Source organism: Lonchura striata, chromosome 1, assembly GCF_050655825.1.
Source record: "Lonchura striata isolate lonStrDom1 chromosome 1, ASM5065582v1, whole genome shotgun sequence".
Classification (NCBI taxonomy): Eukaryota; Metazoa; Chordata; class Aves; order Passeriformes; family Estrildidae; genus Lonchura; species Lonchura striata.
In genome coordinates this window covers 5748854-5893032 of record NC_140703.1, presented here as the reverse complement: position 1 = coordinate 5893032, position 144179 = coordinate 5748854, and the positions used below count along the sequence as shown (strand labels likewise).

The 144179-nt window shown below is 41.1% G+C and overlaps 2 protein-coding genes and 1 non-coding gene across 32 annotated transcripts; 2 read left to right on the top strand and 1 right to left on the bottom strand.

The window, feature by feature from the left end:
* Window positions 1-39974: 39974 nt before the first annotated feature.
* Window positions 39975-40156, top strand: LOC116184345 (U2 spliceosomal RNA). Its single transcript, XR_004149112.2, has one exon. It is a non-coding gene; the product is annotated as a U2 spliceosomal RNA (small nuclear RNA).
* Window positions 40157-64373: 24217 nt separating this feature from the next.
* Window positions 64374-80133, bottom strand: THAP12 (THAP domain containing 12). Of its 6 annotated transcripts, none has more exons than XM_085589419.1 (6): window positions 76522-79568; window positions 75455-75512; window positions 73333-73453; window positions 71743-71850; window positions 70753-70789; window positions 64374-70498 (listed from the first exon to the last, which is right to left on the bottom strand). In XM_085589419.1, the coding sequence occupies exons 3-6, from the start codon at window positions 73345-73347 to the stop codon at window positions 68553-68555; spliced, it is 2106 nt and encodes a 701-aa protein (XP_085445545.1). In that variant the 5' UTR covers window positions 73348-73453; window positions 75455-75512; window positions 76522-79568; the 3' UTR covers window positions 64374-68552. The 6 variants fall into 6 exon arrangements, with proteins under 6 accessions (XP_085445545.1, XP_085445634.1, XP_085445688.1 ...); XM_085589508.1 differs by having other exon boundaries at window positions 75455-76657; window positions 79248-79568; XM_085589562.1 differs by having other exon boundaries at window positions 79248-79568.
* EMSY (EMSY transcriptional repressor, BRCA2 interacting) lies at window positions 79651-129583 on the top strand. Of its 25 annotated transcripts, XM_021532435.4 has the most exons (23): window positions 79651-79696; window positions 82024-82080; window positions 83475-83913; window positions 84881-84989; window positions 88384-88483; window positions 89117-89191; window positions 91382-91557; window positions 92798-92950; window positions 97095-97354; window positions 101857-102121; window positions 104143-104415; window positions 106570-106719; window positions 108366-108566; window positions 110847-110983; window positions 112506-112679; window positions 113584-113782; window positions 115056-115220; window positions 115480-115638; window positions 117333-117392; window positions 118456-118607; window positions 119997-120560; window positions 121539-121907; window positions 123509-129583. In XM_021532435.4, the coding sequence occupies exons 4-23, from the start codon at window positions 84920-84922 to the stop codon at window positions 123701-123703; spliced, it is 3897 nt and encodes a 1298-aa protein (XP_021388110.1). In that variant the 5' UTR covers window positions 79651-79696; window positions 82024-82080; window positions 83475-83913; window positions 84881-84919; the 3' UTR covers window positions 123704-129583. The 25 variants fall into 25 exon arrangements, with proteins under 25 accessions (XP_021388110.1, XP_085445339.1, XP_085444357.1 ...); XM_085589213.1 differs by lacking the exons at window positions 79651-79696; window positions 82024-82080 and adding an exon at window positions 97598-97738 and having other exon boundaries at window positions 83753-83913; window positions 108366-108539; window positions 115483-115638; XM_085588231.1 differs by lacking the exons at window positions 79651-79696; window positions 82024-82080 and having other exon boundaries at window positions 83753-83913; window positions 97095-97225.
* The last annotated feature ends 14596 nt before the right edge of the window (window positions 129584-144179 follow it).

The following is a 144179-nucleotide window of genomic DNA, read 5'->3' as shown; positions in this document are numbered from 1 at the left end:
CTTTTTTCCCCTAGCCATGGACAGATGGATTCTTACTCAGCCTTTTGGGATCATAGATTCATAGAGTGGGTTGTGTTGGAAGAGACTTTTAAAACCATCTAGACTAAACTCCATGGCAATAAACAGAGCCGTCTTTCACTAGACCAGGCTGCTCAGAGCTTTGTCCAACCTGGCCTTGAATTTTTCCAGGGATGGAGCATCTACCACCTCCCTGGGCAATCTCTATCAGTGTTTCACCATCCTCACTGCAAGAGATTCTTCTTTGCAAAGGGCTCCCTGCAGACCAAACCTTTAGACAGTGGGGTATGTGGAGCTGGAGCAGACCCAGCAGCTCTGACCATCAGAAGATCAAAACCAACCATAATTTCACCCTGTACTTCCTGTATAAAGCTCCTAACAGTACAGTTTTGGTGATTACATTTCTCTTGGGAGGAAGAACAGAAAATTCTGTGAGACAGGTAAGTTTTTCTGCTTGTGGGGCAATATTTGCAAGGATCTGGGGTCCATTGAACCTTAATCTGCCCTTCACTTAATGTCTTGAATTCCTTCTCCACATACAGGCCGCTGCTTTCTTTCTGATTTCATTAGGCTCCCAGCAAAAGTGCAAGGGTTTAGGGGTGCCATCAAAGGATGGAGGGGTTGAGTGCCCCAGCTTCCATGGAAACTTCTCATGAGCTCACCCAATCACCTGCATTAATTCCAGCTGTGCTCACAACTTCAAGTAGAGAGGATACAGAACAGAGAAAATGCCACTTCTCTCCTCCATCTCAAAAAGAGAATATGGTCAGTCCTGAACATCAGGGAAAAAGAGAGATCTACTTCAGATCATTAAAGCCAGTGTTACAATGAGGTAAAGATTTTTGCATTTCAGGAGCTGCAGCTTCTGTGTGTTTTACTGTCCTGCTTTTTATGGCAGCTTGAAAGCAAACAAGATGAAACCTTACAGTTTGCTTGCACTTTTAAGAGGATAAACACAAGTCAATCTGGGACTTTTCAGGGTGTTGCCCAGTTATTAGTCCAACAAAGCCAAAATTGAAGTCCTGGGTCCCAACTGACACAGAAATCCCAGCTGTCTTCAGCTTTGTTCAAGACAAATTGTAGTTCATGCTGCAAAGTGGGAAGTTTCACTTGTTCCCCTGTAGGCACATCTCTACCAGTTCTGCTGGCCTTGTCTGACTGGGAAAAGTGTGGGAACAAAAAAGTAAAGGAATTAAGAACCCCTCCCCAAATACAAAATCCACAGTAATATTTGGGATAATACCACCAACTGCAGATGAGGCTAAACCTGTCAACATGGGATTTTTCTGGTGTTGTTCCCCATGACAGCTAGAATCAATTTTGCTGAAGTTGCCATAGGATCATAAAATCATTTTTGTTGAAAAAGACCTCTAAGATCATAAAATCCAACTATTAACCCTGCACCACCAAAGACACCACTCAAACACCACAATTGCCACATTGACACAGCTTTTGAACACTTCCAGGTATATAGGGACTCCACCTCTGTCCTGAGCAGCCTGTACCAGAGCCTGGCAGTATTTGGTATGTGCTTTGGCTTGGACTCTTACAGCCTGGTGAAAACACCTCTTGATGTGTAAGTGGAGCTAGAGGGGATGACTCTACCTGCTCTCCTGCTCTCTCCCATATATGACCATACCAAGATGAAGCTTTAAACACTTGGACTGTCTGTGCTGTTTTGCAGACCTCCTAAGACTGTGTCTTAGCTCGGTGCCACAGCCTGGTTTCCCCATCTTGCAACACCAGTCTCAGAGCCAGCCATTTGGATATCAGTGGGGTCCCTTATATGTGACCAAAGACACTGAAACCTGTAAGTCTGAAGAAGAGTTGGTGTGGCACCTCCTTGGGCAGTTCTTCTACCAAATGTGTCCTATTGCAGCACCATTGCACTGTCAGAGACAAAAACCATAGGAGACTTGAGTTTATGTACTTTTTCCTGTCTGGAGGGGACCCAAGGAAGAAAATTTCCAACTTGGATTTGCAAAAACCCCTTTGTATATATTGGTGGCTCCAATATAGGGAATGGGACGTGCTCTGGCTTGTCTGGCCCCTCTTTTGAATCTGCCCAACCACTTGATGCACTTCTGGAATGCCAGGAGTGACAGACAGTGCTGGCAGGGGTCAGGGTGGGGATCAACACACCTGAGAGGACATTTTCAGGGGAGAAACCTGGGGTTCTGGGATAAACCATGAAATCACACCACAACACCTTTGCTTCCCTGCATCTTCCCCATGTGGCAGCAAACTAAAAGTGGATAGGGATATAATCCTTCATTTTACATGAGTGTGGCACAATGAAAACCAAGCAGCATAGTGCCATGTCCTGATGCCTCCCAGGAGGGATCCCAGACATGGGAGCAGTTGTTGCTGTATAAGAGGCTTGACAGCTCAGCATCATGCTCTCAGTTTGCATTTCCTTAGCTCTCCCAATGACAGAGTTTGAAGCACAGAAGTGTTCTGTGAGGAATGTGTTTCGGGATGAAAATGAATACCTCGTAGCCTGACAGCGTAAACACTAAGAGCATGTTTGGCTTCTTCCAGTGCCAGCTCCATAGATGGATTCAGAAATTCCCTTCACCACCCGTGGAGGCTTTTTGGTTCCCTCTGATGAGCTGAAGCTTTCTGACCCAAAGCAGATGGAGTCAGTTATTTACACCACATTCTGCTTGGATGCACTCTTGACCCACCGCTCACTGGTCTCACTAGACATAAGCACTGTTGCTGGCTGATTGTTTTGGAATGACACAGAGAACATTAGTGGAGAAGAGCCAGACAGAGGCCCTTGGAGGAAGAGCAGCCAACGGGGATCTAGTGACGGGAGAAGCCTTGCTGGCCCCGTGCCAGATGTCTGTGCCTCGAGCTCAGGTGGCAGGAAGTAAAACCTCTTTGTTGGCTGGGTTGGATGGTGGGTAGTGGTGGGGTGATCAGGAGGTGTCACCTTTGTTGGGATGTCACTGTGGCTGGGCATTAAGAATGGTGGACAAGCCAGGGGAAAAGGAGGGGAGCTCTGAGATGTGTTGGTCTGTGAAAATCCATGGAGTTCCTTCTCAGGGGATAAAGACAACTCAATGTGTCCAGCCTCTGCCTGGGGCTCCAAGGAGCAACACAGAAGTATGTACTGCATAATTTCTGCTCCAGCTCTGCAGCAATCATTTGATTATGTCCATTTGGGTAACCCATTTTCCCCTTACCTTTACCTCTCCTGCCCTGTAGTCCTTGAATCAATGTTTGGAGTCTCTTGAAATGTGCCCAGACCTGAAAGAAGTGCCATGAAACCAAAATCCATCACCACAGCTGCGTCACTCAGAGCAAGCATGATTGTACCTGTGAGACAGCTGAGCACAGCAAGCAGCTGCTGTCCTGGCTGCTGAACCAGGAGAGGTGAAGGAATGTGAGGGTGAGGGGCCCTGGCACAGGACCAGGTCAGACAGGACTTGGAGCACACTGCTCTAGTGGAAGCTGTGCCTGCCCTTGGCAGAGGTTTGGAAAGAGATGGCTTTGAAGGTCCATTCCAACCAAAGCCATTCTTTGATTCTATGATAAAGACCCCCTCGGGCTTCCTAATGTCTACATCAGATTTCAGAAGGGATGAATCCAGAATTTTCTTTCTCAAACAACATATTTTACAATAAGGATCACAGAACATAAAACCCCAGCAGGTATGTCACATATGAGCGGTGCATTGTTGATTTTTGAATACTCAGTAAAATGCATTAGCAATAAGGATTCCAATCTAGAGATATATTGCTTGGTTGGGTGTGTGAACAGTGCTTCCACAATTTGTTTTGGGTGAGAAAAGCATGCTTTAGCTATAAAACAGCTTTTAATCACTATTATTTCCATATATTGGATCCCTTGCCTTCTACAATGTTCCTTCAGGTTAGCAAGTTGGAGATAAATACTCTGCCAGTGTAAACCAATGCCTCCCTTTCTTATCTGTAATGTAAGGTAATTTTACATCTACACAGGGTTTCCCCAGCATGTCTGTCTGCCTCCAGCTGAAAGTAGGCACAAAGCTTGTGCCTGGGCTGAAAGTAAAGGATGTGATAGCAGGATGTGGAAGACAGCAGGCATCTGCAAAGTTTCTGGATCACATAGTGACTGCAGTTGAGCTTGACCACTAACTCTAAAAATAATGCCAGGAGGTTTCCCAGCCTAAGGACTCACCTCAGCTCTGTTCCCTCCTTGCTGAAGATGCATTGAAGCTCTTGTCCCAGCTTTCATTTTTGTGCAGAAGCAATAGTGGTTGTTTTTTTTTTCACTAAACACTTAATTCTAAGGTCAAACCCCATACTATTTGCTTCTCTCAGAGAGCAAACAGAGCACAAATGGGCCTGGCTCTGTGTTGTGGCTGGAAGTGGCCGATTTTCTTCAAATTTCTCTTATCTAAGAGGCCAACTTGAAAAGAAGGTACTGTATAGTTGAGATGAGAGCTAGTGGAGAACTGTGCTCAGCTGTTCTCTTTCCTCTTTCTGTTATAAAATAAATTCCTCATACCAGATCTCTTTTCTAGTCTGAGATTTTTAAGTACAAATGTCTCCCTGCTGCTCTGATTTCAGTTATGAAGGAAAACCAGAGCCTCCACCTGGGAGTAAGAACATCTTGGAAATGGCATGACATGCATTTTAGGGCCAAATTCTCCTTGAGTCATAGTCTGCTTCAGCCAAGGAGCAACTGGGACATGAGCTCTTGTAGCAGGTCACGAAGCCAATCCCTTAACTCAGATATGTAATTCAGCAGCTGTGCTGGGCTCTGGTATAACTGAGAGAGAAAGATACAGAGGATATCAATTAGAGATAGACATAAAGAGATAGAGGTAGAAAGAGATAATATGATGATAGAGATGAGATAGATAGATAGATAGATAGATAGATAGATAGATAGATAGATAGATAGATAGAGATAGAGAGATGATAGAGATAGAGAGATGATAGAGATAGAGATAGAGATAGAGATAGAGATAGAGATAGAGATAGAGATAGAGATGAAGATGGAGATAGAGTGATAGATAGATAGAGATAGAGAGATAGATAGATAGATAGATAGATAGAGATAGAGAGAGAGATAGAGATAGAGGTATAGAGATAGATAGATAGATAGATAGATAGATAGATAGATAGATAGAGAGAGAGAGATAGAGATAGATAGAGGAGATAGAGATGATAGAGAGGGATCTCCCTTTTTCTGAGAGGTCATTTAAAGAGCATATAATCAGGGCCTTAAGCCCAGATCAGGGACACAAAAAGTGTCCCAGTAAAAAAATTCTAGACAAAAGCTAGTCACAAGGTGAAGAAGTGTACAACTACTGCTGATGGGAAAGAAGTTTCTTGTGGAGTTTCCCTGTGTATGTTCATTGCACCTCAGCTTTAGGATTGCTTTTCTTAACAGCAATGGTGGAGCTAAAGGAAGGAGAGCAGTGAAGTCAAATGTGATGCTGCCTTAGGAGTTAAACACACTCCAAACACAGAACAGACTGTTACCACAGGATTTAGATCATTTCGGCATCTGGGGAAAGGCTAAGGGCAATCAAAAAATGAGCCAGAAAGTAAAGCACCAGTAGAGGAAATATCTGCTAATGTAAAGGCGTGGCTGCCTAGGAAAGAGATTCTATGAGTTATTGCAGGAAAGCAGCTAAAGCTGTTAGCCATGATGTGCAGGTGCAGTGTTAAAAGGAGAAGGTTGCAGGGTTGGTCTGCTCTCATAAATCAGAGAAGGGAGGGGCATGGGATTAAATCTGTGACTGCACAGTGCAAAAACAGTGAAATTTTTCTGTTCGTTACTGATCAACATGTAGACAAAAAAGAGCAATATACAAGTGCAGAGTTTGAGAGCATCTGAAAGGAGGGAGAAAATGTGATTGTTCTCATCAAGCCTTGCAGACATGGGCTGGACTTGGTACAACTCTTGAAGCTATTATTTTAGATGGGATTGAAAATACTAATACCTTTAAATGCTTTGAGATTCTGTGATGGAAAGGATTGCATCAATAGCTATATAACTTATTCTAGTTGGATGCTGAGATCTGAGTTTTTACAGATCATCTTCACAGCCGTGGCTCTGTTATATTTGCCCATCCATGCACTTCTGTGCATGGGTGGATGCAGACACACAGAGGGCTACCAAATTACACAGCCCATCACAGTGCCTAGAAACAAGAAGCTGTTTAAGAAGACCATCCAAGAGATTTGGGTATATAACACTGGACCAGTCCACAGTCCTGTTCCCTCTTTCTGCAAACAGACAATAGAGAACATCTAAAGCAGCAATTATAAACAGAGAAATACTGAAATAATTAGCTCAATATGCAGTCTTGCAGTAGTTGTCTCATTTGCCAGTCTGTTGTCTGTAACATTCACTATCACACTGACCCAGCAAGAGCTGTATTCATCGCCCAACCTCCCATCATCTCCAAGGAAATATTGTTACAGATTTCTCACAAACTTTCTTAGGGATGTTGGTACAACACAACAACAGAAGGGGAAAAACAACCTTGATGAAGTTCCTGCATTGGATCTGTAATAATGATGAAACAACACAGCCTTAAGGCCCTTCATTTTCACTCTGTCCCTGCTTAGGTCAGAGTAATCTGCAGCACCTCTAGGGCACCCTAGCATAGACAGAGAATAATATTCAAAATACTTGTTTCCTTGAATTCAAAATTCTTGTTTACAGAACTGAGTAGAGCTTCACTGAAGCCAAGAATATTGTCCTGGGAGATGAACATGAGTTAAATCGCAAAACTCAGGCTTACAAGGCCATAATACCTGCTCTGTGGAATTGTACTGAAGAACTATTTCCCTTCAAAGTTTGGCGGTTCATGGTAGTTGATAACCCACAAAAATCTTTTGGCCCAAGTATTCAAGAAGTTTGAGAACCATCCTGTTGAAGAGCTGCAGATTCCAGCACTCACAAAGACATGGATAAACACCACAGACAAAGCATCAGGCTTTTTATCCTGGGATCTGCACTGGTCCTGCCAGATTTGGCAGTCCAGTGATGAGGGTGGTGGGTACAACTCAGAGCATGGTGAGAGGCCCCTTATCAGGGAGAAAAGGGAGGAATGGCAAGAAATGTTTATAGAGGGAGAAAATTAGAAGGCAACAGCAGCTGTGAAGGTTGGAAATCCCTTCAAGAGATGGCATGAAAATGATGGTGTTGGAGTGCTATGGTTCTTCAGAGAGATAAAGTGTAAAAAACAGGGACTGCTTTTCCCTGCATTTCATAGTAGGTTGAATTTTGCAGATGAATGTTTCTCTCTCCCCCACCAGTCAGTCCACATAGACCAGCCAACCAAAATCCATGCCCACAATGCTGTTTTTAACCTAACCTGGAACTACTCCTGGCAGCCATGCAGTCCATTCAGCAAAGAGACCATTTTGCCAGTGTTATCTTGTGCCCCTCCCTCAAATGTTCGAAGCTCGTCGCTTGCTCTGATGAAATGATGGTTGTTGTGCTGGTAGATCCACCCAGCAGCTCTCCTTCTGGCAAAGTAGGGCTCTGCACCCTTCTCCATAGACACACCTCTTTGTGAAAGCTGGTGGGGTCACATCAGGGGACTGGTGATAGCCAGGCAGGTGTTTTGTGGTGGCAGCCCAAAGCTTCGTATCACCTTGGACTTCACAGAAGTGCAAGGATCTTTTAGTCTTCCACACACAGTGATGTGGACTGTAATGGGTTGACAGATCTCTTTCATGATGAAGTCAAGCTTCTTCTCTCATTTCCCACACAACCTCTTTCCTCTCGCTCCCTTCTGTCTCTGTTTTGGCTGCGGTCTTTGTTTGCTTGGCTTGCTCAGCTTGTCAAACCTTCTTTTGCCAACACTCCCCCACACAACATTCATCAAGCCTCTTCCTGCTCTTTTTCAAAGCCCTTCCAGATGGTGAGAAATCTCACCAGCCAATGGAAAAACTCCAGCTCTATAACTACACGTCATTTTCTGTTTGTTAGACAACTCCTGCTGGTATTGTCTCGTGCTGTGATGCAGTCCTGCTTCTTACTAATCTGCTCTGTTCTCTGTGTTGTATATACTATGAATTACATTTGTGGTGCCATACATACATTTATGATGCCAATCACTGATTTGCTAAATTATTTTGGCTGGATTGGTTGCTCGAAAATGTGTAGATGTTGGGCCATAGGCCAATGCATTCAGAAATGACAGCTGAGTTGATGTGCCTTGCTCTTTGGGGTATATGGTGCCTGATTTCCAGAGCTGTTGAAGACAGTTGACAGGAGCTCGCTATGCTTCACATTACTAAATCATGCATCTTTTGCCATAGCTCATTTCAGTATATGTTTGGCATTGATTTCTTTGTGTTGTTTAGATCATGAAAAGTGGCATTAACAGACTTCTGCAGGGCTCAGCACTTATTCAGTAGGTGACTTCAGCTGGGAGGTAAACCACAAAACAATATTGCCTACACTCTAACAAGATCCCAGAGAGGTGGAAGGATGCCTCTCGCACCACCTGGAGGGAGGCATGAGAGGTTTGAACCACACCCTAGTTAATGACAAGAGATACTTCAGGAAACATGATTCAGTCCATCCTAAAGCACATAAGGTATATTAGAAGCATTTCCTATTTCTCTCCCCAACCATTTTGCACCAGTGTTGCTTTCTTGAAACTGGATCAGTCCCTCACATTGATTCACTGAACAAAATATCCATGCTGGCCCAAGGAGGGAGTGGAAAGTGGGAAACTACAGCCAGAGGTGGAAAAGTTATACTTGTTTCATGTTAGAGTTAGCTTCAGACAATCCAAAGTGCCAGTGGAACTGTAGCGCTAATCTCTTCCCTAAATCCCACTGCATTCCACATTTCCTCCAGGAGCTAATTTTTGTTATTTCTAGAGGTTTGGCACACAGGGTTTTCATCAAGACATGAGATTATTAAGCAGGGAAGACCAGGCAATTAATGCAGAGCTAGATTCCATCTGCCTTAAAATTAATATTGTTCAGATGTGAAGGTTCTGGTCAGATGTTAATTTAGTAATAGCAGTGGAACACTTTACTATGATATAATTTTATGTTACACTGACTTTCTTTCTTTGCTAATTTTATTTAGGTACCTTGAGAAAGAAGAGTGTGAGATATTTGGCTTCCTTATGTTTAAAAAGTATAGCACAAATGGTCATAACCTGTTGACTAATGAAGTGAGATTAGAAAGTAGATTATTTCTCATGTGCAGAATTGGGAGAATCCAGATAAACTTTCCAAAGAAATCAGGGCTGTGTGAGAAATTAGTATGTTTTTCAGATGGAGCTGACAATTTTATTAATTAATTCAAATAATATGATTAAGTATGATTAACATGGAACTGGACATTTCAACCCAGGAGGTCCCATTTCATCCTATGCCTTGTGATCTGGTCTTGATTCATTTGTGATTGCCTATATTCCACAAACAATTCATAGCAAGAAATTAAGAAATTCGTATCCTATCAAAACAAAATAAGATACCTGTTTTGAAAACAAGTCTGCATCCATGTTGTATTTTCTGCTGCTCTTTCTTATTCCTCTTGAAACTGTGTCTTTTATGGCACAGGAAAATCAGATGGTTCCTTTGGGATTTTGCCTGCTATTGTTAATTCTCCTTCAGAAGTCATCATCCACTGTGCCACTGCAAGTAGTTGCTATGAAAATAAAGATGATAAGAACAGTGTTAAGAATGTAGCATCAGTAGCACAGGGCTTCTTGCAGAGTCAGGGATCTTTTTTCATGTCATCCTTGATTAGCAAAGACAAAAGAGACAAACTGAAAGGCAGATCCATTTTCTCCAGAAACCTTTGTGCATTAAATGAATATTTTTCAGAGGTATATTTTGGCTCCTCCTTAAACTCAGTTTGAGCCAATGGTGCTGTGAATCTGTCCAGTTAATTTCTTTTTCATTTAGTAATGAGATATTTTACATCTCGGACTCAATGACACCAACCTATAGTGAACCACACACTGAATGAACCCTTCCTGATGGAGCTGATGGTACCACTGTCATTGTGTGCAGCTGTGCATAAGCCCAAAGAAGCCTAAATCCAGATAAACACTCAGCTGAACCCACATTATCTCTGTTTATCCCATCCAGCTCCAGCAACATTCTCACTAGCTGTCAGATCAATGCAGCTATAAAAAAGAGCAGTGAACTATGCTAGCTGCTGGGAGGAACAGCCATATGTCCCAACTGTGCTGAAGACACTAAAAGCTTGATGTAGTCTGGCATCTCAGACTACCTCCAACTTATTTTTAGACATGGTTCCTACCTAATCCATTAGCCTTGATTCCCCAGATCTGACTCTGAATTCTTGCAGATCTTTGGCTAAGACTCAACTGAGCTCAAAGCTTTGTTTATTCTTTCCTGTCCTTGTATTTTCTCCAGAATAACTTGAAAATCAACACTTAGTCTGCCTGAAATGTTTCAGCTCCTCTTAGGACTCATATTTGTCTCACAGGATGATCTGAATGCTTGGTTTGATTAATGTCCAGATTTGCTTGCTATTTATGTCCTGATTACAAAGATTTGATTTCTTACACCTCAATAATGGGTTCCAGATCCTTGAACGTACTCCTTAATTCGTTTCTGCAAGCAAACAGCCCCAGATAATGACTTATTGTGAAGTAAATTGCCTGTAGAAGAAGAATCTTAGGAGAAGGTTTTAATTTTCAAGGATTTGGGGTATTTTCCCCCTGCAGCACTTTTAATGTTTATGAAGGTCTATAAAGTGGCCCTGAATTTGCCAGGACAGACCCCTCTCAGCATGTATTTCCTTGTGTACTGGTGCCATAGCCTGGGGATGAGTGGAGGATATGTTTAAAAAAGACTGAGGAGGAAAATTGGACCATTGACTAGAAGGGAAACCTCTCTGTTTTCCATTATGATATTGTGTGTCCAGCAAGGAAAGTGCAAGATGACATCTGGATCACATGCAGCATTCTCATTATTTCTCATTTAGACATGTTCATCTCGTCTTCTCTCTCATCCCTTCCAACTCAAAACTTTCAGGAGGGTTCACATCATCCCAATAGCATGTATGGGTAATGGAAAAACAGCATAGAGAGAGCTGGAACATATCAGCAGAGCCTGTTCCTGTTATAAATTTCTAAAATCAAAGCATTTTAGAATCATGGAATGGTTTGGGTTGGAAGGCACCTTAGTGATCATCCAGTTCCACCACCCTGCCATGGGCAAGAGACATCTTCCACTAGACTTGGTTGCTCCAAGCCCTGTCCTACCTGGCCTTGAACACTTCCAGGGGTGGGGCAGCCACAACAACTAACTCTGAGCAATCTTTTGGGGATGAGCATTCAGCTTGGCTGGAGTTCTGAGAACGGGGCCTGAGAAAACTTTCCTACTTGCTGGGCTGGGTGGGCTTTTGGGGAATGCATATCTCAGAAATGCTTCATATCTGATCTCCAGGCTCCCTCACTTTGAGAATTGCCCATCACTTCCCCAGCTGACATCCCCAAGAAGTTCTTAAGATTGGTTGGCACAAGGATTCTGGCTCCAGGGCACAGCTAGACAGGGCATCCTCTGGTTGATGGTTTGCTTCTCTGAAGCCAAGTTCTAATACTTTCCTTTCCATACAAAATCAGGAGTAATATCAAATTCTGGGATAAAAAATCTTCCCGAGCAGTGAAGTAATCATTCTCTGCCTGACTCTCACAACATGTGGGCTCTGCACAGCTCAGGTTATTCCATAGAGAAAGGAATACAAGAGCATTTAATGGAGAAAGGAAGCAAGCGAGCCAGGCTATCAAAACTAACTTGATTTTCCCCCATCTGTACTGTTTTTCACCAATTAATTTCCTTAGAGATTCTGGCAATGCCCTGATCAACTAGACCAAGACGCAGGACTCAGTCTGATAAGGAGCAGACACTTGTCTTTTACCAAAACATGTCAAGAAGCCAAGTGACTCCACACCCCTTCGAAGACCCTGCCCCTAAAATTGTGTTCCCAACACAGACACCAGTTGTGCTGAAAACAAGCAGTGAGACACAAACTCCTCCTTACTCTGCAAAGCCTGGATCCTCTGGATCACACCTGCCTTCATCTTTTTCCACCCTGGGACTTTGTTACCTTCTTCCTCCTTTTCACAACGATTGCCAGTGTCCAAACCATTGTGCCTATTGCAGGCTGCCAAGAAGTTCCATTTGAGCATGACCCAAAAACACATCGTGGCTTGACATGAGCACTGCAATAATTTCCCAGTGCTTGCTCCAACACTGAGTTGTGAGATGGGAGAGTGTGTCTGTCCTGCAAATTCCCCTTCTGCATGATAATATTTCCTGTTTCCATCCAACCAGGCTGCCTTTTGTTATCTTGAAGCATTTCCATGCCAGCACAATTAGTTAATGAGTAAATTGAGTCTCAAGCAAAACACGTTTGACTCTGAAGATTTAGCATGTTTCCTTTCAGGGAAAACAAAAACAAAGCAATGAAAAGTCTGTGCAAACAGCCTCCCTGGCACATGTCGAGAATAAGCAAAACGTGTTTTCCATGAACTGGACTGCACAGTCTCAGAGCAAAAAGAAAATACATAGGTAGATGCATTAGCACACATTTATTTCATGGTAAAATACAATTTTGCACTCTGTGTGGACTCAGTCTCCTTTCCAAACATCCAGATCAGCTGCTGGGCTAAGGACAATGATATCTCATGAGGAAGAGGTTGACTTAAAGAGATTCCACTCTTCAAGACATAGCAACTGAATTGTTCTTCAGTTGCCTAGAAGACAAGAAAAAGTGCTGAGACAGATTTCTTTTGTCTTCAGAGGAGAGAGAAGAAAACATCCCTTTAGTACTCAGAGCAAAGAGTTGTTAAGAACCTACAATTTTGTACTGTTTATAGAAGAATCTTTCTAACAAATTTTGTTTCTTTTTTCATCTCGAGGCTGAGTGAAAGGATTTGGTCAATACCTTTCAGGTCTTTAGCTAGCTCATTAATTCTGCAGTTCCAGAGGACAATTTCATTGTACCAGAGAACAACCAGGTGAAAAGAGCACCCCAGAAACTGCTTATTCCTCATCTGACTTGCTAACCAAAATGTCTGGAACTCCTGAAGAAGTAATACAGATTTATGAGGAGAAAACATCATGTCTGATCTGGAATCTGCAATAATTTACCTTCAAAAAGTGATTGCAAGACCATTAAAAACCTTCTGCCACAGCTTTGTGTGCTGACAAACCTGGGTAAGGGGAATATTTTTGATCTCACTGGGATACAGTGTTGGTTTCTGCTGGAACTAGACCTGACCTGACCTGACCTGAGTCTTGACTTTCAGGACTTTCAGGCCCAGATAACACAGCATCTGCCTACAAAGCATCTTTCCTTTTCCTTGTACTGCCTGAAGAAATCCAAATTTTATCCCCATGAATGGACTCATCCAAAGGATGGGTTTTTCCCAACTGGATCTCCATCCTTGAAATTCTTAAAAATTTTACTGGTCAAGTCCCTGAGAAATCAGGTCTAATTAGCCCTGGTCAGAGGAGAAGGCTGGATTGGATGACCTGCAAAAGTTCCAACACAAAATCTAATTCTAAGATTCTACAGAAATACCAATTTTAATCCCTGAAACTGGGATTAAAAGCAGCACAGCATTTCTGAGTGCTGCCTGCAGACTGCTGGCACTGAAACTCAGCAGATGAAAGATGCCTTTCTACAACCTCTGACTGTGAGCTGCTTCCCTTCACATCAGGCAGTCATCACTGCCTCCCTGGTTTCGGACATCCTGGAATTCAAATTTTAAGTTTATTGTGCTGCCTCATAAGACAACTCATGAAAAAAAAATATCTGTTTATGGGTTAAACCTCGCTTTTTACATTATTTCAATAAGCAGGAACTGACAATTTCTTTGAGAGGCTCTTAACAGGAACAAAATCTATTTTGAGAAGGTTCTCTGGCATGGCCAGGAGTTGTGGCACACAGGACTGTCTGTTTCCTGAAGGATTTTCATGCTGGACCTCACAACCTCACACTCTGAACAGCCAAGGTGGTAGTATCTCCATCACTCTCACCTTAGGTGCCAACCAGAAAAATGTTTCCAGATTTGGGGATTAGCACCATCAGTGCTCTATGTCAGCTTTGAGAGGGGCAGGGATGAAGGTAGCCCTTGGCAAAGCTGCATTAACAACAATTGCCTTACTAATCCCAGGACTCCACTTCGGTGGAAGGGCTAGCACCTCTGGGAATTAATACATTAACTGGGCAAGAAGAGATATTTTTGGCAGGACAATCTCTGTATTCATCAGCTGCTTCTCCACATAATGATGATAATACCTCACACCTTACTTCACATAGACAATCTGCTGAGATCTTTAATGCTGAAGGAGTGATTAGACACCAACATAAGCCATATGAGCACATTCAGATAGATCCTTCCTAACACGGGTGGAGATAGCACATATTTCACCTACTATCTCATATATAAAAACATTTGAGGCTAGCTCCTAAGCTGTGCCTGCACTTTCCCAGGCAGTTGATCCATTTTAGGAAAGAATTTCATTTACAGACATTTCCTGCAGCAGCAGGATTTATACTCAATGAGGAACAACTCTGCCCCATGTGAAAATCTCAGAAAGAATTTCTCATTGAGGATAGGGGTGTTCATCAAGGGATCAGGGGTGGAAGAATTTCGCCAGGTGTCTGGCAGAATGTGTGATGTTGCTTCATTGCTGGTGGGGTGATGAAGAGAGTATCTTGTTACAGAGGGAACCCTTTTGCCATGTTACCAGAGAGACAGGTGTCTCAGAGGACTGGATGATGTTCAGGATCTGCTCCATGCACATAAAACAGTGATTTATTCAGTTGTCTGCTGGATTCCTTATGGTATTTTCCTTATATTGTATTTTCCTTCTGCCATTTGGCAGAAGGGATGACGTGGTCTAGGAACATGCACACAAACTCTGCCACCTGATCATATATTCCATTTTTAGTTGCTTGAGCTGCATCACCTGAGAGCCATTTGTGCCTGCAGTTGCTTTTGCATTGTTTTCCACTGTATATAAAAGGACTAAGAGTTGCAATTTTGATACTAATTAAAACCCTCATGTGATAGTGGCACAAAAAATGCACACTGGCATCTTCCATTCGGTCACCTTCTCTGAGCTACAGTGCCATATCACAAGAGCACTGCCCAGGCTGGCTTTAAGAATTTTCCACCCCTGTCCTGAGGAGGTTTAATTTCATAGTCTACGTTATTTCACCAGCCTCATATTGCTAAAATTCATGGACTGAATAAAAATGTGAAATATGACAATCTCTCAGACCCCAAACACCAGTTTCTGGAGGTCCCTGGTGGTCACATTTCCAAATTTGATGTGTAACTTTATGTTACCTTCACAAAAGCAGGGGAAACTGCCCAAATGCAAACACCTTAAACCAGACAAGACAAAGTCCCCTCAAGGACAGCGCTGAGCTGAAAAGAGGCTGGATTGTGGATCTGATCCAACTCCCATGCAGCACATGGAAAGGTTCCCACTGATGTAATCAAAGCTGAATCAGGCCCAAAATGATAGATGATTAATCATAACTATTTATTTGTTAGCACCAGCAATGGATTTGAAAATTTACAGGATATAAATACAAAACAGATCCTGCCCCAAAGAGTTCAGCAGCTGAGTTCTCTGGTTTTACAAGGAGTGGCACTCTGGGAAGCCAGTATACATCAGGTATTCATTTAATCTATCATGATTTTAATCTATCATTCCACACTTAGATGTTGCTGGGACAGGGAAGGCATTTAATGGATGAAGGGTTAGCACTGCTGAGTCTTCTGGAGGAAGCTTAATGTGCAGAAGGGAGTTGGATTAGGTGGGAGGACCTGGAACATGAGGAGGGGGAGACCACTGCATGAACAGCAGAAGATATGGGAAAAATTCCTGCCCCAGGCCTCCAGGCCAATAGGTCTCAGAGACAGGGAGGATGGTGGGGGTAGCCTTGGATGCAGTGGTGGGGCAGAAGTCCATGCTGGACCCAAATGGGGAAGAGCAATTATAAGGGAAGAGCGGAAGATGTAAGAAGGGCGGAGCTCATTTGAAGATGATGAGTAGAAGAATAGTTGAAGATAGTTTTCAGAGCAAAACTAGGAGAGCACACACATGTTCATGGACATGCAGTCACAGACATAGCCCTCAATCATTTTCTTGAGTACTTCAAGTCTACTCAGCTCTCTGGTTGACTCATCTTCTCTGCCCAAGACAGCAGCAACACTCCCCAGCAGCATCACAACTGCAATGTTGAAAGCTAATGAAGGTGCAGATGGAGACAACAAGGAGTGCTGGGTCACAAGGTGCCTTCAGTGCTTGACCTAGATCCAGCACAATGAGATCCAGATCTGAGCCTCTGGGAATGGAGACAACACTCAATTACCCAGAGGTGAAGAGCCTTGGCTGCCATCAGAACCAGATCTGGAGCTGCTGGTAATCAGCATGACTCTGCTGATCTGCTGGTTTCCATTGAACCATCATCTGTTTCCATCAGCTGGAGGCTCCTTGGGGGCCTTTCTATGTGGGTTAGAATATCATGTATCCTTCCATACCCAGAGGATCATCAGCTGAACTGTAAACCTACTACAAGGGTTTGCTTCACTAAATAGGAAAACAATCCATGTGTCCCTAGTTAAAAGCAATTGGTGATTTAGGGTCTCAGTTTCACTGCAGCCTGTGATAAAGCTCCTCTTGCCCACAGGAGGGGGCAACATTCGGGCTTCAAATCCACACCTGGACAATATCAGAGGAATGGCTGGATCTTTCAAAAACACAACAAAATAAAACAAAAACCAAAACAAAACATTCCCCCTTCACTCACTTCACAAATCTGCAGTTCCAGACACTCAGGAGGAGCAGCAGCCAATGCCCACATGCTCGCAAGATCGACCCCTCTTTCATACACTCAACTATGTAACATTTATACAATCCAGAAGGCTGCATCTCATAACTCCAGGCAATTCTGAAAGAAAAGGAGACAGCATCAGTATTGTAAACCCAAGCTCACATCATCTGCTTTCACGCTTTAGCTACCCTAATATTTATAGATCACATATCCCAACCACTTCTGTTCAGCTTGAAACCTGTTTTCAAGTCTACAGGCTCCAGGAAAAGACATAGTGGGCTGTTCAACTGGAATTAAGAAAAATAAAACCCCTTTAGGTTCACTCAAAAAAAAAAAAAGTATCCATTTTACTGCCCTGGTTATTCTATATTTGTTAAATCTTTTGAGGTTTATCTGCAGTATTTTTACATGACAGTTTTCTCACAGTTTTACCTTTAAGTCTTAAAAGCGATCCTCAAAGTGCACACTAGAAATGTCAAAGTGACATCTAATGTTGTTTGAGGACTGCTAAGGCAGTTTTATGTGATGTATTGGGGTAAAAATTACTGTGGTAATACAGAGCCCTGTAGTAATTAAAAATAACCAAACTTAAAAACCTCGTAAAGTCCATTTGGCATTTTTAAACCCATGCATTTCAGGAAGCAGACATAAACACACACACTGTGCACCTCTCCAAGGTCAATGCTGTGTCCTCTGGGGCTCGCAACAATGAGTGTTATGTTTGTTGTGTGTTATGTTTGTCTAGGATGCAGGAGCATGGAAGGACCCAGAGGTTATCCTGACAGCTGCAGGCTGCTCCCTGATGTTCCAAGCCAGCACATCTGCTGCTGCAGCAGACTCACACCCCAGGTGCATTTGGATGGTAGAGCAACACCTAAAGAGATCAGCATGGTACACTGAGCTCAACATGCTCCTACCATGCAAGTTTTTTAATTAGATATAAGTAATCATGTTTTTACTATGAGGGTTGTAAAATACTGGCACAGGTTGTCCAGAGAACCTGTGGCTGCCCCTCCATCTCTGGGACTGTCCAAGGCCAGGCTGGATGAGGCTTGGAGCAACCTGGTCTAGTGGAAGGTGTCCCTGGCCATGGCAGGGGGTGGAATGAGATGACTTTTAAAGGTCCCTTCCAGCCCAAACCATTCTATGTTTGTGTGATGATTAAAATCAACTGCTGAAACCAGCAACCATCTCACTTCTGACATTGAAAAGCATCTCCTGAGATCTGGAGCAGACAGGACCCTGCACAACCAGGCAGATTCCTCACTGCCTACAGGAGACTTTGTTTGTGAGGAACTTGAGTCAATGCTAAGTGCCTTACCGAAATAAAAAGGATCAGAATTCAATTTGTCTTGATTTACCAAAATAAAAAGGATCAGAATTCATTTTGTCTTGATTTACATGCTGGAACAGAGATGCAATTTCTTTGTAGAACCGTTTACAAAGAAATTGAATGTTGCCATTCAACACTAAACAAAACTGAGGCAGAGAGTCAAGTTTTTAGGAGTGGCCCTTTCTTTTTATATATCTCCAGCTTTGTCCTGTACCTTTTGTTTTGTGACGGTAAACTTGGGCAGGATTTGGAACACTTCTGCAGAGCTTGCAACTCTTTCTATTTTTTTTAAAGCCAGAGATAAAATAAGCCTAGAGTTTTGAGGAAGAATTGATCCTCAGTGGTCTCAAATCTGAACATCTTATTTCCTGAGGGAAATATTTATGCAGGGACAGCTTGTGCTCTACTGCAAAATATCTGGCCTGGTCAATCTGAGCAAAAGCTGTGCTGGATTTCTTAACAATTTTAGTATGAAGCCAAATCTCCTCCCCACCATCCCCTCCCCTCCCCTCACCACAGAAGTTCCCTAAAACGCCAATTTTATAGGTGGGAAAACTAAGGCTTAGAAATTGAACAGCAAGATCCATGAGAGCATCCCAATTATCGATGAACTACTATCCCAGATGGATGGGAGAGAGGGGTTAGTAATGGGCTGTTCTCAAACCTGAAAGTTTTCTTCTCTGTTATATTCACACCTTGGAGAGGAGGACTTCCAGCACACTGATCAGGATTTAAACCCCCTGCCTGTGATGAACAACTTCTCAGCTCACACGTGGGTGGATGCTGCCTGTTAGCACACACAATTCTGAAATAATACATTTCATAGCTGTACTCCAGATGGATTTGTCTGTAGATTTGCATTATATAAGATTTTTGTCAAAGGCTAAGAAGAAGCATGAAAATTGTAATGGATAAATATAGCATATGGCTTTGGAATTGGCAAGAGCAATAAAAACCAAGACAAGTTGCTAACAGGAGGTAATTCACTGTAGTTGATATGCAAGCACAAACAAACTAGAGGTACTTTCACATGACCAAATGTAAGACAGCATGCTTAAAAGTGATACATAGGGTCATGATTTACAGGGCTGGGGTACAGTACACAATCTGACACTCTGGAAGTCAGCAATTCCAACAGGAATGTGAAGGGCCTGGAAGATAATGATTGAAGCAGAGAAGTCCTGTGAACCTCAAGTTACAAACAGGGGAAGTAGACACATAAATTTGTGGGATTCAAAGCTAAGGCTGAAAATTTGGCAAGGGTTTAATAGCAGGAGGGAAAAGGAATTACTGTAGAAAAGGGAAAATGCAGTCTCTGTATCAAGGACAATTCACAGCAGCTTTATTTTGAACACAGATGTGAATTAGAGTCAATCTTGTGGTTCTGGCCCAGGAAAAAGGCTCACCACCTTCTGGAAGCCAGAAATGGGAGTGTTTAAGTTTCATATGAGCCAGCTCCAAATACCTGAAGTATTTGGACCTGTCTGAAAAGGCCTGGACCCCAAGAAATTTGGGGTGATCCTAGGGGAGGACTGGGCTCCTCACTGCCAAGGCCATAGCACCCTGTCCCAGCCAGCTGCTGAGATGGTGATGGGGTGGTTTCCTTCAGCAGACAGCTGAGGTCACTCCAGTAACTCTTGGGGAGGATTATTTCTCCACCATCTCTACCACATGCTCACAGCTTTATATGTGCTTTTCTTGCAGTCCTGATGTCAGTATACAGACTTGTTCTTTCACCCAGGCTTTCCCTAGAAGGAATACAAATTTCAGGTAGTAAACCATCCCCTCTTCCAGGGGACCTGGTTTCCAGGGAGAGCACCTGCCTGGACTGGTGCCAGCCTGGTGGCTCCAGAAGAATCTTCTGGAGCTCTTGTTTCACCTGAACTTATGTTGTCCTCTTCCCCTTTCATAGTCCAGGTCCTGACTAGTATCTGAAACCATTTGAAGGTTAAAAAAATAAATACTTGAAAGGATCTGAGCAGAGCTGAAAATCTGAACCAGGTGTGGCTTCAATTAGTCTGTGGAAGAGTGAAGCCAGTGTAGGACTGGAGAGTGGGAAACCAGGGAGTGCTGGAAAGAGGATGCTGAACCCTTGGGTGTCTTATGGGCTGGTGGTATCCATCCTGTGCAGCCTGGGTGCTCTGAGACAGCACAGTGAGGATCAGGGGAGAGCAAATAGGCAAAAGAGGTAAAAAGAAAAGGGTCATGGTTGCAAACAGAATTATAGAACAATTTAGGCTGGAATAGCCTGGATTAGGTCCCACCAAACGGGTCCTAAGTGTCTATTGATCTTTTTTTCTTTCTACTAGTCCCAGTCATTGTTCCTGTGCATTTCTGTGTAGTTCTTAAACCACCCCTTCAGGAGATGCCTGTGTACCAACATGCTACCAGAGGTACAGCAATAGTGGGAAGGAGCAGAGGAAAGGACCAGACATGAACAGAAACCCCTGAAAACATCAGCAAGTGCTACAAGGTGGGGGAGGAAAGAGTAGGCAAGAGGCCAAGTCAATGGCTTTCAAGTGCTATTCCTTTCTCCTACCTTTCACTTGACTAACCTGATATAAGTCCTTGTGGGAAGGATTTGTCTTTGGTCCAATGATACCACTCTTCACGCTCATTTGTGCCCCAGCTGAAAGTGCACTAGACCTCCTTAGTGATAAAAATTAGGTCAGGGAATTTGTAAAATACATGGCTCTGGGGATTTGAAGCTGCAGAATACCTGCCTCTCAGCTTGGCAGCCCTTCTGCACCTCTGTTTTCCACCTGCATGGAAAATAAGGCTCCAGGGAAAATAAAAGCTCTGCTCACACACTAAGGCAGCATGGCTTACTGGAGTGAAAGGGTTCACAGGAAGAAGTGGCAAAATTCTCATTGCCTTTAGAGAGGCCAGGACTTTGTCTGAAACTTTTCATTGAAGTTTTGTGTAAGGTTCCCACTGCTTTCCAAGTGGGATGTAGATCTTTTGGGGTGAGAGAGCCTGCAGCAAAGAGAAGGGAAAGAATGAAATTCAGTACAAGGAGTGTGATGGAGCTTGCTCAAGTTCCTCTGAGGGAAGGAAAAGGTTTTATCCCGTTCCTGGGCATATGGCAACATAGCAGAGCCCTTTCTGCTTGCTGTATCACACGGCTAATAAAACTCCTGTGCTCCACACACAGCAGATGGTTTTGTGGCTGATGAATGAACCAGAATGGGATTATGTTCCCTTTCCTGCAGCTTTCCTGGCTGTGCAGTGCTAGAAAGAGCAAAGGTTACCTGTGAGTTGCTGTATGTGTTGATAATGTAGCAGAGCAGGGCTGGTAAATCTTGACAGCTTGAACAAGGGATCAGAGAGGAGGCAGGGAAGAGAAAAGAGATGAGTGAAATTTCAAATGCTGTGTTTAGAGACACTGCAGAATCTTTCATCAGAAAGGGGATGGTAGTTTAAAAGCTGCCTCTGCTGAATGAGCTTTTGCAGGACTGCAGTGACATAGCAGACTCCAAAGCTGACCTTCCCCAACTGGCCTTCTCCCTGCACCAAAAATATTCCCAGATTGAAAATGGACTCCCCATGCAGAAAGTTTCATCTCCCATAATGAGTGATTCACAACTGAGTTTTTTCAGTTTCCTTGCAGTGGCCATATGGCAGCAAAAGAGCTTCTCCACTGATGGGCTGAAATTCCTGGAGTCTTACTGGCTTTGCCAACCACTTTTATTCCCTACAGTTTGGTCACAAGCCATAATCAGCCTCATAAATGTGTCTGGAGAATTTTACATGGAGTTATATATAGGGCAAAATAAAGGTTTTTATGACAGCTTGAACTAGGACTGTTCAAGACACCAGACATTAGAAATTGTTGTCTCTCAGGGCATAAATCTGCTATCTCTCCATTTGCCATACAGGAGAGAGGTCAGGACTATGTAATGTCTGAAGGAACAAATTGAAGACTTTCTTTATAATAAAAGATGAACATGAAAACAGAAAAAGTATAAACGGTATAATGATGATTTCTGAGTCTGCAGTTTGAGGGTTGGGCAGTACCAGCTCACACAGTGTTGGCTTCATGGGATGCTCTTCAGGACTTTGCTGTGATGTCTGTGTGGGGCAGGAAATTATAAGCATTGAATAAAGCCCTGCAGAAAACCTGTGGAAAAGGAGAAGGAAGAATTCTCCACATTGCTGAAGCCCTCCCTGCTGCTTCCCTCCTCACTGCTCCTCTGTGCACTCTAATAAATAGCAAACAGCTGCTGGGGCTCATTCCTTGCTGTTATGTAAGAGTAAGAAGTGTCCAAAATGGAGCTTAAAAAAAAAAATCTTCTAATAACAGCATACCTCCCTTAAACTGCTTCCAGCACAACCACTCCACAGAAATCATCCCATAAACACTTTTGGAGATCCCAGTAAAGCATGAATGGCCTCCACTGGCATTATTAGAGGACTCTTTGGAGCAGGCAGCCACTGCTGGTTCCAGCATCTCGCTTGCTCCATTCCCTCTTTTCCTCCTACTCCCCCAGGGTTTTTCATGGTCTCAGTTAGTAAAATGTGTCCTGTGATGCTGAGACTATCTTTGTGTTCATCTGCTGCCCTGCTCTGCCTGCCAAGTTGGGACAGCCCTTGCAAGCCCCCAGCCCTGGCTCTGCAGGAAAATTCTTCCCAATTTTTCAGCAGGCATCACTGGGCTGGGCCAGGGCATCTGTGGGAGCACGAGAAGACCCAAGAGACAGATGCAGGTAAATGCTGCCCTCCCTCTGTCCCTGGTGCTTACAAAGACAGCCCTGTGGAGTCCACCCAGAGATGACCCTTGTAGACAAGAGGCTGATCTGCCATGGGCTGCCATGAGCACAGGAGAGATCTACTGGGACAGGTGCCTGGGCATGAAATTAAAAAACAAGTGTCTCCAGAAAAGAAAAGAAAAAAAAAAAGATTAAAAAAGAGGAGAGGAGAGGAGAGGAGAGGAGAGGAGAGGAGAGGAGAGGAGAGGAGAGGAGAGGAGAGGAGAGGAGAGGAGAGGAGAGGAGAGGAGAGGAGAGGAGAGGAGAGGAGAGGAGAGGAGAGGAGAGGAGAGGAGAGGAGAGGAGAGGAGAGGAGAGGAGAGGAGAGGAGAGGAGAGGAGAGGAGAGGAGAGGAGAGGAGAGGAGAGGAGAGGAGAGGAGAGGAGAGGAGAGGAGAGGAGAGGAGAGGAGAGGAGAGGAGAGGAGAGGAGAGGAGAGGAGAGGAGAGGAGAGGAGAGGAGAGGAGAGAAAAGAAAAAGGAAAGAAAAGAAAAAAGAAAAGAAAAGAAAGAAAGACCAGTTTTCAAACCCTGCAGCTGCCTTGAAATAGCTGAGCAGGGAGGACAGGGGCACAGCAGCTTCCCTGAACTGGGAAGAATTGTTTTAAGAGAGGCTGAAGGGCAATAGGGAGGGAAGACAGGACTGGCAGCAAGTGCAACCTGGTGTTGCAAATCATTCCCATCACCAAGAACCTGGGCCTGCCTCACATTCACTCATAGGCAACTACAGATGGACACGATGGAACACAATCCTTGAAACTGCTGCCCTGGCAAAAGAAATTATTGCATGAGCTGCAGAACCCGTGCTTGGAAGCTGGTGTTATTGCATAGCTCATTAATTTTAAGATCTGGCCAAAAGTTTTCCCATCATTAGTATATCCAAAGTAACTTTTAGAGTGGGGATTATCTGCTGCTTAGTGACACAGTAACTTTGCTGCAGGAAATAGTGGATTCTCTCCCTTCCATCAGCTTTTGCAGAATTTTCAAACTTCCTCTCTCTGAGTCCTTTTTTGTTCTGCCAGAGCTGGGACAAATTTGATTTCAGTATTTCAAAGTTCTGCATAGGGACGCAAGTATACTCACACATTATATGATCAATAAATATTGTTTCCTTTGGAAATGCTGACCATAGACATTGCTGCTGCTCTCCATTTTCCTTCTTTTGCAGCACATTTGTGAAAATACCAGTTTCTAATAAAGTCTGTCTTTATCTAATCTGGTTAAAATAGTCCATGTGGAAGCTGAGTCTGAAGTTGAATTATTTTTATATCACTGTAAGCCTCGTCATGAGAAAGAAAATGATAAAATAAGGATTTTTTTTTTTATTATACTGGTGTTTCCTAGGTCTTCATTTTACATCTGTAAATTTCTGTGGATGTAGTGTTACTTGTAACAAACACTGATGAGAATAAGAATGCAGGAATGACCTTTCTGGGACAGATCAAAGGGGCCATCTGTCCTAATAACTCACTTCTGACATTGGCCCATGTTGAGGAAAAGGGTATTAGAAACCAGGGACCCTTCCCCCAGCTTTCCAGACTTTCTCAGCTTGAGGTTGTATCCATGGCTGACCCATGGACCAGCTCTCCATGTGGTCTTCTGTACCCTTTGCACAGGCACAGTCAAAACCTGGGTTTTATTTGAAATCCCAAACTTAGAAGCAGTTGGTTCAAAATGCAATAAATCACTGAAATTAGACAGCGAGTATTGAGATTACAAATTATCCAAGTCAAGTTTATAAGGTTTTACCTCTTGCTCTGCTTTCAGGTTTCAAAAGGATGTTTTCCTTCATCCTACAACACAGATGTATACTCAGAGTTTTATGGGAAAAGGCTTGGAGTAAATCTCTTTATTATTAGGAGATTGGCATTTATATAATCTCTTTATTATTAAGAGTGGCATTCAGGGTTTTGGATAGGGGAGATTTCATTCAGTTCCCCCTACCCCTGGGACACACCTGCATTTGCAGCATGAGATAGAGCAGTTTTGTCTCCCATTTCTTTCTGACAAATGGCAAATTGCTCGAAGACATGCACACAGCTCAGCAGGACAGGCAAAAGTCAGCAGTGCCATCCTGACCCAACATGGGTGTCACATCCAGGAGCTTGCCTTTCACTAGGACCAGCACAAACATTTTCACGAGAAAAGGCAAGAAAACATGGAGTAATCTGCCCATAATCTCTTTATTAACATTAGTTTCTTTTCTAGCTTTTAATATCCAAATATTAGCGAGAGAAAAAAAAAATACTATATTTAGCCACACATCTGGGGATCAGCTATGACTATTAAATGCTTCCAAAAAAAAAAAAAAATAGCCAGGCTGCAAAGCCAGCCCTCAAAAATGAGGAAACATCATTTCTGTCCAGTTTCTCTCTCCTGGAACATCAACAGCAGGAGGTTTCAGACACCAGGGGAGTGCTGGCCCAGCAAACCACCATGGTCCCTTCTCAGAAACCTCTTCACAGCTCTCTGCTTGCCCTTTGTACTTCAAAGGTCCTCACCATCCAGGTCCAGCTCTGCCACAGATTTTGTACATGAACTTAAGCAAGACATTGAGCTAAGAAGTTCTCAGAACAGAGTAACACACCTTCTTGGGCTACTCAGTCCAACACAAACCGTATTTGGTTGCACAGTAGTAAATGGGGTTATATCTGGGCTCTTCCTGAGGCCTAATGTCATACAAATAATAAAAATAATTCCACTTTTTTCTGTGGTTTATAACATGAAGAATGATGCAATAATGCATTATTGTAAAACTAGGCACATTTTTTTGGTTTTCCTTTTCGAAAGCCTAACAGGCCACGGTAGACACGAAATCCCAGCACATAAAGGGGAGCCCACTTGCCTAAACATTGGGTTTGCTTTACAGTCATCATAAACAGACACTGAGTAAATGCAGTAAAAAGATATGTGCATTAAATTGGTTCAGTCGTATCACTTGCCCCTGGAAAAAACATTTTGAAAATCCTTGATTCAGATCTACAAAGCGAGCCCTTGGTCTGCATGGATCCTCACTCCATGACTGGATTTTCCTCACGCTGAGGTGAGATGAAAAGTCACTTGGAAACAACTCAATTTTCACAGAGTCTAAATAAAAGTCAGAGACTTAATTTGTGGAGTCCTCCATCAGCCTGAAAGGTTTATGCAAATAGAGCAACAGTTTGGACAAAGCCTCAATCTCAGCCATAAATCATCAATCAGCTCCACAGAGGCTTTTTGATCTTGCAGCAGGTTGAACGACATCTTAGAGTTGGCCAAGAGTCCTCTAGGGAAGACCAGCTGATCAAATAGGAGATACTGAATGCTGCCAAAGGATGTTGTCATTAAACTCAGCCTGGCTAGGCCCCCAGGAAGCCTCCAGACCTCAAGAGAAATGTAAAATCTCATGTCAGGAGTGGAATAACCCCACACAGCAGCCCAGGCTGGGCCCAGCTGAACAGACCCAAGGGTCCCAGTGGGCTATAAGGTGCCCACAAGCCAGAATTGTGCCTGTGCAGCACAGGATGATCACATCCCAGAGCAGCCAGCAGGCTGAAGAATGTAACTCTTCTTTTTTACTCAGCAGATCTATTCTGGGTACACCACACAGTTGTGAAAGACAAAGGAATGGGTATCTTGAAAAAGAAGTGTCAAAGAAAGCTTGTCTGATGAAAGGTTGAGATCACCAAACAGGATACAGGTGGTCTCTTGTCTAAACAGCACGAAAAGGGAGGACATCTATTTAACAGATAGGTTGTTGTTGGTTTTGTTTTTTGGGTTTTTTGTGTTAGAGGGCTTTCTGGCTGTGACTGTTGTAGACAGGCAATGACTCATGGCTTAAATTAAAAAGGAGTCAAGTAAATCCTGTACTTGAAGCTGCAAGTGCCCCCAGCCCTGGTCCAACAGAAGCACTCGTTGTCTCCTGTTGCCAGCGAGGCAGGATGGGAATGAAGAGACTGACTCAGAAGGTTGTTGAGAGTAAAACTCCAATTTATTCAAAATACCCTGCTCTTTTATACAGAGTTTTGCAAGGATCAAATCCATTGGTTCTGAAGTGAAAACAACCCAGAGCATTGGTGCAGAGTGCTTGACGCACAGTGATAGAACTTAACTATAAACAATGTGAACAATAAGAGAGATAAAGAATTATTTACATTGTTTCCCAGCACTTTCCCAGGCTTTTTGCCTGGCTAGAAACTCTCAGTTTCTTTCTTTGACTGAATCTGAGACCCACAGTCTCCCACCTACAACTGGCATCTTTCAGCAAAACACATCTCTTGCATGTACAGACAGGGACAACATTGCCCAGCTCCACTGGGGGCTCATAATTCCAGCAAATGTCTGAAGCTGCTGTGTTCTGGACAAGGTGACCAGAGTCACCTCCTTGGCTTTGTCCTGTGACTTTCCCAGTGTTCGTGAAAAAATTAAATGCTACCCTAGATGAGAAACACACAATATATTCCAGCATAAAGGAAAAGATCAGAAACACACAGAGATAGTAACTCTTCCTACATGAAGGAAATTAGTAACTCCAGAAATTATATACAGCTTCTTAATGCAACAGATGTCTCCTTTGGATAAATGTAGGTTTGGGAATGGTTTTGACCCTTGAAAGCTGTTTTTCCTTTAGTCCACTCTCACTTTCTTTGTCTTGACTTATCAAGATATGGACCATTTATATTTTAAAGTATTTTGCTGTTGTTCTGTACCACATTTTGAGTCATACTAGAGATGAGATTTCCAAACTGAAAGAAACTCAAATATTTTAGCAAGTTTTTCATATCAGCTGCCTGATACAAAGAGCTTCTTACCTGGTGATTCCTGGGACAGCATTTTCAAACAAAGCAGGTGAAACCCCTTTCCCTAAGCTGAATTTTGTTACTGTAATATGACATCAGAGCCCAGCATTCAGCTCCCACAGAACAGCAGTGCTTGCTGAATCGAGGTTAAGTAGCAAAAGAAAGAGAGATGCCCCCAACATAAGAGGGACATGGAGCAAATCCAGAGGAGGCCACAAAGATGTTCCAAAAACCACATTTGGAGCACCTCTGCTCTGCAGACAGGCTGAGAGAGATGGGGCTGCTCAGCCTGGAGAAGAGAAGGCTCCAGGGAGAACTTAGAGTCCCTGCCAGGGCCTAAAGGGGCTCCAGGAGAGCTGGAGAGGCACTTTGGACAAATCCTGGAGGGACAGGACAAGGGGGAATGGCTTCTCACTACAGGGTTAGATGGGATATAGGGAAGCAGGGTTAGATGGGATATAGGGAAGAAATTTTTGGCTACAAGAGTGATGATGCCCTGGCACAGGTTGCCCAGAGAAGCTGTGGCTGCCCCATCCCTGGAAGTGTTCCAAGGCCAGGCTGGACAAGGCTCAGAGCAATCTGGTCTAGCAGAAGATGTCCCTGCCATGGCAGAGAGGTTGGAATGAGATGCTCTTGTAGATCCCTTCCTACACAAGCCATTCTGTGATTCTGTTACAGGATTCCATGACTGCTGCCATGCTCCCATCACAAGCACTGGCAAGGCTCCAGCCAGCACCCTGCTCCTTGAGAACCAGCACCATGCTGAGACTCTGCAGTCAGCTTCTGATCTGCTCCAGTTTACTCAAGCACCCACACATCTATCAGACATGCTTTTATTAACTGTTGTCCATCTAGTTGCCAATCTCCAGCCTGATACAAAGGTCCCAAGTCAAAAGAAGTCTCTCCTTGACAAAATCTCTTTTGATATCCCAATGCTGCTTACAGAGTTTTCTTTCTCTCAAAAAAAAAATAAAAAAAAAAAATCCTGAAATGTACTATTTTAATTTCATGCATTGTAAAAATGAATTATGATTTACAATACATTATGGAGAAACTCTGCAAAACATATCAAGTCACCGACTGAGATATAAATTAGGTTTCCTTTGTTGCTGCTTTCAAAGTAAGATTTTATCTGTGCACATTTTAGCTCCTTCCAGGCTAAACTGTGTTTGCTGTACTTACTCATGTGAGTGATTGTAGTGCAGTCCAGCTTTTTTTTTTTGGAGTAGCTATTTTCAGTTTAAACCAGTAATTTCCTTTTTGACCTTAATTAGTAAAGCATTTCCTCCAGGAATTTATTATTTATTTAACCTGTTAACCACAAGAATAAAATGTGCTCTTCCAAACCCTGTCTTTTTCTTCAAGACCTGCTCTGAAAAGCAAAATGTAGAGCCGTGAAGGTCATTATATCTGGTTTTCAACCAGCTTGGACAATGTCATGTTGGTTAGATGCAGCCTCCCTTTTTCCAGCAGTGCTCTGCTGCTCCACAAATGTGCAATCCAGAGCAAGGCAAAGTGAACAGACACAGCTGGGCTGTGTCTTCCAAGTACTCATGACCTCCACTGCTTTTTCCTTTCTTCCCCCAGGCATGAGTGAGGAGACAATTTTGACTAGCACCATCCTATGAGCAATAGGCTAAAATCACCAATCAGCAAAGAGATTTGACCTCTAGTTAAGAAATCTCAACATCCATTACAAGCAGAATGGCTCTGACCTGTTCCTGTTTGTTTTCAAGACAACTGCACATGAAATTAATTTGATACGATCACCTGCATTTATTTATGCTCTTAAATCAGGTTTGCTTCTTTGTTTCCACTGCAGCCATGGCTCTGACATTGCCTCCGAGCCTCTGATGTAAGGAAAAGTCTGTGTTTTCTCCTGAATTTTACAAACCTGCTTACAAAGAGCAGTTTCCACATTCCTAGTGAGATGTGGAAAATTATAAGGTTTATCTCCAACCTCACGTATGTATGAACACATATGCATGTCTGGAGATTATCCATTCCCTAAAACTTCTGTTACTTCATGTCAGACCCACCTCTGCACATCATGGTGCACTTAACCCATTTCAGCGTTGGTTATATTAAATATAGGTGTATATGTGCCTACCTACACATACCAAACCAGTGACTGCAATGATATCTTGTGGTATAAGAATCAAGTGCTTGAATTCCAGCCTCTTTGCTAAAAATAATGATGACCTCTGTGGCTATCCTCAGAGGTATCAAGATAATTCTCATTATTTGACAGTCAGTTAAGCCTTTCCAAGTGTTGAGTATTGATGGATTAACATTTAGAAAGGTCTTATATAAGTGTTAAGAATCTGGTTTATAAATTAATGTTATTTATTATATATTATATAGTTCCTTAAATATTAGCTGTAACGAGGCTACAGGAAATTGTTAAGGCAACTGTTACAGGTAGGTAATTATTATTATTTCCTCTGAGGGTGATGTTTTATTACCCTGGAGGCAGTCAGCATTTGCATTAGATACAGATGATAAAGAACTACACACAGTAACTTATATTATTTACTGCTGCAGCTCAGGTATTCCCTTCAGCTTTGTCTTGTAAAGAAATGCACCACTTTCCCATCAAGGTGCCTGATGAATTGGAGCACCACAGAGCCAATCCTAATGGAAATGCTGTCACTGCTTACCAGGCTTGGTGGACCAGAAACTCCTCCCTGGATCAGCTCAGAAAGATTCCACAATCATTTACACCCAGTCTCCTCTCACACTCTGATTCAGGCTGTACTTGAGGGGGAGATGCAAGAGAGGGGCACATCTTGTCTTTCCACTTAAGAAACCAGCTTTTCCCCCCTGTGATGCTGTCTCCTCGTGCTTCCTTTTCTTGAGGCTGGGAAAGCTTGAAGGATAAGCCTGAGACTTAGCCTGCAAAGGTGGAGGTGGGCAAAAGAGATTTTAATTATCTTTCCAGCTGTTGCTAAACCCAGAGGTAGTGTAAAGTTAGGGGGAAAGCAGGTGTTATTGCAGAGGTTTTTCCAGAAAAAGCAGGGAAACAGCAGAAGTTGCTGCAGACTTGGCAAAGGCATCAGCAAAAAGCAAAAAGCAGAAGACTCGTCTTGCATGCCTTGCATGGGGAGATGGGATTTGCTGTAGGGTGGGTGAAGGGACAGAATGCAGCCTGCTGTTCAGGATTCCAGATCCACTGCTGGCAGGTGAAGTCAGTCAAGCTTTGTCTTTGTTAATAGTCATCATTCTCAATGTGGATGCATTTCCATGTGGGTAAGCTGCCATTTTATCTCCCCTAGAAGCATTTCATCAGCTTGGTGATTTTACTACACAATGCCAGCCATGGGACAGACTCTTCCAGCAGGTATAATGGTGGAAGAATGTGCTCTTCCAGATCAACCACAGCTGCTCTTCCTCCCCAGCCATGCAGGTCTGTCAGTAAACCAGCTTATCTGGATGATGACTGACTTTTTTCCTACTCCATGCCTGCACGTTTGCTACCTAAACACCTAGCACAGACACAGTCTGTGGAAATGGAGGGCATTATGCAATTTTTCAGCATAAAACGAATGATCAGTGAAGAGATTAATCATCATAAATCACCCCAAGACAGTTTTCAATTCAGAACCTTCATCCCATGGTAGCATTTATCGTTTCTGGCCCACCCATCTGCAGAATACATTTTGGTATTTGGCTGGCACCACATCAAACACTTCCAGCACCTGATCTAAGGTAAAACATTACGAATCAGATATGGCCAGGCTTGAAACACCACCAGTATTATTATTATAGCAGAAACACACTGATGACATCAACGAGCTTTTGAAGGAGGTTACCAACAGGGTAATCCACCCATTCCCTGCAGAGAGTGAGCCAGGTGAAGAAAGAAGATGCTTCAGCTTTTCCTAAGGAACTACTGCAAAGTGAACGATTATCTGCTGACAAAGCCAAGGGGGATGGTGGGCCAGGGTGGGCGTAGTGGGAAGCCCTCAGGTGATTTTTCAAATTTCCCCAGGCAACAGTAACTACCCAGCACATTTTTGTTCTTGCTGGCATTCAAGAGCCTCCAGAAGAGGGGATTACACCACTGGGATAAGGCTTGCCTTCTTGTCTGATAAAGCCTAGCTGGAGATAAGTGCTCCTTTTATGTCTGGCCCTTTTAAAACTGGCCCTATCATCCTTTGCTTCTGTTGGTTCAGAGCCAACTGGTGATACTTAGGTAAGCAAAAATAAATTGGGTAAGTGCTAAGAAATTTGCTGGTAGGAGCTGAGAATCGACCTCGCTCCTTCTACCCCAGCCATGAAATGAATGAGTCCCCAAGGCTTGAAGTATATTGAGATGCTGTGCTTTTCCATTTGAACAGCCATCAGAGTCAGAAAGTTGTCTTCCCAGCACAAATGCTTGGAACTCTAGACCTGCATCTTCTACACAATTTTTGGAAAGATAAAGAAGTCTTGCAGAATACACACAATAGATGGATAGATGGGATCCTACCCAGGCAGCTGCTCATATGCCCCAGAATCTGGTTATCTATTGTTAAAAACAGGACCACGCTCCTGGTACTAAAAATGATTTTATAATTTATTATAATAAATTTATAATTTATTATAATAAAAATAAAGGCCTAAAGCAAGGGGGCCCATGGGCTGAGCAAGAGCGTTCCTGTCGAGGATTCTGCAGCGCCAGTGCTGAGTCTGCTGAGCAGCAATGTCCCATTGTTCCAGGTGGAGTGGCACAGGTTCAGTGGGTCAGAAGCTCCCTTTTTATCCTGTTTTTTGTCCATTTGGTTTGGTTTCTGTTTGAATCCTTCATTTGCATGAAGGTTTAGGGCGCTTGATTGGCCCATTACAGTTCTGTCCAGGCTGGCTCGTTTCGCCTGGGGGTGGTGCACTTTACTTAGGTGTATTATGGTACATACAGTACTGTACTTCTGACAACTACCCCTTTAAACCCCTTGTACCACAACCAAACTAACAGTACATGTTAACTGTCGGAATCTGAGGTATTGATGATTCTGAGATTGTAGAAAGTCTCTGTCTGTCAGCCCCCTGCCAAAGCAGAAGCCATAATTGGTCTGTGCTGGTTTCCAGGTTGTTTATTCTGTTTATCTCTCACATGTTCTGCTGCCCTGCCCAGCTCTGTCCTGCAGGGCAGCGTGTGGGGCTCTGCCCTCAGTGGGATGTTACAAACATTAAATACCAGAAACTCCCTGGGCTGGATTTACAATAACGTGCCAATATCTGTCACCTACGTTGGACAGTGTGTCCCCAGCCTGAACCAACAGAAAAATGCCAACACCACAGTGAGACATGGAGGGCAGGAAGAAGGAGAAAAAGGACAAGGCACACCCAATTTCCTCCATCTTGTCCCCTTTGGACCCCTCATCTAGAATCCTAAAATTTTACTTTTGCACCCGGGCCACACTTAATTATTACTTATATCAAACACTCAGGGCTGGTAATTCATCCTGTAAGAGTGAAAACTCTTTTCCATGGGCAGAGATCACAGACAGTGTCTCTGGGGGCTCTGTCCAGGGGGGTTCTTGACCCCCTGCCAGGGTCCCAGGCCTTCCAGGGCAGCCAGAGGGAAGCTCTGGATTCCCACACTTAACAACTATCAAATATTTTACAGTACTTCCTAACCTATTTTTAACATCTATGCTTCAAGACTTCCCTGCATTATTACATTATTTAGTTTTATTTAGGTTGTGATTAAGCATCCCTTGCCACAGCTTGTACTACGATATGTGAAAGGATATGTCCAGCCCTGGAGCACATAAAGGCTTCTTCCAGTCAGGCATCACTTCCATTCAGAGGTAGAGATTAAACTAAGCTTTTCTGTCCAAGCCTCAAGAATTGCAATTGATTTATTTACCCTTGTCTTAAATGCCATGAAAGGAACCCTAATGTATCCTTCCCAGAAAAAGTCATCTAACCACCCTGGCCAGCTTCAGAGACAGAAAGGTTCATCCCACCATCTCAATCCTCATGTTTGTAATACTCAGAGGCATTGCTCCACTCCTGAGCATTATTGCATTGAAACAGGGAAGACAGTGAGCTGCTGCAAACCTGTACAGCCCTAGTTATGGAAAACCCTGATTTACACCCAGGTGACAACTGTCACCTGCTTTAAAGGGTGGTTTTGAGAACAGACCTCTGTCTCTTCTACATGGCTTGCTTTACCTTGCATTTTTTGCCACCAGTGAGTAGGGGAGAGGGAGAAGGGAGAAGAGGAAAGAAGAGAGGGAGAAGGCAAGGGAAAGAGAAAGAGAGAGAGGGAAGGAGAAGAGAAGGAGAAGGAGAAGGAGAAGGAGAAGGAGAAGGAGAAGGAGAAGGAGAAGGAGAAGGAGAAGGAGAAGGAGAAGGAGAAGGAGAAGGAGAAGATAAAAACAAGCACTCAAGATTAGTAAAGGTATAATAAAGCTGGAAGGTAGCAATAGTTTGTATGGTTCAATATATATATTCAGCAAGGACCCTAATGTATATAAATCCCACCATGCCTGCCTCCTCATGCTTTGATCATCAAGTATGATTGCTAAAACATGCAAGCCACAAACACCTACTCCCTGGCTATTTCACATACCCCATTAAAACCAGGTCCTGAAAATCAGATGGAAGCAAAAGAAATAAAGGAGAACATTTAACCATCAGAAGGTGCCAGGAAAGCCCCACAGGACTTAACACTCCAGGCTCACCATGTGGTGGTGCCTCCCCAGCACACAGGTGAATTGGAGAGGTGATGGAGCACAGAGCAGGTGAGGGTGAGGGCAGCAAAGAGGATCTGGGTGACCCAAGACTGTGAAAGGTGACGAGATAGAAATTTTGAAATTTCTACAGAAATTTTCATTGCCCAACTTTGGATTTCATCAGGATCCTACTGTGGCCCCTGGCAGCAGCCAAGGCTTCAGCTTTGAATCACATCAACAGGACAGTACTTAGTGATGGAGTGGAGATCCCAAAACTGAGTGTACCCATGTGCTGTGCATTTGATCACCAACATAACTGTTTGCTGTTCCTGCAGGAAGGACTTTTATCCCCAGGTCTTTACCCCAAAGGAACTTTTAAGACACACTCACACAATTTCAGCAAAAACTGGATTCAAAGCAACATAAAAAAAGCAGTCATATATCCACATGAGTAGAGGACACACAAAGTAATACATTCACAAGAGCAGCAGAAGCTCATTGATCTGAAATAACTCTTTGGTTTATAAATTTCTCATGCAAGCCTTTGAAAGGAAACCAGATTGCAAAGAATTATGTCATGCCTTTCAAGAGCTGACAAAATATGTCTGCTTCTCCAAATGATCCATCCAACTTAGTTTAAAAAAATTTAAAAATCAGGGAATTTTAGGAACAGTTATGCCACAATTTTCCACCACTATTTTGGCACAAACTTAAGGCTTGTCTTCTGATGGTTTCAAAACTTTCATTTTAACCTTTGAAAGCAGCCCCAATGGAGACTGCCAGCTCATGTGGCTCTTTGAAAAGCTGGCCTCAGACTGAGCCTTCAGAGTATTTTAGGGGGATACATTTCGCCTCCTCCCATTCTTGCTGTCTGGTTCTTTATTTCTTATTTTGGTCTCCCCTCCAGATTTGCATTGCTGTGCTGTGTACAACAGAAAGTTGCCTTTGACTGAATGAAGTGACATTTGTGCATGAGAAGAAACCCCTTTGCATTGTTTTATAGTCAAGGAGGCTACAGGAGGGCAAAACTAGCTGTTGATTAATATGATGGAGCCAAACCCAGAATCCTTTCAAATCCCTCTGGTTTTCCATTACATTCATTAATGAACCCACAGGGTGGTAATTTTTTCCCTGTCATGCTTTCATTTGCAGACCTCCTACAACAACTCAGGGTGGGGAGCTGTTTTGTATCAAGATCCCCAAATCTAAGGTCTTCTCTAAGTCACCACGTTAATTAAACTGTGTATTTCACTACCACGGGGCATAGAGATGCTTGAAATAGGGCTTTATCTTGGTCTGATCAGAGGAAATAAATCAGCTCCAAGGTGTTTTAATGTGTGTTAATCCATAGTCACATATTCCTGTGCAAACACAGGAAAGAGCTGCAGCCCACACCTAAGCACAGTCCAATGAGCACACAAACTCTGATATGTAAACTGGTTATATATATATAACACATATTATTTCCTCACAGATAAATTAATTTTGACTTCCTGCTAACTGCTGAATGCTTTCTTGTTTTTTGAGAAAGAGTTAGAACTTTGTTTTTTCCAGACAAAGAGCATTAAACAAGGGCATAGGTAGTGGATATTCCCCTCAAAAGACTTTCTAAGCAGATGTCTCAAGCCTGTCCTCTGGACAAGGATCAGCAAAATTCTGTTTCTTTTCCTGCTGTTAGAGTTGTACTTGTGTTTGTATTCTGGATTCTCTAAGCACCAACAGCATGGAAGAGAATTATGCCAAAATAAATAATCCATAGATGAGAGCGTTAGAAATGTTGAACTCCTTCCTGGTAAGTGTTTATAAATTGTTGTCTTGACATGAGGTCTGTGGACCTGGGAGGATGCAGATGGGAAGTTCAGTGCCCAGTCCAGCCATCAGGTCCAGCCAGGTGCTTTGAAGTGGGTACAACACTTTGCCCTCCACCCAAGAGCTGTGTGGACTGAGCTCTGCTCTCAGCTGAGCACATCCAGAGCCCTCCTCCACATTTTAATCCACCCTACCCCAGAGCAGGACCCTGTTTTGACCTCCTGACTGTGCCATGCAAACTGAGCTAAAGTGAGAGGGGCTGCCAGGAATGGATCGGAGCTTTGAGCAATCCCATATCCTGTCTCAGACTCTGACAAAGAACAAATGTGTTGGGAAAACTGCAAAAAAACCCAGAATAAGCAAATGTGGATCAATAGCAGGAATCTCTTTCTAACTTCCACCAAATATTGACTTAAACTCCCAGAGCAGACATGGACAAATATTGCCTCATCAGACATTTTGGGGCAATTAAAATGTCTTTACAATGGAAAATCTACTCTTCTTTATTTGTTTCTATTCAACTATTTTGAGTTTTTCTCTTCTGAAAGGAAAGCTCAAGTATTTTAATTTTTGGTGTCTCTTCAGAAATCCTTCCACCTCTCACAGAAAAAACATGACACATTAAAAAGAAAAAAAGTAAAAAAGGCAATTGGAGATTTACATCAGATTTGTACAGGAGACTGAAGATTCACCTCCCTTCAGAATCTCTGTTTTTCTTCTTATCTGCATAAACATGCACTGCCATGGTGAGAACATGCCAAGATCATGGCATATTATTATACTGTCCTGAATTTTTTCCTGAGGCTAATAACCTCCTGAATAGTCAATCTTGACATTTAAACAAGAATATATTTGTGACAAGAAACAGAGAAAATGTATCCACAACTGAAGCTGGCTGGATAAACAGAGCAAGGCAAAAAATTCTTGAAGTACAACAAAGAAAAGGTTCAAATAGAGAGGGGGAGTTAAGTGGGTTTAACCAATAACTTTGACATCTGTGTCAACATGTAATACCAGAATGTTCAACTGCAGAAGAGTTAACAATACAAACCTGTGGCTGGCAAAGCCATCCTCTTGTGGCTATTCAGTTCTCCTATTCCTGAGCTACTGCTAGGAAATGAGTTTAGCCTCTTCTTTAACTTCCCTGCACCCACCCTTGCCTGAGAACGCCAGGCAGCTGTCACCTTCTGCCCCATCCCTTGCTCCACAATATATTCCTTCCCTCCTTCAAATAAATTACTGTCTGCAGGATGTTGTGATGTGTGTGTCGGTTCTAAATGACCACAGGGTCACAGTGTTGTTTGGTAGGAAATGAATCTCCAATCCACTTTCTGATAGATTAGAAAATCATTGTTGTAAGCAGCCTTCCCTTACCCCTGTAGAGACACTGGGATGACACTAAAACACTGGGAGAGCTGGGGCTGCTCAGCCTGAAGAAGAGAAGGCTCCAGGCAGGTCTTAGAGCCCCTGTCAGTACCTAAAGGGGTTCCATGACAGCTGGAGAGGGACTTTGGACAAAGGTCTAGAGTGACAGAACAAGGGGAAATGGCTTCCCAGTGCCAGAGGGCAAGGTAAGGTGGGATATTGGGAAGAAATTCCTGGCTGTGAGGGTGGTGGGGCTCTGGCACAGCTTGCCCAGAGAAGCTGTGGCTGTCCCACACCTGGAAGTGTTCAAGGAAGGTTGGATGTGGTTTGGAGCAAACTAGGATAGTGAAAGGTGTCCCTGCTCATGACAGGGTGGTTAGAACAAGATGTTCTTGAAGATTTCTTTGCACCCAAACCATTTGCCGATTCTGTGGAAACAGCATTGCTCCCTTTCCCTGCAGCACATCCCTGGTGGTCGTCCTCAGGAGCAGTCAGGGGATTACTGAAGGGCTACTGGGTAGATGGAGGTACTGGTGAAGGATGATCCTGGGTGAAGAAAGGTTACAGAGCTATTGGTGCTCAATGCACAGAAGAAGGCACATGTATTCTTCTCAACCATGCACTTCTCCTGGAGAGGATGGACAGGCTGATGGAGCAGAGACCAAATGTATGACACTCAGACATGAACAGTCAGATAACCTTGCAGGCACATCTCTGTGGCAATGAACCACAGAGGCTCTCCACGTCTGCTACCCCATTTGAGGCACCAAGCAGGACAGAAACCTTCACACCCAGCTCTGCTGTAAGGGCAGCTCCCGATAGGCTGGGTTTGTGGTGGGGGTAATTTTCCTTACACACTAATTACTGATTAGTAGTTAAGATTTCCATCACACCAGGTCTTCTGCAGGTTTGGAACTGGAGCAACAAAATGATCTGGTCGTTATATCCTGCTAGGAAAAGCTCAGATCTGAGTGAAGTGTGTTGATTAACTCAAAGGAAAAAAAGGACTTAATTGCAAAAAGAGGGTGGTAAAATAGTTATCAGACCTTTTGGGGGGGGGGGCGGGGGGGGATGAAAAACACCTTTCAATGGAAAAAGAAAATTACTCTTTTTTGTTTGCTTCTTTTCAACCATTCTTTCTCTTGTAATTTCCTATGAGGGAAAAAAAAAGTTTATCACTGGTGGGAAATGGAAAGCATGATAGCTTCATGAAGAAGGAAAAGGGTGTTGTTCCTCAGGCTCTTTTACTTCTTACTGGAAAAAAAAGCATGAAAAAAACATTGTGAAGAAGAGAGAACAGAAAAAGAAACTCATCATATGCCTTCTGACCTCCCAGACTTGAGTCATACTCTGGGTTTCCCCTATGGAATAAGTCTTCCATCCAATCCCAAACTGGCACAAAAGAAAACAACCAAAACACAGAAACTCTAATGCATTTAAATTGTGTTTTAGATTACCTTTGAGAATTGCTATCTTGATTGTGTGCCTTCTGACATTTTCCAGGTTAGTTACTTATTTAAATTATTGTAGTTATATGGTGGGTTTTTCCAACACTATTTGAAGATCCTCTCACATGAGTGCCAGGTAGCTGCCAAGGATCTGGGGAAGAAATGACACCCACCTGCTGCCTCTCTATGTCTTTACTTATGGTAAACTTTGAGGAGATGGGCTGAAACCAAACACCAGGCTGATACCTGACACCATCACTGTGGAGACTCTGGCTGATTTACATTGGGGAACAAAGCCAAATGGGAATAAAACTGTATGAGGAGAAGGAGTTGGCACTGCAGAATATGGATGCATGCGATCAGCCAGTACATGAATGGAGGCAGTCCATTTCAGAACAATAAGTTTGCTCCTGCTGTACCTTTTTTTATTTTCCATGTTAGCAGAAAAATCTCTAGTAGCTGCTACCTGCTGTTGAGAATGTCACATTTCTCAAGGTCATTGACATGCAGAACGTGAAAGATCTGCCTCTAAGCTTGGATCTCAATTACCCTACTACAAACCTTGAGTGATGACATGTGCCTCGCAGCTGATAATGCAGTACTTCATCAGAACTTAGTACAGTTCTGACAGAGTCTTCAAATGTTGTTGGCACCAGGGACTTGCTCCAGTTGGTGTTGCTGGTTGTTGGAGGTGGGGGGTTGGTGATGTTGCTGTCATGGAAGCATCTTAGTCTGGGACAAGAAAGGCCAAAACACTGCTTGGTTTGCATCCAAATTTCCCCATGAATTGGTCCCATTCTAGCAAGGGACAGAGCTTGACATTTTATGAAAAGTCCCAAAGATGAGCAGAAGGAGAACTGAAGTGGCTTTACTGTAGCTTTTTCCTTTCACAAGCTCCAGGCTAAGAAATAACAAGACAATGATAAGTATTGTCATCAGCTGGGTCATCTACATGCATCTATTCCTTTGAAGGAGCCATGCAAAGAGAAAGGACAGATTTGCTGCTGGTGCTGGCCACGTGTAGTATCTGATCTTAAAAGCTTAATATCTGATATGTCCTTGAAGAGAGGATTTTATATTAAACAGACTTTGGGGCATGGGAGTTGGACCTGGAGCTTGCTCTCTCTGCTTCATGCATTGTCCCAGTACTGCAGTGACTCTGGGAATGGTGCACTGATAGGTTTGAGTTGCACCAAAAGAGAGGCGGGTCAGAAGGTCAAAGAAGAATCTTTCTCTTTACTCTGCCCTCATGAGACCCTACCTGGAGTTCTGTACCCAATTCTGGGGTCTCCAACATAAGAATGACGTGGACATGTTAGAGCAGATCCAGATCAGGGGCACAGAGATGCTCCAAGAGCTGGAGCACATCTGCTCTGGAGATAGGCTGGGAGAGCTGGGGGTGTTCAGCTTGGAGAAGAGAAGGCTTCAGGGAGAGCTTAGAGCTTCCAGTGACCAAAGGGGGCTTATAATAGAGGGAGAGCAGCTTTTTTATATGAGCATATAGTCATAGGAAAAGGGAAATTATTTTAAACTAAAAAAGAGTAAATTTGCATTAAATGTTAGGAAGAAATTCTTCCATGTGAGGTTGGTGAGGCCCTGGCACAGCTTGCCCAGGGAAGCTGTGGCTGCCCCATTCCTGTAAGTGTTGAAGGCCAGGTTTGACAGGGCTTGGAGAAACCTGGTTTGATTGGAAGACATCCCTGCCTACGGCAGGGGGGTTGGAATTATGTGGTTTCTAAAGTCCCTTCCAACCCACAGCATTCTGTGACCCCACGTAATGCACATGCATGGCAAATACAGAAAACACCTTTAGCTGCTCACTGACAAGCTGGTGCTGTATTCTTTGCCCTTGGGCATCAGCTAAGGCCAACCAGGCAACAGAAAGAAAGCTGTCAGGAGCTGCAGACCACATTTACAAAAGGCCTTCTGAGGTTCCACAAGAAGTTGTCTTGGTCACAACAGGCTTTACCAGGTCCTGCATTATCCATCAGCACTGCAGGAGGTCCGGGTTCTTGGTGTGTTGGCATGAAAAGTCAGGCTGCACTCAGGATGAGATTGCCCAAAGCATGGCTCTGCAGTGTTGTCAGGATCATGAGGTGTATTGATTGGATTGATTAATTAATGTGCTGTGGAATGCCTGGTGGCAGTGCTGAATGCTGATCCTCAATAGAGGCAATTTGATATTCAGTAGGTGAAAATACTGATTTCAGCCTGGATGAGATTTGCCATGCACAGTCCCAAATTTGTCCTTCATAATAGAAAAGCAAATAGAAGGAGAAAAAAACCCAGACCACTTGCCCAGCACTCCTGCAGCCCCCTCTGAAGTCACTTTGCTCATCTCAGAGGGAGGTCATTCAAGCCTTTCATTATAAAAATTATTAATCTCCATTCTTGCAAAGAACAAAGGCACCTACAGCAGGCTTTGCATCAAGCAAGAAAAACCAAGAAAAAATAGTAATATTTCATTTTATACATCATCAGTCATAGGGTACTACTTTTTGGTAGGAGAGCTGACAGCAGCTGGCCAGACCCCAAAGGGACGTGCTGTAGACACAGCTTGTTAGAAATGACCAGGGAGCTGTGAAAACTCACCTCCTTTGAAATCCATATGAAACAGTTTGATTTTTTGCACCATTTAATACGGGCTCAGCAGGAGCTGGAGATGGGTGCCAAAGTGAAGCCAAGTAAAAACCACTCAGATGAACCTTCCCAATGCCTTTGCTGCTCACTGCTGCATCAGGTTACAGAAGCATGAATTCCTTGTTCTTGTGCCAAACATATTGCTATGGGATGAGCAATTGTGCCAGTCATCACAGGAGTTAGGCACATACTAACACAATGCAGTATTGCACCCAGTTCTCCCAGTCCTTCCCACTCTGGTATCTCTGTAGTGATCTTTTTAACAATATTGCCCAAAGCACTTTAATTTTAAACATTGTCCAGGATTTAAAAAAAAAAAAAATCCCAAAATAATATTTTTGGAGCTGGGGAGGTGATCTTTCTTAAGTCAGGCTCTTTGCTCTGACATAGAGAAATGTATTTTTGCAGATTTAAAAACTGGTGCTTGAAGGAAATTGATTGAAGTGCTCAAGGTTTCCCTTGAAGAGAAACTGGTTGAATAATAACAGGTTCATTTTCTGGAACTAGAAAAATTAGTAAAATAAGTAGGAGGGTTTTTTTCCTGTGATAGAAAAGCCATATATAATAATAAGCAGCATGATTAAAGCATAATTTTCTCAGACTCTCTGTTGTATCATATCAGATATTTTTTAATATTTTCCAACTTACATCACATCTCAGGAAGAAAAAAAATGCCAGGTCCTAATTTCCACTCTTAAGTTTATTCTACTTAAATCAAATTAGGCTTATTCATAACAGCTCAGTACCTCACATTTCTTTTCTCAATGCAGAAACCTAAATCCCTTTCTGCTTGTCTTTCTAAAAAGAGCTCAGATTATTTGCTGAGGAGAATCAATCCAGAGATACACATTTGTAAAGGAGGAAATTGTATCTCTTCCTTTTCATATGAGTAAATAAGAACAAAAATTATAAGTAAAATAATAATATTGTAAATGGCTTCAATGATCAAAGAACTGGGGAAAGAAGGACAACTGAAGATTTCAGTCATAGCTTTGTGGGAACATCACCCACTGCTTTTCCCCTGCATGAAGACTTTCATTACATTATGTATTTGTATTAATGGTCTGTAATAGGACTTTTCTCTCATTTGCCTCATGAAAATGTTATGATTGCCATTTCAAAGGCAGACAGCATTCTGATAAAAAACAACTTGGCAACAGGGGGAGACTAAAGACTACTTGCTGTTATATAATAGTGATGTGACTTTGAATGCAAAAGGATGCCACAGAGATGTAACTGCCCATATATTGCCCTCCATATATGTAAAGGACATAATTTCTTCCTAGGAAATAGATTCAGGTAATATACTAGAAGTTGGCACATCTAACTATGTGCCTTTTTTGTAGTTAATACCATATCTGAAAGAAAGATGACTGTGGGCCACCACTGGGAAGAGCTCTAAGAGGAGCAATCAGACAAAACAGGCTACAGCAAATGGGTCCCCATGCATTCAGAATGAAATACAGGGAAATGTAACAGGTTGTAAGGCAAAAAAAAAAAAAAAAAACCAAAACCAAAACCAAAAACAAAAACAAAAACAAAACAAAAAGACCAACCAACCAAAAAAAAAAAAAAAAGAAAAGAAACACACACACACAAAAAAGAAAAAAAAAAAAAAACACCACCACCAAACCAAAACAAACACGTTTGGGTTATATAAAGAATGAATTGTCCCCAAAGATTTGTGTTCACTTCTTTGGCAAGATGCTCTCTCTGATCAGCCCACAGAGCAATGTCTCAATGGAATATCCATCTGTCTCCTGATGATTCAGGACAGTGAACCATTCCTCACTCTGTCTATATTCCTTAAACTTAAATCTGATGAGTAAAACGGAAGTCAAAAAACCCACATCTAGATTAGTACTCCCCCTCCTATCAACTGCTTTGCTTTCATGTGCTACTGCTATCATTTTTGGATACAGCATATTTCCAGCTAAGACTTGTTTGCACTATAATTTATAGTCTTATTTCTACAGCATTGAAGGTTCTTTGGATTGCAGTTGAAAATATGCTGTTTATCAGGCTCATTTGGAAGTCCAGTGGTCGTCTGCCTGAGACATGGTGAGTTCATCTATCCAGGAGAATGCCTTGATTAGTGTAGGAGTTGTACACAAACCACTTGTGATATCCTTGCTGATGGATGGTAATTCTCCCACAAGAGGCATCACACCTCCTATCTGGAGGCTGCTCCACTGGAAGTCAGGCAAAAGGTGCTCAAATCAGATTTCACACGGATATCTGGGAGATGTCTGCAGTCTTCTCATGTCTCACTCTGTCTTGTAACAGAATTTGATTTATTTTCTAGCCCGAGCCTGAAAAAACACCACAAAATACTTGAATGAAGTACCCTGCTGGCTCTGATACTGTTGTGTGTTAGGCTTCTCAGGGAATTTCTTCCCATTGTTGTCAGGAAAGGGGGAAGGGAGTTTTCTAGGTTAATATACAGTGGTTATGAAACAAAAGAAAAAAAAATCATGCTCTGGCATGCCACTGTAATGGCCTGGGGGGAGGTGGGGTGGTGGAAGGGGGATTTGGCAGGAGTGGGCAGTCTTTTCCCCATTGGGAGCAGAGATACTCTTGGCCATGGACTTCTCCTGCTCAGAGGCTTGACACTTGAGTTCTCCCTGCTTGTAGCCCCATTGCTTGCAAGTGTTTTGTGTACTGAATGTAATTCTCACCAGTTTTATTATGGTATATATAATATTGAGTATTTTTAGAAAACACACATCTGTATTAGGAGTCGCCCTCACACAGGTGAAACTCAGTCTATGCTGAAGCCTCATTTACAAGTGAATGTATGTGGCTCCTCCAGAGATGGGCCATAACAAATGTAAGAGAGAAAAGCATATTTGAACTTACATGGAAAAGTCTAAATTTTAATTTGATTTATTCTTGTAACAACATTTATGTTTATAGTAATAAATGCAGCACATATATGGTAATCCCATATGGTGTAGTTGTCCACTCTGAGCTGAAAATAGCCCAGATAACCCGGATAAAATCCTATGCACAGAGATTGACAGCAGCATCTTCTGTTATTTGTCTTTATCCAAAACACTAACAAAAGTGTCCAAGGAATGGAAAACAAGGTTTCTTTTACAAGACCCTCCAGAGTGCATTGGGTAGAGCAACAAATATCTTTTGGGGCTGGATTTCCTTCCAAGAGATCTGAGTGCTTACATATCTGTCACCTCAGATTAGCAAAACTTCAGTATTATTCTTTAAAAGGCAGCATTGACTTAATTTCTGTGTAATTTATCGTTTTACCCTAGGACATGGTCTTCTACTGATGCAATCCTGGATGCAGATGAAATGCTAACACATCCACCTGCTAGTCCAAGTGGTGCATCCCCAGCAAAGAACTCACCAGTGCTCCTGTTCCTCCAGGGCATCATCACTGAGTAAGAAAAACTGCAAGAGGACATATACAAGAAACCTGGAGAGGGAAGGACTGTAGTCACATCTCTATGGGGTTTCCCTTCTTTCCTCTAAAGAAAAAGAAATTTCAAAAAAAAAAAAAATCCTGTCATTTTCCCAAAAGGTTTCAGAAATTGAAATCCATTTTTTGATGCTTTTTCTATTTAATCAATGGCTCAGAGCTGGTAGTCAGGAAATCTGGTTTTAATTTCCAATCCCATTACAGGCTCCCAGAATAGCTGGGAACACATACCTGCAAAATGGCATGGTGATACCAGGTCTGTTGATGTCTATTGAGCTGAAGTGGGCTGGATAATAAATGTCTTTCTGTGTGGTTCTTCTGGGTGAAGTGCCTAAATATTTCTAATTTCCACATGACACTTATTTTTCATTATTTTTCCAAATGTGCCAAATCAAGCTCCCACCAAGATATTCACACTGCTTAAAATGCAAAAGGATGCCCCATGGGATTCTCAAAAGTACCAAGACACCTAAGTCCCACTAGTTTAAGAGATTGGAGTGTACGCTATTTGGCAGATTTTATAAATCCTGTCACTCTGAATTTCTAAGCTTGTATTGCTCTCTCCAGGACAGTGCCTGATTTCTGCTACATTTTTCTGACTGTTTGGGTTTACTTGCCATTACTGGAAGATTACCCTGGTAGTTAGACTTTCCTTTCTAGGCTAAGGAGGAGATTGTTTTACACAATGCCTTTCATCTCCTCTAATATGTGCCATATTATCCTCTTGATTTCTTCCATCTGGGCAAATCTTTTGTTGACCTCACCTGAAATCTAAAACCTTTCAAAATAAGCTCTTCTACTTTTGCTCTCTGATCTAGTAATGGTAGATGTGTCTGAAAGGTCAGAAGTCTGAGATTAGTCCTGACCTCACTCTTGGGCTTCACACTGGCAGTAGGTTGGAAGCTTTGAACTTGGCATCCTGACAAGTTGTTATTGCTACCTAACAAAAATCAGCTCACCCTCATGTCTGGGGAGGGTGTGGGGTAAAAGATACAGGAGATGGATTCCTTCAAAGAGTGAAGGCTTTCCACACAGCATGACACAGAGACAGGAAGGGTTTAAAGCAAGGTAAAATCTTGACAGACACTAACTCCTAAAATACAGCCCAGAAATGCTCTTAATTGAATCCTAACTCGGTAAGATGAGGTGGACAATGAATTACACTTTAGCTTTTATTAAAGGGGGTGAGCTGCCAACCTGTCATGAAAACTGAGTAGAGACCAGATTTCTGCACTGATTGGCTCATCTGAAGAGAAAAATTTTCCTTTAATGTTAACTTTTATAATTCTCTGTTTTTAGTCGGGAGGAAGGAAGCTGCTGCAAACTTCTCTCTGTCAGACTGTGAGACTGTGCGTGCTCATGTCTGTCTACTCCCACTCTAACAGCATCTGACTCTGCTGGCCAAGCTCAACCACTCTTGCAGGAGATTAGAGGCCAAAAAAGTTTTGTTTGGTATCCTCCTGAGAGCAAAGGTTTTCTAGTCAGTCAAGCAGAGAGGCAGACCCATAACCACATTTGAAGCCAGACAAATGCAACTTGAAAGTAGAGTCTGCTTTTTTAAAAGCACAGCTATAAAATGAGAAAGCCTTCAATTGGACTTTGTGTCTTCTAAGGCAGCAGAGTTAGTCAGCCTCAAAATACAAATCCAGAGGAAAGCTGGCTCCTTTTGATCCAGAACTACCTATTTCTTATATTTTAAAGTCATAGTGGGCCATAAGATCATCTAGTCTGAGCTCTATATAATATGGCCTATAAAATTGCATACCCCAATAAGGAACGCAATAACTTGTGCTTGGCTGAAGCCTCTGTTCCAACAGGCATTTGCTCACAATTTGAAAATATCTGAGGAGGAACACTCTACTACTTTCATTGGTATTTTGTTTCAACACCTAATCATTCCCACTGTTAAAGCTCTTTTTGAAATGAAATATGTCTGCTTTTGGGCTCCAGCCTTGGACCTCTGATAGACTACAAGGCTCTGTTGCCTCTGGCTCTTTTCTCCTGAGAGCAAACTTCCACCCTTTCTGAACCTCCTCTTGCCCTTTCCTTGGTAAGTGAAGCAGGTGAAGATCTACCATGAGATTTGTTTTTTCCAAGCTTTTGAATCTTTCTGTGACTTTTTACTTTTTTCAAGGGCTTTTCAAAATATGTTGACATAATAATAGCTTGGACAACTTACAAAATATACTTTTATTGATGCAGTCAATGCACATGAAGGAAAAGGGTGAGGGGTGAAGAGACAAGAATTGGAACAACCCAGGAGTTTAATTTCTCTGTCTGGTGGGCATATTTGACAGTGTTAAAGTTTCATGTGTTTCAATAAGCACATCTTCTCTCCTAAAATTATTAAGTCAGAAATGAGTTTTTAAAGGGAGACAGAGGACGAAGCTCATTCAAGGCTCACAAGAGGTTTCCAATAAGGATGGAGAAGGGTTGAGGGCACAGATATGATAATGTGATATTCTCATGGTTTGCTGAGCATGTCCCAGCAATGATGGCTCATACAGTTTCACTTCTGGAGTTATTCTGGCACAGCCTGGCTAGATCTCCTGCTCTAAAGGATGTCCAAATTCAACTGGAGTAGAAAAGAGTGCACAGAGGCTATGCACAATCAATCTGCTGGAGTTCATGGAAGGTGAAAAGCAGAAGTGGAGTATTTGGGGAGACTAAGTTCATCTCTTCAGGCCCTCACTTTTTGGCCCAGAGGTAACACAGACTGTAAATCACTCTTTGCAGTTTTCATTTTTAAGTTCTGCTTTAAAACAGAAAACCTACATCTGGTGGAAGAGTAAGTCAAATATAACAATGACTCTTAGGGTGTGGTGGTAAAGCAGTAAAATGTCTCATCGTGGCTGAAGAACCACGTATTGGAGCCTTTCTTTAGATTCTGGACACTGACCACCCACAACAGCTTCCTCCATCGCAGGTCACCAGCAGATGGACCATGGGACACACAGATCAGGATTGGTGCCTTTTGCCCAAGGCCCAGCTCTGGCTTTCTGTATCTGACCCCATCTACAGCCCAGCCCTGTGGAAATACAGCAGCTAATGTCAGAGAGATCATTCCCAGGAGCCTCTTCATCACAGTCACCACCAGAAAGCAAGAAGAGCCCTAAAAGGAACAAACTATTAGTCAGAAAGGGAAATCAGCTCAAATAGGTCAGGGGAAGTCTAGACTGCAAAGATGCAGCATGTCTTTCACTTAACAGTGGTTTTGTCTCCTTGGTTTGGGAGGTTTTTTGGAGCACTGGAGGGGAGCAAACAATGTTCCTGACCTGCAACAGCTCAGCACCAAACAAATGCATGTGTTGTGATTTTTGGGTGTCTTGTTCAGGGCCAGGAGGTGGACTCAATGGTCCTTGTGGATTCCCTCCGACTGAGGATAGTCTATGATTGTACAATTTTATCTCTATCCTCCCAAGTATTCTGTTAAGTGAGCAATATATGTTTGCATGGGCAAAGAAAACAAGGACCTATCCAGCACATTGTGACAGCCTGATGTTGTTGTCTCACTAGGATACCAGAGAAGTGTCCTTGTGATGTCCTGAAGATCCTTTTTTTTCCCTCCTTCTCCACTTTCTGTTTGTGGGTCCACTGAGATGAAATTGCCATACATCTCCCTGATTTAAAGCATGGGAGATCCAAAATGAAGAGAAATCTGGATTTTATGGGACTTTGTCCAACAAACTCTTCCAAGTACTGTGGCACTGATCTATGTGAAGTGTGTAAAACAGCACTAACAAGGAGAGGAAGAGGGTTTAAGCTTTATTACAGAATCCATAAATCACCATCAAGAGGGTGAAAATTGAGTAGCAATTCTATGGCTATAAAATTTACACACTATGCTAGGGTGACAAAACAGCAACATTGGAAATAGATTTTCAGAGCCCAAAAGAAACTCAATGGCTTTCTAAAGGTATTAAAGTGTCTGCAAGAAATCTTTGGCAACTTTAGTGAGCTTCCTTTCAGGCAAAGAAAGAGGCAAGTTTTCCCCATTTTCCCCCCATTCTTGCCAGCTCAGTGGAAGGCAGAGGCTTCTTCCCAGCTCCTCATGAAGTAACAGTGACAGTCCATGAGGACATATATTTGCTTCCATCTTGCACATGTCCAGGCCACCATTATCAGTGCAAATAAATTTCTCTCCTGATCTCCAAGTCACAGAGTCACACTATTATTACATGTGTATATGATAATTTGTGCAAATAAATTTGTTCTATATTTTATAGTTATGTACAGTTAAGATATACTCTTATAAAAAGTTTTTTAAATGCACAAGCCAGCAATGGGGATTGCAACACAATGTCAAAACCACCTGGACAAGAAAGAGAGGATTTCATTCACAGGCAAATGAATGTGGCCAGCCCAGAGATGGATCATCCATCAAGGTGGTCCAGAGCACCCAGACAATGAAGACACAATAAATATCCGAGATTGAGATATCCAGAGCCATCAGGAGATACATCTCAATACTGAATTCCAGGAACTTGATCATGGGTGTTCATCACTGTCATCACTCTCCAGACATGTTTTGTTCAAATTGCCACAGAGAAAAGAACTCCACATGAATACGTACAGTCCAAAAAAGGAAGAAAAGGGACTCTGCCTCGGGCAAGAAAAATCATTGGGACAGGACAGTCAGTATGGAGCATAGGAGACCCTCTGCTGTAGGGGTCAAACCTGTGTCTCACCCAGTGCTGATCCCAGACTCGGCACTGACCTTTTTTATTTTTGATAATGGCTTTTTGTTGTTATTCTCTAAATTTACATTTGTACCATTTAATAAATTTTCTTTAATTAATAAATTGGAACATTCATTTATAAGATTACCATCTTGGGCATCCCTAGCTCTGCTGCATTTATTGTTGTCGTTGGAGGTTAAGGTTTTTCCGTTTGTTTTTCTTTTCTCCTAGGAAATTTCCGCCCATTTTTGTTGCTAAGGTACAGTAACTACCAGGTACTTAAGGGAGAGAAAAGGAGCTGCCAAACTCGGGGAAGGAGGGCATCTGGCTGCATGTCTGATATCCCAAGGTTTCTCTTGGAGGGGCAGAGATATCACAAGAATTGGGGTGGGAAGAAACGGTGCTGGGGCAGCTGCTAGTTCTCTCTTGCTCTTGGCTTTGGAGGAAGATGGTCGAGCTGCTTGGAGGAGGGAATTCCCTGCAACCACTGGAGCGCAGCCCAGTCCTGCTTTCTCTGCCGTAGGTGAGCCTTTGCTGAAGAACTGGGACCTTATTAATATCCTACTTCAATAAAAAGCAGGACTTCCACCATCTGCTAGGGTGCCTCAGGGGAAACCTCAGGATCCCAAGCCTTTTCTCATTCCAGGGAGCCTTTCCCTTGCCCTGCTCTGGAGCTGGGCTGCTGCCTGCCAAGTTTCTGAAACATCTCATCTACCACTCCGGGTCCTTGCTCATCCCTGCCTTCCCAGTTTGTTGCTCCAAGGTTCCTCCTACAGCTCCTTATCAGCTCCCCGTGTGAGTTCGTGACGGGAGCATTTTCTGCATTCTGAGTCACTGTGTATGGAGCTCACAAAAGACACAAAGGCCTTCAGCTGTTCCTAGATGTATGTGCTGTAGAAACATCCAGACTGCGTAAAAAAGAAGCAGTTACTGGAGCACAAAAGTATTTAACCATTTCTGATTTATGCCAAAAGATAATGGCATAAACTGGGACCATCCTATTTTAAGCAGCTGCATTTAGCAAGGCAGTTCCCTGACAGCAGGTGACATTACACCATGGCTCTCTCCCATGCAAGCTGTTTTGTGAGCCTGCCCACTGTGACACCAAAGTCTATCTCAGTTTCAAGCTCTGGTGTGAACATTCTGTCAACCACCAGCTCCAACCCAGCTCATGCTGATGTACTTCCAGCAAGACATGCTGGCACTTTACCACATATTTCATGGTATGCTTTTATTAGTCCAGATATGTGCAGACATTCTGTTTTGGTTTTTTTTAACTGCATGTCATACATGGTTTTGAACATGAAAGAGAGGGATTTCTTAGCTTTACAGGTTTGGATTTCATCCTCTGGTTTTAGGGTTGTATCACTTAATAAAAACAAAATGCTGGAGTTCAATCTATCAAATTAAAGCAAAGAATTACCAAAGGAAAATATGCTTACAAAGTAAATATAGATTAATTTAATTGGTTCCTATTTTCACTTCTATTGGAGCCTGCAACTATAATCTGGTGCTGAGGTAATTAATTGTGTGTGAGGTAGCTACTGTGCCAAAACTTGTAGGAAGTGAAACCCCCAGACTTCTTGGCCTGACTGTTAACCCTGTTACCTGAAGCATCTTGGCTTTCTTATTTTGTAGAAGGAAATGAATTGACTGCCAAGCTCTGCAATCAAATGCTCAGACAAATACCTCCTTTAGTGTTTTTGTGGCAGGGTGGTTACAACTACAGGCATTTTCCCACCCAGGTGGGGTCAAGATTGTTTTCAGAAGGGAAGTCAGCAGATAGGTTTAGCACTGCTGGGATTGCAGGCACTGTTTTTTGTGGTTTTCTCTGCCTTAATGTAGTCTTGGTCTTAATTGCTCTGTTTTCCCCTCTCTGCTCTGGCTGTGCAATAAAGGAGCTTTGTCTGGTTGTTTGTGGAGGGGATGGAGAGCAGTGGTGGATGGAGGATGCAGTGTTGGTACAAGTCTCAGCAGCAGCAGCACTGAGAGAGCCACCCCACGTGTTCTTTCATTTCATTTTGCCAAAACAGTCACTCCTGGAAGCTGGGAATTAGCTCAGGCAGCCCATCTGGATTATAATAACCCAAGAAGTGCTACATGGCCATCACAGGGGCCAGGATGTACTTAAGGTGCAGGAGCTAAAATCAGCTCCAAGCACATGTTCTGCCCCCTCCCCTGCACTTTGTGTTTACAGGGTCTCATGCACAGCTTGTGGCCATGTGGCTTTTGGGGACTGCTTCAGAACATACACAAAAATTTTAGAGCAATGAAATGACACCAAAAATACAAGGACTTTGGGGTGATCACTGCATATGCAAATTCCTGATCAAGATTAGACACTAACTTTGATAGGTACAAGCCTTGACATGCCAGGACACAGCTCTGTTTCCTGGAATCTACAGTAAAATCAGCCAAGACAAAAGAAGTTCTGTATTTCAGCAAGGGCCAGCATCTTGTGTATGAATCTGCAGTTTTTTGCTCAATTCCCAGCCCTGCCAAGGCCTCCTCTGTGCATCCTTGAGACCCTCCATAATTTCCTTGTATATTTGGTTAATGCAATCTCACCTCACTGGTGGAACAGAGAATTAAAGTAATTATTATTCACAAGCCACACTAATTCTCCTGAATGCTCAGCACCAAGGCAGTCCCATGGGATCAAAGAACCCCAGATCACAGAATAAACTGAGTTCTAGGAGAGTGAAGGATCATCAAGTCCAACTCCCAGCCCTGCATAGCACCATCCCAAAGAGTCATACCATGTGTCTGAGAGCATTGTCCAAATGCAAATCCATGGTCACAGTGCCCTGCTGTATTTTAGGGACAAAGTCCCAGGTCATGCAGGAGTCAGCAGGAACCAACTCACTCAGGATGGTGTAGATGTATCCCAATGCAAAAGCACCCCAGAAACATGGGTCTGGTCCCCATCCAAACTGCCCAGACCTTCCAAACTGCTGCTGGGTATTTTCCAAGGGCAGCACTTCCTTCCAAAGCCCTGATGGACAACAAAGGAGGAAATCACATTGACAGTTCCAGGTAGCCTCACCGTGAACCACTGAGGCTAGGAATGATTGCAATTTATGGGCCAGCCCAGGCTGGAAAACCTCATAAATCACGTGGAAGTGTAGAGTTGCAGAGTTATGAGTTTCCTCAGACAAAGACCACCTATTGCAGTCTGCTGTCATTGCTGGTGGGAAGCCATGCAAGTCACTGGCAAGGCTGGGAGGGGAGGTCCTGGGTGGGGTGATGCAGTTTCTGAGGAGTGCAGATGGACTAACACCCCTCCTGAGGTGCAGGGCTGGAGCAAAGCTCAGATGAGTATCATTCCCTGCCAGCGCTGTCCCAGAGTCAGCAACCTCAGCATGCAAAGTCTCAGCCCTGAAAACTGTCTGAATGTGCCCAGTTTTACTCCTGTGAAGGCCAGCATTTCCAAGCAAAGCAAAAAAGCAGCTTAAACTGGAAGGAAAGTCAGGCTGTGAGACTCGCATCAATGGGAGCTCTGTCTGCAAATAGTCATTACTTGGTGGTGCAAATGCTGCAGAGCTGGGTCTGTGCAGTAAAGACAATCCTTGTAATCACTCCACGCCTGAGCTGAGTGACTCAGAGTAAAAATAATTAAATATGTTAATAATTATCAGGGCCTCCTTTGATTAAAACAAATAAAGCTTATGTTGTGTAAGCAAGGAGGAATGTGTAGGTTTGCAGGGCTCATCTCACAGCCAGGAGCTGATAGCAAAAGCAGATGTGGTGCCTGAGTCGGGCACCAAGGGTGCTGTGGGCAGGCTGGGTGCACCCCAGCCAGTGACACCCAGTGTCAAGGGTGGTCAGGTTCCTGCTGTAGCAGTTGCCCCCATCTTTGATCCCAATGCACTGTCTCAAGACCAGAAATTAAACAGGAGGTATGATACCTCCACATCTCAGCACACCCAAGTGGGAGACCTGCTAGGTTTTGGGTAACTGATCCTGGAACCAGCATCATAGGAATTGCTGAGGGAAGGTGGGAAGCAATTTTGGAAGGTGAAGAAAACGTTAAATACAATTAACTGCACCTTGAAGCATGTTCTTTCAGAAGCTCTGGGCACCTGATGAGTGGAGGAAGGCACCTCAGAAGGGAGATTTAGGTCTCACATGGATTTAGTTGGACTTCTGAGGTGCCCAGAGGAATGCTAGGTTCATGGCTTAGATGGTGGCTTCAGTGCAGTGACTGTCAAGTGAAGCAGTGTCATGAAAGGACTCTTCTGGTTTAAGCCTTGCCAAAAAACTGGTGCTGCTTGAGATGAGATATGGTGACCACTGTACTGAGCTTGGAAGGCAACTGCAAAGCACTTCAGCAGAGACAGACCCACCCTAACAAACAGCCCCTGTGGTCTTTGCTCTACATGGGGCACTTGGAGCCAAGGGCAGTGTCTGCACCCACTGGTTGTTATGGGCAGCAGTGGTCTGTGTCACATTCTGGAGATCTGCAGCTTTGGCCAGGAGAGGAGATGGTTATGGTGTGGTACTTGCAGGGGAGAGCGTGGAGCTCCTCTCCTGTGCTGGAATGTGGCCAGAACAGGCAGGCTGCAGGGCACTCATGGCAGAGTTTGGAGGTGCTTTTTGAGGCTGTTTTGATCTCTCAAGTGTACAGGTGATAAGGATCAGCATCCGACAATACTGGAAGGGCCTTTACAGACAAAGCAAAACATGCCTGTGAGGCAGGAGGGTAAATTCAAATTGTATCTCACCTGAGATCTGTGATGCTCTAGGGAAAGAATACCACAACTTCCTGGTAGAGTGTGTTATACATAGTGCTTGCATGGCCCCACACAGCACCTGTCCATGTAAGATCATGGCCATGCTGACTGCCAGCAGTAGGAGAGGATCCATCTACCTCAGCTTCACCACAGGAAGGTGAGCTCTAGGTTGAGTGGAGTTGCAGGCATTGCGTGAGCAAATATGGCATCCCAGGGTAGAAATGCCCTTTGTATCCCAAAGGATTTTTAATCCCAGGATAGAGCTCATGTGGAACACAGGGTTCAAGCTGTCCTCTCTGCATGTGCAGTGTCCCTGTTCACGAGCAGATGTAGGTTTTCCACAGGAATGCACCCCCTCTGTGGCAGTCTGTGAGAACGCAGCAAGGCATTGCAATCACTGGGGAGAAGAAGCAAGAAAAAAACAACAGGTCCACTTCAAACCAAGGAGGAACCTGAGAATATTCAGTGCATTCCCCCTCCCTGGAAGTCAGCCAGGACTCTGGACCTACCATACCTTTGCAAGCCCAAAAGACACACAATGACAGAGGAAAGAATGCTACTCAGAAGCAGCAGACAGCTCTCCAAACTTTTCTTCCCACTAGTGGAGATGGGGCATGCAGAGCCACCACCACCATCTTCTGCCACACGGTCTGTATCTGTTAGTTTGCATTCCGCTGCCTCACGAATGAAACAAGCAATATCCTTGAAGTGCTTTCCTGGGGAGGAGGCATGAAATGCCTTTGGAGTTAGTTTATTTTTTAAGTCCTATTTAAGAAAAGTAGAGGAAGGGGATCCCACACTTGCTAACATGAGACCACAACACGCTTGACTGCGTTTTCTTCTCCCACAGTACCTCACTGACCCCCTAGAAGGCAAAACATAAGAGGGGTTAGGTGATTCAGCTAAACCATAAAGCAGCAGCTCCTTAGCATGTGGTTGTAGTTATGCAGCTGGGGAGTGGACACATATTTTGGGAATATACGTAACCAGTGTGTAGCTAGCTGTGATCTGACATCCAGGCTAACTGCGCCACCTCATGGTTCCCAAAATCAGAGTCCAAATGTGGGTGTTCATAGCAGGAACATGCTTCTCATGTTCACTGAGAAGCATCTTCACAGCCGCCTCTGAGGAAACTGTAGCAGCTTTATTCACTGTAGCAGCTTTATTTAGTGAATAAACACTCATTTCAGAGTGTTTTTCTCCTAAATTTACCTTCAAACCAAGACACCAACCTGGCCTTGAACACTTCCAGGGATGAGACAAGCCACAGTTTCTCTGGAAAACCTACGCCAGGATCTCACCACCTTTGCAGTCAGGCATTTCTTCACCATATCCCACCTAACCCTGCTCTCTGGTAGTGGGAGGCCATTGCCTCTTGTCCTGTCCCTCCAGGCCCTTGTCCAAAGTCCCTCTCCAGCTCTCCTGGAGCCCCTTTAGGCCTTGGCAGGGACTGCAAGTTCTCCCTGGAGCCTTCTCTTCTCCAGGCTCAACATCCCCAGCTCTCCCAACCTGTCTCCAGCCCTTGGAGCATCTTCATAGCTTCCTCTGCACTTGTTCCTGCAGCTCCCCATCTGTCTGATGTTGGAGGCCTCTCTTTATCTCCTGGCACTTACCAGGCTAAATGAGCACTGCTGTTCACTGGGAGCTGAATGCTGGGCTCTGGTGTCACATTCCAGCTGCCTGGGGGTGATGGCTGGTCTTACAGAAGCAAAATTCAGCTTTGGGTAAGAGATTTTACTTGCTTTGTTTGGAAATGCTATCCCAGGAACCACCAGGTAAGTTCTTCAGATCAAGTCAATTTATTAAAAGAGTGGGTTAATTGCAGTATGGAAGTGTCATCTCTGTATTTGACCCAAATACAATACATAAAATGTGAACAGAACACTTACAAAGCATAAATGTTGCTGTCTCTGAGTACAAACTCTTCACAAAGCAAAGGAGTAGCTGGTTGGCAAAACAACTGAAATACCACCAAAGGAACCTATTTCAGAATAGTTGAGATGCCATTTGTAAACTAGAAAAAGTGTGTCACATTCCCATTTGAGTTCCAGCTCTTTGCTCTAATTAAATGAAGCAATGAACCAATTCAGTGTCTTTGTGCCTATGGCTGTAACATTCTCTCTCTATCTATGATCAAAGGAGACCAGGCACCACAGGCTTTGGAGCATCTTGGAAGAACCACTAAATGAAAGTCAATGAGCTGGATGATGAACTAGAACAAATTAGATAATTAAGCTAGACTCAACCAGACTTCAAATAAAGTAAAAATCCCCATGGAACTCCTCTTAAGTGCTAATGGCATTATCAGTTTTCTAGGAAAAAACACAGATAAAGCCATTCAATTCTGTGGATAAAATCAGAGATTTAAGGGTTTTGTATTATGTTTGACTATTTCATTACTGGAAATAGTCTCAATGCTGCAGCACGATTTGCACATAAAACCTTACTAGTTTTCTTACTTGGTGAGCCACAGGAGCTCATGCAGCTCAGTGTCATCTCTGTCCCCTGGGATTTGTGACATTACAAGGTCACAAGCTCTTTGGGTCACTATTGCTCTGCTTTAAGGTGGTGAAACTGAGGAGTGGAGATGTTCAGTGCATTACCTTAGCCACAGAGTGGGAAATTATTCCTTTGCAATTCAGAACAGTGCTCAATCCTATGCCAAGTTTTGCCACTGACCCAAGTCATAATAAAGAAGGCAAAGAGAATAAATGTGAAAGGCAGAAAAGGGATTTGCACTCAATCACACATTAGTTTTAGGTACAATTTTTCCCTTAGAAGGAGCACATAAAGAGAGGAGACATCCACACATCCTCCCATTCTCAGATCTGTTATTTAGGATGTCATATCAGGCCTGGGGACCAGCCTAAGCTCTGGATCCCACCTTCTAGTCCAGCAGCTATTGCTATTACCCTCAGGCTGAGTGTGCTGTCATATTTGTTCAGAAGATATGTTGACCAATTTTGTCAGTCCTAGAATTTGTATCATACAGTTGTTTGTCAAAGCCCCACCTATCCTCTACAGCACTTCCTTTCTGATAATTGCTACTGAGATACAGAGATATTTCATGGAAAGGGAGAAAACGCTCACCATTGTCTTGAGGAAAGTCTGTTAAAACATGAACTCTGATATTTTCTTCCAAGCTCTCCCCTGCCATAGGCTTCTGAGCATCCCTGGAATTTCCTTGCATTTGGACGCTATCCTGAACTGTCATGGGAAACATACTGAGATTGGGAAGGTGCCATTTGGTGTTGAAAGATTCTCAGTTTTGCTGAGAATGAATGGAAACACAGAGTGGTGAGCTGCTCTTAGTCTTCAGCAACCATGCATATGAGATCCAAGGAGAAAATCCCCACAAAATGAGCAAACACACCACCAGGGAGATGGGCTATGGAAGATAATTAAAATATTAAAGTAGAAAACAAGTGCTTCAAAATAGGCTCAGTGATGGATGACAGCAAGAGTCTTATTCCCACTGTGACACTTAAAAAAAGGAGGCAGATGAGAATGTTCTCACTGACTCTTTGTGTTAAGAAGTATTATTAAACAGAAACAATCCCTAAGGAATTCAAAGTTACAAGCAGGTTTTGTCACAGCTTCATTTCCACCTTGGTCTCTGCTGTTCATCAAGGAAAGCAGATCATCCTCTTCTCTGTGAGGTCAGCAGGACATCTAGTGGCAGAATAACATTGAAACACACAGGAGAAAATATTGGACTCTGAAGATTTGCTTCATTTTCTGGACAGCTTGATTATCACCTTCTTTCCACCACACATAAAAAGGACTGGTTGAGAGCTCAATGATATATTTTGAACTAAGCAGTTGAAAAAATGTATTGAAATTATGCTTTCCTGTATCTTCCAAACTCCAGCTCTATGGAGATAAAACACTTTAACTACTGTGCTTCCTGCCTGACCTCATCCTACCAAGACACTGCTCACCCTGACTCTCCTTTTTGAGGAGCTGAACATATCACTATTGTGTCTGGTTCTGGTTATGTTTTTTGCCCATGTGTGAAGGGTACTATATGCCATTGCTGCTGGGCTGATGTATGTGATCCTATTATACAGCTCGTAAGAATTTTTTTTCCATCTGTTCTTTAAAAAAAAATTTTAAGAGCTTTTCTGTATTTTGTCTTTGATGGCACTGGATTTTGTTTAAAGATTCATATTACCTATTATGTTGAACATCTTTGTGCAGCTTTTCCATTTAGTCCAAGTTTGTTCTTCACTGGACACAAACCAGTCACTATTCAGCTGTAGCAGCTGCTTAAAAAAACAAAACAAAACAAAAACAAAACAAAACAAAACAAAACAAAACAAAACCACACCCCCAATCTTTGCAATGGCAAAATTCAATTTTTTAGCGGAGCAGGAAATACTGCCATTTTACCTGAGTGCCATTTACCTATGTGAATTATAGAATCATAGAAAGGTTTGGAAGGGAACTTAAAGATCATCTTTTTCTACCCCCCTGCCATGAGTAGGGACACCTTTCACTAGACCAATTTGCTCCAAGCCCTGTCCAACCTGGCCAGGCACACTTCCAGGGATGAGGCAGCCACAGTTTCTTTAGGCAACCTCTGCCTCAATGCCCTCACAGCCAAACATTTCTTCCTAATCTCAATCTACCCTCCTTCATTTTAAAGTCATTTCCTCTTGTCCTATCAGGTTTATAATTTAACTTACCTTCATTAAAATCTGTAGTCCTTACTCTGAATTTATTCTAGTCACAGACAATGGTAAATCCATTAAATGCTGCAAAGGAAAGATGAACGATGTCTAGGACTAGGCTGTCTAACTCTAGGTAGGAATTCTCACTTTTATGACTTTTCAGGGTTCACAAAAGACCTTTGGCCAATAATGGGAGATTGTTGCTGCAATAACAAGACAGTTGCTCATCAAGAGTGGGCTGTGGCCCGAATTACAATGGGTATTTAGCGATGTTCAGTACTGCTATGTCTAATGTAAGCAAATCTCTACTCATCACCTTGTCTGTGGTACCAACTACATCCATGGTCCTCCCCCAACTCATTTGCAACTGAAAACCAGTAAACTGCTGGCTCAGTTTGCAAAAATCAAATTTAAGCTTTGAAGTCAATTATCCATCACAAACTAAAACACTGAAACACCTAATCACCCTCTGGTTGGGCCAAAGAGACAGCTAGGGATCTTCAAAATATTTGGAATCAGGTATTTAATGTGATTCCATGTCAGTTGTGGAACATTAAAAAGTTTAGAGGAATCAATAGAAAAATAAATAGGAGGGGGGTTTTAAATTACCCTTTCAACTTAAGTAGTGACTTTTTAGTAGTGATTTTTTGTGGTAGTCATGTTTTTTGAGGGAGTAATTCCAACATTTTAAGTTGCAAAGAGAAACAACACTTTTATTAGTAGCGTCCACATAAAATCCATTAAGCAAACCAATGAAGACCATTTTTAAATTGTTTGCAACCTTTCAGCTGTGCACATAGATGCTCTGCTGAATACATTGGTCCTCTCACTGTCCTTCCTCTTCCTCTCATTTTGACTTGTCACATCCAGTAAAGTCTCCACCTACAACCACAACTGCAGATAAGGAGACACAGAAAGTCTGCCAAGCATCAGCTGTGCTAGCAAACTTCTCACAGGTAAAAGGGGGTCTCACCCAGAAGAATTTGGGGAGGATGTTCACCTTAGGAGGGGCTGCTGTTGTTCCCCCTCCTGACCTGTGCAAGACTGCAAGGTCCTGCAGAGAGCAGCAAACAACACCCACTCTCCCTGGGCCTGCAGGGACCTCGAGGCAGGACACTGCTGTCTACTAATGCCTCTGCACCCAGCTGGGGTACCATGCTCTGGAAAAATATCTAATTTAACTCTGAAGCCTTCACATGACAAAGAATCCATCCTGCTTGCTAATGACTTGATCAAGTGCTAATTAATCACCCTGTTGAGAGCAACCATCTTCCACCCTGAACATTCCTGCCTTCCCTGTCAAATCCTTGTCTTCAAGACTGTTAACTCCTGCAGTCATTAAGTTGGAGACTGAAATGTTATGATTTATGGCTTAAATGTTTTTTATGAAAGACTTTTGCCTATTATAGCAAAACTGTATAAACAAAAGCTGCATGGAAGACCACCACATCACACTGCAAATGATGCAACAGTTCTAGACTCTTGCAAGGGACAGTTTCAAATTTAGCCCCATCAGAGGAGGCACCTGGGCATTCCCACCTGCCCAAACATATATTAATCCACGGGATTCTATATTTTTCAGTGCAGGGGATCCTCACCACCAAGAAGACCAGATGGAGGGAAGTGACAATGATGGAAATGATACAAAGTTTAAAAAATTTTACGTAACTTTATTCAGTTTTATTCCCCTTTGCCCTGGGGGAAGGGAATTGAAGTTTCTTTTCAGGGGACTATTCTACTAGGTGAAGTCTAATGAGCTTAACATCCCAACAGACTGGGAGTAGTACAGAAGATACACAGAAGATAACAACCATTATTGACCACTAAGTAGGAACCAGTGAATGTGGATTGTCACTTGATACTTCCTTTCAATGCAAACTTGAAGAGTTCAAATCCACAACAAATCTAGCTCTAAGTACTTCCTCTGGACAGACTTGGCTGCTGTTCCCAGAAACCTCTTCCTTCTCTCATCATTATTGCACTTGCTTTCAAAGTGCCAGCCCATGAAGTAAAGGAAAATGCGTGGCCAGATTCCAGAAGACTCTTAGGTTTTACAAGGCTCCTTTGCATAAATTCTGTGTCCGAAGCTATTTCACTCCTTAAGAAATATGAAAAGTCAGTCCAAAAAGGCCAAGGGAGAGTAAAGACAACCTCTGAACTATCAAAAACAGGCTATTTGTCTTAAGTATTTAGAAATGACCACTGAAGCAGACAATCACTTACTGAGAGCAAGTAACCAAGAATTTTATTTCATAGAATCATGGCACCATAGAAGAGTTTCGTTTAGAAGGGATTAAAGTTCATCTTGTTCCACTCCTTGCTATGCTCAGGGACACTAGACCAGGTTGCTCCAAGCTTCCTCCAACCCAGCCTTGAACACTTCTGGGGTTTCTCTGGGAAACCTGTGCCAGGGCCTCACCACCCTCACAAACAATAATTTCTTCCCAATTTCTAATTTAAATCCACTCTCCTTCAATTTAAAGCCATTCCTTCTTATCCTATCACTGCACACCCTTGTCACAAGTCCCTCTCTAGGCTTCTTGTAGTCCAATAAAAACAATTATTACAGTCTTTGAATCCCTTTGATGGTCTTTCTGTGCCATATTTCCCAGAATAGCTGAAGTACTCAGAGATCTGAACTTATATGAAAGAAGTCATTTTAATGGCCTCTGAGTTTAAGGGCACTGTCCATAAATACAGCTAGGGGCAGGATGCTGCAAATTAACCAGCTGAAACCTGAGGAATCCATCACCAGCATCATTATAAAATCTGGATACATTTGCCAGTAACAAATGCTCTCCCTTCTGGTTTTCCTTGCACATCCCTAGTTGTTCTGAGCACATCTAGATTAATGCAAAGAAGGTGGCTGTTATTTAAATGCAGATAACCCCATAGGCCATCCTGAAGGCTGCCAAGCAGCAATTTAGCATTTAGGTCTCTGTTTGCACAGAAGGACCTCCATGACCTGGAAAGCAGAGAAAAAGGAAATGTTTTCTCCCTTACATACTATGGGCTGTGTACATTCAGCATCCTTCCTCAGCAGCTGCACTTGATAAATTTTGTCAGCAGCCTGAGAGTCCTGTAGGGCTGCCAGTGTCAAGAATGACTCTAAAGCAACCATGCAGGGACAAAACCCCTGCACCAGAATTGCACTGGTCACACGACAATGAGTCCTTACACGACAGGGCTGCAAGACTGAATTCTTCAGAATAAAATCAATCAGCAAGTCTAGCGGTCTAGTCTTCAGTAAGCTATTTAGATTAAATATGCATCATATTAAAAAGCTAAAATAATCCTAATCTGCCTGATTTTTCAGTAGGAAACGAAAGTAAATTAATTACACTGCTTGTCTGCTAGAATGTGCTAAATTGCCAGACAGAAATGGTGATAACAGTTTTGCATGCTCTTACATATACTATTATTCAAACTTTCTATTTTTAGTTTCTAAAAGGAAAACAATTTTTAAAACCCTGTAAATGTCCTGGGCTATTTGTGTGAACTTCTCAAGCTTCCACTAGAATCTTTGAACCAAGTGGCCAATTTCAAATAAATATGGGGAGGGAAGATGTGTCCTGCAGAGCCACAAGAGACGGAGACTCTGAAGTTCACCTTGCTAGAGCACACAGCTGGATATGGGCTTACCCTTTATCAGACAGAGAAACAACACAAACTCCTTTTTTCAAGCTCCAGAGAGGGGCAGTGCTAAACGTTTTCTAAAATGCACAGCCTTTCAATAAATCTCCAAATGGGAAATGTAAAACACAGGCAGCTAAGAATGCTGACATTCAAAACACGTGATCTTAGAAGGCAGCAAGTTGGGCACAAAACTATGGGGCATGCAAGCACAGAAAAATAGCACCTAGATCTGGAAAAAGACCTGTCCTCCTTGCAGCTCTTTGCATATCAAGAGTTTTGGAAGAAAACCAGTGAGACTTGAAGGACCACACCAGCAACATGTTCAGGAGCTTATGCATACCTTGGAAAAGCAAATAGGAGAGAAAATGGCTGTGTCTGCATTTTCAGCACTTTTTTTTCCTTGAAGTTTCTCAAGAGGAATGTTGCACTCTTAGATGGGATCTATGCTCTACTATATTGTCCTGCCTGAAGGGCACAAAGAATCAGGACACCACTGCAGGTGGAGATGGGGAAGACCAGGACTCCATTTTTAGTTATGGTACAGAATTTACACCAGCTTCCAACATCACATTACCAATGAAATGGTGCCCTTGACCTCTCTCACAGATCTCCCAATCCCTCTCCCACTTCCCTAATGACCCAAATCCATTTCCATCTTTCCTTCACCAAGATAGCAAGTGCTTACTGTACAGAAGTGTCTGTGTACAGTAGGAGTTTCCAGGAAATGCTTCATTAGGAAACAGCTATGAAGACTGAAGTGGTGTTCCAGGGATAAGACAGAACAAAAAAACCCAAGGTCCTAGTGAGTTCTTTTCCTCAATCTCTGCATCCTGGTGACAACAGATTCTGAAGACTCCTGGCTGCCAGAATCTACTTGCCAAGAAATCACCCTGAGGTTTGGGGACCATGCAAAAGGTATTCTCTTGCTGATCTATAGGTTCTTCCAGGGCCAAGGAAAGACACTCCTTTGCCAAGATCCTCAGACATTTGCTGGCTGAAGAGGTGACAAGCTGAATTTTCACTCTAACAGTGGTGTGTGTGGTCCCAGCAGTCTACAGCTCCAAATGTAGACTGCCACGGATGATCAGAGACTCCACAGTCCCCTCTCTGTGAAAAAGACACCATGAGACACCTGAAACTACTGGCAGACATGCTGAGCTGCCTCCAGCACTGGCTTTCACAGGGATCTCCATTTTTAAATGTAAATCAGTGTTTCTTAGCACCTTTTAATAAAGCTGAAGCTGCCACAGGGACACTCTCTTGGGTGCTCTAAGGGAAGCCGGGGCTCCAGCTGGGACTCCATGTGCCAGGCTCAGAGCATGGTATCATAGAAGAAGGCATCCTAGTAGATGCCTATATAAAATAACTATTTTTGAAAAACATCTTTTTATTACAGTGTTGCTTTTTGGAGCCTGTGGCCATGAGGGTTTGAGGAAGGTCTGTAGATGGCCTTGGGGGACGGTAACAGCCATCATCTACTCTGCACCTCAAGTTCTACAACTGGAACACAAATTTCTTCCTAGCCAACATGCATGGGGGGGGCAGGGGGCATTGGGAGTAACACAAGAGTATTAAGATCACATGAGCAGTCAAATGGCCAGTTTACTCACTGATATATTTAATTCTGAGACACTACAAAACAGAGGAATAGGGGATTACAGGGACATCTGCTCTGTCATTGCTGCTTCTCAATCTGCCTGAACAAACTGCACTAGTACTCGCATTTACTGCAATGACACTTCCAGGGATAACTCTTGCCAGCTTAAACAGAAGACCCATCAGCACGGTTTTAAGAAAAAAGCAAGTTTGCTGTAGGAAAATAAATAATTAGAAACACAGCAAAATATGACAAAAATCAAATGAACAATTACTGGGTTACGGAACACGCACACTGAATTCTATTTGATTAACAGTGTTATTTTTAAAAATAAAGCTTATAAAGAGCATGCACATATTTTGAAACTGCTGTAGATGTGTTTAAAACTGACAACTCTTTTTTTTTTCTTGAGTTGTAATTAGTGAGCTGATGTCTCACTAATTACATTTAGGCAAAATTTTGGGGAGATTCCTATTTCTTGTTGGAACTATTTTCCTTATGGAAAGTAGAGAGGTCTCGAAATTATGGAATGTTATGCTTCTTTGGGATAACACCTATTGTTATTCCAGGTCAGTGGCTGTTTCTTGAAACATACAATAAAGAGATTTCTTTTCCTCTGCTTAAGAGTAATTGGGATGTTTGTGGCCATTCTGAGATTTTGCACTGTTGCACAGAAAGTGATTGTGGAAGACAGAATAGTTGCACCTAGAATCCTTAAGTGGTTCTGCTCCTCCACTTCTTTACAGCACAACCTTGGCACCTGAACAAGTGGATACAAGATTTCTGAAGACAATGACAGAAATAACACTACAGGAGACAAAATGATACATGCTCTTTTTCCAAGTATCAATACTGGTTTCTAGCAGGAATTCTGTGCATGGGAAAAGGAAATACATTTTGTATATTAAAACAAGCATTGTTTTCACAGACCATGGAAGGCTGAGCAGTTATAGAAATCTACTTTCACTAAAAATTATATCTGAGCAGCAATACTTGCATTAATTTTAACAGACTAATTACTGCATTACATAGAATGTGCCAAAATGCCAGGTCAAACTAATGTAAATACCTCACATACACCTTGGAAATTTATGCTGACCTGAATTGACAGAATATTTAAAAACTGTAATTCCCTTTCTCCAGAATCTGTTCAACAAAACAGAATCCAAATTTCTCTTCAGTGATTGTTTCGTTTTCAGACACATTTGTATCAGTCGCAGACCTGCTGTAGCAAAATTGTGTAACTGGATTACACTACAGTTGCATTCTTTCTGTGCACCCCTAGAAATAGATGGGAAACACTGTAATTTCAGTGAATTGTTTTCCTCCACAGAAACCTCTCCTGCTGAAGAGGCACCTACCATTGCAATCTGCTATGCCTTTGCTCCTCAACATCACAGACCAATCACAGAATCCCAGAATGACCTGGGTAGGAAGGGACCTTACAGACCATCTTAATCCACTCCCCTGCCATGGGCAGGGACACTTTCCATTAGACCAGATTGCTCCAACCTTGGACACTTCCAGGGATGGGGCAGCCACAGCTTCTCTGAGCAACCTGTGTAAGTGTTTTACCAGCCACACAGACAAGAATTTTCCCCAACGTCTAATTTTAATCGCCCTTCTTTTAGTTTTCAGCATCCTACCAAATCATCCCGATTCAGATTAACTCCTATAGGTATAAAAAAAATCAAAGAGATTCCTCACCAACAGGACAAATCAAATTACAGTAAGTCAGAGCTCCCCATTTACAGACAAGCTAAATATCTCTGTGAAAGGCAGCTCAAAAGCAAAAGATTGAGCCAGCTAATTAGCAATGTTTATCACAAGCATGTGTCTTTAGCTGACCTCAGTAGACACTTTGTAACTTAAGCAGAGTTTTATTGTGCTTCCCTTCTTCAATTTGTCTCAGTATATTGGTCAGAAAGGCCTCATTTACACAGTCAGAAAGCAGTGTTCAGATCTTTTGGCCAATTCTGTGGTACTGGATATCAATTTTCCTTCTCCTGGGCTCATCCAACCTGATTTTACTGACACAGGGCTCATGACCACAATGTTGCTGTGTTTAGCAGGGCAACTCACAGAACTCCAAGATGGGAAATAATTTTTTTATTTATTTTATTAAAATTGTAATTGAGATAATATTTAAAAAGAGCCAATTTTCCATATGACTTTAATTTAAAAAAATGTTTAATAGCATTAACCAAGATTTGGGAGTTATTTTCATATATTGAGAGGAACAGAGAAAGCTATTAGCTAAAACACTTTTTATATTGAGACAAGAATTGCAATAACATGAAAGTATGTTAGAAAGCATATACAAATACTAGTGGAAAGAAAAGATAATGTTTAGAAAAGGTGGGTTTTTTTCCAAATTTGATCTTGTTGTTTTGACTATATTAGAGCACTACAAACTCATATTCTTTAGAATCATTCAATTTGCTGTTGCTGGGAGCCTTTCTCACTGCAACTGTGAAGAACGTAAAAGTACTGTAATTTACCCACTTACTTAAGAACTTGGTAATGGGACTGGAGCATCTCCCATATGGAGACAGGACAAGAAAACTGTGGCTCTTCAGCCTGGAGAACAGAAGTTTGTGTGGAGACCTCACAGGACCTTCCAGTATCTGAAGGGGCTACAGACAGGGAAGCTGGAGAGGGACTCTGCATCAGGGACTGTAGTGAGAGGACAAGGGGGAATGGCTTTTAGCTAAAAGAGGGCAAATTTACTTTAGATAGCAGAGGAAATCCTTGGCTGTGAGGGCAGTGAGGCCCTGGCACAGGTTGCCCAGAGAAGCTGTGGCTGCCCCACTCCTGGAAGTGCTCAAGGCCAGGCTGGATGGGGCTTAGAGCAACCTGGGACAGTGGAAGGTGTCCCTGCCCATAGCAGAGGGTGGAACTGGATGAGCTTTAAGGTTCCTTCCAACCCAAGCCATGTGATGTTTGATTCAATAAATAAGTTATAAACCTGACATGCATCAGGATAGCTGAATAACTTTACTTTTGAACAATTCAAAATTTAATCTCTTTCTGTCTGATTGACAGAACTTCGATCAGTAAAAGCACTGTAGTTAGTGCTATCTCAAAATACTTTAAAAAACCTTGCAGAACATACAGATCAGTGGTACAATCACACAGATTCCTCTGTCTTCAGAAAAGGCTGCTCACTAGAATCACAAAAACAGTGAAGAAAAAATTGCTAAAATAAAAGGCACCTTTACAGAATACATTTCCAGAGGCATAGCTTTACTAGGAAATCCAATGCCATGTAAAAAGCAATTCACATTTTATTTTAAATTTTCATAAACTGTACAAAAAAGTTTCATTCTCACCAAAAATAACAGCAATATTTCCAATATTACTTCTAGACAAACAACAAACTCTTATTTTAATCTTTGCAGAGTGAGTTTACAAATAAACATCCTGTAAGATGGATGGGTTTGCATCAGAGTTGGGGCAGAGCAAATAGATTTAAACATTTGTGGAATAAATTTTAAGATTTTTGTGTCTTTTAAGAATTTAAAAACTCCTGCCATGCCTTTTAAGCCTAAAGAAAAAAGTTTTGTGTCTGACACAAAGGAATGCAAACAGTCATCAAGAGATTAAAGAGGTTGACTCTTCCAACAAAACGTTAAACGTACCCCTGTATCACTGACATTCACTTTACACTGAGACCTGTTCACAGCATGGGGATCATGCAATAGCTGAATCCACTCTCTAAAATGCCACTTAAATATACATCAAAGACTTTCTTAAAAGCTTGGGTTTTTAAAAAAAATCCTAAGTAACAGAACTGAAATAGATTATACTCTTTTTAATAGTTTGATTTTCTTATCCTAATTAATCAGTGACTATGTAACAGCCCCATCAGATCTACAATCATAATGTATTTTTCCACGATGCAATAAAGTAAACGAGCACCTAGTTAAGTCAATCAGATGTAGAAAGTATCTCTGCCAAGAACATGGGCTTGTGTCAGGCTTGATTTTCTTTGCCAAACACATTTAGTATGGACTAACAACACATAATTTAGATCTTTGACCACAGCTTGTTCAGCCCAAGGCCTAAAATGAAAACACAATTGCAGTGATTTTTTAAGATTTAGTAAGTTTTTTTCCCCAGCTTTGAAACTTAATTAAGAAGAAGCTGTTTCAACAGATTGGTTAGAGTTTAAAAAGTTAGGCATCATCTGTTACTTCAGAATTGTTTGAAGGAATACAGTCTTGAAATTCCACTTTATCTGGGTAGAGTTTAATGTAAGTATCCACCATCAAATCTAAGTCATGTTTTATGTCAAGGTTTATGTTCAGCAAAGCAAGGTTGCTTGACCTTTGTCCTGTCAAGGTGTTTCTCAGGTATGCCTTTAAGCGCTTCCGTCCTACTCCGTATTTTTCATTCTCCACCTTCATCAATGGAAGTAAGCACAAGACTTTAAGCAATGCATAAACGTTAGGGAAAAACTTTATGTCGGGCAAGTGAAGAGCTTCATAAATAGTAGCTGGAAGTTCAATATCTTTTCCTCTGTGCTTCCACTTGATTCTCCAACAGTGAAGCTCAGCAGAAAGTGTGTCTGGATTGGGCAAGTCATTTTTGAACATGTCAGCATGATGCTCCTCAGACGTATTGAATTTGAGCTGTCCCATGACTGAGGGTACTAATGATAAACATTTAAGAGCTTTTAAATGTTGTTCTGAGAAAATATCTTTTAATTCTTGAATAATATGCTCTATTGTTGGGACACTTAGGATTTCTTTGTAGTAATTTTCTGATGTCATATCAGGGTCGAAGTTCCCCTGTTGTGCCCTGCGAAATTTTCCCGGGAGTTTAATTTGTACATCCAGTTTTGTAGCCAAATTTGTGGCTTCCTCAAACCAAAATTCATGGTAAACTTCAATATTCTCCATCACTTCATTCAGAGAGTGCAATACTGCTGTTAAGCTGCCAGCTGCAAAGAACACATCTGATGTTTGTCCCTGGAGATTTTTTCCAAATGCTCTTGTAAAAGACAGAACATTTTTCATAATTACAATAGTGACAATGAAATCAAAATCTGTTAGTGCACTTGAAAGTACAAATGCTCGTCCAACAATGAAGTTGTTCCACCTGACAGAGAAGTCACTGCTCACAGCGTCCAAGCACAGTACCAATGCTTGCAGGAGGTCCACTAACACCTCAAAAGTATCATGCCTGCCTGTCCACTGAGAACGGCAGATCTTCTTCAACTCATTGCCCTTCTCGTCATTGTCCTGAAAAAGAGCAGAAATTGTGTTGTCCAGTTCTACTAGTAATTGTGGAGACTGATTAAAAAGACAGCAAACTTCTTCAATTGTTCCTAATGCAATAGAAACACCAACAACAGGAACAGATTTTGCCAGCCAAACATTTAAGGCACACGAGGAACATAGTGTATACACAGCTTGTGGATACTTTTCCAAGAGTCTTGTAGCCACAACTTTCATTTTAGAAGCAAATCCACTGGAGACAATGTAGGCTTGACCCCGACAGTACTCCATGTTTAGACCCCACTTTTCAGTAATAGTTGCATGGAACTTAACAGCTAAAATTTCAGGATCAGCCTCATATGGTAAAAATCCTATGAATTCTTCTCTTAGATTGTGAGAATCATCAACGAACCTCACCAACACTGGCAAATGTTCCTCTCCTGCTATGTCTACTACTTCATCAGTGACAATAGAAAAGAAGTGGGAGTCTCTTACTTCCCTCAGTGTCTCTTCTCTAACACAGTTTTCACAGATCTCAAGCATTTGTTTCTGCTGAATTTTTGAACAATACTCAAGGTTGACTGCAGTCATCTCAAATCGTTTCCTCAAAACTTCATCACCACCATTTATTCTGTATTCCAGTAGAGCCTGAAAGTTATCTGAAGTAAAAATACCTTTTGGAAGTTCATCAACATTATGGCCAAACAATGGAATATTTTGTTTACCCATTAAGATCAAAATTTCAAATAATGATTTAAGGTAATCTTTGTTTTCTCTTTCTTCCAGTGTTAAGGGGACAGCTTTTTCCTCTTGTTCTTCCCCTCCTTCCTCTGAGACAGTATTTTTCTCATTGTTTTCATTCGATTCTTGAGTTGCCTGTTTCCGTTCAAAAGCATCATCAACTACAAAATGAAAATACTGTAAGTGTCAAAAATATAACATTTACTTGCCCATTACCTTTAAGTTACCAGAGTCCAGACAAGAATATTTCCAGTTTAAAAGTGAATGAGTATTTTGGAAATAATTTAGACTGGCTGGCTGAATCAAGAAGGAACTCAATTATCCTCCTGCTATATATAAACTAAGTTATGAGTCCTGCATTTCTTCATCAGCAGTAGTAAATAAAGTTATTATCTCAATTATTTTGATCACTTACTCTTTTCCTGCTTCAATGTTCTTATTTCATCTTCACTCTTAAAAAAAACAAATAAAAAGAACTTATACTGATGACAATGTCTAACACATGACCTTAAAATATTAACATATCAAGATCAGAAAAAAAATACTGTAGATGAGACCAGCTAACATTTGCCAAAGAGTGCTAGAAATTCTAAGACCAGGAGGTTTCTTGAGGTAGTTTATTACAGTGATAACATGTATCTAGAACAATTGTATTAGAAGGTTCTTCAATATATATAATTATTAGTGAATAGATTCCATTCAATAGATACTATTGCAATTTGGCAATATACTGCCAGTATACTGAACTACCTTTAACTCCATTTTCAGTCAACAGATGCAACCAAACTCACAAAGAAGTATTTAGAAATTGTCTGCAATTTTTCAAGTATAAACAGAGATTAGGAGTGAAATTCCTCTTAATTGTCAGTATACTTATAACCCTGAAATATACTTTCAGTATACTTTCTCCCCTAAATGACACACAAGACACAATCCCACAAAAAAATTTCTCAATCTTGGTTTTATCTGTGGATCATTTTTTCAGAACAGTAAGCTAAAACAAGCATGTCTGAATTGGTTCAGATTTCAGAAGTTAAATGGGTGAACCAAAGACCACAATCAACATGAACCAAGAATTTTAGGACATCATGCTTCAGTTGTCTTCAGTTGTCACTGTAGTAATAAGGAAAGGAAAACTATGTATTTGATTTGGGTGAAAGAATCAGCTCTGGACCAACTTTAATTTTCCAGATCATTTCTTAAAGACTTTCTTAGTAGATAAAATTTTTATAATACATTTAACTTATAATCAGCAAAAAAGATACAGGAATAGACAGCATAGAAAATACAAACACTCAAGTGGCTAAATATTTTTAATTTACGTTTTTGTGTAAAAGTTTCATATTAACTTACTTGTCATTTTTTCTTTTAATAATAAACCAATAATTTTACATTAAAAACTTACCAACTCTTTTATCCTTTTCCTATGTCTGCTGTGGGGATTGTTCAAGTGACTTGTAAGATCAAATATAGTTGGCACAGCATTATCCCGTAGAACCGTTCTGTATGGGCTCTGTAAGAAAACAAACATCTCGACTAGGGAATACTTTGAGAAATTTCAGACACTGTGTCCTTTTTTTCCCTCCTTCTTTTCTTGTTTATGTTATTATTCTAAAGCACTTTGACTTTTTGATGTTACCAAAGAGAAAACTAAGCTATGCAGTTTACATTTCAGGGATATTAAAGAACACTACAGAGATACTACAGAAAACTCCAATCCAAACTACAAATCTTTTTTCTCCCATTATTTTTATATCAAAGACCCTGGATGTAAGAATTTTAATTTACTGCAGTATTATGTTGTTTTTTTGGGGTTTTTTTAATAACCTTCTGGATAAAAAGACATACATGAGAAAGAAAACATTTTGTTACTATTGTGTTTTGGGTTTAATTCCTTATGTCACAATTTTAGAAACATTTCACTGTGAAAATGTTCAATTACTTCTTTTTGCAGAACTATGAAGTCCACCAAGCACTACTGTGAAAGATCATATTGAGGGAAAATTTATCTGTGAATAAAAAAAAAGAAGAAAAGACTTCTAGATGATCATGTGCATGCTCCCAGTTAAAAAAAAATATTTAAAGTAAAATATTATATTTGGATATACTGTAAACCTGTATTGCCTATACTGGCTAATTTCTACTAAGTACAAAATTGTAACTGATGTCATCTTGTCTTTAGATTGAAATACATTTCAAACCAACCCAGTTTCATAGCATTTCCTTTCAGAATCATAATTACTTTCAATTTTCATCTGTTTCAGGGATGCTGGCTAATTAGAGACCTCATCATGTGTAATATCATTAGGACTTCAGAGTTTTACCTGCATATTTTAATTACCATTCATAACTAAAAGATGCTATTTGCTTATGTACCAGAGTGAAATTCAGCCTTGAAAATAAACCTGATACAAAGTCCCATGTCCACCCTTTCCTACTCTTATGCAAGCTGTTAAAATCATATTGTTGACAAAAAAAAACTGAAAGCTATTACTTCATTAACAGAAGGCAGTGCCTTGACTTTAGCTGGATGAAAATGTAATAGGAAATTATAGCTTGACAGATGTAAAGAGTGTTTAAATATTGTAGCCACAACAGAGTGTAATTTAACCAAATCACACCATGTACACACTTCAGGAACAGGACATTAATAAGTTTAAATAATTAGAGATATGCAAATTACCAAATAAACTTATATAATATTGTAATTTCTAGTGAAACAAGTGAAAGAAAGCACTGCAGTGATGGACAGTGTTCAACAAACACATTAAACTTCCAGGAGCACCACTTTTTCCCTGTCCTCTGATTGTTCATTTTCAATGGCTGAGAGCCTGTGTGGAGCCCCAGAGAATGGCAGTGATACAATTAAGACTAAGAAATTAATTTTCCTAAGGACGAGTTACCCAGGAGCTGAAAGATTAAAAGGCAGCACTCTGGTGAAAAATGTCAGTCACATTTTGCAAGATGCAGTAAACAAATACTTGTTTTTACTTACGCTTCTGCATATCATAGATGTCTCAAAATGTTTAGCACACAATCTGTAATGCTTGTTGAGTTGATCTGGAGTTTTATCTTCTAAATCTGCCCTTCGACAGTTCTCTACCCATCTCTGACATCTGCATGTAAGGAGAATTAGATAATCTTAGGATAAAACAAAATCCCTTACAATTTCAAGCCATACTCAAAATTAGAGTGCAAGTGAGTGCAAGTAATCTTGATACTAGGTTCAGGAAAGTTCTTTACAACTTCCTTTGGAATATCCCATCAAATTTTTGTAAAAGCTACTTTTTCTGCTTTTGTTCACCACTCAGCATCACCCCATCAAATTCAGGATTATTTTCCCTTCATTTATATATTCCTGCGTTTGTCACACACACACACAGATTGTAGCACAGTTCCTCATGAAACCAAACTATTTAATTCTAAAGAATTTGCACTTAAAAAGAAAAATTTAAAACAAAACAGATGTTCTTATAGTCCAACGTCATAATGTTTTCTAGGCAGTTTTTAAGATAGCTGTCTTTTCCACCTCCCTTCAAAATATAGTATTCTTCTTATTTATTGTGGTCACTGGGGGAGTTTAGATTTATGAAAGTGAAATAATAACAGTAGAAAAAAACAACCATTCCACAGACAGTGCTTCCATGCCCGAAGAAAGTTCTCCTTAGATATGTATTTTTACATGTATTTACTTTTGCTTTGGTTAGTTCTCCAAGACATACCACAAAGACAAAGAAATATTTCTTTTAACTGACAGGACTCCATTAAGGTATGCAACTGCAGACTGTTCCCCTGGTGAGCAAACCACTTGCAGTAATTGATGCAAATGCTGCAGCTTCAACTCCCCCTAATGGAGTATATGTCATCACTCTCTGAGCAATTACTTGTTCTGTTGCTAAGAGTTAGAAGAAAGCAAATTTACTATTACTTTTGGCTACAAACATGAAATTATTGTTTGTAGCAGTAAGGAGGGAGAAAAAAACCCTAGTGATTACTCAACAATATAAGAACAGAGGCTGTCTTGTCAGATGTTTGAGTGGGTGTCATGGTTTGATGCTGGCACAATGCCAGTGCCCCCATGAAAGTACACCTTCCCCAAATGAGTGCTGTGAGATGTGACCAGAAACAAAGCAGAGCAGGCTTGAGCTTAGAAATGAGGAAAAAAACTTTATTAACCTACCATTATAATAAAAGACACACACAGAATCCAGAATGAAAACCCTCCAAAATATTCCTCCTCCCCGCACCCAATTTCCAACAAAACACAGTGAGATAAAACTTGGACCCTTAATCAAGTTACCACCCCTCAAATAATCAATTCTTCACCCATCAGGGGAGAGAGGAGTCTCTCTTGTAGCACAGACCCCCCCCGGAAACACAGTTGCGACCTCTTTGTGTTAAAAAAGTCTGCCAGTGTGACAATCCTCCTTCCATGTACAGTGCTCTCACCACTGTGCACAGACCAAGACTGTTCATAGGGTTCCACCTTTTAGGATGCTCTGCCAAGGACCAAAGAACAACAGTTTCTCATTTTGGGATAACAGTCCCCCTCATTTTCTCCTCCCCTGGAGCCAAGGATCTCGAGAACAGACATCTTCTTTTTCTCTGAAGACTGAGGGCACCACCACACCCTCCTCATCCTTCTCTGTTCACTCCACTCCTGCCACTCTCATGGCATCACTGCAGCAGGTCACTCTCACTCCAGCCCTGGCAGTCACTGCAGCCGGTCACTCTCTTGGCTCAAGTCATTGCATCCCCCTAAAAATGCAGTTTCTGCTGCAGGAGAAATTGGTTCAGTCTATGGCTATACAAGAAAAGTCCAGCCAAGGCCACTCCATCATCTCCTCCCACTAGGATTTCTTCTTCTAACATCCCAGGTCCCAGACCATCTCTCTTCTCTTTCAGATCCAGGAAGATTAATGTTTCACAAAGCTTTAATTGTCGAAGAAGGGGTTAAAAGACTCAGACTCCCAGGACAGCTGGAATCTCAGCTGCTTAGACCTCCAACTCCCATGGCTGGGAACTGCTCAAATTTGTAATCAGGTAGATTTAAAATAGCCTGGAGTTTAGGAGTAGTACTATGGGATAGCAAGATATTGGAAATAACTCTCACCAACCTCTACAGGGGTCATCAACAGGAACAGCGTTTGGCAGAGAATTATATCCAGGATCAGCCTTAGAAAATAAATGGTTGGAGACAACTTCACATAAAATAATAAATAATATATAAAACAAAATACAGCTACATGACATACAATCTGGAGATGAAGGATCAACTAAGGTATTTTCAGTAAAATCTAAATTGGAAGTTAAATAGGAAGGACTATATACTGCCATATACTATTTGCTGTATGTTTTAGATAACAAAACTGGATACACCATTCTCACATCAAAAGAGTAGTGGATGATCAACCATCATGATCATTATGTGATTTTTTATTCGTAATCATTTAAGTATTTGTGCACAGGAATCTATGTTGTACTGTACCCTATAGTAATACTGTTAGTTGTTATATTGGTACTTGGAATAATGCTGTACATAAGTGCAGCACTTACAGAATGGGTGCAGAGACTGTAAAGATATAAAAGCCCAAGGATTTATTGGTTCAGGATCAATCCCCAGAGGCATCAGCTCAAGCTGTAATCACGTTATGATTAAAGTGCTGAAAGGAACCAGACATCTGAGACTCTACTAAAGAAAACCCAGAACCAAGGGTCAAGGATATGAGTGTGGTATGTCCAGGGAGTCACATGGCACTGTTTCATTTGGAGCCACATGCCCTGGAGGGGCTTTGCTCACAGCAATTAAAGTCTTGGTCTGCAAAGGGGACTCCTAGTGTGATTCCTGAATGGTCAGGAAGGAAAGTTTCCTTAATACCACTTAGGCATTGTCACAAACTTTACACTTTCAGAGATCTGCTGACATCCCATGAAGTTGAAATGGCATTTTACTGAGTTGCAACTAGAGTATATATCACCTCACTACTGGGCAACTGCAGCAGAACACCTTCTCTTTGCTTAAGTATTTTATTCTAAACACTCATACTTCAACTGTAACTTGAGCCACCATGATGAACAGAGCCACAATCACAGATGAGAGTTAAACAAACATATTTTACTGTGAGGATCACTGCCTACACTGCATAAAACTGTAAACCTTATGTAGGTAACAGAGGCTACTTACACTAGTTTGATATGAAAAGACAATTAAATACTGGTGGTTCTTCTCCAAAGGTTAATCTCTGAACCCTTTATCTTCTCAAGAAGCCAAAATGAAAGAGGTAGTCTTAACAGGTTAGCTCTCTCTGACTTCGTAATACCTGAAAGATGAGACTTGGAATGTCTAACTGGAACTGCTTAGCACTGAGCAGGCAAAACATTAAAGATAATTACCCAGCTATTATGGAAACACTGAAAACAGTAAGGTAGTAGAAACAATTTACCCAGACTATGCATTTACCATCAATTACTTTTTTTAAATTAAGATTTATTTTAAAATGTATTCTAACAACTTTATTTTCAGCTTTCCCACTGTAAGCTGCCAAGTGCAAATAACATTTTGTGACAATGTACTTTGCTCACCATCCCCATCTGACCTATAAAAGTGAAAGCAAGCAGTACAAGGAACATATTTTCATCTCCATCTGCAGACTGCTGTAGACAAACCCACAGAATAAAACACCCTCAAGTCTGTAAAACTAAATGGATGCATGGATTTATTAGTCTCTAAATGCCCTTGGTAAAATAGAATATATTATCAAATTTGGACAGAAAGTTGTAAAATATGAAGGGGGGAACTTCTAGAGAACTTAGAACATCATCTTTGTCACTGATTGTTTTTAAGAGCACAAAGATGTTATGAACAGTTTACATATAGTTTCTCCTTCCTCCTGCCCATCTTGTGAGACCCCATCTAAAATACTGTATGCCCCAATATAAAGACAGACATGAAAATGTTGGACCAAATCTGGAGGAGACCACAAAGCTGGCAAGAGGACTGGAGCACCTCCCATATGGAGACAGGATGAGAAAGTAGTGGCTGCTCAGCCTGGAGAAGAGAAGGTTGCAGAGACCACACAGTGCTTTCCAGAGTCTGAAAGGGCCTTACAAAGAAGTAGGAGAGGAACTCTGCATCAGGAACTCTAGTGATAGGACATGGGGAAAAATGGCTTCAAACTCTAAGAGGGGAAATTTAGGGTAGAGATATGAAGAAAAATTTTTACAGTGAGGGTTTGGAGGCCCTGGCATAGGTTGCCAAGAGAAGCTGAGGCTGCCCCATTCCTGGAAGTGTTCCAAGGGTTGGCTGGGAGCAAGGCGGTCTAATGGAAGGTGTACCTGCCCATGGCTTGGAACGAGATGAGCTTTAAGGTTCCTTCCAACCTAAACCATACTAGAGTTTATAAAATAGAGTTTTTAAAAAATTAATCTTTAAAATGCAATCATTTAGTTGCGCACCTTCAACTACAACTCCTCACTCCTACCATGGAACAAACTCACTCAAAATGTCCTTCCATAAAAAAATTATAAACTGAAGAGGGTATTTTCTTCATACAGTAAACTGTCATCTACTGCTGAATTCTGTACAGCTTGATGTGACTCACATTTTACAGCATGGACCTCTTACAAATTAAGACTGAAGCTCAGGCAGTGCCAATTTTCTTAAATTCCACACAAACTGCAGACATTCCTTTGAGTGAGATGCTAAAGGTCTCTGTGACATCTGACAGGACAGATGGTAGAAAGAGACAACAGTAAGAGCAGATCATGAAAATGAAAGAATAAGAGTAGGTAAGCAAACACTTTGATTTCAGTTCTTATTAAAGCAAAAGCATATGGAATATGGATTGTGTTATAATACCTTGCATGTATTAGACATCAAGGGGTCTGGATAGCCTTCACAGCAAGGAATTGCATTCATCCAGGAGAACTTCATAACATATCCAAAATCACAACTTTAGAGAGCAGCTCCTACCTATATAAGCTTTTATGTATCTTCATTTGAAATTGCTTGGTGTGTTTGTTTCCTTAGAAAATACTACATATGCATGATTCCCATGGGGTTTTGATTTTTCAAAAAATCAGGTCAAGCAGCTTCAAGGAAGGAAGGGAGTGTGTGCCATGTATAAATCATGAAAAGCCCAGCCTTAACTATTGACTGTTAGAAAAGAGGTAACTGGTATTGCTCTATGCCTATTCACCTTTCAATATTGTGAGCATCATGTTAAATCAACTGATTTTAAGAGTGTTATCTTGATTTAAAGGTGAACCTTTAATGGGGGTTTCTGTGTCTAAGTACATTATTTATTTTTCATAGTATTTTCCGCTGTCACTCACACACTTTTTGCTCTACCAGTACACCACCCCTGCTTTTCACCCACTGGGAATTTCTCCCATCACCTCTCATGATGCTTTGCCACCATCCCAATGAAACAGAGTAAAATTTAACAGAGTAGAAAATCCATCTGGATTTAAGTAAAGTGTACTGCGTAGTGGTTTGCTAAGATAAATGAAATATACTGTTTGTATATTTTTTGTATATTATAGTCTGTTAACTCTGCTGTGCTTGTAAAATTGTCCCAGCCAAAAATAAAAGAATGCAATCTCCAAGGTAAAGAGATAAGAGGGGCCCCTTGAACTCTAAAACTAAGAAAAGAAGTCTGCAAAAATAGACAAAAACATTAGAGAGTTCTCTGTACAAAGGATCAACTGTAAATTGTAACTCGAAATCAACAGAATAAATATGCATGAACCTATTGTAAGAGTCTATGTATATATAAATTAGTGCAAGATAATAAAAAAGATCGAGAATCCCCAAGGGATGCACATGCCCTTTAAAGGAAAATCCCTGCTACAAGGAAAATCCCAGTGTGCGTCCAGCGCTAAAAATAAAAATTACCGTTCCCGACAAACCTTTATTAAAAATGTAAGGTTTTGCGTGTCACCGGCAATCCTGTGCCAGTTCCTCCCCGTCGCAGGAGTGTCCCACTTGCCACGCACATACCACACCGCCTGACCCACAGAGCAGGACTGACGGACCTTCACTGCTTGAGCCAGCGCGGGCCCCACACCGCAGGGCTCCCCTACGTGAGCCGATGGCTCCGGCACCCCTCCAGCTGCCCCACACATCTCACCGCACCGCCTCGCCCTGCCCACGGGCGGGCTGCCCACGGGCGGGCAGCCCCCGGCCCGCTCTCGGCCGGGCGCCCCGGAGCGCCGCCGCTCCGCCGAGGGGCGGCAGCCGCAGCCGCGGCGCTGCCGGCGCAGGCGCAGCCGCCGCCGCAGCCCGCGGGGTCCCGGCCCCGCCCCGCCCGGACCTGCGCGGCCTCCGCGGGCGCCGCCGCCGCTCCGGGCGCCCTCGGGTAAGGAGGCGCGGCTGGGGAGGCAGGGCGGGCAGGGGGAAGGCAGCCAGCGCTCCGGCACGGAGTATCCTCGGACAGGCAGCGCGGTGGCGGGGCCGGAGCGGGAGAGGCGGGCGCCCCTCCCTCGGTGGTCTCACCTGGCCGGATCGCGGGGGAAGCGGAAGAAGGCCAGGTCGGACTGGGTGCTCTTGCGGGTGCAGTTCGGCGCCGCGCAGAAGTTCGGCATGGTTCCCCCGGCCGGCGCCGCTGCCCCTTTAAATCCCCGGGCCGGCGGGAGGGGGGCGGGGGGGGAGGGTGCGTGTGTGGGGTGGAGGAGGAGGAGGTGGCGGCGGCGGCCGGAGGGGAGGCCGGGCGGGAAGCGGCTCCACAGTGCTGTGAGCGGCCGGGAGGATTCAGCGCCGCACTCCGCCGGGCCGGGGCCGCCTCCTTCCCACACTGCACCGCGCGCGGCCGCGGCGGGCACGGCCCCGCGCGTGCGCGCGGGGAGCGGGGACGGCGGGGGCGCGCATGCGCGGGTGGCGGGGTCTGCGTGTGAGGTGCGTGTGTGTGTCTGTGTGTCCATTACGTGCGTGTTACCCCGTGTGTGTGTGTCTGTGTGTCCATTACGTGCGTGTTACCCCGTGTGTGTGTGTCTGTGTGTCCATTACGTGCGTGTTACTGTATGTGTGTGTGTGTTAAGTGCTTGTGTCCATTATGTGCGTGTTAACCCGTGTGTGTGTGTCTGTCTGTCCATTACGTGCGTGTTACTGTATGTGTGTGTGTTCATTATGTGCGTGCTACCCCGTGTGTGTGTGTTAAGCGCTTGTGTCCATTATGTGCGTGTTAATCCGTGTGTGTATGTATGTGCGTTAAGCACGTGTGTCCATTACGTGCATACTACCCCGTGTGTATGTCATTACATGCGTGTTACCCCGTGTGTGTGTACGTATGTATGTGTGTTAAGCACGTGTGTCCATTACGTGTGTGTGTCCATTACGTGCATATTACCGTGTGTGTGTGTGTGTGTACTAAGTGCATGTGTCCATTACGTGTGTTACCCTGTGTGTGCTAAGTGCATGTATGTGTCCATTACGTGCGTGTTACCCCGTATGTGCTAAGTGCGTGTGTCCATTACGTGCGCGTTACCCCGTGTGTGTGTGTGCTAAGTGCGTGTGTCCATGATGTGCGTGCTACCCCCTGTGTGTGTGTGTGTGTGTGTGTGTGTGTGTGTGCATGTATGTCCATTACATGTGTGTTGCCGTGTGTGTGTGTGTTAAGTGTGTGTGTCCATGATGGGCGTGCTGCCCCGCGTCTTTGTCTTTGTGTGTGTGTGTGCTAAGCACGTGTCCATTATGTGCGTGCTACCCCATGTGTGTTAAGCAAATGTGTCCATTATGTGCATGCTACCCCATGTGTGTGTGTGTGTGCTAAGCACGTGTCCATTACATGCGTGTTACCCCGTGTGTGCTAAGTGCATGTATGTGTCTATTACGTGTGTGTTACCCCGTATGTGTGTGTGTGCGCTAAGTGCGTGTGTCCATGATGTGCATGCTACTCCCTGTGTGTGTGTGCGTGTGTGTGCGCATATGTCCATTACGTGTGTGTTGCCGTGTGTGTGTGTGTGTGTGTGTGTGTGTTAAGCATGTGTGTCCATGATGGGCATGCTACCCCATGTCTGTGTCTTTGTGTGTGTGTGCTAAGCACATGTGTCCATTATGTGCGTGCTACCCCATGTGTGTGTGTTATGCTGTTCCTTTTACATCGTGTGCGTGTTTTATGGCTTGTGTGTATTTGTTACACCCTGTGTGCAACGCCACATGTGTGCATTACAGCACGCGTGTGTTGCGCCGTGCATGTGAAGCCATGGGCTCATGCGTGATGCCAAGTGTGTGTGCACGTGGTACAGCGTGCATGTGTTACCCCATGGCCACCCCAAAACCCAGCTTTTTCTTCTCCAGTCCATACTCATGTCAGCCTGGTCTTCCTGCTCTCCCTGCCGCATTATCCCTTTTGATTCATTCATGTATCTGCAGCCCTATGTAGTTTCCTCATCAAACCCTCACTCTCCAAGCACAGTACCTCCCATGCCCCCTTTAACTCCACGACTGGTTGCCCCTCTCTCTTTGCTCACAGCTCCTGGTCGCCAGCCACAGGTCTCCACCTCATTGTTACAGTTCTGATCATTTGTGGCTCAGTTTCCCTTAGTTTCCCTCTCTGAGGAAACTCACAGCTCGCTTGCCTTTGCTTGGAGCTGCTTCCCATCTTTATATCTGCTACACTGTGTCTCCTTTAAAAACAGGCATCGAGGTCATCATGGTGTTCTCTTATTTTCTTTTGTTTGGATCTAGGAGGATGTTGGTACTCTGCAGCCTGATGGATAACCCCACGCAGAATCGCTGAATCAAGTAGGTTGGAAAAGACTTCTGCAATCACTGAGTCCAGCCTATGATGGATCATAACCTTGTCAGCTATACCAGAGCACATCCAGGCTATCCTTAAACATCTCCAGGGATGATGACTCTACCACCTCCCTAGGCAGACCCTTCCAATAGCTAATCACACTTGCTGTGAAAAAAATTCCTCCTGATGTACAATCTAAACATTCCCTGGCACAGCTTAAGACTTGATTTGATCTGTCTTCTCATCCTGTTGCTGGTTGCTTGGGAGAAGAGGGTAATCCCCGCCTGGCTAAACCTTCTTTCAGGTAGTCAAAGAAGTAATGGTAAAAGCCACAAACTTTTTAAGTAATGAAATAATTAGATAGAGGTTGTACTGGTCAGAAGCCATAATTAGGTAAAAATAAAATAAAGCTTAGAAAAAAAAACAGGATACAGAAAACTGGATGGTAGGAAGTAGGTAAGAGCTCCCTCACCAAGTATATCCTGTTTAAAAGCAGGTAGAGCATTAACTTTCTAACACTTTCTAACATGACACATATACACATAATATTCATTGTAATATTTGCGAAAAGCCAATCACAAAATAAGCATTTTTCACAAATATTATATGTGTCATGTTAGAAAAAATTATTTTATGTGTCATGTTAGAAAGTTATGCTGTATTCTCTTAAGTAGTGTGTTAAATACAGTTTTAGGTTCCAACATAATGTTCAAATAGAGACTATGTATGTGGGGGGAGTTTTTTTTTTTAACAATGAGATACTCGCTTCAAGGAACACCTAAATCTTCCAGAGGAGAGGAATTTATGGTTTTCTTATCAGAAGAAGCCAATTTCTTCAGGCCTTGCTCAGACTCAAAGACGCCTTGGGGATTAAAGGAAACAGTTGACATACAACAGACAGAGTTTCTTGTTTTAAATAAAATGTATGCATAACCATGAAGGATATATGAATATGCATCAGGCTATTGTTTTTAAGGTTATTCCTTTGTTCACAGGGGATGCTTTTCGTGACTTAGTGTCTGAGAGCATACAGACATCTGTAATTCTTTGCTTTTTATTGTCTTGTAATTGTCCTACCTCTAAACTTTATTACTCTAATTGTATTACTATTTTTATAACCATATTATTATTATTAAACTTTTAATATTTTAAAAACCAAGTGATTGGCGTTTTTCCACAATATTCATTGTAACATTTGTGAAAAGCCAATCATAAAACATGCATTTTTTTTTTCCCGATAAATCTTCAGGAAAACAAATGATAATCGCTGTAACATCCAAACCAGCGGCCAGGCCCTGACGCTGGCGGTGCTGGGATGCGGGTGGCTGCTGTCCCCGGGGGAACAGAGGCACCTCGGAGCGGCTGCAGGTGCGGGATTTATTTCCTTATTGTTCCCTAGGGGCGGTTCGCTACAGCCACCGCGTCCGCTTTAAGTGAGAAAACTGCAGACAGCCGAAAGTGTTTTGTCCCCTCCGGCTGCCCGTATCCGCCCGCCGAGCCGCGGCGGGACGGTGTGCGCCGCTTCCCACGCGTCAAGAAACACCGAGAGAACTACCATTCCCAGCATGCTCTTGACGCCGCGCATGCGCACTGCTCACTCGAGCGCTCATCTTGGCAGCCGTTTCTTCCAGCTCCTCACGGCTGAAGGGCGGCACGGACTACAATTCCTAGCGTGCCTCGCGGCGCTCGCGCGTGCGCAGCGCGCTCGTCCGCCATCTTGGCCCGAGTAAACGCCGCCGCCGCCGCCACCAAACAAACCCGAGGCCGGCACTGGCGGACGGCGGAGGGAGCGGGGCGGCTGCCGCGGAGCTTTCGATGTGCTGGGCACGGCCGGGCAGGTGGGTCCTGCTCCCCGCCTTAGTCCGCCTCAGCGAGGGGGGCAGCTCCGTTTCCGGGACGGCGGGGACCCGCCGCCCCCTTACGGGCCCAGGGCAGCGCCCCGGGCCCCGCTCGCCGGCGCGGCCGATGCGGGGAAGCAGCCGCCGCCCGCTCCCGTTCTCCCTTTCCCCAGTCCCGGCAGCGACCCAGCGCCTCTGGCTCCGGGCGGTCCCCGGGAAGGGCGGGCCGGGAGTGCCCGGGTGGCGGCTGCCTCTGGGCGCCCTTGTGGCAGACCCTCCCCCGCTCCCCGCGCTGGAGGCTGCGGCGGCGTCGGGGCTTTTGTTCCTTCCCGGTGCCCACCCTTCCCCACCCCCGCTGCCCGCCCCGAGCCCCGCTTGCCCAACTCGCCTCCGGCTGCTCTTTTTTATCCCTTTATTATCCTCGCCGCATCAGGGACATGCGCCCTCCCTCCCCGCCACCCACGGAATCTCTCCGCGTTGGGATCGAGGTGTTCCCGTATTTGGGTTGTTTTTTTGGGGGGAGAGGGCTGGTGTTGGTATGTGGAGAGCAAATTTTCACACACGATGTTTTTGCTGTCCTGTCATAGAATACAGGCTGGCGCAAAACGCATTCTCCGGGGGGAAGGGGAGCGTGCGGTTCGCTGGAAGAATTCTTTTAATGAGTACTCTGCATAAAAATGAGGGAGGAGACTTAAACATCATTTCGGAGAGCGTTTCAGCCTGTAAAAAACAGGCTTCAGAAGGAGATAGACACTCTGTAAAAAGGATTGGGTGATGCATTTGATCTAGAGAGTATAGGAAGTCCATGCATTTGTGAAACTGCCGAATTCCTTCATGCCACTGTAAAGCCTGGGGCGGGAATGGGAGCGAATATGTCGCTGGAGTTGTGAGTAGGCTGAGGAGTTTACATTAATCGGCTTGGGAAATCACTAAATGATGGGCTTGAGCGTTTATATTCCTTTTCCAGCGAGGCTGAGCTCTGTGGCAGCACAGACACAAGGGAAGGATGCCTGTGGTGTGGCCTACTCTTCTGGACCTCAGCAGGGATGAGTGCAAGAGGATCCTTCGCAAACTGGGTACAGTAAGATACAATTTGTGGGTCTGTATTTTGCCCTTTTAAGATTTGCTTTCATGCTGCTTGCATGAAATATTTTAAAATGTCTGCAGGCAACTGCAAGTAATTTCCTGCGTTTTTCATGTGTCATTGGTTTGACAGCACTGGCTTAAAGTTATGTTTGGCTGACACTCTCAGCCCTAGCAACATGAGTAGAGAAGAATTGTTTTGATTTGGTAGAATCTCTCTTGAATGTCCTAGTTGCTGTGTTGCAGGGCTGTGTTTTTCTGTCACTATTAACATACAGAAAAATTTTCTGTGAAAAGAGAACCTTTGGAGTTGTTTTTTTTCTTTCTGTTTTGTTGTGGTTTTTGATCCCCCCCCCCCCCCCAAATTCTATATTAGACACCTTTTTGTACCCCAAAAAAACATAGTGGAATCCTGGTTTAACTGTCACTGTAGGGATGAATCAAGTGTTGAAGATATTATTGTGAAGACATATAACAGGATTTAAAGAATGCTGTTTGTGATTTGCAGTTACACAGGTTGTCAGATAAGTGGGAAGATGATGTCCTCACTCAATTGCCATAACCACAGGAGTCTTTTTCATTGTTTCAAATGTAGCTCAGTATTTGAGCCCCCTGCCCAAGAGATAGACACTGAAAAATATTTTCGTGCTCTGTCCTTGGTAGATCTAAGTATATGAGGTGAGCTGCTTCTGTGTTTTGGAAAGTAATAAAAACATTTGCTCACTTACCTGTTTTTGGCTACTGCAGGGGAGACAATCCTTAGTTAAACTTTTGATCTGATCCGGCACAGTTGGTTTTGACTTCTTAAGGCTGAATTTGTGTAATTAAGGGTTTGGGGTTTTGCCAGTTAAATTATACTAGATGGGAAAAGAAAAAAGCTTTATATTTTTCAGAGTTTCTTCTGAGGACCATAATCTAGGATATGATGTCAAGAAGAAAGTTGAGGCTCCCTCTAACTTCCTGTGACTGTCAAGTGACAGCTTTTCTTGTTCTCATTTTGTTTTGACTGCTAAGACATGGTGTGCTGTGTTTGTTAACTGTGCCAAGGTTCTCATACATGGTGGAGCCATCCACTTTATTTTTTGAGATTTGAGAATTTATCTTCCCTTCCTTTTCCCTTTGTATTTCATTTCTTGGGAATATGAGATTTGCATGCTGTTGAAGCAGTGATGCAGATGTTACACACAACTTTGCAACAAGCTGTACTATATGTTAAGATGACAACCCTAAGTCTTGAGCAAGGCTCAAGAAGTACAGAAACTAGGAGAAAGTGTAGAATACCAAAAGCTTTGACCAGATATGTGCTACTAAGTTTAATTAACGTAGCTGTGCTGGCTGGAATCCTGGAAAAAAAAAAAAATTCTACCCCAGCTAATAGTGGTGTGCTGGCAGAACCTTGCTAGTGCAGCTGAGCCAAACAGAACTGCAGCTACACCTCGTTCAATGACATAAACTAGGCTGACAGGAAGGAAAAAAAAATTCAAAAATAATTATTTTTGGTTTGCTGGCATGAGCTGTGTCCCCACAAGGGGGCCCTGCCAGCAGGGTAAGGCTGAGGCACTGCCTCTATGAGCTGAGAGGAGACACACCACGGGGCTGGAAGCTGAAGGAGCACAGGCAGTGGGAACAATTGCTGTGTGACAGTCACATGCAGCAATAGCCACCTACTTTAGAGAACCTTGCTTTTCCAGCTCACAGCCCGACACGTAATGTGGCTAACAGTACACCAGTAGTGGGAGTACTCTGTAAGGAGTGAAGCAGGGATGTAGGTGAGGCTCAAATGCATCTAGAGGTATGCAGGACCTGGTGTTGATTGTGGTTTATTACTGAATGAGGTGATGATCGTAGCATCTAACACTAGCAATAATGATACTTGCCAAACCCATTTTAGCTATTTTGTGTGTTTTATGTTGCTGCATAAACTCAAAAGGGGAGGAAGTTACAGCTGTTCTGTAATCCTTACTAGCTTCCAAAAGACCAGAATGTGCATTTTTACAGCTATAGTGTAGAGGCTCTTTATTTATAATGCAGAAGGAAAAAAAAAGTTTACCCTTGATAAATAATTCCATGGTTGCATCTGAGAATTACTTTAAGTTGTTAACAGAGGAAAATAATTAGTATTGTAAATATTGTAACATGATTGTCTAAATAAATGTTGATATTAGTAATAACCATTGCATTAATTAGTGCATGTTTTATAACTGAAGCTGTAAACGCTTATATAGGTCACTCAGCATGCCTGTGCAGGCTGCATAGTTAACCAAAATTACTCTGCTTTTTGTTTTATCTACTTAATCATGACAGGAGACCAGAATTTCTTTTCAGCATAATTCCTTGATTTCATTTGTAAATTAGCTCTTTGGAATCCTAAACGGAAAGCCTTTCAGAAAACCATCAGTCTTTTATTTTGTAGCAAACTTCAGCAATGTTAGGTTTTAGCCCACTTTTTATTCTTGGTTTCGGGTAACTAGGATCTGTTGTGGGCTTGTTTGGGTTGGCTGCTGAAATGGAGGTGTCAAATGAAAGACACCTGTGTGAGGATCAAGAGAATTCTTGTTTCGGGTTTCCCCTAAACAGTGTGAAGCTGAGAATAGCAAGTCATTCTTTGCCAAATTAGCAGACTTAATTATTTGCGTTAGATGTATCTTTACCCTGTCTAGTATGACAACATTCAAAAATATCAGTAGCTTTTTACTTTCAAATTTTTTTAAGTGCTGGCATGGCATCTCAGTCACCTGGAATTACACATTTCTAGTAATCAGAGTTGTATTTTTGTGAGTTAGTCTTTGTGGTAGTTCTATGTTTAAGAATAGCTGGATTGTTTATTTTGTGTTGAGCAGGTTTAATTCACATTGTGTTGCATTTCTTTCTGATTCAAGCAGTTGTACCATAGCAAGTAAATAGGCATAAAAGATTATGATCATATTTAACAAACTAGAGCTGATGTTGTCCATGCTGATTAGGGAAAGGCATTCCAAGAAAACCAGTTGCTCTTTTGATAGTGTATTTCTTTTCTAAGCCAAGCTTTTCCATAGAACTCGTAATAGTATGTGTGAAGAGAATTCTGAACTACTCTCCAAACAGTTTCTTCAAGCTTTTTGCCGTAATTGTCAGGTCAGAGAGAGCTTGACACATTCATCTGGGTTTGTAAACTAGATAATCCTCTGTGATGAGACAATTGTTTCATAGAAATGTTTTATGTTGCAGAGTAATTGAGAGAGTTCCAAATCATCAATCTCTTTTGAAATGGCACTAAATAATTGAAAGACATGTTACTCTTAATGATTTTGAAAATTATTAGAATAACCTCAATAATATAGGAAACAACATTTTTCCCCCCTTTGCTGTGAGCATTAAATAGAAATATTATTCACTCTAATTCTTCAGAACTGGAGGCCTATGCAGGTGTCATCAGTGCCTTACGTGCACAGGGAGACCTTACAAAAGAGAAGAAGGATCTTCTTGGAGAACTCTCTAAAGTGCTTAGGTAACCCTGATCTTTTCAAACTAAGAACTGTCATCTTTTTTCTTTTAAGGTGTTACATGCTTTTTCTTTCACCAGGATCACAACATAAATCTGAATTTGGAGAAGTAATTCTCCATGTTGCCGAGGTTTCATTCCTGTTCTCCTTGGAGTTAAAACAACCATTCTTCAATGGTAGAAGCATTACTAGTTTGTTGGTACTTTTTGGGATACTGAATGTTAAAAGGGTTACAGTCAGGTCATGAATGTACACTGTCTTGTGGTTTTGTCAAGGTAAAACACCAAGGTTTTTGAACCCAAGGTACCTCAAGAAAGAATGCTGTGTGGCCTGTGTGAACTTTTCTGCCATATTCTTTAAATGTATTGAACTCATTAGGAGGTTGGAATCTAGTTGTTTTTCAAGGATACCCTGTGAACAGTAATGTTCTTTTCATTCTTCAGTAATATTTTTGAGAAATAATACGATTCATTCTCTATGTGACAGCAAGGGTTAAGTGATAGTATCTTAAATGTAAAGTCATGTTCCCTTTCTTCTCTTAGATAAATTATTCATAAGCTTAATTTTAGCTAGAATTTCTAGATGAACACTTGTGTCTTCCTCTGATTAAAATATATTGCTTTATTGTTTTTTAATAGTATTTCAACAGAGAGACATCGTGCTGAAGTTCGGAGAGCAGTAAATGATGAACGACTAACAACGATTGCACACAAGTAAGTTCCAAGTAATTTTGTCACTGATATCCAAGAGTACCTTATTGGAAATCCATTATGCCTTAACTGAATGGTAGAATTTTGAGGATTGATGGTGGTTTAAAGAATCAATAGTTAAAAAACTCTATGGATGAAGGAATTACTGTATTAGATATACAGGGACCTAGAAACAGTTATTTAGTACCATTACATTTTGGATCCAAGGCTATCCCATTCACTGTACAAGTATCATGTAAGAAACAGGGTTTTTTTGTCATGGAGACCATTCTGTAAGATAGACCAGAATAAACAGAGAATTGAGAAAATAGAGATGCTCCTAAGTAGGATGAGCATGTTTCCTTTTGTTTGTTTTGCTTTTAGTTTTATTTTAATCAGTTTGGAAAGGCTGTATTAAGAGGAAAGAGAAAACTACATAGGAAAGATAAAGAGAGGGAAAGAGGTGGCAGATTAGTGGAAAACAGTGTATGAGCATAGAAAGGAAAAAATGGTCAGAGTAGAAAAAGCTGCAGCAAGCCGATGACATCAGTGTCCACCACTTTCAGTGATGCAGCTGCTGTGCTGGCATCAGCTGGGCTGGTTCCTGCTTGTATTTGCTTTCACAAGCTCCATATGATTATGAAAGGTGGAGGAGTAGTAGACAAAGTGGTTATATATTTTTGGTAATTACTTAATAGTCTTACTGTAGAGCTGCATTGTAGGTGACTGTATTTTTTTCTTATTCTGTGTTACAGCTGTTGACTTTTTTTTTTTTACTGTTGTAGCTTTAATGTTGTGAGGAGGAAGGAAAGGAAGTTAATATGAATAGCAAGACACTTGGACTTAGCAATTGTTTGATCCAAGTCTAGTTAAAATCAGCATACTGGTTTTGTGCTGTAGAAAGACTTTTAAGTTTTAATTTTCAAGTTTAAAGATTTAGAAGTATGCTGTTCACCAAACAAAACCCACCAATATCCTTACACCCCTTTAAATAAAGGGGAGGGGGGAATAACGAAAAACATGTAGTTGTCAAATCAGGATTCTTTTCCTGAATCAAGTTTTCCTTTTAAGTAGTACTTCTAGTCTTAGGATTTTGCAGAGCATGAATAGTTTGTCCTGAGGTGTTGCACTTCAATGAAATATTATAATCCAGATAAGGTGCAGTTTTGAAGTGCTGATTTGCTTTATTTTTCATATGGTGATTCCTTATGAGTGATGGTTGGTAATACAGTATTTGACTTACATAATTCTCTTAATTCATTAGGAAAGCCTACTTTGCTAGCTTTTGTACCCTTTATTTTTTGTTTTTAAAATGTATCTTATGTAGCTCTTTTTATACAATATGCATATGTATGAGGAATGCTGAAGCATATCGAGATTTAACAACAGAGCATATATACTCTGCATTTAACAAACTACTTTGTAGTAGCTCTTGTTGCAATTTGCTTGAAATATTTCATGTGAGAAGTTGTTTTTAGAATATATTAATACATTAAATGGGTTGATTTGCTTAAAAACATTACAACATTGAAAAACAATTTGCCATTTTGGTTTTGCTGGTTTGACAAATTACTCATATAAAACAGTCAAAAATATTTCGCCATCTAGATAACAGTGTTTTTATGAAACATTCTAGTGTGAGTGTAAGTACTAAGGTTAAGAGCAAACTAGAGCAGAAGACACCTTTCTGTTTAGAAAGATGCTTAGGGAGTATTTAAATAATCTCATGTTCTGTCACCTTGTTTGGGACTATTTTAATAAGCATCAGAAGCTCTTCTGTTCAGGTAAAACTTGCCTTTGAAGCTGAAAGTTTTTCCTTGTAATGTAGTCCATTTCAATAGTCTTCTATGATATCTGTTTGGTTTCTTGGTGTTTTCGTAATCCAGAACTAGGGAGTACAGCAACTGTACCTGAATAGTAGCTAACCTAATGTGGAGGGTTTGAGTATGGCGTTCACACACCTCTGGCCCTTGAACAGCTCTGTAAAACAAAACAACAAAAGAAGAGTCAACTCTTCAATTTAAAATGGGAGGGTTTTTATATCAGGTGACAAATGCAATGGCTTTTATCAAATAAAGAAAGTTGAGTATTGGTGCTCTAGTATGTCTTAAACTGCATTTTAGACTTGCACTATTGGAAAAAATATACTCAAAATAGGATACTGAGTATTTTGAAACTCATCAAGATGCTTACAGAAGGTGCATTTCTGTTTAGTATGTCTGGACCCAACAGCTCTTCCGAGTGGTCCATAGAAGGGCGTCGACTGGTGCCGCTGATGCCACGGCTTGTTCCACAAACAGCTTTCACTGTGACCGCGAATGCTGTTGCCAATGCAGCCATTCAGCACAACGCGTCTCTTCCAGTTCCTGCAGAAACTGGAAACAAAGAAGGTGAGAGAAAGATGGGATTCTGCTGCAATCTATGGGAATGTGAAAACAACATTGCAATATAAACTGGTATCTTAGATTTTAAGTGTTAAATATTAAAGATAATTTTTTGAGGCCAGGTTGGATGGGGCTTGGAGCAACCCAGTCTAGTGGAAGGTGTCCCTGCTGATGGCAGGGTGTTGGACCTAGGTGAGCTTTAAAGTTCCTTCCAACCCAAACCATTCTGTGAAGCTATTTAAAAAAATCCAAATCTTTCTTACCAAACATTATTCACAGAAATATAAAATACCCCTTTTTAAAAGATGCATTTGTGGTATCTGCAGCATTAATCTAACTGCTTTGTGTTACTGACACTCTAGCAACTGAAATATAAAAAGAACCCAGTTTGTCAGGAAATTACATTCACTGATTAATTTCTTCAGCTCTGTAAGCTTTAAAAACTTGAACTAATGGCTAGATTTTGTAAAGTTTTATAAGTGATGAAAGCTGCTTCAGAATGTTTTCTTTTAAGAATGCAAGTAAATTTTGGTGAAAATCAAGAAAATACCGCTTTGGGTTTTTTTCTTCAGATTAAATGTACTATGGGAACAAGTATAAAGGTTGCTTTCTGCTTTCCCTATGCTTTTTTGGTAGTACACATTCCAACTAGCTTGGCTCAGCAGGCTTGAATTAGGCTTCATACAACTGGAGAACATGTAGCACTTCTTGAAACAAGCTGTTTTATCCTGGTTTTGTGAGAAGTACTGTATCATTGTGTTATTACTTAAAGCAGTGGTTTAAAAAAGCTGATCAGCACAATCAGTTTTTCACTACTGGAAGAATATTTTGGTTTTTTCAACTGATGTACTGTTGAGGCAATAACACTTTTCTATCAGTTACTAGTCTAGATGTGATCACTTACAGAAAAGCAAAAAGATCAACATATTGAATTAAAGCTAAAATTAAAATTAAAAAATTATAAAGTGTAAAACAAAGATTAATACAAAAAATTCACATTGGCAGCACAGATTATTGGAGATGGGAGGATGGGAGTTTAGATTTTTGTGTTGTCTTTGAAGACCATTAACCTCATGGCCATGCTTAGCTCAAACTGGAGAGTATTCCACAGTAACAGGAATGCAGAGGCAAAAACACAGATAATGACCCAGTAAGTCTTTGGGTTCCGTTTCAGTTGTAAAAATAGTGATAGAATAATGGGATTCTGCACTTCAGTTATATGGAAGGTGTCTTTTCTCCTCTTCAGTGGTGGTTTGCTATTCCTACACAAGTACCACTTCAACCCCAACATCTACCCCTGTTCCAAGTGGCAGTGTAGCAACAGTGAAGTCCCCCAGACCTGCCAGTCCGGCCTCCAATGTAGTCGTCTTGCCAAGTGGAAGTACTGTTTACGTCAAAAGTAAGTGACACTAGCAACTAATTAACAAAAGGGAAAGAAAGGGAGAACATGCCTGAAGCATAGACAGCACTAAACACTTCAACATTGGGCAAGTCATTTAAGGCCTTTGTGCCTTCATTTAGTCTAGAGAATGAGTTTATTGCTTCCCTTTTTCAGATAAATAGTGTTCAGGATAAATCCACTCACTTCAAAATGGTGCAAGGAGCACTAAAACTATAAGGACAAGAAGTAAAAAATATTTTTAAAATTAAATATAGACATTTCTGTATACCAGTGAACTTCTGATCCATCTTTTTGAGAACTAATGCATAGTAGTCACTTAGTTGAATTAGAAAAGGTCCCTCTTCTCCACTTTCACAGTTGACATAGATTTTTTTTATTTTTGGATGCAGTTTGGCAGGGGTTTGTGCATATGTACTATGTCTGGCCATTTTGTGATTTACCTGGAAGTCATTCATAGTGAAGCTTGTGTTCCTTGGCAACTGTGAAAACTTCATACTAATTCCTAACAGACACCCATCTTCATGTAATTAAATCTGGAAATCCAGGACATAGAATCTAGAAACTGTCTTTTTTCCTGAGAGAGTGTATGTGTCCCCATCTTTGTTTAGCTAGTAAGTCAGCTAGTTCTAAAAGCAGATTATGTTCTCATATATATGTCCTCATCATGGGTAGTTTTATTTTACTATTAAAATGTTTTCTTTGGTTCTTATTTGATTCTATCAAAACAACTAGTAAAGATTAATAGTAGATAAATGCTATTTTCATACTTGCTCTGCATACCTTTAATATTTTAAAAAATATTTAATTATTAAAAATTATTATCTTTATGCTAGATGTATACATCTGTATAAGCTTCTGGCTAATCAGAAATTATACTTAGTACATAAATACTTGCAAAAAAACATTGTTAATGGCTCTGTCAACCCATGAAACCCATTACATTGAGGTTTTTAATTTTTCTGATCTATGCACTAATCACTTGGTTTTAGTTTGAAGATTCAGGGGAAAACATTCTTAATATCTTAAAATTTTAATGTAGATTTTATTGAATTACTGCATGGAAACGAGCATCGAACAAGTCTAGACACATGATACAGGGATGATCATTTTCATTGGCTGTCCCTAGATTTTATTTTTTTCCCTACTTCTTGTGCTTCATTTTGTTGTTATTGTTTTTATTTACTTTTCTTTAAGGAATTGTGTGTCTTTCAAAGTATGTTACATCATTCACATTGATTTTAACAAACTTGCTTAGGAGCAGATTTGGGAGATCTGAGTTAGTCAGGACTTTGCCACTGGTCTGTGGTGTAACCTCTTCCAAGTCACAGTCTGATTGAGCCATTAACCTTTCCATGGCTCTGCTTCCTTACTTACCAAGTATGAGTAACAGTCAAAGCTGTATTGCCTTTTAACTAAATGTCTGTGGAAAACTTTGTACAGCGATTTCTGACATGAAATGATAAGAATAATATTCTTGCAAAACTCCAGCAGTGAAAACAGGAGAAATGAGCTGTCCTTAACATAAAATAATGCTCTGCTAGTTTAATGTTACTTTCTTATGTCTTGATGGCTTGGTTGATGGGGTTTTTTTGTGCATAAGGACCACAAACAAAGTTCTCTTTTGGTGCCCCACCAAAACAACAATTATGTCCTAACATGCTTAGCTGCATGTGGATTTTGGATTTAAATGGATTTTGAGATTTTTAAATGACTGCACACATTCAATATGATTAGTGCACTCATAGTTGCAAGTTTCTATAGTGCACTCACAGTAATACTTAGAAGCCTGTCCATAATAAACCTTAAAGTTATGTAATGAAACCTCTGCTTTATGGAGGGAGGCTTATTCAGGGGCATAGAGTAAATTATTGATTAGAATATTTTGGTTGATTGAGAATAGGATAAAATACATTGACTTGAAATCTGGTTTTATAGATCCACGTTTCACTTGTACTGCTACAGCCAACTAAAGCTATGTTTTTGAAGTTTGCTTGTCCTCCCAAGTTCAGTTTCCTGTCTCTGCAGATACAGTTGTCAGCCTTTGGACACATACCTGCAAATGAGCTGCTACTCCTGCTGAGAGAGAATACCATTTTTCCAAAATTGCCTGTTGTGGTGCTGGACAGTTTCTTGTCCTTGTTAGTTCTTGCATCATTCACTTTTTGAATGCCAGAATATTAATTTTAATTAGAGGTTGGCTATAATTAGATCTTGGCCCTAGTTAGAAATTGACTACCAACCACGTTTGTGGTATCAAAGCAAGACTGCTTTTTGCTGTGATGGTGTTCTTGGTCTTTAAGCTCCAGGCACACGGAACAAGATTTTCAATCATCTTTTGTATAGGCAGGATCTGTTCAGCTTCTTTCTGATTGTTTTTCTTTTTAAATAGTTTGACACAGGTTAGCATGGTAAACATAAATAACAGGGTTATAGATTTGTTAAGGTTGGAAGAGACCTTCAAGATTATCTAGTCCAACCATCAACTCAGCACCATCATTATCACCCCTAAACCACATCCCCAAGTGTGTCATTCAGATACCTCATGAACACTTCCAGACTGTTGTCTCCCCGGCCAGCTTATTCCTATGCCTGACTACTCTTTCAGTGAGTTGTTGGTATTTTTTTTTCTAATATCTAATCTGGATGTCCCCTGGCACAATTTGACACTATTTCTTCTTGTCCTGTCACTTGTTACCTGGGAGAAGAGCCCAGCCTCCATCTGGCTACACCCTCCTGTCAGGGAGTTGTTGAGAGCAAGAATGTCCCCCAGCCTTCCTTTTCTCCAGTCTGAGCCCCCCCAGCTTCCTCAGCTGCTCCTGCTGCTCCAGACCCTTCCCCAGCTCTGTACCCTTCTCTGGAAGGTCTGGAAAGTCTCTGGAAGCGCTCCAGCACCTCAGTGTCTCTCTTGTTAGGAGGTGCCCAGAGAGTGACCCCAGGACTGGAGGTACTTCAGCAGCTCCCAGCACAGGGAATGGTCACTGCCCTGGTCCTGCTGCCACACCAGTGCTGATACAGGCCAGGTGCCATTGTCCTTGCCCACCTGGGCACACCTGGCTCATACCCAGACAGCTCTTGGCCAGCATCCCCATGTCCCTTCCTGCCTGGCCACCCTTAAGACACTCTGCCCCCAGCCTGTAGCTCTGCATGAGAGGTTGTGATCCAAAGGCAGGACCTGGCACTTGGCCTTGTTGAATCTCAGCACGTGGAACCAGCTTGTTCAGATCCTTCTGTAGAGCCTTCCTGCCCTCAATGCTACCACGTAGCTGTGAGGTTTGCAAAGTTATTAACCTGCGCCTTTCCCTAATTTATGAATCTGTTGCCTACTTTTGCAAGTTTCATTTTAAGATCCATTTATCATGCTGTTATCCTTTCCTCAGCTGAATATTGCAGCAGGTTTTTTTTCTATGTGTGCAGTATATGATTGTGAGGAAGAAAACTCTTTTGAGCCTGGACTTCTATTGTTTTTATTATTGTGTGTTAGGTGCCATTTTGTATCTGCACAAAATGCACCAAAGAAGGCAAAAGCTGATGAAGTGAGGATTGACTTTCACAGTTAAGCTATATAATAAAAAAAAGAATTATATCTCAAGATGTTGTATTAAGGTGAAAGGCAGAAGGGTACTGTAGGGGTAAACATGACATCAAAGTAGGTGCAAAGGCTGAAGTCTAAGGAAACTAAAGGGGCATAAACTTTAATAGTCCAGTTGCTGTAAACAAAACCACCACCAAAAAAAAACCTGAAGTGGTGTAAAAGTTTAAACTAAAATGTGTGTGGCATGATCCCAATCCCTTTGTGTGTGTAGCTTCACTAGTCAAACTTCTGTAGACAGAATGAGAGCCCTGTACTGGCTCTTACATTTTTTTAGTCTCTCAAATTAAATGAAGTTACCCAGTAACTGAGTAGCTTGAGGTTTTGAGTGATTTGTCCCTGATTCGTGGCGCTGAGTGTGGCCCATATCAAGGACTAAGAGCATCTGAGGTGTGATACAGCTTGGTTGTGACCATAAGATGTAATTTATCCTTTATTTCTTTTATCTTACTTGAAAGAGGGTATAAGACTTAAAAAGGATGTAGTGTTTCAGAAAGCACTGAGATCTGCAGACAGGGGAGACATAATTTAGAGAAAGTATTTCTTTTCCAGGTGTCAGCTGCTCAGATGACGATGAAAAGCCCCGCAAAAGACGGCGAACAAATTCTTCTAGTTCTTCCCCTGTTCTCCTGAAAGAAGTCCCGAAGGCAGTGACTCCTGTCACTAAAACTATCACAGTGCCTGTAAGTGGGAGCCCCAAAATGAGTAATATAATGCAGAGCATTGCCAACTCCTTACCACCACACATGTCGCCTGTGAAAATAACCTTCACTAAACCCTCAACACAGACAACAAACACCACAACACAGAAGGTATGTGGGGGAAGCTGCCAAATGTTACTTTATTCTGGTTTTATCAATGAATGAGATGTGATGTTTGACTCTTCCTTTCTATGATCTGACTAGCTGTTTTTTAAGGATTGCACTTGGGATAAGGTAATCCCTCTTTAAAACGAACAAAGGGAAAACCAAACTCTTGTATGAATTTAGTTCACCTGTGTGTGAAAGGACCTGGATTGACAGCCGTGGAGACTGAAGCCCTCTTTTTATCCACAGAACAGGTACAGCACAGGCAGCGGGAGTGCAAGCTTCCCCCAGACTGCCCCACCAATGTGCCTCAACCCTGACCTGAAGGGACCACTTCTAGGGATGAGAGGGGATTCAGTCTCCATGCTCATTCAATTCTTGGCCTGTCTGGTGAGACTGCCAACAAGGTTACCAGTTAGTACCATTTGTGGTGTTGGGTTTTGTGATATGGACACTAGTCCACTGAGAACTGGATCACATAGGCCACTGAACAGCCTTCAGATGGTAACAACTGTTGGTCAAAGGTAATCTTTCTTATTTCTATTTTCCTTATTTATAATTACTCTTTGCAGTAGTAGAATTCCAGGAGAGGTGGCATGGGTTTTCCTTGCCAAGCCTTTTATCTAGAGACTAGTTTTTTGGGATCTATAATGCTTATTCTTGGAGCTGGTCAAAGTCCAGGGGCTGTATTTTCCTTTCAGTACTAGTGTGCCATTTCTCATTCTACATTAGCAGTGTTACAGTGGTCAAAATCAGTTGCATTATTTCAGCTTCGTGTGCCTAGCTTTCACCACAGTGCAAAGTGCAGAAAAGGTTTTCCTTGTTTAAATTTTGTACTGGACTTAGATTTTTAAGTGCCTAGTCTATGGCATAACTATATTGCCATTCTTTAGGAGGCATTTCAGTTGTGTCTATTTTTCTATTTTTAAGATTTAAAAAAAAAATGAATGGTTCAGACCAAGTTCATTCTTGGTACAGTTATCTAATACAGCAGACTTCAGGGAGAGGTAGGGTCTCCATGGAATTAATTTTTCCTCAGTACCAACAGATTTATGCTAGGCTGGCCACTAACAAGCATTTTTTTCCAACAGTGAGAGTTTGACTATTGAGCTCAAACCTTTGTATGGTATTTGTCCTACTAGTCTTCTTAATTGCTTTATGACTCTTTTCAGATTAGCAGAGTTCCCATATCTCGATTTTTGGAAACCTCAAAACCAAGATTAACTGAACTAATGTGTGATAAAGATCTTGGCTTTCTGACCTCTTCCCACTCCAGGGAAGATTCTTTTGATTCACTGTTCTTTAACAATGTCCTTAATAAAATTTTATCTCTGAATACACAGGTATATTAGAGAAATCCATGTATGAGCATAAACCATCAAATTAAATTCAGTGCAGCAAGTCCACAGCTACTCCAGGACTTTACCTATCCATCATGTTGCACATTAGGGTTATAATTTATGCAGGAGTAATTTTTTGCCTTAAACATGTGTAGGGTTGTATTAAGTATGGGTGTTACATATCATGGAAGTTAAAGATGGAGTGTACTAAGTCTCCAGAAGAGTGAACTGTTGATAGGACCCTTCCTGCAGTTATGCCTCTCCACTTGTTCTGACATGGAAATTTTAGAGTTCACTTTGCATTCTATTATTTGACTATCTTACTAATCTGCAATGACAGGAAAATCAGTGCTTGTTTTGTTAGGCAGCCAGAATAGCATTTGTATCTGAACTTGTCACAGTGCCCTCTTTTGTTGGATTTAGAGACTCCAAAATATATAACTGAATTATTTTGGTGGGAGAAATCCCCTTTAATAGTTTTAAATTAAAAGTTAGTCTTGTTCATTCATATCCAACAGGACATTTCCAATTTGAGTGTAAGTTGTTATATGTGAATGAAGTTCTTTGTTTCTGCATGCCACCTCTTTGAATTGTTTTGACATTTTAGTAGGTTGGAGGAAGATTTGTCATAACAGCTAATAATGTCACAGCTCCAGTTTCTGGATTCTCTTATAATAAAGTCACCTGTGTAGGACACGGAAGGAATCCAGCTAGTGAAGTTTCTGGCAGTTATAATAACCTTATTTTTTCAGGGACTAAGTTTTGACATCTCTCAAAATAGAGCTGATAGGTCTAAATTCAGTACATGTTGGGAATTAGATTTTCTGTAACAACTTAAACCATCAACAACAAAATTACCACCTTGATTTCTGCGTGTGTGTGTGTATGTTTAAAGTCAGGCAGTTTCTCTGCTGTAAAACATGGGATGCAGTTTTGGTATCCATGATGAGATTATTTGAATCATTTCAACATGTACAACAGAATAGTATTTCAGAAATACAATGGTTGTGATTTGAACTTTAATACTTAAATTTTTACCTGAATTTTATGTTTTCTGGATATACCTCATGCATGTGAAAGTAACCTTCACTAAGCTCTCAACAGAGACAACAAACACCACAGCACAGAACTTTGCTCTGCTATTAGTTCTGAAAGATGAGATAGGATAGACAGACACAAACCTACTTAGTCACAGTAGAGCAGTCACCATTGAACTGTAATGCTTTACAGGCTTTATTCCTTCTATGATTAAATAAAGTATTTTAAGTGATAATCATGGATTTAAGGAAATGCAGTTAACTACAGGAGTTGTGATTATACCCAGTTTCATTCTACATATCTTTACTAGTTTTGATGCTGAACTTGCCATGTTGTAGTATAGTTCATATTCACTCTAAACTATAATCTGCCTTTTTAAACTGGAAGTTGTCATTTGACTGTGTTCCTAAAGTAGTTACTCTGGGTGGAATGGAGCTGACCTTAAACTTCAGACAGTTGGAAGTATTCCTAGTGTAAACTGACAGTTTAAGAAACAGGATAAAACTACAGAGGCATATCATAGAATCCTTTCACTTCCAATTCTTGCACTAGAGCAAGCTGTGTCATTTTCAGCTCATCTGCATGTTTGTAGCCTAAGAGCAATTTGAGAAAGATGTTTTGATTAAATCAAAAGTAGGCAGAATGCAAAAATAAGACTGCAGAGAAAATGTTCTTACTGGAGAATGCAATCAAGTAGAAAAGCAGCAGAATGTGGAAACCTTGTCCTTCAGACACTGGTTAGTAGTGGTCAGCCTGCTATAGCTTGTGGGGTAGTAAGGTTTTGATTTTCCTTAGATCAAGATATTAAAGATTTATCTGAGCAGCAGAGATCCAAACTAAGAGCTGGGGCAAAAGGAGAGGCTGAACAAGCCATATTGATAAAATTTGCTGCTTTTATTCCATCCATGTGGCTATTTCCCTTTTATTTATTTTTTTTTCTTTTCTTATTTTTATTTAAGCAAATTATAAACTTGTATTCTCTTGATGATTGATTTGTTGCTTAAGTCTATTTCTGGTGCCATTATCATATTATTTCTTTATCAGGCAAGGTTTCAGTAGTGCCTGGCTAGCAACGTAAGACTTCGTGTGTGCTGACACAGGTTTTCTTTAGCCCTTTTGTGCCTTCTTTTTCTATCATCTTTTGTTACATTGAATCATTATTAAGTTTAAATTTTCAAGGTTTTAATTAACAAAGTTTTTGTTGGGCCAACAGCATTATTAAAGTAATTTCTCAATATTCTTGCATGGTAAACTGAAATTGTTGTATTTTTGGGCTTCTCATTCTATTTGAACTATATAAGTACAAGAAGGGACGTATAAGTTGAATAAAAGGAATTTTTAAATGTAAACAGTCCCCATATTCAATACTTAATAAATGTTTAGTTTCCTAGGTGACTTGCACAAGGATAGACTTCTTCCAATGCTGTCATGACTTCTGTGGTTTTCTATGTCAATGCTGTCATGACTTCTGTGGTTTCCTATGTCAGATCAGATTCATGGAGTTGTAGTTGTAACTTGCACTGGGGTGATATTTATTCTCTTCAGACAAATCAGAAAGAATTTCTTGGTATTGAGAGCACTAAATAAAGCAGAAATTGCTTCAAACTTACAGCATTTTTCTTTCACTGATGAAATACTATTTACAGCCTTGTAGATCAAAAGCATTTCCCATTATTGACTCAGCAAGTGCTTGTTAATTGTTAAAGAATTAAAAAAGTAATCTATTTTCTCTCATTGCTGTTTCTTGATATTTTTGCAAGGTTTGAAAGAGTGACACTTAAAACCTGCTGGAAATCATTCAGTTTCTCTCAAGATGGGTTTCAGGCTTCCTGACCCTGTTTAATGAAGTCAAGTTCATTCCTGTCTGTTTGCCTTCAGACACGAGATAATTCTACTTTAATTCAATAGTAATTGTTTTCCTTAAAAATCCTAATTCTAAGGAAATGTTTATCACCACTTTTTCAAAATAGGTGAAACTTTTTCTTGTGAGCAAACGTGATTGACAGTCTTAAAAAGCTCTTAATAAACATGTATCCCTAAAACTAAATAGACAGACATGTTACTGAAATACAGATACAAGGAACAAATGAATTTCTTCTTGGTTTTTTTTTTTCTTTTTTTTTTTTTTAGGTCATAATAGTAACCACCTCTCCAAGCTCAACTTTTGTACCCAACATCCTTTCCAAGTCCCACAACTATGCAGCAGTTACAAAACTTGTCCCAACATCAGTCATTGCCTCAACTACTCAAAAGCAGCCTGTGGTTATCACTGCTTCCCAGTCCTCCGTGGGCAGCAGCAGCAGCTGCTCCACTCCCTCCTGCACTGCAAATACCATTGCTGTGACTGCTGTAGTGTCATCCACACCGTCAGTGGTTATGTCAACAGTAGCACAAGGTATGGCAATTCTCTTATAAAGGCTCTTGCATTGAGGAATTGGGCTTTGCAGTGAGAATAGCAAATGGGGAAATGCGCTTTTTGTTTACATATGAGTTAAGCAGAGGACATGTGAAAGAAATCTGCTGGTGAAACTAATCCAAGAGACTCCACAAAAGTTCTTGTTGAACTGTTTTCCTCTGTATTTCAACAGTTAGTGTGCAGATCCTCTTTTTAAAGAGGATGTGGTGTGGTGCTGTGGCCTAGCTCTAAAACAATATAACCTCAAAATGACTGGCTTCAAGAACTTTGTCTGGTGAAAAATATAGAAAAATGTGTATTTTTCAATATTTGAAGGTGATTGCATATTTAAAAGCCCAATTTATAAAAACAGGCAAAGTTAACATCAAGTAAATACAACTTCTTAACATGCCCAGGTGACAATTTTGAAAGGTAGAAAAGTGTTTACACCTTTTTATTGGTGTATTTTATCAGCATGCCAGTTTTAGTCCTTTATAATTAAGACCTGAGTGGGCCTGATTAAAGTTCTTAGGTTTCTGATTTCAAATTCCAACTGTGTATGCTAGCTTGACTGTTTCAGCTTCACAGCCACCAGCTACCATTTAAAAGGGAAGCTGTGAATGAATGAATGGGCCTTAGTGAGCAGCACTTGAAAGAAAAACTGCCTGACAATTACAAGTGTCACATCACAATTTTTCTTGGTCTGTATTTTCCATTCTTGTTCCATTCCTCAAAGCATTTGGTAGCCATATCAAGGCTGAGGAGCTATTTTCTTTTCCTATTGCTTGTATTAATATAATCAGATATTAATCTGTGGAGCAGAAAGGCTCACAGCAGACTTTCGTACTGTTTGAACTGTTGAGTCTTAGTTGGGTTTGATCATGGAGGAGGCTTTAATTCTAAAGGTGGAGTATCTCTCCAACATTTTTTTTTTCCTCCAAGACTGTTAGTGTCATTGCAGAAGATGCTGGTGAAAAGTTTTGTGACATAAACTGGTAATATCTTCAAATGTAAAGTTCAACTCAAGAATGAAAAGAGCTGCCCAAGGAAATGGTGTAGTCATCTTAAATGATGTAGTGAGAAAAGGATTGCATATTTAAATTGCCAGAATTGTACCTTTACTATAATTTCTGTCATTATCGCTGCCATCTGTTTCTGTTTTCCACTGCAACTGGGATTTAGTTAAAAAATTACTTCATAAGATATGGACTTTGTCTGTTTTGTTGTTTATGGATTTGTAGTTTAGAATTGTATACAAAATCAGATTTTGCTGTAAAGGTTGTGACAGCTATGTAGGGGAATGACAGAAATAAGTAATAAGATTTATTTGGGAACTTTGTCTTTCCATCTTTCTGCAAACTTTTAATCACTTTTGCTTATAAGATCACCTAACCTAAAAGCACAAAACAGGTGGCCCCATTTTATAATATACATAAAATTACTTGATTTTTTTAAAATGCCAAAGAACTCTTTTGCTAGGAGATAACTCCCTTCCAGTGTTAATGGGTTTAATATTTGACATGGTCCTAATGCCACTTTCTTGCAATTGTGATTTTAGAGTCATTGAATCACAGAATGTTTTGGGTTGAAAGGGACCTTAAAGATCTAGTTCCAGCCAGGGACCGAAACACCTTCCACTAAACTAGGCTGTTATAAACGTTTATAAATACAAATATATCTATTTATTTAAATTTAAAATATTTTCACTATAAGTATTGTCTTGAAGCCTAAAGGTGAGACTTTGAAAATATTATTGAATTATTTGTATTACAAAAAGCGCAGAAGTAGGCTGGGTTTGTGGTCTTTCCATTAGCTGCTGTCCTGCTGCCACATTGAAAATCTGTATAAGGCTCCATTGCCTCCTAACAGAGCACTTCTGCTACATGGGAGCTTTATGTCCTCACATATATCAATGTATTTCTCAGTAGTAATGATAATTGAAATTTAAGATTATTTTAGAAATTATAATACTTGTCTTTCTCATGGCACTGGTGAATCATAAACCCTTTACTCTTTCACAGGTGTATCTACATCAGCAGTTAAAGTTGCCTCTACCAGACTACCTTCCCCAAAAGGTTTGGTTGGGAATCCAACTCAGATCTTAGCACAGTTTCCCAAACAGCATCAGCAATCTCCCAAGCAGCAGCTGCACCAAGTCCAACAGGCCCAACAGCAGCAGCAGCAACCGCAGCAGCAGCAGCAGCTGGTGCCGTGCTCTGTAGCCCAGCAGCAGCCACAGCAGTCTCAGCTGCCAGCTGGCATCAAGCCCACCATTCAGATCAAACAGGAATCAGGTAGTTGGAGTTGATCTTGGGTCGCATTGATGAGGTCTGGCTGCAACTCAGGAAAGTAGGGCAGAATTCTGCCCCAAAGTGTTGGGGGGGAGTGGTCATGTAGGCATCATTTCTTGAGTATAGCATTTGGCTTCAAACATGGATATAAGTAGATAGTGAAGGATGTTTTAATGATTTCAAGTAACAATAATTAAAGAATTTAGTTCTTTCACTCTTCTTGTTTGGTTCAGGTGTTACAGACCATGCTTTAGGTATATATGTTTTTATCTTAGAGGTTGAGAGGTATGTAAATAACTTCAAAAGTAATGTGATTGGCAACCTAAAACACCAGTTTTCTGAAGATCCAAGGGTTGTTCAACTATATCACCTGGAAAAAGAAGTTACTCCATGTTTTAATTATTTTCTTTCATCCAGAAATCAAAACATACTTTTGAGGTACTTGTCAAAACAAATATAGTTAGATCTTGAAGTTAGACTGAATTATTTTCGTGATATTGATTCATTCAGCTGACTTTGGGCAAGTCATGTTATCTTTCTTTCTTGGCTTTTCTCTGCTGTAGCACACAGTTTTTTTCTCAGCAAGAAATAGTAAGAAATAAAGTTTGCAAAGTTGTCCAGTTCTCAAATAAGTGCTATAAAAGTGCAAAGTATTTTTATGTATATTAATATAAAATCAATATTTTATTTTAATCCTGTCAGTAAAATTCTTATTTTATATCATACTATTTAGATAAAATAATTAAAATAGAGCATAGAATGAAAAAATAAACAGCCCTACTCCTGTCCTTTGATAAAACTACCTTTTGGATTATAGGACCATTGCTTAAGAAAAATAGTAGCTACTAATTAAGACATAAAAAAGGCTTCCAGCCACTGAACAATATCAATGTGAGCTTCATTTCCTTGTCTTCTACAATGAATTTAGGCTCATTGTGCTTTTTAGTTAAAAGTTTCTTTGGAAATACCATGTGAGACCAATTCTTTCTAGAAGATACCAGTTTTCATTGAGACTTTACTTTTTATCCAGTTTTGTGTTTGGATGATGTAGTGACTTCAATTTCTCTTTCAGTTTGGAGCTTACTTGCTCTGTACTGCTTTATAGTCAGTGTAGACAGAAGAAAACATCTCTGGAGGATGTTCCACGTCTCAAGTGGACAAGACTCTTCACCTAGGAATACTTGTGTACAAACATAAGTACTTCATCTAGATGGGATTCATCCAGGCTGGATGTTCCATGGCATTTGGCCACCACAATCCATGCATTTACCTGATTCTGGGATTCATCCAGGCTGTGTGTTCCATGGCATTTGGCCACCACAATGCAATGCATTTACCTCATCATGGAACAAATCATAAGATGCACATCTCCTGGATGTACTTTTGAACAGATTTTGTGAATTTGCTGGTTTGCAACTGAGAAGTGAATCTCACAGAGGTACCATTCCCAACATAAAATGAAGAGAGAAGGAGCAGAATCCTGGAGGCACTAAGGTGCCCTCATCCTTCATTCTTGCTGATTCTACTCACAGCTTAAGCCAAATTTCTTTGTGTCTTTAAAATAACCAGTTCATCAAGGTAAAGAGAGCAGTTTACTTGAAATAACCTTCCCTAGCCAGAATCACAGTTGCTTCCCTAGTTACTAATACTCCTTGTGCAGAAATTGTTTTTAATTTATTCAGGATGGTAAAGTTTGTCTAGGTTTATGATACATTAGGATTTATAGACTGAATTTATGAAGAATTACTTTGCTTCTAGATGGTTCATTGTATATGAACCTATTTAGTCTTGGTTGTAACCTGTTGGCTCCTGGGAAAGTTCTGGTTTTTTGTATCATGGACCAGGAAAAATAAAAAATAACGTCAACAAATCAGTGATGGAATGGACAGTGGAAGTACTAGGAACTGAAACAGGCACATGAAAGGCAAAGATGATGACTTTCTTGGTATTGCAACACAAACAAAACCCAACCAAAACTAAGCAAAAAAAAAAAAAAAAACTCAAAAATTAAATAATTTTTTTTCATGATCAAGAATATATGGGCTCAGAATTGAAGCCTTGTGGGGCTACTTACCCACTAGGTCTTGGTCTGAGAAAGCATTTCAGAAAGTAACTTATCGTGCCTGTATTTTAACAGTGACCTTTCTCCTTTCCTAGGTGTTAAAATAATCACTCAACAGGTGCAGCCCAGTAAAATCCTTCCCAAACCAGTTACAGCGACCTTGCCCAGCAGTAGCAATTCACCCATTATGGTGGTTAGCAGTAATGGGACTATCATGACAACTAAACTGGTCACTACTCCCACTGGTAAGTTATGGCTCTGAGAAGGGAAGGGAGGGTAAATCCAGACATACAGGTGATCAAGCATGCTTTCCTAGGGTTCAAAAAAAGACACTTACCTCTTCTGAACAGTGGGCACAATGGCACATTCACAGTCCTCTAGTTATTTATTCTAGATCAGGTTTTTTGCAGAGTGCTCTTTTATTCCACTGTTCGAATTGATACACAAAAATACCATTATTCCCTACCCACCAGGTTTATTTTAAAGGAAGTTTTTATGCAACCTATACAGATACTTTGCACTTCTGTAGTACCTTATATTACATGATTTATACTCAAGCAGACAGATCAGCACCATTCCTGTTTTGCTTAGCTGGACTTAAAAAGACACGTGACTTGCTCATAGTCCTGCAGGGAATTTATAAAAAGACCAGTGAATTAAAATTTAAGGTCCCAGTGTTTTTCTGAGCATCTGGTTGTATTTGTGTTTCTTATAGATAATAATGCAGACTATTCTGACTGTAAACTTGCATGGGGAAAACTTAAAACGTAGCTTTATCCTGGTTTTCAGAAAACTCTTAATTTCCTTATTTTTTTAGCATGGGTTGGGAATATTAGGACCATGAAATCGTTATGGTTGGAAAAGCCCTCTGAGATCATCAGGTCTGACCATTAACACAGCACCAGCATGTTCATCCCTAAAAACCTTGTCCCAAGTGCCACATCCACATGGCTTTTGAATGCTTCCAGGGGTGTTGATTCCACCACTTTCCTGGGCAGCTTGTTCCAATGTCTGACCACCCTTCCCATGAGCAATTTTTTCATAACATCCTACCTGAACCTCTCCTGGTGCAACTTGAGGCCATCTCCTCATGTCCTTAGCATAAACTAATGGTTAGTACTCTGTTTATAACTTTTAAAGTAGTCCACAGATATATTTTTGAGTACATTACAAAAAACCAAATGTTTTGCAGTTCATTTAGTTGGTAAAATCTGTACTGTGCTCTCTTGGATGTGAACACACCTTTCTTGATGAAACAAATTATTTTCCTCTTTGATCTTTAGCAATTAAGGGAACTATCTGCAGCATTATAAGCAGAATGAAATTTCAGTGTTTGTGTAGCTGTTGCTATTTTTGAACAAGTTTCTTTTGCGGTCTCAGTTCTCTTTGCATGCAGAAAAGGACTAGTTCTAAAAACCAGCGTTTATACTATGTTGAGAGGTTTCTTTCATTGTTAGTTCTCTTTATAAGCTATCTATAATATAGGAGAAGTGTCATTCCTAAGAGGAAGGGATGAGTTCTGGTCATGTCATCAGATGCCTGACTCCTGAGCATCTAAGGGAGCAAGTGGCAAACCTACAGGCAGAATCTGCACATGTATTGAAAATTACAGTCTTACATACAAGGACATGAATTAAAATAAGGCAGTCATGGAACATTTATTAAAATACTCAGAAGACTATTATATTCCATTTAAATTTAGTATATACTTGAATATTGCCGGTGGATTTAAAAATTACTAGAATAATTTTGAAGGGTGGTAACAGATTGCAGGCTGGGATATCTTTGAATAAATCTGACACTTTTATCCTAAACGAACATATTTTTCCACAAATATTAGTAGAGGATTGTGTTGTACCAGTGAACTTTTTTTTCTCTTTCTTTAAAACAGGAACTCAAGCAACTTATACACGGCCAACAGTGAGCCCCTCTCTGGGAGCTCGGATGGCTGGAACTCCAGGGGCTGCTACTTATGTGAAAACTACAAGTGGTAGCATCATAACCGTAGTACCAAAATCACTGGCTACTCTAGGAGGAAAAATCATCAGCAGTAATATTGTTTCTGGTAGGCATATGAATACTGTTGTTACTGGTAAGACTTTTATTTCAAAAGTACCTTTGGTCTTGTTTTAATTGGTCAGGGCTTTTCTGTGGGTTACATGCTCGAATAGTTATTAGGACCTTTACTGAAGAATTCAGAAGAAAAATAGCTGAGCACGAAGAAGGTAATTAGAAGTTTGAAAGTGGAGAGTTCTTAAGGATCATGGTAGTTCTTGTGTTTAAGAAGAAAACAGCAAATATGAAGGAAAACTGGGAGGAAAGAGAAATGTGGGGCCGGGACTAGTATGTTGTGCAGAGGACAGAAAGATCAGAAAACACTACTGACCCAAATTCAAAACATTTTATACTCTCAGTGCTGCCCTTCTCTGTTTCACTGCATATCCAAAGAACCAGAATAAAAATGGACTGTGTATGTTAAATTCAGCTATGCAGTCTCCACCTTATTTTGATATTTTACCAGTGACAGTCAGTCTTTCCTTTAGGCCATGTTCTATTTAGGCTTTCCCTCCCAGTTTTATGCAGACCGTGCTGGTTATCTTTGTTATTCTGCCAATTAGCCCTTGGTCTCTCTGCTGATTATCTAAACACACTCTTAGGCTGTAAACTGATAGAACGGTTTTACAGGTTTTGATTTCCACAGAATTATATTTAGTGATGATACAGCATCTTTGGCAACAAGTAACTTTTTTTAGTCTGTTGTGGGTGTGGTGAATTATTAAGACAATTTTGAAATCTTGTAATGAATTATACACAAGTGGAAGTATTCTCCTGAGCTGCTGCTCAGGACAAAAAACAAACAAACAAAAACATAAGCATCCTTACAGAGAGGGATTGGATATGATCCTCAGGGTAGCATGTCCAGGTTCATATTTGTTTCTGCAAGCCTTTTAATGCTAGTTTTGAGTTTATTTCCTCATTCCAAAAAATATAATAGTTCATTTCATGCGTGGAAAAAAGTTACTGATGGAAGAAAAATGTCTAACAGAAGTTTTATTTTGGATTAGAATGTAGGAATTATTTCTCTCAGAATTTGGCTCTGGGCCTTACTTTTGCTTCTATTCTCCTGAGCAGCAGCTCAGGAGAATCCTGAGTGTGATCCTGATGAGGATAATAATGGTTGTCCTGAAAGAACACAAGTTTGGAAATCATGCCTGCTTTTTTCTTTCTGTTTGCCTAATTGTTTTTGCTAAAAGAGCAGTCTTTAGATGCCTCTGAAGTCAGTAGGATTAAATAAATCATAATCTTGTCTCAGCATTTCTTCCCTTTCCCAGAATTGGTAGAATTGTTAATCTGAAATAGGTTGTGAAGAATCTACAGTCATGACTAATGGGTAGAAGGTAGTAAAGGGAATCCTTGGGTTTGCTGCTCCTTTGTGTCTGAATGGTGCTTTCCTCTAGAGAAAGGAGAAATTGTTGATAAAAAGCTGTCTGAGTAGCTACTGCAATGGCAGTCTGATAGCACTGATGACTGTCTCCAGTGTATGTACTTTGATGGACTGTGGAAGGCTGACCAGAATTACTTGTCAGCGCAGGTAACTAAAAACCTGATAAAGGGAATGGAACTAATTAAATACTAACATACGAACAGGAGCCAGGACAGCTCTTCAAAAAGCAAACAAACAAAACCACACAAAAAACTAAAACAAAACAAAAACCCCAAAACAACTAACAGAAAAAAAGCTCCCCAAAAAGTCACAAAAGAAAAAAGAAACCCCAATCCACAAAAAACACAAAACCAACACACTTCTAAGCTTAGCTTTTATGGACTAGTTGTGAAACATAGCATATTTTCTTTTCCCTTTTTTTCAATCATCTACTCATCACTTACACTACAACAGAAAGAGGTAGTGTTTCTCTTGGCTGGAGATACATCCTTGGCACGTAGATTATTCTGCAGAGATCATTTGTAGAAGAGTATTTGTCTATGTAAATAGGTCCTTGAGTTGAGTGTTATTGATTCCTTATCCCACCCTAACTCCAGCCTTTGAAAAGTTCTTCATGTTTGCCTGAGAAAGCTGTATTAATCTGCTCTGTATCTTGTGAGAAGGGGTTGCCTGTCCTCATGTAGAACACATTATGTTCCCCTTGGCACACCTGTTTATACTGTTGGTGAAAAATTTGTTGAGTTGGCATGTAATCTTTCCAATGTTGAGTTGGGTGACATGAATTCCCATTCCAGATGCTGCTGGTTTCTTGATGTGCTGTAAAATTTAAATAGTGATTCCACTATAGCTCACCAACTTCTATGATGAAAGAAAATATACAGAATGTGGTAAACCGCACATAATTTTTTTTTCCCCACAAAAATTTAGGAACTACAACCAAAATCACTACAATTCCAATGACATCAAAACCCAATGTGATTGTTGTGCAAAAAACTACTGGAAAAGGAACTACAATTCAAGGGCTTCCAGGCAAAAATGTTGTAACAACACTGTTGAATGCTGGGGTAAGTAATTGTTTCAAGTCTCAAATTGAGAGCCTAGTGACAAGCTGTATGGTGGCTGCTGCTTGTCCTCTATTCTGCTAAAGGCTCAATTAAAAGCAAACTGTGCATGAGCTCCTTAACAGATCCAGCATGCCTTGATGTCAGGGATCTTTGAAAAATAACTGTGATTTGCAGAATATGCTTAAAGCAAACTGGAGATGTTTTCAAATATAAAGGAAAATATAAACTTTAGAACTTTTTTCCCATGGATTATGATCTTGTATTCCTGAAGCAATTAAGTAGATGAAAATTACTAGAATTTAGCCTGTTTGCTCCAGTGAGAACCGGGGTCCTGTGTTAATAATTGCATCTCAGGCCATTTTTCATTTGGGTATAAAGGGCAGAAACAAACTGTGTCTTCACAGTAGAGGAACCACTTTCAATTAATGTGGTATGTAACATTGTGGCATCCTGTGCCCTGGGTACTGCATAGTGGTGAATTATTTTTTTGATAACTTGAGGTATACCTAAGAATAAAATCGAGTTTCTGGCATCAACTGAGCTTATCTGTAAGTACTAGTAAATAAAAATGATCAAGATCAATGTTCCTAGATAAAGCTATAAGATTTAATTCCTTATTTGTCTGAAATTTAAAAGGCTGCTTGAGTAGCAGAACTACTAAAAGGTTTTTTAAAATCTTTTATGATTTTTTTTTTTTTAAGTTTTGAACTTCCGTAGTTTTAGAATTAAAGGTGTATTTGCAGACAAGTGGAAATACTATGATGTTACACAATAGTAGCTGCCAAAATGGGATGGTATTTTTGCAACAAGTATGGTTTGGGGGATTTCTAGCTATTTAATGGATATTGGTAGGAACTGGCTACTAATGTGTTACTCACTTGGTTTGTTACTGTGCAGAGCTCAAAAAAAAGCATACTCAATGTCTTTGCACTGCTTAAGCTATCAGGAGTCTAGTCATATGTAAACACTATTCTGTAGTTAGATGATTAGTGTGAAACCGCTGTGAATCTGCATTTTTTGATGAAATTAACTTTTAATTGAAAAAATTCCATACATAATTAATGTCTTGGTCCTGAAGACAATGCAAAAATCTATATTTAAATAATTTTTTTAGAATCTCAATTTAAATAATTTTTTTGGAATCTCAGTTCAAGTTTTGTAGATGTCTTGCCAAAGTTAGTGTTAACAGAAATTGGTGGTCTTGAAAAAACATTTGTGAAGGATTTGAAGAAATTTTCAATTTTAAAAACTTCGTGTCTTTTAGTTACTTCTTTTTATTCACCCCTTCAAAGCTGCTTGAAAGATAAGGTAATGGAAAAGTGGATTCTGGTAGCTTTTTCTATTCAAAACCATAGGTTCTTTTCTTCTTGGTTATCCAATATATTTTCTATCAAATAAATGTAGATGTAGCAGCAGATTTATTTCATGGTACACACACTCACATATAACTGTATTTTTTTAAAAAATGGGTCTCACTGAACAATTCCATTAAGTTAATCTGTAAACTTTGACTTCTCTACAGGGGGAGAAAACTATTCAGGCAGTGCCAGCAGGAGCAAAACCTGCTATCATCACTGCCACAAGACCCATCACAAAAATGATTGTTACACAGCCAAAAGGAATAGGGTCCACGGTCCAGCCAGCCACCAAAATCATCCCAACTAAAATTGTTTATGGTCAACAAGGGAAAACACAGGTACAGTGAGGACCCTTTTCTGTCTTGGAATGTACCCCTACATTTTAATGGGAAGTAAATAATTTTTCAGTGTGTTTTCTCATTTGTTCCAGGTTTAATATATATCTGTGGGGAATGAGACTTAGTGGTGTAATGAGGTGGCCTCAATCCTGATTTCTCAAGCACAGTATCTGCATTTGTTAGCTTTTTTCTGAAGGCCTAGAGCAAGCCAAAAGGATTTACTAAGCCTTTTCTGGAGCTGAAACTGTCTGGCCATGGCTCCAGATACTTGTTTACATCTTACTGTTAATGGTTAGACCATTAGAAATAAAGATGCAGAGTCTGGACATAGGTCATTCATCAAATCTGGGGTTTTATTGAAGTTTATTTTCTGCTTAATACCTGTTCTGGCTGTCCGTGCAACCTTGTGTAGTTGGTGGGACTTTATACAGAGACTCTGGCTTATTTCTGGATGCTTTCAGTTTCAGCTTTTTCTCTGGCTGCACTTAGTATTTGAAAGAACTAAGCTTTTATGAGATGTAACATTTTGTGTGTATTGGTTGTTCAAGACTCTATTTATTGTGGAAGTGCTTGTCCTTACCAGTGCAGTGCATGTTCCAGCTCACTTGCATAGCTTTCTCTTATCACACTAGTTTTATCTAGTCCTGAAAAATAACTGTTTAGTGGTTTATTGTATTAAACACTTCAAATTGCTGAATGAGAAGTACATTCTTGTGCATTGCCATTTACTTGGATTTCATGGTTTAATAATCAAAGTTGCTGAATTTAGAGGTAGACTTTCCAAGTAAAACATTAATGTTATGTAGGTGGTGTACATAGATCTGAGTGGTACCCTGTACTCTGATTGCTCAGACCTATTTTTGTGAGTGCTTTTGCTATAAAAAAAATTTACCTTTCTAATTAGGTCCTCATAAAACCAAAGCCAGTGACATTTCAAGCAACAGTTGTGAGTGAACAAACCAGACAGCTGGTGACTGAAACGTTACAGCAGGCTTCAAGGGTAGCAGAGACAGGAAACTCATCTCTCCCAGAAGTGAAAGAAGAACCACAAACCTACACTGACAGTAGTTCTTCTTCTACAGAGTCTTCCCAGAGCTCTCAAGGTCTGTGTTGGTCAAATAATGTGTGAGTAGTCTGTCTTCTAAGCATGCCAGCTTGCTCCAGAGAGCTCTATGTATCTCCTTTTAGCACGGGTTTCACCCCATCTGTTTGCAGTGAAGCACCATTGTTCCTGTACTTTTATTTTCTTTTTTCTTTTGAGCTACTTACCACTTCAATCCTGAAAAGTGGTGATAAAGGTGTCTTGCTGGGCTCCAACTTGCTGTTACAATGCAACCTGTTCTCTCTTCCTGGAGAGTCTGCCAGAGGTAGACAGGGTAGCAAGTTTTGGAGGTTATTTTGGCAGTCCATGCTTTGCCACTGTCTTTCCAGATTGTATGGAAACATCTCTCTGCTGCATGTCTGAAAGCTGCCATGGGACCAACACAAATCTTGGTCCTTTTATAGATGTGTACATGCATCAGGATGTGTATCAGACATGCAGTCCTGATGGGAATTCTGCCTGGCTTCAAGCCATGATACAGATCCAGCTCTTTGTGTGTAAGAGGAGCAATAAGTAACAGGGCATAAACAAAATCCAACCTGTGTTCAGGAGTGACTGTGATACGTATCAGTACAGCAAATTAAAGCAAGTGTCTCAGTGAAGCCATTGTACCTTTTCTATATAGTCTATATGGCCATGTAAGTAAGGTTTTAAAACGTTCTGAAGATTCAACCAACTTACCAGAATTTTGGTGCTATTAGTTCAGAATGCTGAATATATGCTGATCACCTGAACTGATAAAACCTTCTGGGAAAAAAGTTCAATCCAAGGCAAATTTAACATACAAAGAAACCTGCTTAATTTTTCAAACAAAATCTTTTACAAAAAACTGAGATACAGAACTTTTGGTTTTTTGCTGGAAACTGTTCATAACATCAACAGCATCTTACTTCAAGAATCAATTGAAACAGAAACAATAGTGTTGCAGAATGAGACTATGCATCCTTGCAATGTTCAAAACTAATAAGTAATGAGTAATTTGGTATAATTTTAAATTATCACCCTGCTTTAAAGCAAGAAGTTGGATGAGAGCCCTCCAACCCAAAATGGTTGTATGATGACTTGAACCAGCAGAGGTTGCCCAGAGAAGCTGTGGTTGCCTCATCCCTGGAAGTGTCCAAGGCCAGGTCAGACAGGGCATGGAACAACTTGGTCTAGTGAAAGGTGTCCCTGCCCTTGGCAGGAGGTTGGAATGAGATGAGCTTTCAGGTTTCTTCCAACCCAAACCATGCCATGATTCTCTGATGTGCCTTTGGTTTTTTTTTTGCAAACAGATTCTCAGCCTGTAGTCCATGTGATTGCTTCAAGAAGTCAAGATTGGTCAGAACATGAAATTCCTGTGGACACAAACCCTACAATAATTTACCAGGACGTATCCAGTGAATCTCAGTCAGCCACTTCCACAATAAAAGCTTTGCTGGAACTTCAGCAGACAACAGGTCTGAAAACCCATGAGATTGTTTAGGATAACTTCAGAGGTTACTTGTTGCTTAAGCACACTTTTGTAATAAGTTTTGTAATTGAAAAGCACTTACCTTGAATCAACTTGATTCTTTCTTTTTTATCCTGTATCAGTTTGTTTGCGTCTATATTTGTTCACTATATTTAATTAAACTGATACATCTATATTGTAGATTTATTTTATTATGAACGTTTATTTATTAGAGGTTGATTTTATGCTTTGCTTTTCTTCTAAAGCAGTGAAGGAAAAGTTGGAATCAAAGCCAAGGCAGCCTACCATTGACTTGAGCCAAATGGCTGTTCCAATCCAGATGACTCAAGAAAAGAGGCATTCTCCAGAAAGTCCTTCAATTGCTGTTGTAGAGTCAGAACTAGTGGCTGAATATATCACAACTGGTAAGTGTCAAAGGTTAGTGTGAGGATGGTTTAGCACTTGAAGTCTGAGGACTTAATTTTGGAGTTTTCTTACAATAGGTTTTACTTGTGTTTTTGCTGCAATTTTTTGTAGAGAAAATGAGTATTTTCTTTCATTCCTGAGACCCTATGCAGGGGACAGAGATTCCATCTGCCTTGCTGGGTCATAAGGGAAAATGTTTCTAACTGAAACAGAGTGATTGCTTCAGGATAGCTTACTTGAGTGGACTTTCCGTTCCCTGGATGTAGAAGACAAACTGTCCCACCATCCTTAAAGGAAAATGTCCAGTAAGAAGAAAGTAGAAAATGAAACTAGAGGAGCATACTGAAAGCCAGCCTAGTTTTTGTACATATTGAAAGGAGTCAGACATTGAGTTTGTTAAAATCCATTTAGTCCCAAGTTAAAGCCAGGTGTGCATTTAGCATGGTAATGTAGCCCCAGTTTTTTCATTTTCTAGAAAGCCTTGAACTAATAAATATGCCCTTCTAAAATATATAAGTTACTCAAATTCATCTCTTTAAATTCTTGACTCCTCCTCTTTGCACATCAATTTTATATAAGTCCTTTCTCATGTCTCTCTGATGTTCCCTACTACCCCAGAACACTAGGTATGCACCACTTCCCATACATACATGAAAGGATCAGATTACCTGTTTTCCATTTTAATTCTTAAACCCATATTGTTGATCTCTATATTATTTAAAAAATTAAAGCAAAAACATATGGAAAGTCTACATTGGAAAAGAGAAATAAAACTTAATTGTATTAAACTGTATTAGTACATATCTGTAGCTCCACAATTTTAGTGCTAAATGTCTGATCTGATATTTTCATTTTGTTCTGTACCTCCTCCCCTTGCTCCCATCCCTTGAATGGCCTGAATTTAAGTTGTATGAAATTTGAGCTTGGGAGGATGTTATTTTTCTTTTAAATGGCACTTGCTGTATTTGGCTTCAATTTCAAATATTTGAATCATGCTCCCTTGGATCTCCTTTAGAACAAGCTCCAAATAAATGGTGTTAAAGTGCTTTCCAATTAGCAGTCAAATATCTTCACTGACACAGATATTGTACATTGAGCTTCTCTTCAAGGTTCCATTTTTTGACACGGCTTGCTGTGAAAGTTGATGTACAAGAAGGCCTTTTGCAGGGAAGATGGAAGATTACAGTCAGTGTCTTTGTAGACTTCAGTACTTTTCTGCAGCTTAGAAACCATACAAAGTACAATGGCTAAAAATTTCCTGGAGATATGGAGATACTATTTGAAATATTAGGATTTCTGTAAAGATTGATTTGAAATGTGGGAATCTTCCAGAGAAGTGCAGGCTGGGTTGGCAGCAGCAGGTTCTCCTGCAGCACTAAACTGGTTATTTTGCACTTAGATTTTTGTCCCTTCTCCCAGTTTCTCTGAACATTGCCAAGGAATGCAAGTAATTGAGTTTCTTTTTGGTTTGATTTGTGCTTCTCTGAATTTATCAGTAACTCACATAGCCATATTTTCTGCTAAAAATTCAGTAGTAAGATAGTAAAGGACCTATAGTCTATTGTGAAATGTCCTGCATGTGCCTTGACCAAAGGATTAGGTATTTGGGAGCTGGGATTCAGAGTGTGCTTCCTCATGAGATGAAGGGAGCAATTCACACATCTTAGTGTCACCGTTTTCTGTCTGTCTGCAGACTCAGGAAGACAACACTGTATTGGTTCACATTCGGAAGAATATCTACACAACCATATAGGTTAGAAACTTTATTTTTAAATTAAGTTTTCAATTGTGTAGGAATTGTTGGGAGATATCCAGGATAAATCTGGCACAGCATGCAGGCCAGTATTGATGTAAACCAACTTTCTCGGAGTGAGAAAGTAAAATTACCATATTAATTCAAAATTTGACCTTTCTTTAAAAAAGACCTTTCAGAAAGGTCACGAGAAACTTCTTAATTTTAAGCTATGTTACAACTGAGTTTAAACTTTGTTCTCCTTCAGTGATTAAATACTTTGTAACTAAGAAATTAGGCTACACAAATATTTGCATGTTAGTATGGACAGACATAAAGAGCTTTGGATTCATATTTTATCACTGACTGGAATATAGAATTTTTTTTCTTTGCAGCACATGATTTTTCTGTCAATCCACTGTTTAATTACAAGCCTATCACTATAGCTCTGTAACTCAAGCTAGATCTGTTTTCAAAAGTGACATAGACCCCTAACAAGGTCTACATTTTTTGATCTATCATTTCTGATCAGCCTCACTTGCTTTAATAATACCCAAACATTTTCTAATCTGTTATTTTAGTAATCTAATCTTGCTAATCTTTCAAATTTAGTTTATGCTCTGGGGAGTATTGTGTGCACTTTATCAGTGATGGAAGCCTGGTGAGCAAGGCTTGCTGTTCTTAATTGCAGTCAATTGTGGACGTACTTTTAACAGTGTAAAAAACACATAATTACTTGTGTTCTACAGCAATATTATAGTGCTGTATAAAGAACCCAGCTGAACATAAAGTATAAACTCTGCTTGCAAAATTGGTGTATTGGGAAAGGGTGGCTAGAGGAGGTTTGGACCAAGTGTGGTTACGTAGGAAACAGAGACAAAAGCAAGGCCTCAGAGTTGCTACTTTAAGAGGGTTCTCAGCATAGCTCATTAAGGTTGGGGCACTAGCACAGAGAGAAAGACATTTTACATGCTTAGATCTTTTTCACTTACGTAGGCTTTCAGTTGAAGCTTAACTGAAAAGCAAACAGTTGAAGTTCCTGCAGTTAGTTCTGGAGAAGTGCCACTGACCTCTTTACTTTCAGTCAGTCATCGGTCCCAGCCCCACCAGTCATCTCAGCCCCAGAGGACTCTGCTGCAGCACGTGGCTCAGTCACAGACAGCAACGCAGACTTCTGTTGTGGTGAAATCTATTCCTGCATCCTCCACTGGCGCCATTACCCATATCATGCAGCAGGTTGGATCCTTTATTTTCCCAGCAGTCTATAAACAGCAGTAGGTCATATAAATTACATAGGACCAGGGCTTATTCTGAATGTATATGTATCACGGTGCTGCCACCAAAAATGTTCAGCGTACAGGCAAATTAATGATTTTGATATCACTTCAATAGCCAAAGGAGAGGAGGTTTAGATTAAATATTATAAATTATTTCTTTTCTGGAGGGCATGAGCTGCTTAGGGAAGCTGTGGATGCCACATCCCTGGAAGTGTTCAGGGCCAGGCTGGACAGGACTTGGAGCAACCTGGTCTAGTGGAAGTCAGGGCTGTTGGACTAGATGGTCATTAAAGTGTTTTCCAAGCCAAACCATTCTGTGATTGTGTTTCGATGATGAGGGTGGTTGTAGTATTGTGGTGGCCTGACTTCATTAGATTATATTGGTGGTAGCCTAGGGGAAAGAGGGCTGAAATGGAATCTGGCCAGTACAGAGAGCACACAGTATCTTTTCCATTTGATATTTTGTTTGTGAATAGAAAACTTCTCTGAATCGAAAACGCAGATCATACTTAGATAAGGACTGTGGGGATTCCAAACTATTCAAACAAGAAGTGTAGCTTTGTGGTGAAGTCTTGCTGAAGCCACTTGAAGGACTTTGATCAGGACCTGCTCAACTCTGCAGTGCTTTAACTTGTGGGAACTTCAGCTGCAGTCCAGAACAGTACTGTGTTAGAGTTATAAACTCATGTCAGGCAATATATATTTACAGGTGTGATAGGCTGTTTGATCTTGCCAACACCATTTTTCAGTTAATTTATACATTTTGGTTTACAAAGGATAGGTTGCTCGTTGCCTCAGAAAGTCAAATGTTTGTGTAATGCCCAAGAAAAATTGCAATGCAATTTTGAGAAAGGAAGGAGAGGATCTCTGCTAAAATAGGACATCCTGTAGTTAAATGGGGCCATGCAGAAGAAACCCTATAGAAGATGATTAGGCTTTCAAGAGACAGAATAAAAAATTAATTGTGCAGAGAGACTCTGGATTGAGTGAGGAGCTACTGGCTCAGCCACCTCCTACTCCCTGCTGCCTCATATCCAACTGCCAGGCAACCTTAGGAAGCTTTGAGCCTCAGTCTGACACAAGAGAGAACTACATAATCCCTCAGAGTGTTAGTTGTGAAGCTCATGTTCTCACATAGAGATGTACCACAGTTTAACATGATAATAATAGATTTTAATTGTTTATATACTGTGAAATAGCCATGTAAGAGTATCTTTTTATACATGCCTTGGCATTCTGTAATGGTAAAAAAAGTTAAAGTAGTCCACTTGAAACATTAAAAATTATTTCTAGATTGTGTATTCTTATATTCCTCTTTACTAACTTGCTCTAAATTCTTCTTCCTAAGGCCTTAAGCAGTCACACTGCATTTACCAAACACAGTGAACAACTTGGAACTGAGGAAGGAGAAGTGGAAGAGATGGACACCTTAGATCCTCAGACTGGCCTGTTTTACAGATCTGCCCTGACACAATCGCAGGCACAAAAGCAGCAAAAACTGAGTCAGCCGCAGCTGGAACAGACTCAACTGCAAGTGAAAACTCTGCAGTGTTTCCAGACTAAGCAGAAGCAGACAATCCACCTGCAGGCTGATCAAATCCAGCACAAACTCCCACAAATGCCCCAACTTTCCATAAGGCATCAAAAGCTAACCCCCCTGCAGCAAGAGCAAGCACAGACCAAACCAGATGCACAGCACCCCCCACATCATATGATGGCCAAAGAAAGGCAACTCCCTACCTTAGTGGCACAGCCACAGCAAACTGTAGTACAGGTGCTTGCAGTAAAAACCACGCAGCAGCTGCCCAAACTGCAACAGGCACCAACGGCACAAAAAATCTACGTGCAACCCCAGCCCCCCCAGAGTCAAATGCAGCTACCTGCCTCTTCAGAGAAACAGCCAGCAAGCCAGGTAACGGAATATTGATAGCATGCAAAATACACGTCGCTGTTCAAGGAAAAAAAATAAAACACCGACCCTGTCGCTGTAGCAGTGTTTTGTCTTGGCAAGAGAGAATCCCTCATTCCGCTGGTAGTAATTACCCCAGCAGAAGGTTGACACTAGGAGAGAGAAGCACATGTTATAGGGGAAAAACCCATAGGGCTCACAAACGTATTTTGTTGGACAGTTTTTATTAATTTCAGCCACCACTGGTTCATGGGATTTGTCCCTAGTTATTTTAATTTTTAGGTAATGACACATTCGTAATTTCCACTCCCATAGCACTTTTTATTTCTGTAGAAATAAAGATGAATACACTGCAGTCTCCTAAGATTCTCCATTGTTCCTCTTCCTTTGTAGTTTACATCTTCCTGAAGTTATATGGCTTTCATGTACAGGAGTATTTTGATTTTCCTTGGGAGGGAAAAAGGCAGAGACTGAGGAACATGGGGAAAAAAGTATTTTAACTAACTACAGAAAAGTACAATTTTTTTTTGGTCCTTTCAGGAACAGACGTGAAAACTAGCAAACATACCAGGGGGCTGCAAATCCCAGAGGAAAACTAGGCTGCTATGATATTATACTGCTACAATCCTATCTAGCAGCCTAAAAAGCTGCTTCTCCCCAGGCTTCAATTAACTGTTGCCCTATCATTGCTAATTCCTTTGTTAAAACATTGAGTTTCAATTGTCTTCCTAATAGCAAGTATGTTGTTTGTACCATTCTGTCCTTGGTAATATTGCTGAGGATTTCAATAAAAAAAAAAATTAACTGTAATATGCACAACAAAAGTTAGATTTTCAGGTGCAACATCTAACTGTAATGCAAGGATCCACTGTTACAGAGATAACTTTTGAGGGGCGTGAGCCTCCTTTTGTTTCAGAGGTAGCAGGTGGCAGTTCTGTGTCCAAACTGGCATTGCTGGTTACCAGCCTATTTCCCATGCAGGCATCTACGGAGACATCAGTAGCAGATATATTGAGAGTGTCTATGGTGGAAGCTCACATTGATGCAAACATAGAACATACCATAGTGGATTCCCCAAACAAGGCCACGTCCACTAGTAAACCTGCTAGTGAAGCAGAGTCGTCACCTTGTACCCAGGGCCCGAGGGTGGCTGCAGTAGGGATGATGGCACCTTCCATCCCCCAGCAACAGACACATACAGAATCCAGCTCAAGTCCTCCTGCTGTTGGTCCTACTTTAACAGAGAGGAAACTCGATGCACAAGGAATACCTACAACAAACCAGTTTATACACATTCAGCATATATCACAAAAGAAAGCTGAAGAGAGCTCATCAGAAATTGTTGTCCAGGTAAGAGAAGACTGAGCAAATAAGGCAAAGATTGAGCACAGCAAACACGTGACTGATGCCATGATAGCCACTGAATGATGTTTGAGTACTTGTGAGTTTATTCCCCAGGTTTTGGTTCTGTCTGGTTCTGTTTCTACCCTTAGCTTGGAATCAGTTGCTACATTGAAGTGTAATTCTTCTTAATTGGGCTCAGGTTTCTGTATCATTCAGATACTGTGTGTCATTCACTCTGCCCTCAGTGTTTTCCTTCTCTTAAAAAAAACCAACCAAACTCATTTTACAAAGTACTTTAATTTACAATGCTTAAAACTGCTTCAAACTTAGTATGGAGTTATGTTCTAGAATCTTTTATATTATCTATTAAATTTGCTTCCAAGTGTAAAATTAATGACATTGTAGAGTTGTGCTTATTCAAAAGGTTCAGCAAATAAGGTCTGAAATCAGAAGAAAGCTTTTTAACTTCACTTAGGGTAAGACCACTTCTGAGATAAAATTACTATTGATCTTCAGCCTAAATGCTTTGACTCATTTCCTAACTGCTTTGTTTGATATTTTCATTGATTCTGCTGCCTTAAATATGATGGTTTATGTTGTAATAAGTTGTCAGAATGTCAGCTTAGAAAGTATATAAGGCTTCCAAGTGATATAATGTGAATCTTTTTAGACAAGTTGGCATGGCATCTGTTCACACAAATGGTAGGGTGGATTGAAATTGTTTTAATATGTATCATACATGTGTTACAGTGAAAATACTTCTGATGTGGGAAACAATTTGTGTACAGAGAGTTCAATTTTTTCATTTTACTTCTTGAAGTCTTTACTGGGGCTAGCTTCTCTTTTGTAGTAATTACCTGTTCTGTATTCATTTCAAGTCCTACTTATATAGAAAAAGATAGATTTCTGTTTTACTTCAAACCTGTATCTTTTGAGAATTTATACTATTTATCATTGTGGCATGCTATGAGCTGTTTCAAAGTCAAACAATGCCCAGAATTTCAGTTGTATAAAGTCAGAGATTTAGCTTTTTAACCTATGAAAGTACAAATAAAAATAAATAACATAATAACCAGAATAATAATCTTAGAAATAAATAGCAGTTGTGTTTCCTCAGCCTCTGAGCTGCAGCTCTGAGCAGGGCCAGAGCTTGAACTCTGTTTTATACAAAAAACATAATCCTCCTGGAGTGCTTGGGCAATGAACTGCCTGGTGGGATTCTTGGTGTTGTCCTGTGCAGGGCCAGGAGTTGGACTTGATGATCCTTGTGAGTCTTTTTAACTCAGATTATTCTTTTACCACCGTGTCTTCTCTGAAAAAGATCAGGCTGAAGAAAATATTATCTCTGCTTTGGGTTTACAGTATGGTGGATAATTGACATTGGTTATGCTGCCCCAGACCTTAAGGGAAAATCAAAGGCCTGGAGTGCAAGATTATTCAAATTTTACCTTTCAAAACCCAATTCAGTGAAAAGCTGCTTTGAAGCCTCAGTTAGGGAAGATTGCCCTTGGAAACCAAATAACCCCTTTTCCACAAATCTCTCTGCTTGCACAGATGCCTTTACCTTCAATATTGTTCATTAAACTTCAATATTTTCTTTCTTTCAGACTATCCCTCACTATCCCATCCCTTGTCACTCCAGCTCCAATGTGGTGGTGGAACCCAGCGGGCTCCTGGAGCTGAACAACTTCACCAGTCAGCGCCTTGATGATGAGGAGACAGCAATGGAGCAAGATGTGGACAGTAGCACTGAGGATGGCACTGAGCCCAGCCCCTCTCAAAGTTCTGTTGAACAATCCTAAGGAATAGAGACATTGGAGTGTACTTTTAAAATATCTTGGGATTTTGAGCATCCAAGATGCCCTTCTATTGTGATGTCTTAGAGCACTTAGCCTACTAGAATTGTTCATCGGACTCTTGAAGCATCAGTATGTTTTAACAAGACAGTATTGCAAAAGCTGAATATTAAAAATTGTTTTGGAAAAAAAAAAAAAAGAGAATATGTAGGTACCAAGATTTAGTAGACCTGTGACAGTGGAATGTACTCCTGTTCAAAAACAAATCTGTAATGAATACAACTTGTGCTATTGAAGCCCTTACCCAGATACTGAAACAGCTTTAAGTGAAAAGGGATCATTATTTTGCTGTGTCTTTTTAGCTGTTGAGCAAAACACCATTAAAAAAAGGAAAACATTTAATAAATATTTTTATTTTCAAATAGCATGTGAGAGAAAAAATGTCTCTGACAGTGCTTGAAAAGCCCCAGAAATTTTGGAATTGAGTGGCTTTCTTGCACTCAATGCTCACTTAAAAATTTCAGAAGTTTAAAATATTTTTTTAAAATTCTTGTGGTAAATATTTTGAAATAAGCAAAATCTCTTAACTGGTAGCAAAGTGGATTTGCTAGTGGAGTTTTGTTTTCATGCTTTACAAAAAGTAGTAAGTAGTAGTAGTAGATGAGGCATTTCTTTCTGCCATAAGCATACAAATTGCTCATCTACTCTAGTTAATCTTTGATTATTTATTTAAATACAAAATTTAAAGTGAGACAAGTTGTTGAAAAAAGTTGCTGTGAAACAGGCAGTTGTATTAACTCTAGTACAAACCAAGCAGAAGGAGGTGCATTTTGCTATTAATCAGTTTTTCCAAATTGGGGATAAATAGTTCAACATCTTTCCAAGTTGAACTTGAGAATTTAGAAGTGAGCTAAGACTTCTAAAAATCTATATTTTACTCTTACATGCTGTTTTTAAATTTGACCATTTGGGGAGTTTAAAAGCTTAAATGGGTATATAACAGTGGGTTTTCAAAATTAGCCTTATGCCTTGGCTTAATGAAGCAATACATTGGGGTTTTGTGGTAGTTACAAGTCACAGAGAGTGGTTTGGGTTCAGATGGGACAAGAGAGCCAGTTTTAATACATTCTGATAATAAGACAATACTTTTTTTTTTTTCAAAATGTATATAAAACCATGTTTTTAACTGTTTTGTATAGATTTCATTATAAATAACTAAGCATTTTATGACTTTGACATATCATTTAATTGTATATTAATGTATAAGCCTAACTGCCCAGTTTTGGTGCTGAAGTACTGTAAGTAGATTTCATCCAAAGTCTAATACAGCTTTTTGCATCAGTCTTTTCTTTTTAAACTGTCATTTTACTGTTGATATTGTAGTTAAGGTTAAATTCCAATTGGAGTAGCTCAAACTGAAAAATACAAACCCTAAAAAACCATTTATCTTACCTGTTCTGAATCCACTTATGTTAGAACTTGCAGTAACCCCAAGAGGGGGCTCTTGATTTTCTCTAACATCAGTTGTCTTATAAACGAAGTCACTAGGACCTTCATATACTTCTTTTTTCCTTCTGTTTTCTTTTTCCATCAACGTTAGTTCTAAAATAATGTAGAATATAATTGTGGAGAAATATCCTGATAAATTTGACATGCAAATACTGGAATAGTGGGTTATGAAACTAATGATTTTTGTGTTACCTTTGTGTTGAAATTAGTATTGGTTTGGATTCTGATATCCATAGTGCTCAGGACTGAAGAGAATAATATGTTATAAATTAAACATTCCACATTTCTTTCTTTAGTTAAATAATAACCCTGCCAATATGTCATTGTAGGTAGTTAAGGTTTTTATAACTGTTTGGGAGATTTTACACTGGTTTTAATGAAATCACAGCAATCAACAAAAGTGAAGAAGTTATGCTCTAAATTGTGAAACTTCCACATTGCTACAGGATGACAAAAAGAGGCTTAATACTGGTTATTGGTAAATAGACAGTTTGTTGTGCTTTGCACAAGTCAGCTTAAGGAATGGTCTGTATTTCCATACCCAACTGTGAAGGGCCCAGAGCAGGTGACATATACAGTTATTTTTTCTTATATCAAATTTTCATTGTCACATGGGCTTTTGCAGTGCTTTGGGTGTCCCTGGTGTATGTAGGACAGGAGGGCCATGAGAATATAAAAGAGAGCAAGATTTTTCTTAAGCTTATGACTAAGAACATTGCCCTAAGTTACAGTTTCAATTTTAGGTGAAGGTATATGGTCTCCCCAGCCAAAAATAGATACCCAGAAATAGTGTAAGGTGAATTCAACACATAATAGATTCACTGTATTGTTGAGTTCTGGTCCAAGTTATTCTGATGTTTCATGTAAGACGTTTGTTTACCTCTTTAGTGATGACTGGAGCAAAGGTATGGACAGCTACAGTGAACTATCTGACAGTTCTTTGAAGACAACAAATTGTTTAACATCTGAAAGCTTTTCATGTTTCTCTGAGAAGGGATTGATTTAAGGTTGGCAAGTTGAAGCACATGGTGGGGATGTCTAGGGGTGATGTGAGACATTTAGAAGAAGGAACTTTGGTAATCAGTGTGTTCATTCTTGATATTCTTGTATTGCTGCTTTCCCAAATTTCAACTTGTCTTCAGATTCTTTTATTGAATTTCTGTGTTTCAGCACTTCATCATATGAATACCTTTACAGATAAGAAATGGACAAGGTGAGATAACATGTAGGGTAGATACAGTTGGGGGCTTTTTTTAACATGATTTTTTATAATGGCAGTAAGATAAGGTGCTTGGGCATTTGGCCTTCTCTCCTTTGCATGAACTCCAGGCATCACTGCCTGTTCTTTTGTCCTGCCTGGCAGATGTGCAGCTTTTTTCCTACCTGCCTTTGGGATATTTCATCCCCCTTCAGCCATGTATCCACTTCTTACAGCCCTATAAATATCATCAAACTGCTAAAAATAAAACAACAGTGTGTAAAACAATATTTGCATATTCCATGTCCCTTATAAGATGCAACTTCATTCCTGAAATTAATTTGATGTCCTTTCTTGGAATGGAAGAAAGAGTAGGTATGATGGTGATCATCCCAGTAGGGAATAGGCTTGTATCTTATCAGAAAACTGGATAAAATGTAGAGCTAGGAAAATGGCATTAATTAGTTGCTTTGAATTCAGCAGTTTAATGAACATGCTCTGGTGCTGCAGCAACACACATGAATTTTCAAAAAAGGATGCTAAGAAAGTGAACTGAAGTTAGAGGAAGTACTGAAACTATGAGGAATTTATGTGTCCTTTAAAAATGCAAGGAATCACAGAAGACTTTTCTGCATGTTTTCTGGAAGGGTTAAACCATTGTGGTGACTATTTTCAGTCTCAGTATTTCTCCGACTTACAAAACAAGCTTTTGAAATTTCAGAGCAAAATAGAAAAAGGCCCCTTAGGGCCCTTTGAACAGAATACATGACTAAATCAATGGGATTAAAAAAAAAAAAACCACAAAAAAAAAAAAAAAAAAAAAAAAAAACAAAAACACAAAACCACCTATCTAAAACTGTCTAAAAAATTATGAAATTTTGAATTAAGACTATATGCTTTTGTTTCTAATGCAGAAATAATTCCTGAAGTCTAATGATTCCACAGGTGAAGGTGGTTGTGCATTCCCACAGGTGCACACAAAGGCAGATGATTTCAGCTTGGCAACATTGAATCCAGATAAAAATGATCATAATTTAAGGTCATGAACTAGAAAAATACTGCTTTGGGGTTTGCCTGTATTGGAACAAAAGTATGTTTAGCACCTGTGTGTCTATGCTTGGCTCCTTTCCCTAAGTTTTGAAGTAAACCATGACAAATGTATGCTAACACCTCTGCATGGTTTCCTTCCAAACTGTGGGACTCAGGTTTTTCTCCTACTCAGAGTCTGTCCTGAGAATCTTTGAATCTGTTTTCTTCCATCAGAAAATAAATGCTTACCTTATGATAAATGTAGAGCTTAACATAGCTTATCAAAGAGAAAGTTAGGGAAGAAGTACCTTTAGGTGTATTTGTGGATTCCTTTGCAAGAAGAAATTGTTGTTGAGGCATTTCAGTTTAGTATTTAGGTAAAGTATCATCATCAAATAATTTGGGTTCGAGTGGACATTAAAACATATCCCGTTCAACCCTCCAGCCATGGACAGGGACACCTTCCACTAGACCAGGTTGCTCCAAGTCCTGTTCAGCCTGGCCTGGAACACTTCCAGGGATGGGGCAGGCTCTGGGCAACCTGTGCCAGGACCTTGACACTTTGACAGGAAAGAAAAAAAAAATATAAAAGCTTGGGAAAAAAAATCAGTTGTAAGATTGAGGATAATTAACTGTGTTTGACAAGGGGGATAGTATTTTGTCATTTGCAGTCTTTTCTCTCCAATCAGCACAGATGCTGCAATTTGAAATCTAGTGGCCTTGTATCTATCTCTGATACTGGCAATTGAGAGTTGTATTAGGATGCTAAGGATTTAAACTGAGAAAAAAAAAGAGAACTTGGTGGTACCTTGAGGCATGTAGAGCTATGACTGGCATGCAGATAGTTAATCATCTTGGATGGGTTTGGGGGGATGGTGTTTTCACTGTACTTTGGTGAAAAGTTGTTGAAGTGTTAAAATAGGAAAAATAGTACCTGCAAACTTGCTAATTAATTCTAGAGAAAAGGGCCTTTGAATTATTTGGTACAGAAAAGATATTAAGTTTTCAAGAACTGTGGACTGAAGAGTAATCAAATAGTCTTGCATAATTTTTAAAGCCCAGGACTGCCCCCTCAGCAATAGCTCAAAACAGGATTATTTATAATAATAAATAATCCTGTTTCCAGTTCAAACCATTCTGTGATAACTGTTAGAAATGTTCAGTACTCCAGACCTGGTCCTAGTTAAAACTTCCTATGAATTTAGTTTTGCTCAATCTTTGGCCTCTTTAAAAAAAAAGAGTTGTTTGTGTTTTGGTTTGGTTTTACTTGTTTGTGTTTTTTGTTGTTGTTTTTTGTTTGTTTGGGGGTTGTTGGTTGGTTGGTTTGTTGCTTGGGGTTTTTTTAGGTTTCTTGGTGTTTTCATTGACTTTCCAGCTCAGTATGGCTTTTAGCAGTTTTGAAATTTTCTGTGATCCTGGTGATCTTTTTTCTGTAGCCATTATTAAATGGATTTAGAAAAGCTACTCTTGTCACCCAGCTGGGAGTGGGTGATTAGGACCATGGGCTTTTCTGGGCTGTTACTGAGCCTTTCAGAGGTAGCCATATCAGCCAGTCTCTTATGCACTACATATGGGGTTTAGACTCCAATAATAATTTGGCTTGGTAGAAGGAACCAAGATTATCTAATTCTGTCACTTGAATGCCCAAACTACCTAGCATGAACCATTTTTGATGACACTTTTACTAAAACTTTGATAATCCTTACTTTTAACAGCCTAATATATTACTCATTAGAGCAATACATTATTCAGAAATTGTCTTTTATGGTAAAAAAAAAAATCAGTTTATTACAGCTCTTAGCCAGAACTGTTCCACAGCCTCATAGATCTCCAGTATTTTGTGACTTCCTTCATATCAGGCTCTACCAGAAGTCAGCTAAAGGCTGTGGAAGTGTCTCTGCACAGGTTTTTTTACTGTTAAGGATGCTGCCCAAGACCTGCATACAGCAAAAAGCTGGGAACAGTTCTTTGTGCCTGCGTCACTGAGGTCAGCAGGAAGCTCTGGAGATTATCTGGTCCAACCCTCTTGCTCAAAGGAGGGTCAGACTGCTCAGGCCATGTCACGTGGGGTTTTTTGAAATCTAGCATGATGGAAACTTGTTTTTCTCTTGGTTTGTTTTGGATGTGAAATAAAAATACTATATCGAGAAGAGACTCACAATGACATGAGAACAAACCACAGGGAAGAAGCACAAATTCAGTGAGAACAAAGTGTTGTAGCTGAAGTGTTCCCAGAAACAGGGATATTTGTTTTCTTCTCCAGACTTCAACTTGTTCAATTCTCCCTGCACCCACTTCAGGACTGCAGAGACACAGAGTACTAACAAAACACTGTCATCAGATGTCACTTTCTAGTATTTCTTAATATTAAAAAGGTGTCCAGAGAAAGATTTGAATGCTTGGAAATGTTTTTTTTCCAACTGCATCAATCTACAGGTGGATGCAATAGCTGTTACTGAGCGTTGTGCAGCCTTGGTTTTCACATTAAAATATATAATATAGATGTATAGGTGACCACAGCATAGTTTTAGCTCTTGATTTACATCTTTTGTTCAAATATACCATGTAAATGTGACACATCCAAGCCCAGAATTACTAATTTGAGAGCTGGAGGGTTGCCTTCCCTGTGAAGCAGGGATTTTGGTCAGCGTGGAGCCTTGCTAGAGCCATTCCTTGAAGATGCACATACTCATTTGGTTGTAGATTATGTTCCCCTCTGGGTTTGTCCTGAGGCATGCATGAGTTCTCCTGTAATAAAGGGAATTGAGAAGACCAAAATCATAATAAATATCTGCCAAAGCATCTTAACCCAGGAAGATGCTGCAAAGCAGAATTTATTAAGTAAGAGAAGAGAGAGTAAAGCTTTACAACAAATAATTGTTATCAAATGGCCGTATTATAAATAATTGCTATGAAATTTAACTGATAGTAGGGCACAGAGAGTGAGGAACTGCCTTGTCTGATCAGCCACTGTGAAAGTTCTGCAGGGCTTGGGGTTATTTCTGGTTAGGGTTAGCACAGGTGTTTCATGGAAAGTTATTGTTTGGAAATAAAATAGGAACCTCAAGCTGAAGTAAATGGGTTGAGGAACAGGGGTTGCAAACTTTAGACTTGAGGGTAAATGTAACCTAGATCTTTTAAATCTTTCAATCAAGGTGGAGATGGCACAAGAACAACTCTGGCCCCAGAGCTTTAGTCCCTTTGCAAAAGTCGGGTAGAAGAGTTATTCTGGTAAATTGGTTGATTTGGATGTACATGGTATGTACAGATGGAATGTGGGAAATGATGGTATACAGATGCCAGCAGGACAACTGGAGAGGAACTACCAAAATCCCCTGCAGAGAGCTGCAGCTCCTGTTACAGCGAGACACAGCCACGATTTGCACCTAGATGGTTGATTTGGTAGTGGTACCCTTGTTTGCAAAATTTATAAGAGCTCAAAAAGTTATCAAGTTCCCGACTGAGATGGGCTATGCCCCCCATTATCTTTTTTCTCCTTACCTTCCACACCTAGAGAAAAAAGTTTAAATTACCCAACTTCATTCTTAAAACATTTTCGTGTCCAAGAACATTTTTAGGAGAGTGAAGTTCGTTTTCATTATAAATCACATTCTCGATCTTGGTTGAGGCAGAAAGGGTGTCCTTTGTGTGATTTCCAAAGGAATTAATTATTTCCCTTGCCTTTTGTCCTGTCCTTTCTGGACTTTGTGATCATATTGCAGTAATCTACAGTCTATAGAGATTAGCAGGACAGCAGTGATGTAAGGAATGGAAGTTTATTGATATTACCAATGCTGGGGATGGGACATGGCTTGTCTGGCCCCTCCTGCTGCTGAATCAAATGGCAGCAACTGTGGTGCTTCACCCCAGAGACACTTTTGGCCAGCTGGGAGCATGGAGACAAGGCCAGACATGCTGGAGCTCAGGTGGCAGTGGGATGGAGATTCCTCTCACAGAGGGTCTGCTCCCTCAGGCTTCCCTCTGCTGGAGGGGCTTTAAAGGCAATGGTGAAGGAAAGGAGTTGGTTCTGATGGAGGGTTTTAATCCAGAGCTTTTATTCTGGTCCACAGGCTCTGAATCCAATCCCTGCTCCATCAGAACTCTCAGACCACATCGTTGCTGTCCCTTTTACCTGGGGGAGGGAAGGGGGGAAGGGGTAGGGAGGCACCAGCCAGGTACAGGAGAGAAGGTCTCAGGGGACAAAGGACACCTGGATGGCCCAGTGCCCCCCCCAGAGGTGGAGGGCATCTTTTGAGTCTGCCCAACCACTTGATGCACTTCTGGAATGCCAGGAGTGACAGACAGTGTGGCAGGGTCAGGGTGGGGAAAGGAGGAATGATCGACCCACCTGGGAGGAAATGTTCAGGGGCGATACCCGGGGTTCTGGGGTGAACCATGAAATCACACTGCAACAGAAGTTCTTATGTCAAATCTAAATTAAGTTCCCCTTGAAAATTACCAAGAAATTCTTTAGTTAGTTAGGATGACTAAAGAGAAGCATGAGACAGCTTCCTCAGCATAGTCCTAGAAGATCTAGATTTCTATGCCATGGAGACTGCCTCACAGAACTGAGCTTTGCTGTGGGATGGGGCACTGGAATAGGCTGCCTACAGAAATGATGGAATCACCATCCCTGGAAGCATCCAAAAGATGTGAACGTGACTTGGTGGTGAATATGGCAGTGCTGGCATAACAATTCAACTCAATAATCTTCTCCAACCTAAACAATTGTGTTTATGATTTGGAGGAGGACATGTGACACTCTGAATGCATGGCACAGACCAAGGTGCTGATGGTGGGAAAGATCCTCTGTTCCCAGCACCATAATATTTTTTCTATTCAGTCTTCTGTTGTATTTTTGATAAGATTTTAATAAACCTTTTAAATTTTTTAGAAGTGAGTATCATTTCTCACAACCTGCATGGCCATAGTCTCTCCTCCACTCATCCTGCAGAAAAACAAGAGGATTCTCTCCAAAGACCTATTTGGCAGCCTTCAATGGCTCCAACTTTTTTAGCAGAGAACAGGAGGGGGATGTGGGAGGTGTGGAATCCCCACCTTGAGCAGTTTGTACAGTAGTAGCAGGGAGTGTTTGTGATAGTAGCTGAACAACCTATTCTCCTGGAGTGTGGGAGTGTGTGGGAGCAAGTCCAAAATCAATATTACCCAGAAACATAACAACAATTAGCATGCATATAGTATTAAGCCTCCCTGCCTAAAATATCCTCTCAGAGCACTATCAGTTCAGAGTATTTACCTACTTACACTTCCTACTAAAAATAAACATATTAAAGTCACAAACCTACTGTGTGAGTAGGTGGGGGGAAGAACATCACATGTGAAAGTGTAGCCTGTGATATAAATTCCCCTGTGACATGTTCAGGCTTCCTTCCCATCTCACCCTCCTGGCTGTAGTTTAGATTGAGTTGCTAGACAATTCTTGCCAACTAATACCAGGACAGGGGGTCTGCTTTGTGTCTATGTTGTTATCAATTGTCCATAGTTACTTCAGCCACATTTCCAGGCAAAAGTTACCAGAAATTCTTACCTTATTTTGGGGTGGAAAAGTCTATGTTGTGTTGCTAAAGAGAATACAGACAAAACACCATTTCAGTGAGAAAATAACAGAACATTTGTGAAGAGATCAGGAATCTGGAATTCTTCTCTTCCTCCCAACTGAATGTTCTACACAAGAACATTTTCAACTCTCTTTTTGACCCTGTTAATTCTCAGATGTCTCTGTGTTCTCTGCTGGGTCTGGCTGGGTGAGGGGTCTGTGCTATTGTGCTTGGGCAAGCAGGCAGGGTGTGGGCAGGAAGCCCTGAGACCTTCCCTGTAGTGCACTGCAAGCACACTCATCTCTTGGGAAGCCACTGCTTCCATCTCGTGTGTCATGGCAGAGATGGGAGCAGCATGTGCCCTCTCAGACACTGCTGGTTCAAAGCATGGACAGCTTGAGCACTCAGCTGGGTATCCAAATATCCCCCCAGACTGTTTTCCCAAGGACCAAGCAATCCCAACATCTCTGGTATCACCCAAGCAACCCTCTGGTAGAACAGTGGTCATTGCTCTTAGTAGAAAGAGGATATAAAACCTGAGTAAGACACAGATGTGTTTGGTACAGGCCAGTTGGAAGATGGGTACCCAGGTTCATGAAGAAACCAAAATCCTCTTGAAAATTCATCTGATGTTCTTGAAAAACTGAGCATACACATTTATTTCAGAAACTTAATGGGAAACTAAAGCTACATTAAATGTAGAGGATCCTTCCTTCATCTGAGTTGATTTTCTACCAAAGTATCTAAACCTGGGGACAACCACCTCAGCCAGAGCCCTGCTGGAAGGCACTTTAGATCCTTCCTCACACATGCATGCAAGTTTTCTTGCTGAGGAAACCAGCACAGGAAGAGTAGAGGAAGGGGTGCAACTTGATCTCCTTCCTACACGCATTTAGGAGCAAGAAATGTTGCCTGTTCCTACAGTTTTGCTGTTTCCCAATGCCCATGTCACACTCCAGCCATTTCAGGATGCACGTAATAAGTGACCTTCTGCCAAAAATCCCATTTCCTTCCACACACTTTTCCTGGTAAGGATTTTGGGAGCAAGCTTGGGCATCCAGGCATTAACTAACTTACACTTAGAAGTATAATCTTCTGTTGGATCCCTGCTTCATTCAGGATGTAAATTTTTCTGCTCTTTGTCTCCAAGGAGATTATTAGAAATGCTATCTTGGTGCACCCATACAACCTGCACAGGACAGCAACTGGGTGGAAGGCCAAGTTGTATAGCACAAATTGTCAGCCAGTGTTTCCTGGATTAAGGTCATGAGGCTTTTGACTTGCTTTGAATACTTTGAATATTTTGTGGTTGTAAAAAGACATGCTCTTTTCTTAAGTGTCCCATATAGGACCCAAGACCACTAGTGGGGGTTTTTTGGGGGATGGATTTTTTTGTTTGTTTGGTTTGGTTTGGTTTGGGTTTGTGAGTTTGGGTTTTTTTTTTTGTTTGTTTGTTTGGTTTGGTTTTGGGGTTTTTTTGAGGAGAAAATTTACTTGTGGTTTCTTTCACTAAAAAAAAAAAATAGGTAAGATCTTTTGATTTAAAACTAAAAGGAAAAATCCATCATGAAGAAAAAGGCTTTGAATAATATCTTTCAGACTAACTCCAAGAAAGGTAAACAGGTCCCCCTATCTTCTAAGTGATCCACATCCCTGAACATCTGTCCCAGAATATTCAGGATCCAGGCTGCCAGCAAAAGAAGGACTGGAGATTAAGGGCTTCACCTTCGTGAAGAAACTGTACCTGACCAAAAATTACTTTGGCTCAAAGGCTCACTGTAAGATGGACAAAGTTTCATCCCAGAGCAGAAACTGATGTCAGTAGTTTGCTCAGATGCAACATTTTAACTGGAGATTTATTGAGGGAGTTTTGTTTGTTTTGTTTTTCTATTGCTTCTCTTAGCAAAAAGTTGAAACTTGTTCAGTAACGCTCTGTTTCAGTCTTTTATACGGATAATCAGACACTTAAGAAAAATCAAACAAACAACAATGTAAGTTCACAGTCAGCAAGTTTGTAATGAAAGGTGGACTGGTGACCTCTTGACAAACCTTCAGCTGAGATTTTGGCAGAACTAAAACTAAAGAGCTTTTTTCCTTATTTGCCACATGCTGCCAAATTTTAAAGTTTCCACCAGTTTCACTGGGCACCAAATAGAGATAGAGCCAGCAACAGGAAATCTGACTCAGATTTGAGTTGAGGAAAAAGCTTATGGATTAATATTACTGTAATTCATTAGTCAGCGCTTGAGCAGACCCCCAGAAGTTTTTTTTCTCACTGAAGTCACCAGAACACTGAGTACATGTTAAGTGTTTCAGATTTGTCAAAGCAAAGAGGCCCATGCTAAATCCCCCCTTCAAATGGAATTTAAACTTTGAGCTTACTAAAAAAGAACACTTTGAACAGCATGTAATCTATAAGCCCTGGAGCAAATGTATATAAAGTATTCCCTCCTGTCTTGAGCTTCTCATTGAAAATCCCAGTGCCCTTTTCCTAAAGAGGTCATCACCCACAGCACAGATTGCAAGGTCACATTTCTAACTGTGCTAGAGAAAAGCCATTTCCTCTGGGCATCCTGTGGGAACCATCCAGCACATCCAATGTACAATGGCAAGGCTCTTTCAAGAAGTTATTTCTCCAGTTATAAGACCCTGTGAAGAAACTCAGCACCCTATCACCCTGACCAAGTATTCCAGAAGCTGCAATCCAGCAGCTGTCCATAGCATAAACCAAATATATAACTAGAGGTCTGAAATACAGAGAAACAGAAAGGCATGCTGTTGTACTGACCTTTCCAAGTTCCTAGAGCATCATCTCTGTAGACCACAGAGATGATGTGCATTCACTTCACATGTTCAGTTACCACTCTGAACACAAGAAAAATTTGATGTATAAGCAAATAGCAAGCATGGCCATCTTCTAGGAAGGAGATGTGAGACCCTCAGATGGATCCCATGTTCACCATGATACCAGATGCTGAATGATGTAACTTCTCAGTGCAAATCATCACACAAATTTTGGGTATTCTCAGTTCTTTTTCCAGCATGGGTGAAACAAGCAGGCTGTGGACAGATCCTGGAAATTTTAGTCATCTTGGACTTTGGATATCCAGCTTGGGTTTAAAAATAAGCAGTAATAAGGAACTTGGATGGGCTTGGCATAGAAGGCTTCTGGGAGATAAAACTAGGTATGAAAACACTTGGAAAACTCCAGCCACCTTGTCCCATACATTTCTCTCCAATTGCAGGAAATTGGGATTGTCAATGTAGTCCTATAATTTATCTCCCAAAATAAGCCACGATGCCTCCTCCCTGATCATCCTGAGTAAAGAAAAGCTAATCTATCTTTAGGAATGAGCCAACTCTATAACTTTTCACCCTCCACTTCACACAGTCTTCCAGCACTGCCCAGGAAATCTTGCATGCACAGTCCATTCCAGGACACCCCATGTGCACTCGAAGACATACACATGTCCTAGTCACCACAATGTGGAAGATCTTCTGGGGCTGCAATATGGAGTTGATGGATTCAAATGCTTCCTGAGAAGACACAAGCACAAAGTACAAATATATAGTGCCAACAGATATACACTGGAGACAGAAATAGGATTCCCCATGGCCCCTACCCTAAGGCTAGGCCTCTCTCCTTAGGACAAACACCTTTAGTAAAGTAGTTGTGACTTCTGATGCATGCAAAAGGCTTTAGAGATGAGGTAAATGTCCTTCTTAAGCCTGAGACCCTTTCTGGCATCATTAAGTTTGTGTGAGTTTGTTTACTTCCCAGGTTTCTGTAGAGGAAAGCTAAATCTGTGGCTAGTCCTTATCCTTTGAGTGGGACATGGCTTTTATGCAGTGTCATCATGTCTGCTTTGTCAGAAACCATGTGTTCATCAGAGTCACCAGTGGAAAAGGCAGAGTTGGGTCGTGGTCCACCAAATGGTAACTGAGACATGTTTCATAAAATTCTGACATTTGAGCAATTGGGTGAAACCATGTATTTCTAACTGGAAAATGGCAGCAGGAGAAAGATCTGGGAAGAAATGTCTGTCTAGGAACATAAAGCATTTTCATGGTGCTTGCTCGTTGCACACACTTCCATCATCTGTTTATTATTCAGTGCTGCCATGGAATCTTTCTGTACACAAGATTCTTGAGATAAATCCACCCCAAGATCTGAGTCAAGGCAGCTGCAAAGCAGTAACTTCCTGTTGCAGGGGGGCACGGTGACAAAACCTTTGCACTCTTACTACAGAGTGAAAGGAATGCATGGAATGATTTAGCCAAGCTGTGTACAGCCCAAGGCTCTGTGCCAAGGAACAAGGGAAGATAGTCAAATTCCTTTTATAGCTTAGCCCAACCCAGCTGGAAAGACACAAGGCAAAGTGGCTGAAATAGCACAGATGGAAAATACCAAGAGTCACGGAGAGCAAGAACGGGAGCAGGGAGAGCATATGAAACAGCACTTGTGAGGAGTGTTCTTCCAAGAGAAAACAAAAGGTGCTTGGAACCACCACAGCAAATGGCTTTGGGCAAGTAGGTGTAAAACTGGGAGTCCCCAAGACAGAAGCCTGCAAGGACATGAAGCAGCAGCATGCATATATTGTACTTCAAAATACCTACTTCTGCAGAGACATGAAGGGAGCCATCAAGCTGTCCCCGCTGGTAGCTTATCTTTGTTGCAGTTAGTTTAACCCTTGAGGGAAGGAGGGACTTGAAAATAACCTGGTGGGAAGTCACAGAAAAGGCTACCGTGATGCTTGTTCCTCATGGAGACGCAGAAAATGCAGCTCTCAACACACTGGCAGCCACCAGGGCAGTGACAAGAAGTTGTGTTAATATCTGTAGGACAGGTAGAAGGTATTTAGATTAAATATCAAATACTGTGGCTCTTTATAAGGATGTACTACCTAAAGGATCAAGGTAGTAAAGAGCACATCAAATTCAGGCTCCAGTTTTGGATGTTAATTTCACTGTCCAAAACGTTCAGGTTCTGCAGATCTCTGTGTTTCTCCCTGTTTTGCTTGAGCTTCCTTCTATCTATGGACGTCCAAGAACCAACACTTGCTTAATTTAGGGAATCTGTTGGTTCCTAACCACCCAAAACAAGGGACAAATTAGGTATGAAAAATACAGAAAAGTTCACAAAAAGGGAGAGCAAATATCACAGCAAATGTGTTCATGTGGTTGAAACACTCAACTGGCAGTCAAAGGGTCAGCTTTTGATCTCAGCTCTGCCACAGAGTCCAGGTCAGAAGCATTTGAGACCCTGGCAGGCAGCTGGAAACAGCTGTGATTTTTGGAATGATTTACCTACCTTGCAGAAAGAACAAGAAGTCACAAAAGTTTGGATGTTATAGTAGAAGTAGTCACAAAGTAAAGGGAAGAATTTTTGAGTGCTGTATAGGGAGGTTTTAGTTTTGTACGTGGGGGTCAGAAGATTTAAGATGGAGGGATTTGGGCCTGTCCTGTCCTCCCTCTTTCTTCTTCCTTACCTCCATGTTCTTGGTGATGTTGGCACTCACAGTTTGGTTTAGAGTAGAAAGGCACCATTTAATATAGGTAATAGGCATTGGGGAAAAGGTGTAAACATGGAACACGTAATGTACCATATAAAAGATAGAGAAGCACCATTTAATATAGGTAATAGGCATTGGAGAAAACTGTAACCATGTAACACGTAATGTACCATATAAAAGACAGCAGCAGCCCTGGGCGGGGAGAGAAGAAGCAGTCGGGGTCAGAGAGGATGTCAGGGTGTGTGTGTGCCTCTGCCTGAGCTGTGAGCAAACCACAGCACCCCAGAAGAAAATCTTTTGGATAACTTGCAATAAACTGCCTTGAGACCCAAAAGAGAGACTGCTGAGCCTTTCTTTGGAAGCATGAGTTGGAGGAGAGACTTTTCCAGCACACGAAGCTACCCCTGACCCAGGGTGAGCTCCGGCAACCCAGGATCTCATTCTTGCTCCACTGGCTATAAGGAAGAGACTTGATTTGATACCCTGACATATCCAAGGCTTTTCTCACTCTTTTCTGGGACATGTTGTCAAGATCCGTACTGTAATGGAATGGGAAATATTCTCTGAACAGAAAATTTGGGCAATGGAATCCAGCAGCAAGGACAAAAACCCCGGTGCTGAAGCAGGAGGGTCATGTCTTGGCTAGAGGTGTTTAAAGCATGTTTCCATTTTCTGACCTAGCTAGTGAAAGGTCTTTGTTTCCCCAACTTTGGAGATCTCTTCTCTGTATATATTGTCTCAAGGAAGGCAGCACCTTGCACCCTGCAGATCTGAGGATTTCATCATGTGACAAGGGGCAAAAAAACCATATTCTACAACAGTCATCAAATTATTTTAACCTGAAGTCCTCAGAAGTACACACATGCCCAGATCCTATTGATTTCCATAGTATTTGGGTACCCTTATGACTCTTAAATCTGCTCAGCACATCAGCTGTAAAGCTGAGATACATCAGATGCCTCCTTTGTCTGGTGTACATGGGATGATCCTTGGGAAAAGTAAATCTCTTGTCAAATGTTTACTCAGTGTTTGTAGCAGCTGCTGGAGTTCAGCTTGTGTCTGTTGCTAATGCAGCTGATGGGTGAGACCAGCCCTTTGGAGAAGGCTGGGAGGTAGTAGGGGATGAAAGGCTGGAGGTGACACAGCAATGTGTGATTGAAGACCAAACAGTCAGCCATGCCCTGGGCTGGAACACCAGAAGCATGAGCATCAACTCAAGGGATGGGATTCTGCCCCACTCAGGTGAGACCAAACCTGCAGAGCTTCCTCCAGCCCTGTGGTCCCCAACATCAGAAGGGCATGGAGCTGCTGAAGTGAATTCAGAGAAGGCCACAGAGATGCTTTGAGAGCTGGAGCCCCTCTGCTCTGGAGACAGGCTGGGAGAGTTGGGCATGTTCAGCCTGGAGGAGGCTCCAGGGAGACTTCAGAGCCCCTGCCAGAGCCTAAAAGGGCTTATAAGAAAGATAGGGGCAAAGTTTTGGATAGGATCTGTCAAAATAAAGCAAGGTGTATTGATTTTAAACCAAAAGAATGTAGATTTAGACTAGATGTAAGGAAAACATTTTTTACTGTGAGCATGATGAAACACTGGCACAGATTGCTCAGTGAGGGGGCAAATGCCTCATCCCTGGAAATATTCTAGGCCAGGTAGGACAAGGCTCTGAACAATCTGGTCTAGCAGAAGGTGTCCTTGTCCATGGCAGGGTATTGGAGCAGATGACCTCTCACCAAACTATTCCATGACTGTATGATGTTGTCAGGAGTCTGTATGCAAATGCCAAAAGCCCTTAGAGAGCTGTTAGAACAATCAGAAGTGTTTTGTGAAGGACATAACTGAGTAACTCCCCTGTCTCTCATGTCTCCCCTTCAGATTTTTAAGTATTCTTGCTCTGAGATCTTTCTGGATGTATGTTTTGGGTCTTCACTTGCCTTGAAGCTTTAGGATCTGAAGCCACTAGCAGTAGGAGTTTTCTTCCTTATGGCAACTTTCACACACACCATGATGAGCATTTTGGGTGAGCCATCACTAACATTCTCAGACCACAGGAAAATATCATCATCTGGTGGCTGCAGAGATGACTGGAAGACATAAAAGGGGAAAGGGTGGAGCTGGGGGAGATCCCAAAGGACAGAGAGTAGCCTGTTCCCACACAGGGGTGGGTGTGATGCTGATCTTGGTCCTTAGCTCAGGGTAAACCAAAGGCATGTTAACAGAAGTCAGCAACAGGAATTAAACAGGGTGGGTGGGAGAAGAGCCATTTCCAGAGATGCCATCAGTCACAGATGAGCTCCTAATAGGAACAATATGTTGAGAACTTAGTAGACTAAAAATCCCATATCAATGTTCCAAGCACTGGGGTGGAGAACAAAAATTGACCACAATCATAAGCTGAAGCATTAGTCATCATCTATAAAAATGAAAGCTGCAGCAGTTGCCTTGATCAGAGCTGTTTCTTATTTGAAATGGTCCCATATTGTGAAATTTTGAATCAGAAATGGAGGGAAGCCAAGAGGGAATGAGACATTAAGCCATCACAAGGGATAAAAGGGATAATATTTCAATATGTAAACAGCCAGAAATCTCCCGGGTAGCAGAGATGAATATTAACTTAGGGCAAGAGGACAATGGCCAGTGATGACATAGAGTTAGAAGGATTGAAGTTGAATTGGTTTTGCTGTCTGCTCTAGGCTTCACATGCAAGTGGATTGAAAAGACAATGAATAGGCATTTCCTGTCTGAATCTCATTGCTCAGCCACTGCTGGTTTTATTTTAGTGTGGAGTTGATATTAATTACTTGCAGAGCATCACAGCTGCATCATGGACCTGCAGGAAGAAAGGCATGAGATCAAAACATGAGAAACTGGCATCCAACTCCTTCCTGCACTGTCCCACCCCACAAAACTTTGGCCAGACTGCTTAACTGGCTCTAAGATGTTGCTCTTCTACAACAAAGATGAAAACCTGCCCTGGTCTCTCTTGCTTGCTGAGATATAAGCTCCTCATGCCAACCTTACTGAAGGGGTGCCTTGGGTTCCTCCAGGTCTTCCACCTTCCTGGAAAATAGTTGGTTTTGCAAGGGCTCAACAAGCTGAAAGGAAGCAAAGGTTTGGGTCACAGAGTAAGTGATTCTGCTGACTTGGAGGTGGCCAAAGAACTTTCCAAACTCTTTTACAAGCAGGTTAAGGGCTTAAGGATGACTGTGTTGAATCAGAACAGGTCTGTTCCCTTTCTCCATCCCTTCTGGGGTGGAAGGGTGGGAAAGAAGCATACAAACAACACCAGTGGGTAGTGATACTGCCCCAAGAACTCCTCTGTGCCTATAGAGTGTGGCTTGGGGACTTGTGCAGCCCCAGGTTATACATTTGTGTACAAATATGAATATCAGAATACTCTTAAGAATTTTTCTCCCCTTAGTTGTCTTTAGGCTCTGTATAAATGCTCTGTGTTCATAATACCTGCTGATAAGGATGTCCATAACTGTACTCCAGACCTTGTGAATCTTCACTTTTTTATAATGAAAGAGACACTCTGTGTGGGTTGCTCCAGCATTTAAGGTCCTCCTGCCATGTCTGGCTTACAGATCAAGAAAATAGTTTGCCCGCTAAGTGGGATTAAAGCAAAAGAAGTATTTTGTTTTAGTCTTCCTAAACTGTGCAAAAATCACAGAAAAGCAATCAAGAAAACAACTGAACAGTTACCCAGTCATATAAAACTATTTCTCTGTCTCTTCTCATCCATGCTTCTATGTGGAACAGTTGGGAGGAGCATGTTAAGATATATTAATTTATAGTCAGTCTAATCTTCTTCCCAGAGTCTGAAATCAGGTGAAAACATGAATGCTTCTGACAACAGCCTCTGTGTTAACAGGCAGCAAACAAGGGCAACACTGGAAAAGAAAGCTGCTTCCCTCCCTCTCTGTTCTTTATAAAATACCCTACTACCTAAGTAGAGCTGGTAAAGCTCGTTCAAGATATCTTAGGTTAATTTATTGTTAGTCTTTTTCTAGCTAAGAGGTCCTAAGCAAAAAAAAAAAAAAAAAAAAAAAAAACTTTTTTGGGATTTGGCCTGAAGCTTGTTTATGGGTATACAGGGAAAATTTATCATTCCCATCCTCTTTTTGGTGTGTGTGGTATGGATATCTCCCTTCTGAGTTTGGGAGCAATAAGCTTTATTCACCATAGTCACACAAATCACTTCAGAGTATGAAGCTTGACTTGAATCCCCTTAAACGGCTCAATTAAAGTCATGTCAGGAGTCTGATAACATTTTTCTGCACCAGGGCTGCTCTTTAAACTTTGTGAGGTAGCAGTCACCCCCGAGCAGAGGCATGGGTCTTGTTAAGACTTGGGGAGCATTGATCCACCCATCCCCTCAAAGCCTTCTCACGAACCTCAGCAGATACCAGGGCATGACTGTCCCCATCCTAATATGAAGTCTAATAGACAGTTGGATTATTTGAGCTATACAAGCCAAGGAAAGCAAAGCTTTTGCTGTGGGAGGACTGTTTCAGAGTAGCTGGAGGTCACATCAGAGGTAAAGAACACAAACCAACCCCAAATCTGCCTTCTGGATAGCTAATCAGGCTGAGCCACGACTGAAGATCGGATGGTGTCTCATCTGCAGCCAGCTATCACACTCCACTGGTGCTAAAAGTTAATAGTGTGATAATCACATCTCCAGAGGATAAATAATTCACAGTGTAAAAGGTGCATCTCACTTTTTGAAATGCCAAGAGTACTATGAACACAAGGAATTATAAATGACCTGCATCTCTTGATTTATTCCTTTGGTTCCTGTAAAGCTGGTGAGCTCTAACTCACATTTTTCATGCTGTGATGTCATTTATAATGCTCTCTCTCTTACCCCATTCTCAGATGAGCATTTGGAGGACGTCTCTCCTGCCCACCTGATGGGAAGGTGATACAGCTGAAACATGAAATAGACACAAAAACCACTCACAACTCACAAAAGCCTTCTTTTTGGGGGATTGTAGATGGTCAGAATGATTTGCATCCAAACACAAAGGAATTAGACAAAATTCATCATTTCCAAGACTTTGGGGTTACCTGGAACCTTTGAGATATTCTTATCTGGGTTGTACAACTCAGGCCAAAAAACTATACTAAATGGTTTCTGGATTAAAGTGCTTTTTCATTTGTTTGAGGGGTTTTTTATGTTTCTTTTCTTTTCTTTTCTTTTCTTTTCTTTTCTTTTCTTTTCTTTTCTTTTCTTTTCTCTTTTCTTTTCTTTTCTTTTCTTTTCTTTTCTTTTCTTTTCTTTTCTTTTCTTTTCTTTTCTTTTCTTTTCTTTTCTTCTCTTCTTTTCACTTCTCTTCCAATAAACTGGGATTCACTAGATCAGTATTAAATTTCTAATCTTCTGCTTCACTTTGTGTTACTTAATTCCATGCTTCAGTTCCCTCTGGGAAAAATATGAACAACACTATTTCACTCTTTCACATTATTGTAGCTATTAAATATTTCTAGAGTTATTCAGATACTACAGTAGTGAGAACTATGGAAAAATCTATACATAAACCAGAACTGTTTATGTTTCTGCTGATAGCAGAGATTTTCTTATATAAGTGGGGGAGGTGTTGGTGGGGGTTGGTTTGTGTCCTTTTTTTATAAAATCCCCAAGTGTGGAATAGATGCTGCTTCTGTTGTATTACAC

What these genes read in the sequence shown, in the direction of transcription:
- THAP12 (XM_021532431.3), bottom strand. Translation starts at nt 79,922, where the DNA reads ATGCCGAACTTCTGCGCGGCGCCGAACTGCACCCGCAAGAGCACCCAG. An exon ending in TTCCCCCGCGATCCGGCCAG is followed by an intron (nt 73,454 to 79,833) that starts GTGAGACCACCG and finishes CCTTACATGCAG; the next exon opens with ATGTCAGAGATGGGTAGAGA. An exon ending in GGAAAAGGATAAAAGAGTTG is followed by an intron (nt 70,790 to 71,742) that starts GTAAGTTTTTAA and finishes GTTTTTTTTAAG; the next exon opens with AGTGAAGATGAAATAAGAAC.
- EMSY (XM_085589213.1), top strand. Translation starts at nt 84,920, where the DNA reads ATGCCTGTGGTGTGGCCTACTCTTCTGGACCTCAGCAGGGATGAGTGC. An exon ending in ACTGGTCACTACTCCCACTG is followed by an intron (nt 106,720 to 108,365) that starts GTAAGTTATGGC and finishes TCTTTAAAACAG; the next exon opens with GAACTCAAGCAACTTATACA. An exon ending in GGCTGAATATATCACAACTG is followed by an intron (nt 115,639 to 117,332) that starts GTAAGTGTCAAA and finishes GTCTGTCTGCAG; the next exon opens with ACTCAGGAAGACAACACTGT.